General features: G+C 36.4%; 10 protein-coding genes and 1 non-coding gene across 12 annotated transcripts; 8 read left to right on the top strand and 3 right to left on the bottom strand.

Moving 5' to 3' along the window:
* The first annotated feature begins 17212 nt into the window (after positions 1-17212).
* Positions 17213-17319, top strand: LOC148292447 (small nucleolar RNA R71). The gene has a single exon (XR_015827222.1). It is a non-coding gene; the product is annotated as a small nucleolar RNA R71 (small nucleolar RNA).
* Positions 17320-21457: 4138 nt separating this feature from the next.
* LOC110768717 (S-adenosyl-methionine 4-1-methyl-2-pyrrolidinyl-3-oxobutanic acid methyltransferase-like) lies at positions 21458-23086 on the top strand. The gene is made up of 4 exons (XM_021972559.2): positions 21458-21537; positions 21813-22217; positions 22377-22622; positions 22712-23086. The coding sequence occupies exons 1-4, from the start codon at positions 21463-21465 to the stop codon at positions 23069-23071; spliced, it is 1086 nt and encodes a 361-aa protein (XP_021828251.2). The 5' UTR covers positions 21458-21462; the 3' UTR covers positions 23072-23086.
* A 42427-nt stretch (positions 23087-65513) lies between these two features.
* LOC148292446 (uncharacterized) lies at positions 65514-66574 on the top strand. Its single transcript, XM_088245827.1, has 2 exons — positions 65514-65552; positions 66074-66574. The coding sequence occupies exons 1-2, from the start codon at positions 65514-65516 to the stop codon at positions 66572-66574; spliced, it is 540 nt and encodes a 179-aa protein (XP_088101953.1).
* A 3957-nt stretch (positions 66575-70531) lies between these two features.
* Positions 70532-72443, top strand: LOC148292445 (S-adenosyl-methionine 4-1-methyl-2-pyrrolidinyl-3-oxobutanic acid methyltransferase-like). Its single transcript, XM_088246344.1, has 4 exons — positions 70532-70690; positions 70909-71313; positions 71607-71867; positions 71957-72443. Exons 1-4 carry the CDS (start codon positions 70616-70618, stop codon positions 72314-72316), a joined length of 1101 nt encoding a protein of 366 aa, XP_088102470.1. The 5' UTR covers positions 70532-70615; the 3' UTR covers positions 72317-72443.
* A 10258-nt stretch (positions 72444-82701) lies between these two features.
* LOC110772825 (S-adenosyl-methionine 4-1-methyl-2-pyrrolidinyl-3-oxobutanic acid methyltransferase-like) lies at positions 82702-85314 on the top strand. Its single transcript, XM_088246228.1, has 4 exons — positions 82702-82803; positions 83891-84295; positions 84607-84867; positions 84955-85314. The coding sequence occupies exons 1-4, from the start codon at positions 82729-82731 to the stop codon at positions 85312-85314; spliced, it is 1101 nt and encodes a 366-aa protein (XP_088102354.1). The 5' UTR covers positions 82702-82728.
* A 24457-nt stretch (positions 85315-109771) lies between these two features.
* LOC148292444 (uncharacterized) lies at positions 109772-111786 on the bottom strand. Its single transcript, XM_088245826.1, has 3 exons — positions 111055-111786; positions 110494-110673; positions 109772-110038 (listed from the first exon to the last, which is right to left on the bottom strand). Exons 1-3 carry the CDS (start codon positions 111784-111786, stop codon positions 109772-109774), a joined length of 1179 nt encoding a protein of 392 aa, XP_088101952.1.
* Positions 111787-116409: 4623 nt separating this feature from the next.
* On the top strand, positions 116410-117972 carry LOC110768543 (S-adenosyl-methionine 4-1-methyl-2-pyrrolidinyl-3-oxobutanic acid methyltransferase-like). The gene is made up of 4 exons (XM_021972308.2): positions 116410-116508; positions 116610-117014; positions 117178-117438; positions 117526-117972. The coding sequence occupies exons 1-4, from the start codon at positions 116434-116436 to the stop codon at positions 117970-117972; spliced, it is 1188 nt and encodes a 395-aa protein (XP_021828000.2). The 5' UTR covers positions 116410-116433.
* Positions 117973-119670: 1698 nt separating this feature from the next.
* On the top strand, positions 119671-121707 carry LOC110768491 (AAA-ATPase At3g50940-like). The gene is made up of 2 exons (XM_021972237.2): positions 119671-120934; positions 121160-121707. The coding sequence occupies exons 1-2, from the start codon at positions 119900-119902 to the stop codon at positions 121562-121564; spliced, it is 1440 nt and encodes a 479-aa protein (XP_021827929.1). The 5' UTR covers positions 119671-119899; the 3' UTR covers positions 121565-121707.
* A 520-nt stretch (positions 121708-122227) lies between these two features.
* Positions 122228-127684, bottom strand: LOC110768489 (bifunctional dihydrofolate reductase-thymidylate synthase). Of its 2 annotated transcripts, XM_021972236.2 has the most exons (12): positions 127439-127681; positions 126229-126740; positions 125753-126152; positions 125601-125645; positions 125333-125398; positions 124793-124854; positions 124641-124715; positions 124380-124545; positions 124176-124299; positions 123926-124032; positions 123608-123792; positions 122228-122529 (listed from the first exon to the last, which is right to left on the bottom strand). In XM_021972236.2, the coding sequence occupies exons 2-11, from the start codon at positions 126663-126665 to the stop codon at positions 123682-123684; spliced, it is 1593 nt and encodes a 530-aa protein (XP_021827928.1). In that variant the 5' UTR covers positions 126666-126740; positions 127439-127681; the 3' UTR covers positions 122228-122529; positions 123608-123681. The 2 variants fall into 2 exon arrangements, with proteins under 2 accessions (XP_021827928.1, XP_088101456.1); XM_088245330.1 differs by lacking the exons at positions 122228-122529; positions 124176-124299 and having other exon boundaries at positions 123632-123792; positions 127439-127684.
* Positions 127685-131153: 3469 nt separating this feature from the next.
* Positions 131154-135487, bottom strand: LOC110768524 (diaminopimelate decarboxylase 1, chloroplastic). The gene is made up of 8 exons (XM_021972278.2): positions 134923-135487; positions 134534-134708; positions 133516-133665; positions 132904-133065; positions 132157-132342; positions 131700-131822; positions 131469-131558; positions 131154-131371 (listed from the first exon to the last, which is right to left on the bottom strand). The coding sequence occupies exons 1-8, from the start codon at positions 135420-135422 to the stop codon at positions 131291-131293; spliced, it is 1467 nt and encodes a 488-aa protein (XP_021827970.1). The 5' UTR covers positions 135423-135487; the 3' UTR covers positions 131154-131290.
* A 2278-nt stretch (positions 135488-137765) lies between these two features.
* LOC110768531 (phosphatidylinositol/phosphatidylcholine transfer protein SFH12-like) lies at positions 137766-141425 on the top strand. The gene is made up of 13 exons (XM_021972285.2): positions 137766-138007; positions 138115-138214; positions 138313-138579; positions 138723-138800; positions 138917-139018; positions 139114-139163; positions 139324-139423; positions 139545-139613; positions 139716-139805; positions 139912-140035; positions 140113-140498; positions 140622-140696; positions 140805-141425. Exons 1-13 carry the CDS (start codon positions 137820-137822, stop codon positions 140823-140825), a joined length of 1650 nt encoding a protein of 549 aa, XP_021827977.2. The 5' UTR covers positions 137766-137819; the 3' UTR covers positions 140826-141425.
* The last annotated feature ends 2268 nt before the right edge of the window (positions 141426-143693 follow it).

Genomic DNA, 143693 nt, shown 5'->3' with positions numbered 1-143693 from the left:
CCTCAGCCTCAAGCTTTTTCATGGCCACGTGAACCAAAGTTTGTCTGAAAAAGCGATAAGGAAACAAAGGAAAAACAAGCAGATACTTGTTGCACCTAGTGTTTGTGTGAATGAATTAATATGGCACACACTTCTGGTTAGCACCTAGGAAAAACAAGCATACATAGCCATGATCACCTCTACATTATGGAATTGGTCGGATTGAAACTCAATGACATGGTTTTAGATGTAATGTGTAATATAGATTATTAGATATTAGCTAGATAGGTAATAGTAAGTAGCTAGTAACTAACATTAAACCATATTTATGGCTGTTATCTAGACTATATGTCAGAAATATGTTTACTACAATCAGTAGCTTTTAAGCGTGCTAACTAGTTAATAAGCTAATACGACAATCACTTGTTTGAATTCACTCCCCAATACTTCCCATTATCCAAACAGTTCATTTTCTTAAATCATCACGGGAAGACCATCGCTGGAAAAAACAATCCACTCAAATAGAAAAGTATTCAAGTATATCTAACTGAGACAAAAACAACAAAAAAGACACACAAGTTTGGGTAAACCATAGAATGGTAACAACAATAACCAAATGGCTACATGATTTCCGATTTGGGTGAATTTTTATAAAGATGATCTTTGAATATGGAATTCAAACATGTATAGTTTAAATTATGAGATTAAATTGTATAGTGGGAGAAAACAAGTGGTTAGAGACATTAACTTACTATACTATACCTATACTATAATAATCACTTCAGATAAATGCAAAAAAGTGCTTTGTACCTCTTATTTAACAACATTAATGTAAAATATAATAAATTTTTCGTCAACGGATCTAGTCCAGTAGAAAAAGATATATTAAGTTACAAACAATGGTCTCAGATTCGAATTCCATGACAACTTAGTACTGTGTATGTTAGAATGCCCATGGCTGACACCGAATCTGACCTCCTCTAAATATCACATGGTGCATTCATCTCATTTAAGTCAAGTCCGTTACAATGTTTTCTATTTTTTATTCATGTATGGTAATTAATTGTGGGCATTATGCGTTGGTGCATGTATGGCTAATTAAGAAGGCTATCCTATTCATGGAGGATTGTTCCATGAACACTATGTAAACCCTTCACCCCTTTATGGAATAGACGGACAAGAATTTGAGTGAGTTTTCATAGCCTTTGGCTTTCTAGAAGAAGGAGTTCTTCTAACTTCCCGACTCTTATCTCTTTAGTGGATTCCTTAGAGTGGCGAGTTACCGATCCTCGAGTCTCACTTGTGTTTTCTCACTTAATCTCTGCAAAATCCGGTGTCGGATTGGTATCAGAGCTTTTCCTGTTCATGGCTGGAAGGCGTGGAGGTCGAGGAGGTCGTCAACCTCAGAATCGACAAAATCCACCAGTTCGTGAAAGATATCTACGTGACATCGAAGAGGACGATCTAAGGAGACAAGTGCAGCAACTGCAGCAGCGTCTAGAGAAGCATTGGATGGCGAAGAGGAGTACAACCCTTTTGGTCGTGAGCATGATCGAGACTCAAGCATTGAGAACAACCATAGGCATCATTGAAGGAATAATTATTTCCAGCAAAACTTTGGCATCAAAGTTGACGTCCCTGAATTTGAAGGCAAAATGCAGCCAGAAGAGTTCATGGATTGGCTCAACACTGTGGAGAGAATATTTGATTACAAGGATGTGGCAGAAGATCGCAGGGTGAAACTAGTAGCAATCAAATTGAAGAAACATGCTTCAATTTGGTGGGAACATCTCAACAAACAGCGGGTTCGGGAAGGAAAGAGGCGGATTGAATCATGGGAAAAGATGAGAAGAGAATTGAAGAAGAAATTCATTCTAGAAAACTACCGCCAAGATTGTTTCCTCAAGTTTCATAATTTCAAGCAAAGTGATGTGTCTGTGGAGGAGTATACAGCAGAATTTGACAAATTACGCATGCTTTGCGACATCATAGAACCAGAGGAGAAAACAATTGCTCGCTATCTTGGGGGACTCCGCTATGAGATTCGCAACATTGTACAACTACATCCATATTGGTCTTATGGGGATGTTGAGAAATTATCTTTAAAGGTTGAAAAGCAGATTAAGGAAAGCCGTGGTGGTACCTCAAGATCTTGGCTCAAGGAGGGTAATTCAAATCGAGCACCAATAGCTATTGGAAAACCTGCCTCAGCTCCAAAAACAGATGCATTCTCAAAGCCAACCCGCAAGCAAGAAGGTTCAGCGAGCTCAAGTCGTTCAAACTCAGTTCATTGTTTCAAGTGTCAGGGATTGGGTCATATTGCATCTGACTGCCCAAACCGCAAGATAGTTTCGCTTGTAGAAGAAAATGAGGAAGAAGTCAATGAAAAAGTTGGTTTAAATTTGGATGAGGGACCAAGGTTTGACGAAGAAGTAACATACGGTGATGAAGGAGAGAGCTTAGTCATTCGAAGAAGTTTAAATGCAGCCCAAGTGCAGGAAGACAATTGGCTTCGAAATAATATATTTCACACACGGTGTACTTCCCTTGGCAAGGTGTGCAACGTCATCATTGATGGGGGAAGTTGTGAAAATGTGGTGGCTACCACCATGGTGGAGAAATTGAATCTTAAAATGATGGAGCACCCACAACCTTACAAGCTCTCTTGGTTGCGAAAGGGGAATGAGGTAAGGGTTAACAAAAAGTGCTTAGTTCAGTTTTCTATTGGGCAAAATTATAAGGATGAAATATGGTGCGATGTCGTTCCCATGGATGTGTGTCATTTGCTACTTGGGAGGCCTTGGCAATATGATAGGAAAGTCGTGCATGACGGTTCAGAAACACCTATACCTTTGAAAAGGATGGAGTTAAGATTGTTTTGGGTCCTATGAAGTCAGGGAGCAGTCCAAAGCCAATGAAAGTAGACGGAAACAACTTATTGACCAAGTCTGAGTTCTTGATTGCTTTTGAAGAAATTAAGGAAGCATATGCACTGGTGGTAATGGAAGAGAATGAAATGAAGGTTGGGATACCTCCTACATTGTGCCCTTTGCTTCAAGAATTTCAAGACGTCATCCTAAAGGAAATTCCAGCCGGGCTTCCACCAATGCGGGATATCCAACATTGCATTGACTTCATTCTCGGGGCCGTTATTCCAAATAAAGCAGCATATAGAATGAACCCTAAAGAATTTGAGGAGCTCCAGAGGCAAGTTGATGAGCTATTGAGCAAAGGATTAATAAGAGATAGCATGAGTCCTTGTGCGGTACCCGCACTTCTCGTACCAAAGAAAGATGACACTTGGCGTATGTGTGTGGATAGTCGAGCAGTGAACAAGATAACCATCAAATATCGCTCTCCTATTCCTCGTCTTGATGATCTTCTTGATCAACTCCATGGTGCCACCGTGTTCTCTAAAATAGACTTGCGAAGTGGATATCATCAAATTCGTATGAGACCCAGAGTTGAATGGAAAACTACTTTCAAGACAAGGGATGGCCTCTACGAGTGGATGGTAATGCCTTTTGGGTTATCTAATGCTCCTAGTACTTTTATGCGGCTTATGAATCATGTTTTTAAATCTTTTATTGGACGATTTGTGGTGGTGTATTTTGATGACATTCTCGTCTACAGCAAAGATCCAGATACACACAAGGAGCATCTTCGTCAAGTGTTCAATGTTCTACGAGAACAAAAGTTGTATGCCAACCTTAAGAAGTGTGAATTCTTGACAAATAAATTGGTTTTTCTAGGCTATGTTGTGTCAGGTGAAGGAATTATGGTAGATTCCAGCAAGATTGAGGCTATTACAAGTTGGCCTGTGCCAAAGTCGATTCACGATGTTCGAAGCTTCCATGGTCTTGCTTCCTTTTATTGTCATTTCATCAAGGCGTTTAGTACAATTATTGCTCCGATCACTGAGTGCTTGAAAGAGGGAAAATTCTTATGGACTCATGAGGCTCAGAAAAGCTTTGAACATATCAAAAAGAAAATGACAGAAGCTCCTATCCTAGTTCTACCAGATTTTTGCAAGGTGTTCGAGGTGGATTGTGATGCTTCAAATGTGGGAATTGGTGCTGTCCTAAGTCAAGAAGGCAAACCAATTGCTTTCTTCAGTGAGAAGTTGACTAACTCTCGCACGAGATATTCGACTTATGACAAAGAATTTTATGCATTTATAAGGGCCCTGGATCATTGGCACCATTATCTCATATCACAAGAATTTATTCTATATTCCGATCATGAAGCTTTGCAATTTATTAATGGCCAACACATGCTGAATCGCAGGCACACTCGATGGGTTAAATTTCTGCAAGCATACACATTTCACATTAAGCACAAGTCAGGAAAACAAAATCAAGTGGCTGATGCACTCAGTAGGCGACATTCTTGCTTGAGTACCATGCAAACAAAAGTATTGGGATTTGAAGTGATTAAAGAACTCTATGTGGATGATCCTTTTTTCAAAGAAATTTGGTCTGAGTGTTCTATTAGGCCACGTGACCCATACTTGCTGCAAAATGGGTTTCTTTTCAAAGGAGTTCGTTTGTGTATTCCTGAATGCTCTTTAAGAGAAGCTATAATTATGGAAGCTCATGGGGGTGGCCTTGGTGGTCACTTTGGCAGAGATAAAACTCTTGCACTTGTCGTAGAACATTTCTATTGGCCAAAAATGGTGCGAGATGTAGCACGTCATGTAGAGCGATGTCGTACATGTCATATAGCTAAAAGTCGTGGCCAAAACAGTGGGATATATACGCCACTTCCAGTCCCTAAGGCACCTTGGGAAGACGTAAGCCTTGATTTTGTGGTGGGGTTGCCTCGTACACAAAGGAATAAAGATTCTGTGATGGTCGTTGTTGATCGATTCTCAAAAATGGCACATTTTATTCCATGTAACAAGACATTGGATGCATCTCATAGTGCTAATTTATATTTTCGAGAAATTGTCAAGCTTCATGGCATTTCGAAGACAATTACATCTGACAGAGATCCTAAGTTTGTTGGCCATTTTTGGCGGACCCTTTGGAGGAAGCTGGGCACAACCTTACAATTCAGTTCCTCCCACCATCCTCAAACGGATGGACAGACTGAAGCGGTCAATCGGAGCTTGGGCAATCTCTTAAGAAGTTTGGTGGTTAAAAATATTCGCCAATGGGATCAAATTTTAGCACAAGCTGAATTTGCTTACAACCGCTCGACAAGTCAATCTACTGGTTCTAGTCCCTTCATGGTGGTTTATGGGAGCAATCCAATAAGTCCATTGGACTTAGCGCCACTACCTACAAGCTATCAGTTTAGTGGAGATGCAGAAGAGCAAGCTAAAAATATCAAAAAGCTTCATGAACAAGTGCGAGAGCGCATCGATATCATCAAACAAAATGAGAAGTATCAAAGGCAAGCTAACAAGCATAGGAAGCCAGCTGCGTTTAAAGAAGGAGGTTTGGTATGGATTCATCTTCGCAAAGAGCAGTTTCCTCTGGGCAAGCATGGAAAGTTGAAACCACGAGCTGATGGCCCATTTAAAATACTCCGGCGTGTAGGGGATAATGCTTACAAGATTGAACTCCCAGGAAATTATGGAGTGTCAGCAACCTTCAATGTGGCAGACCTTTCTCCGTATCATGGCAGTGAAGACAAAGAGAACTCAGGGACGAGTTCACGTGCAGCGGAAGCGTATGACACCGAATCTGACCTCCTCTAAATATCACATGGTGCATTCATCTCATTTAAGTCAAGTCCGTTACAATGTTTTCTATTTTTGATTCATGTATGGTAATTAATTGTGGGCATTATGCGTTGGTGCATGTATGGCTAATTAAGAAGGCTATCCTATTCATGGAGGATTGTTCCATGAACACTATGTAAACCCTTCACCCCTTTATGGAATAGACAGACAAGAATTTGAGTGAGTTTTCATAGCCTTTGGCTTTCTAGAAGGAGTTCTTCTAACTTCCCGACTCTTATCTCTTTGGTGGATTCCTTAGAGTGGCGAGTTACCGATCCTTGAGTCTCACTTGTGTTTTCTCACTTAATCTCTGCAAAATCCGGTGTCAATGGCACCTAGACTATTGCGTGCAACACACATACATGATTGTGTGCTCAGTAGAGTTGGTTTGTAAGGCTCCTAATCTTGCTCTCCAAACTAGACTACACTTGTCTTCGAGGAAGAAAATTGTTTTCAGTTTCTTTTAAAAAAAATTTCATTTCGTCCATGAAGAGATTTTTGACGACAAGTGTAGTCTAGTACACATCCCAACCAACAGAATACTTGTCACATGGTGAACATTAAGAAGAAACCTCCTTGAAGCTCCAAGCAGTTGGTGTGAAAACCATCTTAATTAATTCTCTTAGGCCTTCTCCAAACTATTTGGTTCTAAACCCAAATTTTCTTCCTCTAAAAAGTAACTATTTGAGTTTTGCCCAACTGAAACTGTTTTTTCCCTCAACCCTTCATACTCAAATTTAAAGTCCGCAACTTTATTAAATTGTTTAAGAATAGTTTAAGTTTCAATTTTTTTTTTACATGGATAACTTTTCTTCATTTAATCTTTTGAAATAACTTCATAATTTAATTTTTTAGACAATTTAACTAAAAAAATTTGAAATCCCATAAATATAATTTTATTTAAGAAATAGGTGAGGCCATCTCCAGTCATAGGGCTAAATGTAGTCTAGGGCTAAAAATTTAGCCCTCCAAAATATTAATTTTTTAAAGAATAGTGCAGGGCTAAATTTTTCCATCTCCAACCATACAAGGCTATATTTTAGGATCCTTAATATTTTATTATATATATCCAGCTATGACATCATCTTACTTTATTGTTGGCTTTTAAAAAGCAAATGCATGAGCCCACAAAAATTTGGCCTAGACTAAAGGTGGGCTATATGTGGCCTGGTTGGAGGGCTAAAGGGCCAAATGTGGCCATCCAAATTTGGCCAAAATTTTATTTAGCCCATGGCTGGAGATGGGTTTTGTATTATTTTAGGGTTATATTTGGGATATAGTCCATGGCTGGAGATGGCCTGAGTACTTATAAAGTTTGGAGTGAGTTTTGAGATTGGATTTGATTTAAATTAATTTAATATTTTAAATTATATTTTGGCGTTTATGATCCCATTAACATCCTTCGTGGGGTCACGTCGGTACATTTGTGGGTGGACAAAACCTGGGATCCTCTGTTGGGGAAGACTTAAAGTTTCTCTATTATTAAAGGTGTCATTGTGATATCAGATGGATGAGAAATTATTGAGACTTTAAAGCAGACTGTTCCTTCTGCATCCGCACTATATTTTTTGGACGAAATCTGCATCCACACTATACATCAATAAAACACCTACACTAAAAAACAAAAAAAGCCAACAAGGTTTTTTAAAATATTATTTATAAATAAAAGACTTGTAGCTTAAGTGACTAAGCGTATTTATCCTTGCACTTGATGTAGTTTTATTCCCCTTACCGTAATATTGCTAGTATGAGAAAACAAATACGGGATTTTTAAAAGTGCAAAATATTTTTATATTCTCGTATGCAAATTATTGGTTGGAAATAGAGAGAAACAAAAAGTCACAAATCAAATCGAAATTTGCTCGGAGATGGAGAAGGAACCCCCTCCAGGTACTCATGACTTTAATTTTGTTGTTTTCTGTTAACTTATCGGGAAAATAAGATTTTTTGAGTGTTTCTCAAGCCCCCTTTTGTTGTTTTGGTAGATACAAATTGATGAGCATGGTGAAGAAGCACTCGAGCTTGTACTAGGGAAAACAGTAGTTGATGCAGGGCGATGATCTCTTTTTGTTCTGTTTTAGAAGTTGAAGCTGTTTGATTAAAATTTGGTTTACTTACTGCTAAAAGTTTTAGTTTTTCTAATATAATTGTTGAAGGTGATTCACATTTTGTTAAGCTCTCCTCAAGATCCACCTTGGCGCATTCAGACTTTACTTTATTTGGTTTGCCCAAGGTGGAAACAATTAGCAAATAAAAGCCTAAAATGCAAGTGGAAACCATATTGGGACAGAAGGGTCATATGGACCCTAATACTGTCACCTATACATATAAGGCTTCGGCCGGTCTCCTCTCTTATACACGCATTACAAGCACAAAAACCCTACCCTACATAGGCTTGCATAAGGAGTGTAGAGTAAGACTTTTGCACACATTAATTACAAGCACAAAAAACCCTGCCATATTGGATCAAAAGGGTCATATGGACCCTAAAACTGTCACCTATACACATGGATGAGTAAGACTTTTGCACACATTACAAGCACAAAAACCCTACCCTACATAGGCTTGCATAAGGAGTGTAGAGGAAGACTTTGCCCTTTGACAGTGATTTCCTAAACCCTAATATGTGAGGTACAATGAATTATACCCTAAACCCTAGTATGTGAGAGAAGGGTGCTAATATATGATGGTGACCTTCCTAGATAATTTGGGTAAGCCCCCATTCCTGCATGGCAAGGTTATGCACCGACGCTCATGGAACCCTGAAAAGATTATCCTCTCCAAGTGTTTTTTATAAAATATATATAACTATTTTTCATGCCTCCTTTTCAAGGCCGATTTTGATAATTTGCATATCGTTATATTAATATTTAGCTTTATCAACCAGTCTTCTATGACATTAAGAAATGGACATGAGCAAATTTTAAAGTTGTGTCTGATTATTTAATCAGATCATACTTATTTATTATATGATTAAGACAAATTAACTTGTGTAGGTTCCAAAAGAGCAAGAGAAGGATTGAACAAGGGGAACATATGTATACCAAAGACAAACCCATACGTTTGGAGAAATTTTTATATGTTCCGGGTATACCATGTGGTTGGTGTACTATCCAATATATATGGCCATGTGAAAATATTTTACTTTTATGTCCTATGTGTATTGGAGAATATTTTCACATGACTCATGTGTAATAGATAGTACAACAGTCACGTGGTGACCTAAAACATACAAAAATTACTCCACATGTTGTGTTCAAGGACTACTTTGCAATTCAAAAGGGACTTCAGGACTTTTTGAGGTCACGTGCACAAGAGCTGGTGCCTGGGGGTAGAATGGTCCTCACAACCATTGGTTACATAAAGAGACAAGACCATTTTTGCTCACCACTTTACATAAAGGGTATTTTCACCACTCTTCTCAACACTTGACATGTTTCTATATGCATAACCATAGTTCCATAAATACAAAGTAAAAAGTTAACCATGGTTATACCTAAGGTGTATCTTCGCCACCCTTTTCAACTAGAAAAACTTCCCTGGCACGGGGATGCCAAGGTAAGCAATCCAGCTAAGTATCCCCGCCCAATGACCTCTCGACAGTTGTCACCCACTAATATTTTTATAAAAAAAATTTAATTTGTTGCCTTTGCTCCTCCATCCTATGCAAATTTTGCAACTCTACTTTAACACACTTAACCAATGAGTAATACAAAGTTTATATACATAGTTGATGATGCTAACTAGAGTAAGTAGATGTGTGATTGAATACAGAATCAATTAGAGTTAATATACAAAGTCAACATAAAGATAAATTAGGAAGGGAAGCCTTTGATTGATTCTGAGGAGTTGACGATGGAGCTGCTGGAAGAGCCTTATTTGGCAACGGCAAGATTGCTGGAGATGGGGCATTGATTTGCATTGACTGCGATGGATAATTGGCTTTGAAACTTGAAAAGCTTATTGGATAATTGGCTTTACTTTTTTATTTTTTTGAAACACTTATCATCTATATTAGATAAGGCTTGCTGGACGTGGGCTTAGACAAACACAACCCATTTTTTTTTTTTTTGTGTGAATTTTTTTGGTTCAACAATTTACACATCTCCATTTGGTTGTCTGATTTTGAAGGTGATATAATAGAATGAAACTTTGCTGTTTTGTGGAATGGGAATATGTTCGCACCACTTTGCAAAACCCAAGGGAGGTGTCGTATAGCAGTGTAGCTCGGAAGTTCGAGTGTCGTATCCACAGAGAGCGGTGTAAAGATAGCAGAGCTGAAAAAGAACAATTATGATTGAAAAGTAGATTTATGCAAGATTTGATTTAGAGAAAACTTAATTGATTAAAACACTAAGGCATTGGGTTTCCACTTTTAACATAAGCATGCAACTCTTAATAATTTGATCCACAAAATATTTTCCATTGTAGTTGTTCAAAATAATTAAAGCTCTTTATAATTTCCTTTAGAAGTATTCTAAGCATAACTTGTACCATTGGCAACAAACTATCAAAAAATAATCTTCATCAAAATTCTATTAATCTTTAGTAATTCTCTTCTCTTTTAAAAGCATGAAAGTTTTTACTACACAATGGGAAAAACATGATTGAACCCATGAAATAGATTATCAAACATTCATCAATTAATTAAAAAGAAAACTACAAATTCCATTTGAACAAAAACTACAAATTCACATTAAAGCTTAAGTTTGGATCAAACTAATAACAATTACACACTCATATTAAAAGCTTTCTCCCTAGCCTTAGCTAGGGAGTTAGTTCCCCATAATAAAATAAAACTAAAAACAGAAATTAAAACTTAGAAAGATGGAGAGAAGAGAGAAAGCTCAAGAGTTGTGGAGCTTGGTGTGGTTTGAAGGCTTGTAGAGCTTCCTATTTATAGCCTTAAATCTCAACAACTAGGGAAATATTAAAATCTAAAATTCTCATCTCATTCAATGCACAACAGTAACCCTCATCTTAATATTTCTTCTTTTCTTCAATTGTTGCTCCACTTCTACTTGCTTTTGTTATTCAATCCTTTCTTTTGGTTAAGTGTTGCACCTCTTATCATCATCCTTCATTTCATTTGCTTAACTCACAATTTTAATAGTTCATGATTCCACATCTTCAAGCCACCATCTTGTTTGTTGCTTCATCCACTCCATGCATGAATTGAATATGTCTTCCACTTGCCATCAAACCAATTGCCAATTTGCTTCCTTTATTTATTTCATAGTGTTGATGACTCCATTCTCCAAGTTCTTCATCTTTTTGTTTCATTGGTTGTTGCATCCATTTGCCTACTAGCATCCAATGATCTTCTTCAACCTTAAGATGAAATCATCATCAATTATGTAATGGGTATGTAAGCAAGTGCAAAAGTGAAAAACAAACCTAATTAACTAAAATTGTAAGAAAATCAATTACTAACAAATATATTTAGGGATAATAAATGTGATAGTTTATGTGCTCATCAAATACCCCCAAACCTATAATTTGCTAGTCCTCGAGCAAACTAAAATTAAAAACTAAGCATAAATGAAAACTAACTAAGCCACTTTCGTAGGGATCTCGATTGCATTTAGCGCATGCAATAAGCCTTTAAACCCCTAGGTTGCCCTAGTGGACGAGTTATAGTCTCGTGAGGGTTTTCAGGGATGATACCCACAAACATTTGAAATTTTAAGTAACTCTCCTGCCAAATCATCATCAAGAATGTTAAAGCTCAAAAACCAAAATTCTCAATTCATGAACAAATTTAAAAGAGCGAACACAAATCCAAAACTTTAAGTTCTCCCAGTCTAAAGTCAAAGTCATTTATAACCATTAATAAACTTTTCATTTGCTTTCTTTGGTGTAAAGTGAACTAACACAGTTGAGAAGACAAAAATTCAATCATAATCACACCATCCTTGCTATCTTAGATTTTTTTTTTTTTAAAATAAATATATACATGCTATTATGTGGACTGTGCAATGTTTATCTCCCTTAAGCTTTAATAACTCGAGTTAAAAAGGCTACAAAAAGCTAAACAAGTCACACATGCATTTTTTATTTTATTTTTTTTTTTTTAATTTTTTAAGAACTTCACGGTTTGACGCGAACACTCACTACTGATTAGGCAAGAGGCCCGGTTACTAAGTGAAAGTTCTCTTTTTATTCTTTTTTATTTTTTATTTTTTTATTTATTTTTAAGACAACAAAGATAAATACAATCAATCTCAAACTCTATCTTCTCAAGCGCATTAGTGTGAGTGTGAATTTTTCAAAGCTTAGCTCATAAATCATTCATTAAGTAGAAATAAATGAAAAAGACTAAAGACTGGATTAGTTATCGTATCGCTCAAGTGTTCTCAATTTTAAACTCATGCATGAATATCAAATCTCAATTTAATGCAAATATATTTCGATGACAACAAGCATAGAGGGTTTTATTTTTATTTTTATTTATTTATTTATTTAAATAAAATTTACAAACACACAAATTGCTAGAAATAATTCCACTTCCCCCCAACTTGAATGAAACATTGTCCTCAATGTGAGCATGCGTAATACATTAAAGAGAGACAAATGATTATAATTGAGCAAAAAAGAATAGAAGGGTCAGGAAAGAAATTACCTGAAAAGAAAAACAGAAAATCTTCAAAATATATCCTACAGCTTGTTAGTATCGAAAAAACATAAATAGCACAAATAAATAATGAATACTAAACTAAAGATAGTCTGAAAATTCAATCCTGATAAACAGGATTCTCCAAGTGAATCGTGTCATACTGCAAAACAAAATTCTCCAAAAACAGTTTAAGACGTTGACCATTAACTTTAAAAACATTACCATTCTTTGGATCCTCAATCTCTACTGCTCCAAAAGGAAAAACTCTTGTGACCACATATGGACCCGTCCATCTGGAACGAAGTTTACCAAGAAAAATATGCAATCTTGAATTATATAAGAGAACTTTCTGTGATGGTTCAAAGTTTTTCCTCAAAATATTTTTATCATGAAAAACCTTCATTTTCTCTTTGTAAATTCGAGAGTTTTCATAAGCATCATTCCTTATTTCTGCCAACTCATTCAACTGAAGCTTCCTATTCGAACTTGCATTATTTAAACCAAAATTAAACAATTTAATTGCCCAATATGCCTTATGTTCAAGTTCAACTGGTAAATGACAAGCCTTACCGTAGACAAGTCTGTACGGTGACATCCCTATGGGGGATTTGTATGCTGTACGGTATGCCCATAAAGCATCAGTTAATCTCAAAGACCAATCTTTACGGTTAGGACTCACAGTTTTTTCCAAAATTTGTTTTATCTCCCGATTAGCAAGTTCAACTTGACCGCTTGTTTGTGGGTGATATGGGGTAGCGACTTTATGAGTGACACCATATTTTTTCATTAAAGCCTCAAAAGGTTTATTACAAAAGTGTTTCCCCCCATCACTTATTATAGCTCGAGGTGTTCCAAATCTTGAGAAAATGTTTTCTTTTAAAAACCGCAAAACAGTTTTATGATCATTATGTCGACAAGGAATAGCCTCTACCCATTTGGAAACATAATCAATACCGACCAAGATATAAAGATATCCAAAAGAAACGGGAAACGGACCCATAAAATCAATGCCCCAACAATCAAATATTTCAATTACCAAAATTGGGTTCAAAGGCATCATATTTCTACGGGTAATTGCCCCCAACTTTTGACAACGGTCACAAGTTCGACAAAAAGAATTAGTGTCTTTAAAAAGCGTAGGCCAATAAAATCCACACTGCAAAATCTTTGCAGCGGTTTTCTTTACAGAAAAATGACCACCACATGCTTCATTATGACAAAAAGAAATTACTGCATGGATTTCATTATCAGGTACACACCTCCTAATGATTTGATCAGGGCAGTATTTAAACAGATAGGGGTCATCCCAAAAGAAATTTTTAACCTCTGTAAGAAATTTCCTCTTGTCTTGAGCAGTCCAATCAGATGGAATTTTACCTGTAGCAAGAAAATTAACAATGTTAGCAAACCAAGGTAATTCCGAAATAATAAATAATTGCTCATCTGGAAAAGAATCATTAATTGGCAATGTTTCAATGGAATCCTCAAAACTCAATCTAGACAAATGATCAGCCACTACATTTTCTACTCCCTTTTTGTCTTTGATTGTGATGTCAAATTCTTGAAGTAGTAGGATCCACCTAATCAGTCGAGCTTTAGCATCTTTCTTTTCAAAAAGGTATTTTAAAGCTGCATGGTCAGTGAAAATAACAATAGGTGATCCAACTATATAAGAACGAAACTTATCCAAAGCAAATACCACAGCAAGGAGTTCTTTTTCAGTTGTAGAATAATTCATCTGAGCACTGTTTAAGGTTTTGCTTGCATAATGGATGACATGTGGCTTCTTATCCTTTCTTTGCCCCAAAACAGCTCCAACCGCAAAATCACTGGCATCACACATAATTTCAAAAGGTAAAGTCTAGTTAGGTGGTTGCATAATTGGAGCAGATGTGAGCATTTCAATTAATTTATCAAAAGCCTTTTGACATGAATCAGACCACTCAAATTTACTGTCTTTTAATAGGAGATTACACAAGGGTCTAGATATTGCACTAAAATTCTGAATAAATCTCCTATAAAAACCAGCATGACCTAAAAATGATCTAACATCTTTAACAGTTTTTGGAACTGGCAATTTTGAAATCAATTCAATTTTAGCTTTATCCACTTCAATTCCTTTAGATGAAACAATATGACCAAGAACAATTCCAGAAGAAACCATAAAATGACATTTCTCCCAATTTAAAACAAAGTTTTTCTCTTGGCATCGAACCAATACTTTTTCCAAATTACTCAAGCAATTATCAAAAGAATCACCGAAAACAGATATATCATCCATGAAAACTTCAAGAAATTGCTCAACCATATCACTGAAAATACTGATCATGCATCTTTGAAAAGTAGCAGGAGCATTACATAATCCGAAAGGCATTCTACGAAAAGCAAAAGTACCAAAAGGACATGTAAAAGTAGTTTTTTCTTGATCTTCAATGGCAATTTCAATTTGATAATAACCTGAGTATCCATCTAAGAAGCAATAAAATTCATGACCGGCTACCCTTTCTAAGATTTGATCAATGAAAGGTAAAGGGAAATGGTCTTTTCTAGTTGCAGAATTTAGCTTTCTATAATCAATGCACATGCGCCAACTTGAAACAACTCTAGTTGGTATCAATTCATTTTTATCATTTTCAACCACAGTTATGCCAGATTTCTTAGGTACAACTTGAGTAGGACTTACCCATTTACTATCAGAGATGGAATAAATAATACCTGCATCTATTAATTTCAACACCTCAGTTTTAACAACATCTTTCATGATTGGGTTTAACCTACGCTGTGCCTCCCTGGAAGACTTGGCTTCATCCTCTAAAAATATTTTATGAGTACAAACAAGAGGACTAATTCCCTTAATGTCAGCAAGAGTCCAACCAATGGCAGATCTGTGAGAATTCAACACATTAAGTAACTTACCTTCTTGCAAAGAGTCAAGTTCAGAAGATATTACCACTGGAAAAGTGTTGTTGGACCCCAAGAATGCATGTTTAAGTCCTGTGGGTAAAGGCTTCAATTCCAGCTTAGGAACTTCCACATTTGATGGCAATGTCTTTTCCTTCCGAGGTGGAAGCTTCTCAAACCTTGGTGTCCATTTATCAACCTGCAAGGAATTAAACAATGAATTAAGATAAGTAATTTCCGGATCCTCAAGTAATTCAGATTCTTTAGAATTCAATAAAAGAGCCTCTAGAGGTTCAGAAATACTGGTCTTCTCAAATTGATCTTGCACAAGAGCTTCAATCAAGTTCACCACTGCACATTCATCATCTTCATAAGGTCGCCTGAAAACATTAAAAATGTTAATTTCCAATGTCATGTTACAAAAACTGAGTTTCATTACCCCACTTCTGCAACTAATGTGTGCGTCACATGTAGCAAGGAAGGGACGTCCTAAAATGACAGGAATTTCATTTTCAGAATGCAAAACAGGTTGTGTATCCAAAACAACAAAGTCAACAGGGTAGTAAAATTTGTCCACTTGGACCAACACATCCTCAATTACCCCTCTCGGCACTCGTACAGACCGATCAGCAAGTTGCAACTTCATTGTTGTGGGCTTCAATTCACCAAGACCTAACTGCAAATATACTGAATATGGCAATAAATTTTCACTAGCCCCCAAATCAAGCAAAGCACAATTGATGTAATTTTTTCCAATTACACATGAAAGAGTGGGACTTCCTGGATCTTTGTATTTAGGAGGGACCTTATGTTGCAACAATGCACTCACATGTTCAGTCAAAAATGCAGTTTTCTTCACTTGATGCTTTCTTTTAAATGTGCACAGATCTTTTAAAAATTTAGCATAAGAAGGGATCTGTTTAATAGCATCTAACAGAGGAATATTAACTTTGACTTCTTTAAAAACATCCAAAATTTCAGAATTTTGACTCAATTTCTTTGGAGGATTTAAAGCTTGAGGAAAAGGAGCAGGAAAATGATATTCATTTGATTCATTCAAGTTGGACATGTTAAGTTTATCATTATTCTTAGATTTTTCAACTTCCTTTGGTGAAGGTGTGTTGTCAATTATTTTACCACTTCTAAGAGCAATGACAGACTTAGCATGTTCAATTGAGGTTTCACACGAATTAACATTCTTTGGATTTGGTTGAGTTTGAGAAGGAAATTTTCCTTTTTCATTTATTGCAAAAGAATTTGTCAATTTAGAAATTTGGCTTTTAATTTCTTTATTTTCTTCAACCATTTGACCAAACAAGGTATCATACCTTTGATTTTGCTTCTGCTGTTCCTGCATAAATGCTTGAAGAGTATCGCTCAAAGAGGGTCTGGCATTAAATGCGTTAGTTGTAGGAAATTGATGATTGAAAGAATTTCTATCACTTACCTGAGGTTGTGAATCATTGCTCCAACGAAAGTTTGGATGATTCCTTGTTGCTGGATTGTAAGTGTTGGAAAAAGGAGAATATTGTTGTTTGAAGTTTCCAACAGCAGCACAACGCTCCTCATAAGCTCCTTTCATTTCCTGAAAAATTGGACAATTTTTAATAGTATGACCAATCTCATAACAAGAATCACATACTTGATTAACATCAGCTTGAAAAACAGGTTGAGGCAAATTTGATTTTTCCGTTTTCAAAGCAGCTATCTCTTTAGTCAAAACCTCAAATTTTAATTTCCAATCATCTTCTTCTTTTAATTGATAAATTCCTTTATTAGTAGAAGATGTGGCAATTCTTGAACGATCAGTGGTCTCAACTAGACTGGGGACAGTCCATTGATGAGCTTTTTCAGCAATTTCATCCAAAAATTCTAAGGCATCATCAGGGTCTTTTTGCATAAAATTTCCATTACACATAGACTCAACAAATTGGCGATCACGGGGGAGAAGTCCCTCATAGATATAACTAGCAAGACGCCAGTTTTCAAAGCCATGGTGTGGACACAAATTCAAAAGCTCTTTAAATTTTTCCCAAGTTTGATACAAAGTTTCATTTTCCTTTTGAGAGAAATTTGAGATTCTTTTTTTAAGAGCAATCGTCTTGTGATTAGGAAAATACTTGTTGAAAAATGCTTGAGTCATTTCCCCCCAAGAACCTATGGATCTAGCCCTTAATGAATACAACCAACCTTTAGCCTTTTCTTTTAAGGAAAAAGGAAAAATTTTCAACCTTATGAAATTAATCCTATCAAGTTGAACATTGTAAAAGGTGCCAATTGCTTCTTCAAATTCCCTAACATGCACATAAGGATTTTCATTTTCCATGCCATGAAAAATAGGTAGTAATTGAATCATTCCAGGTTTGAAATCATAATTTGGCATGTTAGGTGGAAACATGATGCATGAAGGATTTGGTGCACGAATAGGATGCAAAAATGTCTCTAAAGTTCTAGGTGCAACTACTTCTTCTCTCATTTCATTATTCAAAATCTGAGCATTAACCTCTTGTTCATTATTCGCAATTTCTTGTTCATCATTCACAATTGCTGCCATGCTTTCAGATTTATTGGATATTTCAGTTGAAGAAGTTGAAGCAGAATGTTCTAAATTAACAGTTTCAGACTTTCTGACAAACCTTCCTAGATGATCTCTAGGTCGCATAAAGTAAATAAATAAATAAACACAAACAAAAACAAAAACAAAATAAAACAAAAACAAAAACAAAACAAAACAAAACAAAACAAAAAAAAATTCAACAAAAATTATTAACAATAAGATGAAAGTTGGAAAGAGTGTACCATATGTGAAGAATTTCACATAACCAGCAAACCTCTAACCAAGGGGATCTCTGTACTCTTTGACCAGCCGCTCCCCGGCAACGGCGCCAATTTGTTCGCACCACTTTGCAAAACCCAAGGGAGGTGTCGTATAGCAGTGTAGCTCGGAAGTCCGAGTGTCGTATCCACAGAGAGCGGTGTAAAGATAGCAGAGCTGAAAAAGAACAATTATGATTGAAAAGTAGATTTATGCAAGATTTGATTTAGAGAAAATTTAATTGATTAAAACACTAAGGCATTAGGTTTCTACTTTTAACATAAGCATGCAACTCTTAATAATTTGATCCACAAAATATTTTCCATTGTAGTTGTTCAAAATAATTAAAGCTCTTTTTAATTTCCTTTAGAAGTATTCTAAGCATAACTTGTACCATTGGCAACAAACTATCAAAAAATAATCTTCATCAAAATTCTATTAATCTTTAGTAATTCTCTTCTCTTTTAAAAGCATGAAAGTTTTTACTACACAATGGGAAAAACATGATTGAACCCATGAAATAGATTATCAAACATTCATCAATTAATTAAAAAGAAAACTACAAATTCCATTTGAACAAAAACTACAAATTCACATTAAAGCTTAAGTTTGGATCAAACTAATAACAATTACACACTCATATTAAAAGCTTTCTCCCTAGCCTTAGCTAGGGAGTTAGTTCCCCATAATAAAATAAAACTAAAAACAGAAATTAAAACTTAGAAAGATGGAGAGAAGAGAGAAAGCTCAAGAGTTGTGGAGCTTGGTGTGGTTTGAAGGCTTGTAGAGCTTCCTATTTATAGCCTTAAATCTCAACAACTAGGGAAATATTAAAATCTAAAATTCTCATCTCATTCAATGCACAACCGTAACCCTCATCTTAATATTTCTTCTTTTCTTCAATTGTTGCTCCACTTCTACTTGCTTTTGTTATTCAATCCTTTCTTTTGGTTAAGTGTTGCACCTCTTATCATCATCCTTCATTTCATTTGCTTAACTCACAATTTTAATAGTTCATGATTCCACATCTTCAAGCCACCATCTTGTTTGTTGCTTCATCCACTCCATGCATGAATTGAATATGTCTTCCACTTGCCATCAAACCAATTGCCAATTTGCTTCCTTTATTTATTTCATAGTGTTGATGACTCCATTCTCCAAGTTCTTCATCTTTTTGTTTCATTGGTTGTTGCATCCATTTGCCTACTAGCATCCAATGATCTTCTTCAACCTTAAGATGAAATCATCATCAATTATGTAATGGGTATGTAAGCAAGTGCAAAAGTGAAAAACAAACCTAATTAACTAAAATTGTAAGAAAATCAATTACTAACAAATATTTAGGGATAATAAATGTGATAGTTTATGTGCTCATCAGAATACTTGATTGGGACAGTTTTTCTTTTTCTTCTTTCCCTTCTCAATATTTGGAAATTGGAATGACAGTTTTTGTTCCATGCCAGCTAAAGGCTTTCCTTATACAAGAACGCTTGCAGCAGATCTGTCATTCTTTGATACAATGACAGCTTAACTATAACTATGCATATCACTGTCAAGTGTGTCATTTTGATAATATGATGAGGGTGTATGGATGACATTGAAATTTGGACCTGAGAAGACTAATAGTACTACTGTATATATTAATTAAGTTGTATATCCTAATGGGAGTTTCTGCTGGGTAGATGTACAGTGTCACAATTTCTAAATGGAAAAAACAATGCCTAAATTGAGAAAACAAATATCAAATCTGATTGCTATGTTATTATTCAGCTGCTCTAGGCATCAAAATAGAATAAGCCCAACAATAATAAACTCAAGAAAATCTCTTATTTGAATAAAGGTGGTTTATTAATTAATATATTGCTTATTAAACATGTATTTGTGGAGTGAAGTCAAACAAGTGATGAGCGGCGTATTAACCCGTTTAGGAGAGCTTCTGGAAGGGCTAAAAACGCTTATGACAGTGTTTGGTAGAAAAGTCTAGAAGTACTTCTGGGTTATAGAATGCTTTTCAAGGCAGCACTTTGATTTTTTTTGAAAATTTTAACTTCTTTATAATAAAAGTGCTTTTGTTAGAAGTGTTTATGAGCAGAAGTGCTTCCTAGAGAAGCAGTCCCGAATGAGCCCTATTAATTGGTTAGCACTTAAAAGCTACTAATTGTAGTAAACATATTTCCGACATATCATCTAAAATAACAGCCATACATGTGGTTTAATGTTACCAGCTACTTACTATTATCCGTCTCGCTAATATCTAATTATCCATATTACACATTACCTCTAAAACCATGTCATCGAGAGAATCAATCCAACCAATTCTATAATGTAGAGGGGATCATGGCTCTTCATGCTGCCGATGGTTGTGAGGACCATTCTACCCCAAGGCACCAGCTCTTGTGCATGTGGCCTCAAAAAGACCATGAAGTCCCTTTTGATTTGCACCAAGTATTCCTTGAACACAGAATGTGGCGAATTAACTAGTCAAGTTCCTTGTAACATTGTGAACAGACTAACCATCAGAATCACAAACAACAATGAATTATCAATTAGCTCGAACACATAGGAGTGAGACTTCGCACTTGTCAATCTAGACGTCCCCTACTTCCGTATCGCATTTTCAGACAAACTTTGGTTCACGTGGCCATGAAAAAGCTTGAGGCTGAGGATTCAAAGTAGAAAAAGAACCGAACCTTGATTTTGACTTGTAATTGAAAGAATTGCAACGTATGGGGTAAAGCCTCAATTATCATGAGGGCATATTGTATTGATTTATACAGTATTACAGATAGAGTCCTATATCAAGTATGATAAGAATATAATGTAATCAGATAAGCAAGAGGAATCCCAAGGACAATATAGAGTCCTAAGGACTTAGTTGAAATCAACTTCCTATGCTGAAATGAACTTAGTTGGAATTGTGGCATTGAACTTGATTTGTTAACTACTGCAAGTAGAGAAAAACTTAGTTGAAATGAACTTGTTATACTGCATTTAAATTACTCTAATCTAATGGGTGTGATCCTAATCAACAAAAAAAATTTAATTAACAATCTCGAACATGAACTTCTTTTGGATACTTAATTAGGGTTTTGGGTTTTCTACGAATCAAATACTAAAACTAAAATAAAAATTTTCCGAAGAACTTTCACTTCCATTTTCCTTGCCTTCAGGGATAAAAATAAAAATAAATCTTGATACAATTAAACAAGGAATCTTAATTGTATGCGATCTACTTAATTAGCGCACACACTGTGTTTTTTTTTTCTTTTTGTCAAATGATGCCAAAGATGTGTTACGTAGGAATATCTTCTAAATGTATGAATTTTTAAAAAAGTCTGGGGTAAAAAGGTGACAAGTTAGTTGTGTTCGGTAGGCATTTTGCTATAAATATGTGGGAGAGAAGTATTTTTTGAGAACACAAAAATGAAGGTAGAGCAAGTCCTACACATGAATGGAGGAGTTGGGAAGACAAGCTATGCAAAGAATTCCCTACTTCAAGTTAGTCACCCTCTCTCTCTCTCTCTCTCTCTCTCTCTCTCTCTCTCTCTCTCTCTCTGTGTATATATATATATATATATATATATATATATATATATATATATATATATATATGTGGACATAATATCCACCACTTAAAGAACATGGTTCTTTCTAAAATTATTTTGATAGTTATAAGTTATAACCAAAATTATGTACCAAAAAAAAATTCTGGTAGAGAGGAGGAATTATGCAATATTCATGCTTCCTTCAATCTCGTTTATTTTTTTCTTCAGAGAGCAATGATTTCAATGGTGAAGCCCATAGTTGGTGCAAGCATAGAGGAGCTGTGTTGCACTCTCTTCCCAGAGTGTTTGAAAGTAGCGGACTTGGGATGCTCTTCAGGACCCAACACACTTTTGGTGGTGTCAGATATCATAGACAGCATCCGCACAACTTACCACAAACTCAACCGCCCACCTCCATCACTCCAAGCCTTCTTGAATGATCTTCCTGGAAACGATTTCAACACGGTGTTCAGGTCATTGCCAGGCTTCTATAAGAAACTTGATGAAGAACATGAGAAGAAGTTTGGGTCATGTTTTATTGCAGGAATGCCTGGTTCTTTCTATGGCAGGCTCTTCCCCAACAATTCTCTGCACTTTGTTCACTCTTCTTATGCTCTCCACTGGATCAATGAGGTTTAAATTTTTTTTTTCTTTTTTTCTTTCCCTCCAGTCTTTTTTCCTTTTTAAATCAACTTGTGTCCTTATTATACTGTTTACTCTTAATCAATCCCTGGATCTAAGAGAATAATATTTATTAAATCGTGTCTGATAGTTTATAATGCAACAACGTAGGTGACCGAAGAAGAAGAGGGACTTAACAAGGGGAACATATATATAGCAAAGACAAGCCCTCCAGCTGTGTTTAAGCAGTACTTGGAGCAATTCAAAAGGGACTTCACAGTCTTTTTGAGGTCACGTGCCGAAGAGCTCGTCCCTGGGGGCAGTATGGTCCTCACAACCATGGGCAGCATAAAGAGTGACGATCCCCTCTGCATTTGGGAATTTGTAGGAATGAAACTCAATGACATGGTTTTAGAGGTAATTAAATATTAGATCATATTTATTTCTAATAGATTTGGGACATAATAATTATTGCTAATTTGAAATGTACTTTGATGAATTTTCAGGGTTTGATTGAAGAGGAAAAATTGGACACATTCAATATGCCATACTATGCACCTACAACCAAGGAGATCGAAGAGGTGATCGAGGCTGAAGGATCTTTGATTTTGCAAAACCTTCAAGTTTTCAAAAATGATTGGGACTCTTATATAAAGCAAGCTAACAGTGGCCTTGATATGAAGACAAGGGCTGCAATATTTGCCACTGACATAAGGGCTGTGGCAGAGCCAATTCTGGTGAGCCAATTCGGAGAAGAAGTGATGGATGATTTGTTTCACAGGTTTGAAGCAGATGTTCACGATCACATGAAAAGGGAGAACTGCCAGTTCATTAACCTGGTTATCTCGTTGACAAAGAAGTATTGAGATGAATATTCAAGAAATGGGTCTTATGTTCCATATGCTTTGTTTATGTACCGTTTGTACCTTTGAGGTCTCTTGGACTTCAGTTTATTGTTAAGAATAAAGTTGTTTACATTTGGTCATCTTTATGCCATTCATACTTCGATTTAATACACATTAAAGGAAATGGAAGTGAAATTTCTTCGGAAAATTATCGATTTAGTTTCAGTTTTTGATTCGTAGAAAACCAAAAACCCTAACTAGCTATCCAAACTCAAATTTAAGACCCTTGAAAAAAAGAAGTTCATGTTCAAGATTGTTAATTAGATGTTTTTTTGTTGATTAGAATCACACAAAGAAGATTTTAGAAACTCCAGTTCAAGTTTAAAAAGATATTTTTTTAAAGAAAAATAAAAAAAATCCACCACACAATTGATACTTGAACCCAAAACTCCAATCTAGTTATTGTATGCGAAATTGAATGTGAACTTTTATGATTTAAGCTTGTTGGTCATTGATATTTTCATGTAATTGGATTTTTGTTTCTCATACCCACTACAAAAAAAAGTGGCAACAGTTACCATTATTTGGTGATATTTGGTGACTGTTGTGGGGGTTACTTAAGGCTTTAGTCACTGAATAAAGCAAAAAAAGTAACTAAAAGCCTTTTTAGTCACCAAAAAAGTCAAAAAAGGTGACTAATGCCTTTTGTTACGGCCACAAATGTAACCAAATAATGGTGACTGTTGCCACTTTTTTTACTAGTGACCCCATAATATATTTTCGCGTTTATGATCCATTCACTTGGTTGATACGGCTTAACGTTTTTCCATTATGGAAGGTGTGATTGATACGGCTCCATCTGCATCCACAATAAGGGTTTGTTTTTTTTTCTTTTCTAAGGATAAATATTATTGTTTCGTTATCAGCTTAGGTCCCCTCTCCCATATAGGCTTGTATAAGGAGTGTACACTAAAACTTTTGCTCTTGCCGAGATGCAACTACTTCTCTTTAATATACATATAAAATAGAGGGTTGGTGATGGGAGATGTCATGGGGTTCGAACAAAATCATTCCCCAGTTATTAATCAAGCTCAGCTAGTTGACAGTTATACCCTAAACCCTAATATAATATACATACCGTTGTTGTTTATCTGTAAAGACGAGGGTTTTTAGTAAAACCGTCGTTGTTTTGATGTAAAGACGATAGTTTTTGTTTAAAAAGTCGTTATTTATGGGGTAAAGACGATGGTTTATAAAAACCGTCGTCATTTATGGGTAAAGACGACAGTATTTTTAAAAACTGTACCGTCGTCTTTTATGGGTAAAGACGATGGCATTTTTTAGAAACCATCTTCATTTATGGGTAAAGACGTCAGTATTTGGTTAAAAACCATCGTTGATTGTATATAAAGACGTCGATTTTTTTTAAAAAAAACCGTCGTTGATTGTATATAAAGACAACGGTATTGTGTTAAAAAGGGTCATTGATTATATATACAGACGATGGTATTTTCAATAAAACCATCGTTTTATTATCTTTAAATTTGTCGTCTAATAAGTACCCAAGCTGTTACATTGTAGTTTTTTGTTTCCTATAGTTCTATACAACGTTTTTAACTAGAAAACCAATTATAATGCTTTATTAACGAATATATACAATCAAAAATTATTTCTTTCATAAAACTTGAAGATTCAATAGTTATTACATAGTCAACCAAACTTTATTTTATTACATAGATACTTTCTACCAATAATTAGAAATAAAGGAGTTCACAAATTCTACTAATTTGATATGAACTTCATCAATTTGTTCTTGGGTTGACTTAACTCTGCCTTCTTGCACATTTTCCAAGTTGTTGTATTCCCCTCCCCTGTAACAATATCAGCAGCAACGGGTCCTTCCACCGTCGTGTATTCGGTTTTTCACCCGTCGTGAAATCGAGCGACATCTTTTGATGCATAAAACCACGACGGTAAATCCCCATCGTCTATTATTTGTAAAGACGACGCTTTTACTCAAAACCGTCGTCTATTATATGTAAATAGACGACGCTTTTACTCAAAACCGTCGTCTATTATTAAGTAAAGACGACGTTTTTTTTTATAAAAAGGGTCGTCTATTATGAAGTGAAGACGACCCTTTTTATATGAAAATGGTCGTCTATTATGTGTAAAGATGACCATTTTCATATAAAAAGGGTCGTCTATTATATGTAAAGACAACGGTTTTTTTATAAAAAGGGTTGTCTATTATGAAGTAAAGACGACCCTTTTTATATGAAAATGGTCGTCTATTATGAAGTAAAGATGGCCCTTTTCATATAAAAAGGGTCGTCTATTATATGTAAAGACGACGGTTTTTTTTTATAAAAAGAGTCGTCTATTATTAAGTAAAGAACTATGTTTTATTATATCCAAAGACGTCGGTTTTGTTAAAAAGCCATCATCTATTAAATGTGAAGACGACGATTTCTTGAAATATTGTCGTCTATTAACTCTAAGACAACGATTTTTTAGTGAAACCGTCGTTGATTGTATATAAAAAGACGTTATGGTGTTAAAAGAGGTCATTGATAATATATACAGATGACGGTTTTTCCAATAAAACCATCGTTTTTATTATCTTTAGTTTTTTGAAGAGTCAATAGTTATTACATAGTCAACCAATCTTTATTCTATTACATACATACTTCCTACCTATAATTAGAAATAACGGAGCTCACAAATTCTACTAATTTGATTTTAACTTCATCAATTTGTTCTTGGGTTGACTTAGCTCTGCCTTCTTGCACATTTTCCAAGTTGTTGGTGTCGGAAAAGGAAAGACCTGCACGAAAGAAACCCCAATACTCTTAAACATAAACTTGTTTAGCAGTAACCTAACCTTAGCAAAAAGATCTATGCAGCTCTAGAATGACAGCAGAACACAATTGGCATAATTGGCAAAGTACCTGTTCTTGTGGTGGCACCATAACCCGTTCTTGTGGTGGCACCATAACAAATGAAAAATCAGAGATTCAGAAAATTAACAATGAAATTCCAAAATAATTAAAGTAAACAACAAAAACAAAAAGTATTTTGGACCTGATGATGTTGTCGGTCCAAAAACAAACGGATCTAGTGAGGGATGGGTATGTTTTGCCTCATCTTCTTTGTCAGCTTTTTCTTGATTACGAAGGCCTTGTGGGACGGCTGTGCATATTTATAAAAAACCCAAATGAGAAACTCACTTAAATCCCACGAAATTAGCACAATACATGAACAAACATATATATATATATATATATATATATATAGACCGATTTCCATAAGTCTTTCTAGATCGAGTCGTTGAGTTTGATGAGCGAGTTGAGTGCCTGAGAGCGAGATCTTCTTTGAAGAAAGTGAAGGTCGAGATCTTTCAAATCAAACCTTTCAACCAGCTTTGATTCTCAAATACAGAACCTTCCTCTACATCTTATGGATCTGCGAAGACCTCAATCTCTCAACTCCTTCATTGATATCGATTTTTTGATGATTTTGTAGAGAGTTTCATGAGGGTGTTTTAGAGAGTGCAGGAGGGTTTCAAGGAGGGAGAGATAAGGTTTTCAGAGACGGGGGAAAATCTGAAAATTTGTCGAGCGTGAATTCACTTAAGTAGCCTTTTTTTAGCGTGTTTTAAAAGACGACGCTTGTTAATGAGAGATAAGGTTTTCAAAGACGGGTGAAAATTTGAAAATTTGTCGCGCGCGAATTCACTTAAGCGGCCATTTTTTAGCGTGTTTTAAAAGACGATGCTTTTTATAAAAAAAAAACGTCATCTTCACATATAATAGACGACCCTTTTTATATGAAAAGGGTCGACTTTACTTCATAATAGACGACCCTTTTCATATAAAAAGGGTCGTCTTTACTTCATAATAGACGACCCTTTTATAAAAAAAACCGTCGTCTTTACATATAATAGACGACCCTTATTATATGAAAAGGATCGTCTTTACTTCATAATAGATGACCTTTTTATAAAAAAAACCGTCGTCTTTACATATAATAGACGACCCTTTTTATAAAAAAAACCGTCGTCTTTACTTCATAATAGACGACCCTTTTTAAAAAAAAACCGTCATCTTTACTTCACAATAGACGACCCTTTTTTATTTACACTTTCATTAAATACAACATAAGATTTTGTGGTATCCACTTGTGTAAATATTTTAAATTGAAGATCAAATTGAGTCATTGTATTCATATAGGGTCAAGGAGTGTAGCTATAAAAAATCATCAAAATCGGAGTTAAACCAAACAACTTATAACGGTCGAAATGTTTTGTCCCGTTACTTGATCTCTGATTTTTTTTTTTTTCCGATTTTTGGCGTATATGATCTCGATGTGTAACCAAACAACTTTGACGGTTGAATTGTTGAAATTAGTTTCGTAGAATGCGTATGCCATCAAAACAATATATTCACTAACAATTAAGAGTTTATTTATACTTTTATTAAATATAACATAAGATTTGTGGTATCCACTAGTGTAAATATTTTAAATTGACGATCGAATTGGTTCATTGTATTCATATAGGGTCAAGGAGTGTAGCTGTAAAAAATCATCAAAATCAGAGTTGAAATAACCATTCTATCGTGATTTTTCGTTTATAACCGTCGAAAAGTTTTGTCCTATTACTTAATCTCTGAATGTTTATTTTTTCCGATTTTTAGTGTATATGATCTCGAAGTGTAAACAAACAAATTTGACGGTTGGATCGTTGAAACTAGTTTCGTAGAATGCGTATGCCATCAAAACAATATATTCACTAACAATTAAGAGTTTATTTATACTTTCATTAAATATAACATAAGATTTTGTGGTATCCACTAGTGTAAATATTTTAAATTGACGATCGAATGCAGTCATTGTATTCATATAGGGTCAAGGAGTGTAGCTGTAAAAATCATCAAAATCAGAGTTGAAATAACCGTTAAATCGTGATTTTTTGTTTATAACCGTCGAAAAGTTTTGTCCTATTACTTAATCTCTGAATGTTTATTTTTTCCGATTTTTGGTGTATATGATCTCGAAGTGTAAACAAACAAATTTGACGGTTGGATCGTTGAAATAGTTTAGTAGAATGCGTATGCCATCAAAACAATATATTCACTAACAATTAAGAGTTTATTTATACTTTCATTAAATATAACATAAGATTTTGTGGTATCCACTAGTGTAAATATTTTAAATTGAAGATCGAATGTAGTCATTGTATTCATATAGGGTCAAGGAGTGTAGCTGTAAAAAATCATCAAAATCAGAGTTGAAATAACCGTTAAATCTTGATTTTTCGTTTATAACCGTCGAAATGTTTTGTCCCGTTACTTAATCGCTGATTTATTTATTTATTTCCGATTTTTGGTGTATAGGATCACGATGTGTAAAAAAACAAGTTTGACGGTTGGATCGTTGAAACTAGTTTCGTAGAATGCGTATGCCATCAAAACAATATATTCACTAATAATTAAGAGTTTATTTATACTTTCATTAAATATAACATAAGATTTTGTGGTATCCACTAGTGTAAATATTTTAAATTGACGATCGAATTGGTTCATTGTATTCATATAGGGTCAAGGAGTGTAGCTGTAAAAAATCATCAAAATCAGAGTTGAAATAACCATTAAATCTTGATTTTTCGTTTATAACCGTCGAAAAGTTTTGTCCTATTAATTAATCTCTGAATGTTTATTTTTTCTGATTTTTGGTGTATATGATCTCGAAGTGTAAACAAAAAATTTTGACGGTTGGATCGTTGAAACTAGTTTCGTAGAATACATACGCCATGAAAACAATATATTCACTAACAATTAAGAGTTTATTTATACTTTCATTAAATATAACATAAGATGTTGTGGTATCCACTAGTGTAAATATTTTAAATTGACGATCGAATTGGTTCATTGTATTCATATAGGGTCAAGGAGTGTAGCTGTAAAAAATCATCAAAATCAGAGTTGAAATAACCGTTAAATCTTGATTTTTCGTTTATAACCGTCGAAATGTTTTGTCCCGTTACTTCATCTCTGATTTATTTATTTTTCCGATTTTTGGCGTATATGATCACGATGTGTAAACAAACAAGTTTGACGGTTGGATCGTTGAAACCAGTTTCGTAGAATGTGTATGCCATCAAAACAATATATTCACTAACAATTAAGAGTTTATTTATACTTTCATTAAATATAATATAAGATTTTGTGGTATCCACTAGTGTAAATATTTTAAATTGACGATCGAATTGGTTCATTGTATTTATATAGGGTCAATGAGTGTAGCTGTAAAAAATCATCAAAATCAGAGTTGAAATAACCGTTAAATCTTGATTTTTCATTTATAACCGTCGAAATGTTTTGTCCCGTTACTTAATCTCTGATTTTTTTTTTTTTCCGATTTTTGGCGTATATGATCTCGATGTGTAAACAAACAAATTTGACGGTTGGATCGTTGAAACTAGTTTCGTAGAATGCGTATGCCATCAAAACAATATATTCACTAACAATTAAGAGTTTATTTATACTTTCATTAAATATAACATAAGATTTTGTGGTATCCACTAGTGTAAATATTTTAAATTGACGATCGAATTGGTTCATTGTATTCATATAGGGTCAAGGAGTGTAGCTGTAAAAAATCATCAAAATCAGAGTTGAAATAACCATTAAATCTTGATTTTTCGTTTATAACCGTCGAAAAGTTTTGTCCTATTACTTAATCTCTGAATGTTTATTTTTTCCGATTTTTGGTGTATATGATCTCGAAGTGTAAACAAACAAATTTGACAATTGGATCGTTGAAACTACTTTCGTAGAATGCGTATGCCATCAAAACAATATATTCACTAACAATTAAGAGTTTATTTATACTTTCATTAAATATAACATAAGATTTTGTGGTATCCACTAGTGTAAATATTTTAAATTGACGATCGAATGCAGTCATTGTATTCATATAGGGTCAAGGAGTGTAGCTATAAAAAATCATCAAAATCAAAGTTGAAATAACCGTTAAATCTTGATTTTTCGTTTATAACCGTCGAATTGTTTTTGTCCCGTTACTTCATCTCTGATTTATTTATTTTTCCGATTTTTGGCGTATATGATCACGATGTGTAAACAAACAAGTTTGACGGTTGGATCGTTGAAACCAGTTTCGTAGAATGTGTATGCCATCAAAACAATATATTCACTAACAATTATGAGTTTATTTATACTTTCATTAAATATAACATAAGATTTTGTGGTATCCACTAGTGTAAATATTTTAAATTGATGATCGAATTGGTTCATTGTATTCGTATAGGGTCAAGGAGTGTAGCTGTAAAAAATCATCAAAATCAGAGTTGAAATAACCGTTAAATCTTGATTTTTCGTTTATAACCGTCGAAATGTTTTGTCCCGTTACTTAATCTCTGATTTATTTTTTTTTTCGATTTTTGGCGTATATGATCTCGATGTGTAAACAAACAAGTTTGACGGTTGGATCGTTGAAACTAGTTTCGTAGAATGCGTATGCCATCAAAACAATATATTCACTAACAATTAAGAGTTTATTTATACTTTCATTAAATATAACATAAGATTTTGTGGTATCCACTAGTGTAAATATTTTAAATTGACGATCGAATGCAGTCATTGTATTCATATAGGGTCAAGGAGTGTAGCTGTAAAAAATCATCAAAATCAGAGTTGAAATAACCATTAAATCTTGTTTTTAAAAAAACGTCATGTTTACTTCACAATAGACGACCCTTTTTAAAAACAAACCGTCATCTTTACATATAATAGACGACCTTTTTTTAAAAAAACCTTCATCTTTACTTCATATTAGACGACCCTTTTTAAAAAAAAACCGTCATCTGTACTTCATAATAGACGACCCTTTTTTTTAAAAAAAACCGTCATCTTTACATATAATAGATGACTCTTTTTATATGAAAAGGGTCGTCTTTAATTCATAATAGACGACCCTTTTCATATAAAAAGGGTCGTCTTTACTTGATAATAGACGACCATTTTCATATAAAAAAGGTCATCTTTATATATAATAGACGACTCTTTTTATAAAAAAAACCGTCGTCTTTACTTCATAATAGACGACCCTTTTTTTTAAAATACCGTCGTCTTTACATATAATAGAAAACCCTTTTCATATAAAAAGGGTCGTCTTTACTTCATAATAGACGACCCTTTTTATAAAAAAACCGTCGTTTTTACATATAAACCGTCATCTTTACATATAATAGACGACCCTTTTTATATGAAAAGGGTCGTCTTTAATTCATAATAGACGACCCTTTTCATATAAAAAGGGTCGTCTTTACTTCATAAAAGACGACCCTTTTCATATAAAAAGGGTCGTCCTTATATATAATAGACGACCCTTTTTATAAAAAAACCGTCGTCTTTACTTCATAATAGACGATCCTTTTTTTAAAAAAACCGTCGTCTTTACATATAATAGACGACCCTTTTTATAAAAAAACCGTCGTCTTTACATATAATAGACCACCCTTTTTCATATAAAAAGGGTCGTCTTTACTTCTTAATAGACGACCATTTTCATATAAAAAGGGTCGTCTTTACTTCATAATAGACGACCTTTTTTATAAAAAAAACCGTCGTCTTTACTTAATAACAGACGACCCTTTTTATAAAAAAAACCGTCATCTTTACATATAATAGACGACAGTTCTTTCAAAACAACCATGTTTTTACCAAAAAAAGGACACTTGATTTTTAAAAGACGACGCTTGTCATACCTACTGTCGTTGTTTTTTGGTCAGATTTTAACTCTGAAGAAAAGCTTTTTAATAAGACGACGCTTTTTTATTTGTGTGCGTCGTTATAAAAAAAATTCTCAACAGTATCTCCATTTTTTAGTTATTTAAGTCACTTATCCACGACGGTTTTTTGTTACCGTCGTCTTTTTTAAAACAACGACGGTTTTTTGTTCTACCGTCGTCTTTTTCTGGTCATCTTTTGCCCTTTTTGTAGTAGTGAAAATTAACATCAACGTCCACAAACACAAATCTTATCAAAATATAATTCATTGATTCTAATCAATTGCAAACAGATTACTATCTCACCACAAAAGAAACGCCATAAACACAAACTGAATAAACCAAAGGAACAAACTTAGCTGACTTCTATAATTATTATAAGATTGTCATGATACTAAAGTGACTAAATAGGGAACCGTGTATTAACTATAGGTATCTCCAATTTTCCAACCCAAGCAATATAGGATAGAGACTAAGTGGGAAAGCTAATTACAAAGAGTGGATACACAAGCTAATTACTATTGTTTTTTGGACGAAATCTGCATCCACACTATACATTGTGAGAATGTGAAGGTAAAGAGTCCCACATTGGAAAGTTGAGAAACATAGCAAGGGCTTATAAGGGGTTGGGCTACTCCCTCCATTGCCAAGTGGTTTTGGGGTGAAACCTCAACTTCCTTCATGGTATCAGAGCGGGTTAGCCCACGTGTGAAAGCCCAACGGCCACACGTGCTTCACGTCACCCAATATGTGTTGTCCACGTGTTAGGCTTGAAAATTCCCCACACGTGCGGGGGCGTGTGAGAATGTGAGGAAAAGAGTCCCACATTGGAAAGTTGAGAAACCTAGCAAGGGCTTATAAGGAGTTGAGCTACTCCCTCCATTGCCAATTGGTTTTGTGGTGGAACCTCAACTTCCTTCATACATCAACAAAACACCTACACTTAAATAAATAAAAAAGCCAATAAGGTTTAAAAAAAAAAATTATTTATAAATAAAAGATTTGTAGCTTAAGTGATTAAGCGTGTTTATCCTTACACTTGATGTAGTTTTATTCCCCTTACCGTTATATTGCTAGTATGAGAAAACAAATACGAGACTTTTAAAAGTGCAAAATATTTTCATATTCTCGTATGCAAATTATTGGTTGGAAATAGAGAGAAACAAAAAGTCACAAATCAAATCGAAATTTGGTCGGAGATGGAGAAGGAACCCCCTCCAGGTACTCATGCCTTTAATTTTGTTGTTTTCTGTTTGCTTATTGGGAAAATAAGATTTTTTTTGAGTGTTTCTCAAGCCCCCTTTTGTTGTTTTGGTAGATACGAATTGATGAACATGGTGAAGAAGCACTCAAGCTTATATTAGGGAAAACAGTAGTTGATGCAGTGCGATGATCTCTTTTTGTTCTGTTTTAGAAGTTGAAGCCGTTGGATTAAAATTTGGTTTACTTACTGCTAAACGTTTTAGTTTTTCTAATATAATTGTTGAAGGTGATTCACATTTTGTTAAGCTCTCCTCAAGATCCACCTTGGCGCGCTCAGACTTGACTTTATTCGGTTGAACCAAGATGGAAAAAATAAGCAAACAAAAGCCTAAAATGTAAGTGGAAATCATATTGGGTCAAAAGGGTCATATGGACCCTAATACTGTCACCTATACATATAAGGCTTCGGTCTCCTCTCTTATACACACATTACAAGCACAAAAACCCTACCCTACATACATAGGCTTGCATAAGGAGTGTTGAGTAAGACTTTTGCACACATTAAAACCCTACCCTACATAGGCTTGCATAAGGAGTGTAGAGTAAGACTTTGCTCTTTGCCTAGATGCATCAACGGCTTCTTAAAATAGGAAAACGGGGTTGTAATAGCACCACTCTAAATTTATTTGGGCGAGAAGTTTTAAGCTATAATCATTCACCAATTATTAATCAAACTAAGCCAATTGACAGTGATACCCTAAACCCTAATATGTGAGAGAAGGGTGCTAATATATGATGGTGACCTTCCTAGATAATTTGGGTATAAGCCCCCATTCCTGCAATATTGCATGGTTTATGCACCGACGCTCAAGGAACCGTGAAAAGATTATCCTCTCCAAGTGTTTTTTTATAAAATATATATAACTATTTTTCATGCCTCCTTTTCAAGGCCGATTTTGATAATTTGCATATCTGTTATATTAATAATCTTCAGAGTTGGAATCGCTAGTAATTGCCGGTCAGTCATACGGCGGTGAATTCTTTCCCGGGCCTTGTAATCTCTTTTTCTTAAGAATGAAATAAAGGACTTTTTTTGTTGTAACACTATTTCATTCCAAGGCATTTTAAATATTTAAATATTTATAGACCGCCCCTTGTCTCTTATGTTATCCATTGATGAATTAGTACATAATGTACACGAGAACTAATGATGCCAAAGATGCTTTAGTTAGAGCAATCTTAATCCGTCAAACTTAGGTTGTTTGTGCACCTGGATAATTATATCATATTTTTTTAGCTTATGATATATGTAATACACACCTTATTTTTCCAATTAGTTTTTTAAGTCGAATCATTGGTCACTGAATTTGTTTGTTGGATTTTCTAATTAATTCAATCATGGTATAAGAATATAGTTTATTTACGTGTTATGCCTTACAGCCACACATGCTTTCACATTATGATACATGTAAGAAGACGTATCGCACATTATGATATGTGCTAGAAGACATTATGATAAAGTTGTTTACCATGAAAAAGTCAAAGCCTTAGAATAGATTTTGAGAACGTGAACTGCAACTAGAATAGTTCTTCAATATTTTAGCAAAATATGTAAACGTTAATCCTTTAAAATAAAATCTATCCGTCGTTTGAAGAAAAAAAAAGTATATGTCAAACTACTAGTATGTTTTAATCAAGGCGCAATTCACCGGCCACGTATTGACTAATCAACCAGTCGTCTATAACTTTATTTATTTAGCTTTATCAACCAGTCTTCTACGACATTAAGAAATGGACATGTGCAAATTTTAAAGTTGTGTCTGATTATTTAATCAGATCATACTTATTTATTATATGATTAAGAAAAATTAACTTGTGTAGGTTCCAAAAGAGCAAGAGAAGGATTGAACAAGGGGAACATATGTATATCAAAGACAAGCCCACAGTGGATTAAAGTAAGCTAACAGTGGCCTTGATAAGAAGACAAGGTGCTTGTGCCTAATAAATCACGGCCATGAGCTGGCCGAAGGAGCCCCTTTTCTCGGCCCTGGCACTTACTCGTAAAACTGAAACGCAGCGTTTCAACAGGGTGCTTTGCCTTCCTGAAAACAAAAGAAAAATGCTAAGGCATGATCATCTCGGCCTCGAGTGCAGGCCGAGGCCGAGGTCGAGCAAAATTACGGCCAAAGGCATTAAAGGCGAATCATCACGTGACAACGGTGTCCCAGGCTTCATTTAATGAAGTAGTGCCTCTGTTTATTGCAGCAAACCCACTGACCACGAATAAGCATTTAATGCACGAGGGAAGGTGGGAAGTGACTGAAGTCAGGTTTTGGCGACAGAAGATAGAGTGATTAGACGTAGACATTCTCACAAGAATCCTTGCAGCTTGAGAGAATAGGTCACCAGCTATCAAGGCCATAAATGCGTCTCCACGGCCAGAAGCTCAGAACCCACGATCAAGAGCGGCGGCTGAGATTCACCGGGATTTATGGGGTCACAACACCATGCTTCACGATCCCAAATGTTGATTGGACTACCCACTTGCTCTAATCAGGCTCCACCATGCAGATTTTAAGCCTTGATTACTCCTCCAAGAACTCTTCCTATAAATACAAGGCTCGAGCTACATTCAAAGGGTTCAAACACCAAACCAAAGCCTCCCACGGAGCAACTTATTTTTTCCTGTAATGCACTTTCAATATCTTTACTTGCTTTCCTAGGAGTAGTGTTAGAACTGTAAGGAAAATTCATTCATCAATATATCATACGACCCTTGATTTTCAAGGCGCCGGAGCACCATCCCTGTTGTTCATTCACTCACCCCATATATCATACGACCGTCGCTCCCTGAGCAACGCGCCGGAGCACCGCCCAAAACCCACCACCAACACCATCACTCAACAGCCTTGTAGTTCAGGCCGTGAACCTAACAGCCGAGACTAGTTCCTCTCTCGGCTACAATCGTTTGATTAGAACACGAGTTCAAAAAGGCGCACCACTTATCCATCCTACACTCATCAACATCTCGATGCACGGTAGACCGTGCTGGCACGCCCGCGCACAACCGCACCGCACCCAAAAGCAGGAAACCGCGTGTCAACGCATATCCCCTCGGCCCAGAACTCTAGGTCGTGAGATTTACGCGGCAGACACAAGGGCTGCAAAATTTGCCACTGACATAAGGGCTGCGGCAGAGCCGATTCTGGCGAGCCAATTCGGAGAAGAAGCGATGGATGATTTGTTTCGTGGGGTTGAAGCATATGTTCTTGATCACATGGAAAGGGAGAACTGCCAGTTCATTAACCTGGTTATCTCGTTGACAAAGAAGCGTTGAGATGAATATGCAAGAAATGGGGCAACAAGATGTGTGTTCCATTTGCTTTGTTTATCTTTGTACCTTTCGGGTCTTGGACTACAGTTTATTGTGAAGAATAAATTTGTTTACATTTGGTCAGATAGAACTTGAGGTTCCACCCCAAAACCAATTGGCAATAGAGGGAGTAGCCAAACTCCTTATAAGCCATTGCTAGATTTCTTAACTTTCCAATGTGGAACATTTTTCACCTTCACATTCTCACATTGTGTCAATCATACTTCGATTTAAAATGCGTTAAAGGAAAATGTAAGTGAAAGTTCTTCAGAAAATTTTCACTTTAGTTTCAGTATTCGATTCGTAGAAAACCCAAAACCCTATCTAGCTATCCAAACTCAAATTTAAGACCCTTGAAAAAGAGAAGTTCATGTTCGAAATTGTTAATTAAATATTTTTTGTTGATTAGAATCACACCCATTAGAGTAATTTAAATGCAGCATAAGAAGTTGATTTCAACTAAGTTTTTATGGTCAGAAGCAGAGCCACTTTTGACCAACCAAAAAAAAAGAAAAAAAAAAGAAAAAAAAAAAGAAAAGCAGAGCCACAGCCGTGGTTTTGCAGCAAACTTTCATTATGTCCCATGAAACTGTAGATTAAATCACAATGCAAGTCGAAGGTGTACTAATTAACTTATTTCCCGGAATATAATTTGGGCACACTGACCAAACTTCAACCCCCATATGCACTGCCATTTCTGAACCCCCCCAAAAAAGGCAACTGTCATTTAGCTATTTGAGATTACAAGTCAAAATCAAGGTTCGGTTGTTTTTCTACTTCGAATCCTCAGCCTCAAGCTTTTTCATGGCCACGTGAACCAAAGTTTGTCTGAAAATGCGATAAGGAAGCAAAGGAAAAACAAGCAGACATGGGATGTCTAGATTGACAAGTGCCAAGTCTCACTCCTATGTGTTCCAGCTAAACAAGCAGACATGGGATGCCTAGACTTTTCTACCAAACACTGTCAGAAACATTTTTGGCCCTTTCAGAAGCACTCTCAAACGGGTTAATATGGCGCTCATCACTTGTTTGAATTCACTCTACAATACATGTTTAACAAGCAATATATTAATTAATGCCTAGAGCAGCTGAATAATAACGTAGCAATCAGATTTGATATTTGTTTTCTCAATTTAGGCATTGTTTTTTCCATTTAGAAATTGAGACACTACATCCACCCACCAGAAACTCCCATTAGGATTTACAACTTAATTAATATATACAGCAGTACTATAAGTCTTCTCAGGTCCAAATTTCAATGTCATCCACCCAAAAGAAATGAAGAATATATTTTTACACCCTCATCATATTATTATCAAAATGGCACACTTGACAGTGATATGCATAGTTACCGTTAAGCTGTCATTGTATCAAAGAATGACAGATCTGCTGCAAGCGTTCTTGTTAAGGAAGCCTTTATCTGGCATGGAACAAAAACTGTCATTCCAATTTCTAAATATTGAGAGGGGAAAGAAGAAAAAGAAAAACTGTCCCAATCAATTATTCCCATTCCACAAAACAGCAAAGTTTCATTCTATTATATCACCTTCAAAATCAGAAAACCAAATGGACATGTGTAAATTTTTTTCTTTTTCAATTTTAATGGGTGACAGCTGTCGAGAGATCGTTGGACGGGGATACTTAGCTGGATTGCTTACCCTGGCATCCCCATGCCAAGGAAGTTTTTCTCCTTCTCAACACTTGACACGTTTCCATATGCATAACCATAGTTCCATAAATACAAAGTAAAATGTTAACCATGGTTATGCCTTTGAATAGGTGTAAAGTATTAAGAATGGTGATAAGGATACACCTCGGATAAAAAGCTTATATTTTATTTTCCACTTTGCACCATTTATTCAATATTGTTGGTACACACGAAGAAACTGCTTAAATCTCACATGTGTAAAACAAAATGTGGTGGTTAAATTTATGTCAGTAGAAAAGTTTTGTTAAGTTTTTCCTTGATTTGGTTGCTTAAGGTTAAGTCCAATGCTACTTGTTTGATGATTCGTACCTCCCTTTATTACTTGTTATTTAATTATCACTTCTAAATTGATTACGACTTTGTTAGCTGATGGGTTTTATTAGTTATAAAAATTCTAGCTTCAAAGATGGTAAAAGAAAAACCTTACTGTTTTTATGAAAGATTGTTATGAAGATATCAAATTTAAAATCTCATAAACAGTCCTGCTATGATGCAATTATTGCTAGGGTTATTGACTTTGTAGCTACACTTGAACGCACATTCCAACATATCACATTCCCACGAATCATTCAGTTACAAGTATCAAATCATGTTTGGTGCGGCCCCAGCTGTTTGGGGTGTCTCGACAAATCAAATGGGATCGACTGCCTCTGCATACAATTATTCTTAATTGTGATGGTGCTTTGGACCGTGAAGACGAAAGGAGAGGTTTGTGGGGCTGTTGTAAAGATAATGCAGGGAGATTCATATGTGGGTTTGCTACTTTCGGTCCACCTGGGCTGAATGTATTAGGCACTGAGTTGGTGGCATTGAGAGAAGGGTTATTGATGATGGGGTTTAAAGGCTATACTCAATTTGTGCGTGCAACTGACTCCAAAGAAGCAGCGGCGATGCTCAAGGGAGCTTTGGAGTGGCGAAGTAATTTGGGTAATGTGGTGGAGGATATTAGACGATTAATGGCGGATAATGGGGTGGTTGATGTAGTGTTTCAACCTCGCGATGGCAATGGGGCTGCACATGCACTGGCCCAGTTTGGATTGAAGAAAGGTCTGCACACTAGTAAAAAAAACCCCTTGCGCGACCAAATTTTGCGCGACGAAACACAATTCGTCGCTCAAAGTGACTTTGCGCGACGAAAATTAAAATTCGTCGCTAAAAGTCTTACGCGACTAAATTTTGCGCAACGAAACACAAATCGTCGCACAAAGCCACTTTGTGCGACAAACCTTTGCACGACGACAAAACATCGTCCCTCAAAGTAACTTTGCGCGACGAAACAATAAAATTCGGTGCACAAAGTCTTGCGCGACGAAGTGTGGTTCGTCTCGTAAAGTCTTTACAAAAATAAAGAAAATAAAAAAATTATTTGTAAAAATCTTTGCATGACTTTGCACGACGAAACAATAAAATTCGGTGCACAAAGTCTTGCGCGACGAAATGTGTTTCGTCTCGCAAAGTCTTTACAAAAATAAATAAAATAATTTTTTTTATAAAAATCTTTGCATCACTTTGCGCGACGAATTTATAAACTTCGTCTCGCAAAGTCTTTACAAAAAAAAATAAAAAAAATTATTTTGTTAGAAAAATATAATATTTTAAATGTATTATATTTTAAGTTGACGATCAAATTGGTTCATTGTATTCATATAGGGTCAAGTAGTGTAGCTGTAAAAAATAATCAAAATCGAAATTGAAATAACCGTTAAATCATGATTTTTCGTTTATAACCGTTGAAAAGTTTTGTCCTATTACTTGATCTCTGAATGTTTATTTTTTCCGATTTTTGGCGTATATGATCTCGAAGTATAAACAAACAAGTTTGACAGTTGGATCTTTGAAACTAGTTTCGTAGAATGTGTATGCCATCAAAACAATATATTCACTAACAATTAAGAGTTTATTTATACTTTCATTAAATACAACATAAGATTTTGTGGTATCCACTAGTGTAAATATTTTAAATTGAAGATCAAATTGAGTCATTGTATTCATATAGGTTCAAGGAGTGTAGCTGTAAAAAATCATCAAAATCGGAGTTAAAATAACCGTTAAATCGTGATTTTTGTTTATAACCATTGAAAACTTTTGTCCCATTACGTGATCTCTGAATATTTATTTTTTCCGATTTTTACGGTATACGATCTCGAAGTATAAGGAAACAAGTTTGACGGTTGGATCGTTGAAACTAGTTTCATAGAATACATATGCCATCAAAACAATATATTCACAAACAATTAAGAGTTTATTTATACTTTCATTAAATATAACATAAGATTTTGTGGTATCCACTAGTGTAAATATTTTAAATTGATGATCGAATGCAGTCATTATATTCATATAGGGTCAAGGAGTGTAGCTGTAAAAAATCATCAAAATCAGAGTTGAAATAACCGTTAAATCGTGATTTTTCGTTTATAACCGTCGAAAAGTTTTGTCCTATTACTTAATCTCTGAAAGTTTATTTTTTCCGATTTTTGGCGTATATGATCTCGAAGTGTAAACAAACAAGTTTGACGGTTGGATCGTTGAGTAGCTTTAAATTTGTTTATTTTGTACGTATAACACTTAAGAAATTGAATAGTATATATATTTATTAGTAGGTTTAAATTTTTTTTATGACTTTGCGCGACCAATATAATAATTCGTCGCGCAAAGTATACTCTAAAAATTTGGGCGGGTAAAAAAACTGCGAATTTTTTTTTAAATTTTTTTTACGACTTTGCGCGACAAATATTTAGGAGTTCGTCGCGCAAAGTATACTCTAAAAATTTGGCGAGTACCAAAAATGGGAATTTAAAAAAAAAAAAATTACAACTTTGCGGGACGAATATATAATTCGTCGCGTAAAGTTTTGCGGGACGAATATATAATTCATCGCGCAAATTTTTGCGGGACCAATATATAGTCGTTCGTCGCGCAAAGTATACCCGAAAAATTTGGGCGGGTACCAAAAATGTGAAATTTTTTTAAAATTTTTTTTCCAACTTTGCGCGACCAATATATAGTAGTTCGTCGCGCAAAGTATACTCTAAAAATTTGGCGGGAACCAAATATGGGAATTTTAAAAAAAAAAAATTACGACTTTGCGGGACCAATATATAGCCATTCGTCGCGCAAAGTATAACCGAAAAATTTGGGCGGGTACCAACAATGGGAAGCGGGAATATTGTGGTCGCGCAAAACTTTGAGCGACCAAAATTTCTTAGCGCAAAACCCTAAAAATTTGGGCGCGCACCAAAAATGAGAATTTTTTTTTAAAAAATTTTTCGAAACTTTGCGCGACCAACATATTGTTTCGTCGCGCAAAGTGATACGGTTTTTAAAACCAAAATAACACCTCCACCATTTTCTCAATGTCTTCTACTCTTACCTCTCCTCTCTCTTTCCTTCTCCCCAAATCCTACCCTTTCTCTCACACTCACTCCTCTCACTTAATCTCTCATCTCTCTCTTCACTATCTCTCACTCTCACTCACTCTCTTATCTCTCTTTTCATCATCTCTCACTCTCACTCACTCTTTCATCTCTCTCTCACTATCTTCTCTATTCTCTCACACACACGTCTCCCTCTCATTCGCACTCACTCAAAATCTTGCCAAAAGGTATATTCTCTCTAAACTTTAATTTTTTTTTCTTCATTAATATGTGTTTTTGGAGTTAGTTTTGAGTTTATGCCAATTTTTTGTTATTTTGTTGTTATTTGAAAATATTTGTTTTTTTTGTGGGGAATCGTCGAGACTTTGATGGCTAAAGTTGAGGATTTGGACGCTATCGAGACATATCCTTTGCCACTACCACCACAATAGGCTTGTAGATTTTATTATTGTAGTTTGTTAATTTATGTGTACATTTTGAATATTATATATATTGGATAATTTGACCACTATTTTTCATATGTAATTTTATTTTGAATATGTCAATTTAAATTAAAGTAATTAAAAAAAATAAAATCATACAATTAAATTAAATTTAAAAAGTAAAAATTTGAAAAATTAATATAATGAAATTGATATAAGAGAAATAATAAAACAAAGTGTCAAAAACCTTGGGTGACAAAATATTTCGTCGCGCAAACTATTAAACTAGTTTATTTTAATTTAAACTTTTAAAAAAACAAAAATTTTAAAAAATTGAATATTTCGTCGCGCAAAGATTTGCGCGACATTAGGATTCGTTGCGCAAAGTGTATTTGCGCGACGTTATCTTTCGTCGTGCAAAATAATATTATTCATCGCGCAAAGTAATTAATATTCGTCGCGCAAAGTTGATAGTATTCGTCGCGCAAAGTAGTTATAATTCGTCGCGCAAAGTATCTTTGAGGGACGTTAGTATTCGTCGCACAAAGTTGTTATAGTTCGTCGTGCAAAGTAACTTTGCGCGACAAAAAATAATTTTCGTCTCGCAAAACCTTTCTTTACGATCTTTGCGCGACAGAACTTGCGCGACCAAAATTTCGTCGCTCAAACTTTGCGCGACGAAATTGTACTTTGCGCAACAAAATTATTTCGTCGCGCAAAGTGTTTTTTGTAGTAGTTGCGGTTGTTGGGAAGATATTGGTCCCCCTTGGCTGGAGCAGGTGCTAGAGAGCGATAGGATGCAAACTTAATAGTGCTTTCTTGTTTTCCTCTGTTGTTAATTTAGAGGTGATGTGGTACTCTTTTTCTTTGACCGGATTTTCCTTCTTTGGGGGTTTTATATCGCAAGGTTTTAATGAGGCCACTCTTAGCCCTCCGTTTCACCAATTGATTCTATTGGGTGTAAAGCCACTTTTACATCTCCTTTTACACTTCCGAGAGATGCAAATGTCATTTTTGCTCCAATGAGTTGGATGCAAATTCAAAGATATAAATTCAGTTTTCTTGTATTAATATTTTTTTTTTGTTAAATTTTTTTTATGTTAATTTTTTTGTGTTGATTTTGTGTGTGTTAGGTTTAATTATTTTTTCTAAACAAATCGACCTAAAAATTTTAAAATTTTGATTAGATATAATTTCATTAAGTATGATGTAAATAAAATTAATCTAAACCGTCAAATTTTTCCACTCCTAATATCGTTTGTATAAAGAAAAAACAAACAAGATTTAAGTGTCCATTTACAGCTACTTATTTATAGCAATTATGTCTCGAAATTGTGCCTTGATTATTCAATCATAGGAAAGGAGGACCAGTACTTCCATCAATTTTTTAATTCAGTTATGACAATGGCTCGAATCAGGGGTGGGTATATGTCATTACCATCCCCATCCCCATTAAGCTTTTTTTCCCCTATCCCACCTTCATACCCGCAATATTCATGTCGGGGATTCACCATCCCCACTTTCTTTGGGGAATGGGGTTCCCCAACCAGCCCCATTACAGAAGAAAAAATCAATATAAAAGCACTTTGTTGAAAAGAAAAAGAAATAGGACTAGTGCAAGATAATGAATATATATATATATATAACTATTGGCTACCATAGACATGTTGTAACTTGTTAAGTATCTCCCGTTCGGACGGGACTAGGACCTATAAGAATAAAAAATAGGCTTTTTAACTAGTTGGGCGGAAGATTGTTTAACTCAAATGAATAATCAGAGAAGGGAAGAAGAGGATGATTGAAAGATAGAATTGGAACAAATCAAAATAAAATTTAATTAAAGCATAAATGCATAAAATTCTTAATTCTAGGATACCATGAATAAAAGAATAATGAATCATTAAAAAATATATTTTTTATTTTATTTTTTATTTTTTTTATTTTAAAGAATGAAAATAAAATTAACTCTGAAATTAGAATGTGAAGGACTATGAAAATATGAACTCAGAAATATGGCTCAAAACTTATTTAACTTTATTAAACTAGTGAAGTTTGAAAAACAATGTAAAGACTTACAGAAATCTTAGTTCCTAGTGAAAGCAATGTCCTATGTTGCACCGACACTCCAAACTGCTGGAGTGTCGGAGTGTCGGACACGCCGACACGCCGACACGGCTCCGACACGCCTCCGACACGCGTTGGACACGGTCAACGGCTGGGACACGGTCAAGACACGCCGCCGACACGGTCAAGACACGACTCCGACACGGTCAAGACACGGCAGGGACCAGATTAAAATTTTAAAAATAAAAATTGGGGTCTAAACGTGATTTTTGAAACTTTAGTGGACTGATTTGAAATATTTTTAAAAACATGGGTTAAAAGTGGAAAAAGACTTTTTTAAACCTAAATGAATCCCACATTTTTCCCTTTGTTTTCAAATTCTTTTTTTATGTTCTCTATCTCTATTTTCTTTTCTTATCTCCCTTTTCATAGTAGTAGAAGAGTTGAATTTGGTGGTGAGGTGAAGATTATTTCATCTTTCTTTTTTTTGAAGAGAAACAAAACAAGAAGGACGATTCTTTCTTGCAAATCGTGACCAAGAAGGACGATTCCTTCTTGCAAACTCAAGTTAGGCTTCACAGATTTTTAATTTTGTTTCTCTGTTGTGTTTTTTGTGTGTGGGTATTTTGTATGATTGTATCTGTTTGGAGCTTTTTTTATTTTTAATAAAAGTCTTGTTATTAGTTGTTGAGTATATTTGAATTTGTTTTATTAATTGGGTATTAGACTATTAGACATAATGAATGTGAACCATGTTTTATTTTGTTTCTCTGTTTTGATGTGTTTTGTATCTTTGTATGATTTTATCTGTATTTGGTTTTTTATTTTTAATAAAAGTCTTGTTTCTCTGTCTTGAAATATTGAGAATTAATTATTATTTTAATTGCCGTGTCCTAGCCGTGTCCGTGTCCTACTTTTTTGAGATTTTCCGTGTCGCCGTGTCGCATTCCCGTGTCCCCGTATCCGTGTCCGTGCAACATAGGCAATGTCACGCAGGACACTCACACTCTCACTCTTACAACACTCGAGCAATGCCACGAAGGACACTCACGCTCCTAAGCTAATCTAATGTTGTCTCAGATCTAGAATCCTGAGAGAACTTTGAAAACTGAAAGAAATTACAATGCTTACTAAATCAAGCTTGAAGATACAACTGACTCGGGACTTCTATTTAAAGACTTGGCACATGAGAAAAGACAAAATAACTTTTGAAATTACTTCTACTTTAACTCGGGTGAAAAACTTTAGCTTCTGCTTTAACTTTCGCTTTTGCTTTAACTTTGGAGTAATTGCTTTAACTCAGGGCATCTTTGCTTTCGGCCGCTTTTCTGGAGACTTAGTCTTCATTGAGATCATAGGGGTCTTGACTGTCGGGGACAGAGTCTGACCATCTTGGCTTAGGCTTTTGACTGAAAGGTTGACTAGGCATCTGGCTTGAGGAGGATTCGGATTTTGGACTGGCATCGTCATCATCTTCATCCTGCATCTGGGAGACCTGGGCAAGGAGCTGTTCTGCTAACTCCGTTAACTCTTTTTTAGATTTTCCTTTGAGGGAAGCATTTGAACTGGAAGGAGAGGCATCTTTGACTGGATTAACTGGCATTTGAAGAGGTGGAAACTTTGCATTGACTTGATGGATAATATTATCTATGATGACTTTGTCCCACCATTTAACTGCAAAATGACGGCTTAGAATCCTAGTGTCCCAATTAATTTGATAATTCCATTTCATGATCCAGGGCATTTTGTATTTGGCTGCGAAATGAAGAAGCGTAGGAAAGAACTTTTCTAGCTTAGTTAACTGGTGTTTTTGACCAAAATAATTAATTGTAGGTTGGAGACTAACTGGAATGATTTCCCAAATGGGGCCGTGGATATTCCACCATTGGAGAAACCAGCATGGGAACTCAGCTTTGAATTTAGCATCAAAATTAAGGAACCATGAATGACTGAAATCAGGGTGCTAATGAAAGAAAATTGTGTACCAAGCATCAATATAATCACCATAATTATAAGTAAGGCCTGATTGAAGAGGTAACTGGTCATAGGCATTTTTGCTCCAATTTTCTGGCTTAATAACTTGGCGTATGTAAAGAGAATGAAAAATTGTGGCTTTTGTGACTTTGTCTTGGATGGGCTTAATATCGATAGACTGAGTTTCATAAAGAATGTCCCTATAAAACTTAATTGACTTTGAAGGATGACTCGGAAAATAATGGAAATTGGGAGGAAAGAATTTCTGGGCTATTTTGGCTGGCTCGCTTAGTGCTTCAAGATAAGGCTCAACAACAAAAAGATGACTATGGCTTCTGGCATAATAATTGGATCTTCTGACTGGGCTTTGGCTCTGAGAGGGCATAGGAGAATTAACTACAAAAGGATCATACTGAGAAACTAAAGCTGATTGGTAATTAGGGCGTAAAGAAGGTTGGCTCAGAGGATTAAACCTGTTATTAACTGGAATTGGGGCATAACCTGGGAATGGCACAAGTTAGGAAGAGGACTCTTGCTTTACTGGTATAGGCATCAAGGTAGCTGGGTGTTGCGTCGATTCAGCTGCACCAAAATGGATTCAACTGCATCCTCAACTTGTGATACTCGCAAGTGCACGAGCCGTTTGGTAATATAGCATATGTAAGTGCGAGGTCGATCCCACGAGGATTGGTGATTGAATGATCCAATTCATTTCCCCTACACAAAACAGAAATGAAAAAGAAAAGAAATAAAACAAGAAAAAAAAGAAATAACTCAAGCAAATAAGTTCTCAAGTTCAATTAGATTAACGGATTGATTCTAGCTAAAGTATGATTAAGCCATGGTGTTTGGTCATAACCTTGTGTTCCTAATTCCCTAATTTGATCATTTGTTGTCTAACCTAAAATTAAGCATTAGGAACCCATTAAGCATAGAAGAACAATTTAAACAACCAAGCATGTATCTAATCCCTGTTGTCGAATGTCCATCCATACTCTTCCTATTCATAGTTCAATTCGAATTAAAGCATGGTGTCTACTCTTAATTCAAACCAAGATAGCTAACATGCAAGCCTAAATGGTGATCAATCATTCAAACTAGCATATTAACTTATAAGCATAATGAATAAGAACAAAAGCCATAATTGAAACTTGGAAACTAATTAAACTTGAATACTTAAGAAAGAATGTACATTACAAATAAAATTAAAGTAGAACTTGAAAACTTGAAGGAAAATTTAGTAAAATCATTTTGTTACAACAATTGACAACTTGAAAGGAAACTAAGAGAATTTGAGGGAGAGAAGGGAAGGGAGCTCTAGAGAAGTGTTTGAGAGCTCCCCCCCTTGGGGTTTATTTTGAAGCTTGAAGACTTCTCTATTTATAGGGCTAAGAGGGAGGAACATCATGATGAATTCCAACACCACAATTCCTCTTTTAATACAACCCATAACTCTCACTTCATCTTGTCTATGTTAGTGTGGTTGGAATCAATTCCATCTCATACTTATTTTGCTGCTCTTGAAGCTTTCTTCACATGGGTTTTCAAAGGTGTTCAATTGTGGCTGCCTTTTGCTTCCAACTCATGTGGTTTTCTTTTTATTGCTGAAAAGAAATGATTCTTCTGAACCAGACTTGGTGTAGGAAGGCCAGAGGTTTCAAAACGTGTCCAATGGGGCTCAAATTTGGATATGTTATACTAGACACCCATTGGAACATATTTTATGAAGAAAGTATTCACATCGGAGCAGTAGAAGTATGCGTTTTGGGCCTTGCAAGTTGGCTGCCGAATAGAGACTGGAATTGACTTCATTTCATTTCATTTCTTTCTTTTTGCTTCACATGCATGCACATGCTTCTCTTTAATAGCTCCAGCATGTACCAACTTGCTCCTTTAGACTTTCATAGCTGGAATGCCTCCCTACTTCACTCATTATGTTGGGTACAAAGTCAGTTATGGCTAAAAGCTGGCAGCTGCAAATCCTCCTGAGCAGGGTTCAGTGTTGGACGGGCTAAGGACTCCAGATATGTTCAATTGGGATGAAATTCGGATATGTTATAGTACACACCCATTGGAACAACTTTCATGAAGATCTTCACCTCATCCGAGCCCCAGAGCATGCTGATCCAAGGCCAAGAAGTTGACCTACGAAACTGGGCTGGCAAGGGTTTGTAGCCAAAATTAGTTTGTCTTTAAGCTCTTCTTCCATTCACCCAAATCAGGCCTTAACATGCATGGATTGCATCATTTCCTATCCAAAGCCATCATTGTTACCTAAAGCTCAATGAACTGAAAGATAAACACAAAAATGATTAAAAGCACAAGTTTAACTCAAAGACATAACCAAATCATAAGCTATAGAAGGGTACAAAATGATATACAATTATGAACCAATCACTGGGAGGACTCTGGCTTGACTTGGGCTTGGTTTGCTCGGATGAGCATACTGCATTTTTTGCTTTTCTTTTTCTTTTTCTTTGCTGGACATGGCTCTGCTTGTTTGTCTTGCAGGAACTCTCTTGTAAGAAAATCAGGAATACTGTTTTCACTACCTCTCAAATATTCTAACTCAAAATAAAAAAACACTCAAAATGGCCTGCCATTGTGCAAAAATTTGCTTACTAGCTATATTTTTAACATCTTTTTCTAAAACATGCTTTGCTGACTTGCAATCGACTCTAACTAAAAACTTTTGATTTAATAAATCATCTTCAAATTTGCTTATGCATAATACAATAGATAAAATCTCTTTTTTAATAGTACTATAATTAACTTGAGATTGGCTCCAAACTCCGGAATGAAAACGAACAATTTGCTCAGGGGACTCAGGGTTAACTCTTTGCTTTAGAATAGCACCATAACCTGTTTTAGAGGCATCTGTTTCAACAATTTTAAAGGCATTTATTGAAGGAATACCTAAGCATAGAAGTGACTTAACATGAGCCTTGACTTGTTTAACTATTTCTGTATGACTCGGAGTCTAGGCAGGAGGATTGCTCTGGAGACGATCAAGCAGGGGCTTACATAACTTTCTTAGATTTTGATAGAAATCAGAGACATAATTCAAAGATCCTAAAAGAGTTGATGCCTATATTTAGGGTTTAGGTCCTAACTTTAAACCCTAAACCCTAAAGATCCTAACTTTAAGCTAACTACGCATATTAAGACAGTAGAACAAGTCTATGCCTTAGGAAAAGAACATGAAACATGTCAGTTACTTAATCTTGAGTCGATTAAGAAACATAGGAAAGAAGGTAATAATTTTCTGCATGTAGGTTTGGTTCTAGTCGCAGTTAAACCCTTAACTAAGTTAGGTCTTAATGCAGCAATTCTTTTAAGTTTAAGAGATGCTAGATTTAATGATTTCGAAGATGGAGTTTTAGGAATTATTGAGTCAAGCTTAAGTCATGGTCCAGCTCATTTTGATTGTTTTCCAGATTTCATAGTAAGCCTAAGTGATCCTCATATATTAAAAGTTTTAACTTTAAATATTAAAACGCATGGTTATAATATTTTACCAGGTAGTCAACCTCTAGCTTTAATTTATAGAATTTATTACAAAGTCACAGGTACAAATATGAATTTTCAAGCCCTTAGCAAAAGCCCAAAGAATCAAACGCTTTTAATTCAGAGTCATACGTCCAATGCTAATATCACAGTTCCCAAAATGATTAGATGGTTCGATATAAAGTTACCTCCAAATTGGTTTTTAACAACTGAATGCCCCCCCTAAGCCGGTTCAACGTAGTCTAAACGATTTAGATTACATTCAACCTTATTTAGATGGTACAGTTAAAATTGGTTTTGATAGGCCAGTTAAATCCACAGTCCAATTAGAACAATTACCGACGCCTAGTCAGTCTTTTAAGATTCCTGCTAGACATTCGTCAGCTGAGTCATCCTCAATTACAGAACGAGATTTATAAGCCGATAAAGCCCTAATTGATCTAAAAATTAATGAATTTAGAAAACAGTAGCAAGTAGTTCAACCAAAATACGGAAAGGCCCCTACTACCCCTCCTGAGCCAATTCAACCAGAATCACCAACTCGTACAGATTTTGAAGGTTCCACCTTTGATGTTTGTGATGCCCAGTTAAGAGTTCTTAGTAAGCCATTTAAAATTCATTGGTCTAAGTTAGATGCCCATTTCCAGGCCCCTGAAAATGCCGAAAGAAAAGCCAAGTATCATGATTCCTTCCCCAAAGCTCAGAGAAAAGAAATTTTCAATGAGTGGAAAGAATATCTAAAAGCAACCAGGTCTAAGTCACCTTATCTTGATTACGTAGAAAGCAAGTACATAAGTCAAAAGCTAGTTACTTTAACCCAGGAAAAGTGGGAAAAAGCCGACAATACCAAAGTCACCAGTAGTCACCCCCTAGTTGAAACAATAGTAATTAGTCACAAGAATGCCAAAGTTGTAGCCAGCCCTTACAAAGTTGCTGAGTCAAAAGATGATCAGGTTAAGAAAATCATAGAACAAAATAATTATGCCAACACAAGCCTAATAGTCATAGGTAAACAGTTAGACAAAATAGAAACAAAAGTTGATAAGTTAACTCCCAGTGAAGTCACCGTTAAGCCTAAGAAAGAAAAGCCTTTAGTTAAATTCCAAGAGTTAAAACCAGAGTCTTCCCTTAAAATCAGTCCAACAATGAAGAAAATAGAAGAAATGTTTAGGGAATTAACCCCAGTTAAGCCTAAACCAAATAAGGATAAAGAAAAAGGAAAAGAAGAAGAAACCTCAGTTAAAGTTTTACAATTTGAAGTTAATTCTGATAGTGAGTCAATTATGTCTTTAGATTCTGTTTCTAGTCAAGAGTCAGAAACTAGTAATATTTCTAAAATCGAGCAAGCCTTTAGTAACCTCCAAGTTAACCAAGATGCCCAGAGTCTTAAAGTTAGCCGTTTAACAGGTAAAGTTAACCCCACAAGCCTTACCAAAAATTGGTATCCTAAGCCTACGCCCCCAGATGTCCAATTTGAGGAAAGAACCCAGAGTCAGTTCTCGGTGTCTTTTGATAAGCTATACAAGTGGAATATCGATGGCTTGTCCGAACAGGAGATACTTAACAAGTTACAACATATGTCTATGGAAGCCAATAGTTATGCCACTAATCACCAGTTAAGACAGTCAGAAATAGTTTCCCTTTTAGAAACAGGTTTCACAGGAACACTACATTTCTGGTGGGATAAACATCTCACTGAAGATGCCAAGTTAAGAATAATCCATGCCTTTAAAACTAATGAAGAAGGTTACCCTATTTTAGATGAAAGAGTAGGAACAAGTATAGAAGATGGATTCAATGTCCTTTTATATACAATAATTGAGCATTTTATTGGTACGCCTAGTAGTACAACAGCTAGAATTCATGATCAGTTAAGTAATCTTAGATGCCCTAATCTAAGTGATTTTAGATGGTATAAAGATGTTTTCATTTCCAGAGTCATGTTAAGAGATGACAGTAATCAAGCCTTTTGGAAAAAAAAGTTTATTATTGGTCTCCCTAATTTATTCGCCCATAAGATTAGAATAGTCTTAAGCAATGAGTCAGGTCAAATTAATTACGATGAGTTAACCTATGGTAATATAATTAGTACAAATAACCAGGTTGGTATGAAAATGTGTGTAGATTTAATGATAGGAAAATCAATTCAAGCCGATAGTAAAAATGCCAAGTATGAGCTAGGTAATTTCTGCGAACAATATGGTCTAGCCCCGGTCCCGCCGTCTAGACAAGCCAAAGGAAGCCATGATAGACGCTTTAGTAAAAGACGCCATTATTCCCGTAAGAAAGATTCTTTCAGAAATAATGATGAGTTTTATAGCAAAAGAAAGTTTACCCCTAGGAAAAATAAATGGTCAAAAGGTTATTCAAAAGGTTACCGACAGAGTAAACAGAGTTGCTTTAAGAAAAATTCAGATAAAACAAAAGTTAAATGTTTTAAGTGCAAAAGATTCAGTCATTTCGCTAATAAGTGCAAAGTTAAAGACACAATTAAACAGTTAAAGTTAAAGTCTGAAGATGAAGCCAAATTAATTAAAGTTCTTGAGTTAGCCAACACTGAGTCAGATCCTATGCCCTCGAATAGTTCAATTAACTATAGTTCAGATAATTCCCAGTCTAGTTCACCAGAAGTTCGGTTAGGTTGTAAAGATAAGTGTTGCAAAGTCTTAAATAAATCAATTTGTGTTCTCACCAAGCAAGAAGAACAGGAAGAGTTATTAATTGAATTAATTAGTAAGGTTCAGGATCCCGAGTTGAAAGCCGAGTATCTTAGAAAGCTTAAAAAAGTCATAAGCCAAGAAGAACCCAGTATTAGCCAAGTCCCTAAGATAAGTCTTAATACTACGCTTGAAAGGTTTAATAAAAAGAAAGTAGTCACACTTCAAGATCTCCAGTTAGAAGTCAAAACAGTTAAGAAAGAAATTTTAGATTTAAAACAAATAAGCCAAAAGTTACAAACTGAGAATTACAAAATTAAAAAGGATTTAGTTAAGCTGTCAGATTCTATAGCAGAGTCTAGTAATCCCTTTGGAAAGTCTAGTTCTGAGTCAGAACCTGAGTCGTCTGATAAAGAAGATAAAGTAATTAAATTGATTAAACAGATTAATTTTAGAAAATGGTATTCCCGCGTTAATATTTTTTTTAATGAATTTGAGTTAAACACAGTTGCCCTTTTTGATTCAGGAGCTGATTTAAATTGTATTCAAGAAGGCCTAGTTCCAACCCAGTTTTACAAGAAGTCAAAAGAAGTCTTAGGAACAGCGTCCGATAAAGCCTTGAAGTTAAAGTATGAGTTACCCAAAGCCCATGTATGCCAAAATAAGATATGCTTTAAGACGTCTTTCGTTCTAATCCAGGATATCAGAGATGAAGTAATTTTAGGTTTACCCTTTATTTCGTTGCTTTACCCCTTTCAGGTAGAATATGATGGAGTCACCTCAAGCCAATTAGGAGAAAAGGTTAAATTCGAGTTTCTAACTAAGCCAGAATTACATAGTCTTAAGTTACTCCAGAAGTCAGCAGTTTCTAAGTCAGTTAAGTTAATTCAGAGTAAAACAAATCAAGTTAACTTTTTAAAAGAAGAAATTAAGTTTAAAAGGGTAGAACAACAGTTAGCCGACAAGTCGCTTCAGTTACAAATTAGTAAATTTGAAGAAAGATTAAAAAATGAAGTTTGTTCAGATTTACCTAATGCCTTTTGGCACCGAAAGCAACATGTAGTTACTTTACCTTATGTCAAGACATTTAGTGAAAAGAATATTCCAACCAAAGCCCGTCCAATTCAGATGAGTCAAGAATTAATGGAGTTGTGTAAAGCCGAAGTCACGGATCTAGTTAACAAAGGAATAGTTAGGAAAAGTAAGTCACCTTGGTCTTGTCCAGCTTTTTATGTTCAGAAAAATGTCGAGTTAGAAAGAGGAGCCTCACGCCTAGTTATCAATTATAAGCCCCTTAATTCTGTTTTAGAATGGATTAGATACCCAATTCCTAATAAAAGAGATTTAGTTAATAGACTCGAAAAGGCAGTAATTTTTAGTAAATTTGATATGAAGAGTGGTTTTTGGCAAATCCAAGTTAAAGAGTCAGATAGATACAAGACTGCATTCATAACCCCTTTTGGTCATTACGAGTGGAATGTTATGCCTTTTGGATTAAAAAAATGGCCCCAGTGAATTCCATAACATAATGAATGAAATTTTTAATGATTATAGTCATTTTTCCGTAGTTTATATAGATGATGTGCTTATCTTCTCTGAGTCAATAGCCAAAGTCGCGGATCTAGTTAACAAAGGAATAGTTAGGAAAAGTAAGTCACCTTGGTCTTGTCCAGCTTTTTATATTCAGAAAAATGCTGAGTTAGAAAGAGGAGCCGCACGCCTAATTATCAATTATAAGCCCCTTAATTCAGTTTATATATACCAGGAGGGGATCTAGAGACCAGAAGAAAGTGCAGTAATGAAGAAGAGATAATAAATAACTTCAAATAATGAAATATTGAAAGTAATGCGTAAGTAAAGACTGATAAAAATAAATTAGCATTAACTGATAATTGAAAATAATGAAGTTGCAGACTTACTGAAAATCTTGAAAGATTTTATTGATAGGTAGTAGCACTCATAATTTTACAAGTGTTCTTCAGAATAGTATTTCTGAGAGCACTTTGAAACTGAAAAACTAAAATTGCAACTTGACTTTACAATGTGAAATTTTATATATATATATATATATTCTAAACGGGAGGGTTTGGGTTGGGGATTAAAATACGATCTTCGTCCCTCTCCAAACATCATACCCAAAAAATTTCCAGTACCCGTTCTCATGTCCGTTTTTTATCCTTCATACTTGACCCATTAAGATTGAATCCCCATGAAAATCCTTACCCACAGGAAAAATTAATTGACATCCCTAATCGTAGATCACAGGTTAAAATCCAAGTTTGCTTGTTTTTGACTTTGCACCACATTATTGTTGGTGGTACACAAGATGAAACTTGTACCATTAAACTCACATTCTTCCCCTACACCAGGCGACACTAGGCTCTGCTGCATGATTGGGCACGTCATTATAAGCTCCAAAAATGGCCCTCTCCACACCCAAACGAGTTTCACGAAATGGACCGCCAGAAAAAAAAAACAAAAAACAAAAAACAAAACAAAACTTTCATGCATATCGTTTTAAATGTCCATTTCCAACTAAGTACAATACAACAATAATAAGGCAGATGCAGGTTAGGTTAGGCCAGGTGAGTTGTCTAAGATATTGAATCACTCTTATATCCAAGTTCGAACTTCTCTCTCTCTAGCAATTATAAGTCTTGAAATTATGGCTTGATTAGTCAGTCATACGAAAATAGAGGATCCTGAACCTCTATATGTAGAGTTCATACATATACCTGCATTTCACTTAATCTAAACCATTGTAATAATATAACAGCTTAAAACGTTACATGTCAACCGGTAAAGATTAGTTTTTTTAAAAAAAAAATTAATGGGTTTTGACGATTACTAACTGCCGTTATCTCTCTGCCTCTCTCTCCCATCGTGATCAGCCCCTCCATCTCCTCCCTCTCTGTTTCTTCTTCTCTTCATCCATAATAATTCTTGCTTATCAACTAAGGTAATTAGATTTGTTCTAAATTTAACTTCTAAAGATGAATTAATAGGAGGCTATTCTTCTAGATTGACGAGATGAATGTCTTATGTATGACTGCGGGAAACATATGCCTTTGGATGAGAGCTGATCTCGTTGATACTACTATTCCAGAGTCCTACAGGGCTTGAACTACTCCTGAAGCTGCTCTTACGACTTCATGATGGGAGGGACAAACAGAGATAACGGCAGCTAAGCCAATGTTGAAAGCAATAAAATATTTAGAAAAATAAATAAATTAAACTCTACCATTTGACATGTCATATTTTAAGCTATTAGATTATTACAATGGTTTAAATTAAGTGCAATGCGGGTAAATGTACGAACTCTAAGGGGGGCGTATTCAATTAAGATTTTAAAAGAGTTTAAAAGAGTTTAAAAGTCTGGGTGTATTCAATTCAGATTTAAAAAGAGTTTGTAAAAATTTGGGTGTATTCAATTCAGATTTCAATTGATATTAAAAAAATACATCGAAATCTAGGTGTATTCAATTATGACTTTTTAAAAGTCAAACAAAATTTAGGTGTATTCAAAAAGTAATTTATTTTGAAGGAATTAATAAGTTGCCCGATTTCGTTAGAAATTAAAGTGGCAAGTATAAATACAAAAGGCTTTGACAAATCTTATGTGAACCCTAGAAACTTTGAACGTGCTCTACGCTCTCCAGTCGTTGAACGTTCGTGCTTGTCAAGTGAAGGTAAAAAATTTCTTCTCTTTTTCTACGCTTTCTACACATCCTATATGCCGTTGCTTGTATCCAAGCAATTGTCGTTGCTTGTTTTTTTTTTTCTGCTATACATCATCATATATCCTGGTTGTACATCATCATACAAGTAATTGCCGTTGCTTGACAAAGTATATGATAATTATGCAAAAAGCAACGAAAAATATCATAATTCATGCAACAAGCCACGTTAGTAAATGCAACCCTATCATAAGACCATATAACCATGAACCAAAGATTCTGCTTTTGTTTTTGCTTCTTTCTTTTTTTTTTTCCTTTTTTTTTCTTCTTTTTTTGCTTCTTTCTTTTTTATTTTTTTTTTGCTATTTTTTTAGGGTTGCATTGGAGCTATTGATGGCACACATATACCAGCAATGGTGACACTAGTAAAAAAAAACCCTTGCGCGACCAAATTTTGCACGACGAAACACAATTCGTCTCTCAAAGTGACTTTGCGCGACGAAAATTAAAATTTGTCGCTAAAAGTCTTACGCGACTAAATTTTGCGCAACGAAAAACAAATCGTCGCACAAAGTCACTTTGTGCGACAAATCTTTGCGCGACGACAAAACATCATCCCTCAAAGTAACTTTGCGCGACGAAACAATAAAATTCGGTGCACAAGTCTTGTGCGACGAAGTGTGGTTCGTCTCGCAAAGTCTTTACAAAAATAAACAAAATAAAAAATTATTTTTAAAAATCTTTGGATGACTTTGCGCGACGAAACAATAAAATTCGGTGCACAAAGTCTTGCGCGACGAAGTGTCGTTCGTCTCGCAAAGTCTTTACAAAAATAAAGAAAATAAAAAAATTATTTGTAAAAATCTTTGCATGACTTTGCGCGACGAAACAATAAAATTCGGTGCACAAAGTCTTGAGCGACGAAGTGTGTTTCGTCTCGCAAAGTCTTTACAAAAATAAATAAAATAATTTTTTTAATAAAAATCTTTGCATGACTTTGCGCGACGAATTTATAAACTTCGTCTCGCAAAGTCTTTACAAAAATAAAAACAAAAAAAATAAAAAATTTATTTTGTTAGAAAAATATAATATTTTAAATGTATTATATTTTAAATTGACGATCAAATTGGTTCATTGTATTCATATAGGGTCAAGGAGTGTAGCTGTTAAAAATCATCAAAATCGAAATTGAAATAGCCGTTAAATCGTGATTTTTCGTTTACAACCGTCGAAAAGTTTTGTCCTATTACTTGATCTCTGAATGTTTATTTTTTCCGATTTTTGGCGTATATGATCTCGAAGTATAAACAAACAAGTTTGACGGTTCGATCTTTGAAACTAGTTTCGTAGAATGCGTATGCCATCAAAACAATATATTCACTAACAATTAAGAGTTTATTTATACTTTCATTAAATACAACATAAGATTTTGTGGTATCCACTAGTGTAAATATTTTAAATTGAAGATCAAATTGAGTCATTGTATTCATATAGGTTCAAGGAGTGTAGCTGTAAAAAAATCATCAAAATCGGAGTTAAAATAACCGTTAAATCGTGATTTTTGTTTAGAACCATTGAAAAGTTTTGTCCCATTACGTGATCTCTGAATGTTTATTTTTTCCGAATTTTAGGGTATATGATCTCGAAGTATAAGCAAACAAGTTTGACGGTTGGATCGTTGAAACTAGTTTCATAGAATACATATGCCATCAAAACAATATATTCACTAACAATTAAGAGTTTATTTATACTTTCATTAAATATAACATAAGATTTTGTGGTATCCACTAGTGTAAATATTTTAAATTGATCATCGAATGCAGTCATTGTATTCATATAGGGTCAAGGAGTGTAGCTGTAAAAAATCATCAAAATCAGAGTTGAAATTACCGTTAAATCTTGATTGTTTGTTTATAACCGTAAAAATGTTTTGTCCCATTACTTGATCTCTTAAAAAAAAAAATTCCCGATTTTTGGCGTATATGATCTCGATGTGTAAACAAACAAGTTTGATGGTTGGATCGTTGAAACTAGTTTCATAGAATATGTATGCCATCAAAACAATATATTCACTAACAATTAAGAGTTTATTTATACTTTCATTAAATACAACATAAGATTTTGTGGTATCCACTAGTGTAAATATTTTAAATTGAAGATCAAATTGAGTCATTGTATTCATATAGGTTCAAGGAGGGTAGCTGTAAAAAAATCATCAAAATCGGAGTTAAAATAACCATTAAATCGTGATTTTTGTTTATAACCATCGAAAAGTTTTGTCCCATTACGTGATCTCTGAATGTTTATTTTTTCCGATTTTTAGGGTATACGATCTCGAAGTATAAACAAACAAATTTGACGGTTGGATCGTTGAAACTAGTTTCATAGAATACATATGCCATCAAAACAATATATTCACTAACAATTAAGAGTTTATTTATACTTTCATTAAATATAACATAAGATTTTGTGGTATCCACTAGTGTAAATATTTAAAATTGACGATCGAATGCAGTCATTGTATTCATATAGGGTCAAGAAGTGTAGCTGTAAAAAATCATCAAAATCAAAGTTGAAATAACCATTAAATCTTGATTTTTCGTTTATAACCGTCAAAATGTTCTGTCCCGTTACTTGATCTCTGAAAATAAAAAATTCCCGATTTTTGGCGTATATGATCTCAATGTGTAAACAAACAATTTTGATGGTTGGATCGTTGAAACTAGTTTCATAGAATGTGTATGCCATCAAAACAATATATTCACTAACAATTAAGAGTTTATTTATACTTTCATTAAATATAACATAAGATTTTGTGGTATCCACTAGTGTAAATATTTTAAATTGATGATCGAATGCAATCATTGTATTGGTCAAGGAGTGTAGCTGTAAAAAATCATCAAAATCAGAGTTGAAATAACCGTTAAGTCTTGATTTTTCTTTTATAACCGTCGAAATGTTTTGTCCCATTACTTGATCTCTTAATGTTTATTTTTTCCGAATTTTGGCGTATATGATCTCGAAGTATAAACAAACAAGTTTGACGGTTGGATCGTTGAGTAGCTTTAAATTTGTTTATTTTGTACGTATAACACTTAAGAAATTGAATAGTATATATATTTATTAGTAGGTTTAAATTTTTTTTAAGACTTTGCGCGACCAATATAATAATTCGTCGCTCAAAGTATACTCTAAAAATTTGGGCGGGTACCAAAAATGTGAATTTTTTTTAAAAAAATTTTTACGACTTTGCGCGACTAATATATAGTAGTTTGTCGCGCAAAGTATACTCTAAAAATTTGGCGAGTACAAAAAATGTGAAATTTTAAAAATAAAAAAAAAATACGACTTTGCTGGACAAATATATAATTCGTCGCGCAAAGTTTTGCGGGACGAGTATCTAATTTGTTGCGCAAATTTTTGCGGGACCAATATAAAGTTGTTCGTCGCGCAAAGTATACCCGAAAAATTTGGGCGGGTACCAAAAATGCGAAATTTTAAAATTTTTTTTTTTTCCAACTTTGCGCGACCAATATATAGTAGTTCGTCGCGCAAAGTATACTCTAAAAACTTGGCGGGTACCAAAAATTCGAAATTTTTTAAATTTTTTTTTCAACTTTGCGCGACCAATATATAGTAGTTCGTCGCGCAAAGTATACTCTAAAAATTTGGCGGGTACCAAAAATGGGAATTTAAAAAAAAAAAAAAATTACAACTTTGCGGTACCAATATAGTCATTCGTCGCGCAAAATATACTCGAAAAATTTGGGCGGGTACCAAAAATGGGAAGCGGGAATATTGTGGTCGCGCAAAACTTTGAGCGACCAAAATTTCGTCGCGCAGAACCCTAAAAATTTGGGCGCGCACCAAAAATGAGAATTTTTTTAAAAAAAAATTTTCGAGACTTTGCGTGACCAATATATTGTTTCGTCGCGCAAAGTGATACGGTTTTTAAAACCAAAATAACACCTCCACCATTTTCTCAATGTCTTCTACTCTTACCTCTCCTCTCTCTTTCCTTCTCCCCAAATCCTACCCTTTCTCTCACACTCACTCCTCTCACTTAATCTCTCATCTCTCTCTTCACTATCTCTCACTCTCACTCACTCTCTTATCTCTCTTTTCATCATCTCTCACTCTCACTCACTCTTTCATCTCTCTCTCACTATCTTCTCTATTCTCTCTCACACACTTCTCCCTCTCATTCTCACTCACTCAAAATCTTGCCAAAAGGTATATTCTCTCTAAACTTTAATTTTTTTTTCTTCATTAATATGTGTTTTTGGAGTTAGTTTTGAGTTTATGCCAATTTTTTGTTATTTTGTTGTTATTTGACAATATTTGTTTTTTTTGTAGGGAATCGTCGAGACTTTGACGGCTAAAGTTGAGGATTTGGACTCTATCCTCCGCCACTACCACCACAATAGGCTTGTAGATTTTATTATTGTAGTTTGTTAATTTATGTGTACATTTTGAATATTATATATATTGGATAATTTGACCACTATTTTTCATATGTAATTTTATTTTGAATATGTCAATTTAAATTAAAGTAATTAAAAAAAATAAAATCATACAATTAAATTAAATTTAAAAAGTAAAAATTTGAAAAATTAATATAATGAAATTGATATAAGAGAAATAATAAAACAAAATGTCAAAAACCTTGGGGGACAAAATATTTCGTCGCGCAAACTATTAAACTAGTTTATTTTAATTTAAAATGTTAAAAAAACAAAAATTAAAAAAAATTGAATATTTCGTCGCGCAAAGTGTATTTGCGCGACATTAACTTTCGTCGCGCAAAAGAATATTATTCATCGCGCGAAGTAATTAATATTCGTCGCGCAAAGTGTATAATATTCGTCGCGCAAAGTAGTTATAATTCGTCGCGCAAAGTATCTTTGAGCGACGTTAGTATTCGTCGCGCAAAGTTGTTATAGTTCGTCGCGCAAAACCTTTCTTTACGATCTTTGCGCGACAGAACTTGCGCGACCAAAATTTCGTCTCGCAAACTTTGCGCGACGAAATTGTACTTTGCGCAACAAAATTATTTCGTCGCGCAAAGTGTTTTTTGTAGTAGTGGACAGGGCACGAAGTAAGTAGTTATCGTGATCGTCACGGTAAAATATCACAAAACGTGCTAGCTGCTTGTAACTTTGATTTGGAATTCATATACGTTCTTAGCGGATGGGAGGGTTCAGCTCATGATTCCAAAGTGTTAAATGATTCTTTATCAAGGAGGAACGGACTTAAAGTGCCACCAGGTATATATTTATTTAGAACCTGTATATATTAGGTTGTATTGTAAATATTAATTGGATTTGTGTCGTATATTCAAGTAAATATTTCTTAGTGGATTGTGGATTCCCAAATCGGCGTCAATTTTTAGCTCCATTTCGAGGTGTTCGATATCATCTTCAGGATTTGCCGGTCAAGGTCGTGATCCTGAAAATGTAGCTGAGTTGTTCAATCTTAGACATGCTTCCTTAAGAAACGTAATAGAGAGAATATTCGGTATATTTAAATCACGATTCACAATTTTTAAGTCTGCCCCTCCATTTCCATATGAGACACAAGCAGAGTTGGTCTTAGCTTGTGCAGGGTTGCACAATTTTCTCCGCAAGGAGTGTCGTTCTGATGAATTTCCTATTGAAGAAAACAATGAGCATTCAGCATCGTCATCATCACCAGAAACTGAGGGAAATAATTATGACCAAGTTTTTCAAACCCAAGAACAACAATGCGAGAATGCTAACCAATGGAGGGTTGGGATATCTTCAGATATGTGGAGAGATGCGATGAATGACGGGAGTCAAAGATGAGCAATGAAACAGATACTTATTCGTTTTTATGCATTTAGAATTATAGTTTACTTATCTTTTTTTTTTGTCATGAAATTACTGCACATTTGAACAAATTAGATGCCCTTTTTTTTAATTTTCTTTGGATGTATTGATTTGGAAGTTCTTTACAAAATGTTTTTGTAAAGGTACTTTTTTCTTTTGAAAATCTAGAAAAATGATAAACAGCCCTGAAAAAAAAAAAAAAAATTTAGAACTCTAATCAACTCTTTTAAAATCTACGATTAAACTCTAACAAACACCATCAAAATCAATCTAGGAATTCAATCAAACTCTATGTGGAGTTGATAGAAATCAATTAAACTACATTGAACTCTATAAACTTTATAACTCCATTTAACTCTTTTAAAATCTTAATTGAATACACCCCCCTAAATGTAGAAGCCCGAGATCCTATATTTTGGTATGATTGACTAATCAAGCCATAATTTCATACTTATAATTGCTAGAAGCAAGGATTAAAATATTGGCCGTGCAGATAATATCGGGCCTCCAATTTACGGATATTTCTGGGGATATATCGTTATCGTTTTATGTATCGGTAAAAAATCAACAAAAATGATAGATATAGGCATTGAAACACATAATTTTGGTGTAAAACTTTCATAGATGTTATTTACATTATCAATGAATGTATTGAATAAATAGAACTCAAAATTTACTAATAATAAGATATACATATGATGAAATATAAGTGGTATGTAACGCACGTTAATGAAAAGTTTGAAAATAAAATGTTGATTAGAATGAATAAACCATGCATAAATCCATAGTTTGTTTAAACATTGGATTACAATTTAGATAAGTGTCCATCTACATAAATGAAGAGCTCCTATGAGGTTGAAAAAATGAGGAACAACTTTGTAAGCCATGTTTGAACATGGTGCACATACGTCTCTCTTGAGCTCCCTAATGTCCTCCCATATATGGGATAGTTAGGATTAACCAAACTAGTAGGTCCATAATCTGTTTCATCATCTTGAGCTCCATAACTAGTTCCACTATAATCAGACATGACATAACCATAGCCATCATAAGATTCATTTGAGTTAGTAATAGGTTTAGTTCCTATGCTCATAGATCCAAAACTGATCGCCATGTCCTCTTTAGATGGATTGGAGGTATGTGGGCAGTGGACTGTGCATAGATTCTTCATATTAATAAATTATAGGGTTCTAGGCAAGAATTAGCTATTTTTTAGTTCTAATTTGTTTCAATTGCCTTCAAAACTTCTGAATTTTTTTGGGGTTCTGTTATGGGTATCGGGAAATATCGGGGATATCGCACTTATCGGGGATATATCGTTGATATCGGGGAAGATATAGCCTTACCCCCCAGTATCGATGTCGACAGCTGAAAATATCGATATATCGGCCGATATATTGGTGTATCGGCCGATATTTCAATCCTTCGCTAGAAGGAGAGGGCTTCGAACTTAGGTATAAGGGGGCTCAATATCTTTGGCAACTGACCAAACCTAACTTGCACTTCCATCAATTTTTTAATTCAAGAGAATTCATAGTTAAACAAGTAATCTTATTGTATGCCATCTATCTACTTAATCAGTGCACATTGGTTTTTTTGTCCTTTTTGTCAAATGATGCCAAATACGTGTTAGTTCCGTAGGAATCTTAGTTTGTGAAGTATGGAGCCTAGGATCGATATATAAAGTTTGTGACGTATTGACTAACTAAAGTCACCTCTCAAATCTTAATGAGATTTTCTATTTAAACCCCGAATTTCTCTTTGTTCACCCCAATACTTAAATCATTAAGCTGTAAGTTTTATTATTGTGTAAAAAGACAAAAAGGTCATCCAACTTAAACAATACAAACTATACACACACCCCACACACCCCCCAACTCTTCAAATTAAGTTTTAGAAAAATACAAACTCTTCTACATCATATTGCCAGATTACTTTTCTCTTTTAAAGACGTAGAACATTGACGAGCCTACCTCTTTGAAATCTGCGCAGGAGCTGATGGAAAAACTTGTTGATTGTTTCGCTGTAATGATCTTATTCTCTTCCCTTTGTTGATTGCTTTTTTTTTTTTTTTTGGGGTACTCTTGGTTGTTGATTGCTTGGTTGTTTTGATTTTTGATTTAAAATGTATACATGATGTTTTGATAAAGCTCTTCTCTTTCTCTAGAAAAATCTGATTTTAGGCGACCACCTGTGAGTCTGACCACCACCTGCGTATTATGACAGATACAAGTGCAGAAAAATCTCATTTGATACATCTGATTTTTCTGCATATTTAGTGATGAGGCTAAAACCATGTAGATATTAACATTAAGCAGATATTCTTAAGTTGAGACTGCAACTCTAGAGTATCTATAAGTTCCTTTCATTCTTTTTGCCAAGTAAGTTTCTTGAATCTTATAAAATATTATACCAATGATCACATAAATTCCAAGTATATACCCTTCATACGAAATTTCACTGAGATTGAGTATCAAAAACAGCATGCTCCTGACAAAGATTGAAAGAAACAGAATATGATTTAAAAAACAGAGTTGAAAAAGGGCAGCATGTAGTCATTGTCTACAGGTCAACGGCAGCATATAAAATCATTTATGATGTACATTCCCATGAAGTCTCTCTCACAGTTGTAAATTTCCTCAAAAGATACTATTTTGGCTAATCAAAAATAAAAAAAACACTGACCAATTGCTTAACCTTGACAAGTACCATTTAAATATCCCAATGCTTTCCAGAAGCTCATGGAGATTAATCGTGTATTTCATCTAATATAAAAGCATTGCTTAACTGAAATTCATTGCTTAATTGTGGGGGTTAAATAGAAAATCTTTTTTAATTTTTTATTTTTTCAGCTTGGGGTGTATTTAAGGGTAGTTTGGGAAAATAGTGGGGTTTACTTAGAAATTGTGAAAATTTAAATTAAAAGTTGGGGTGAACTAAGAGAAGTGTGGGGTTTAAATAGAAAATCTCATCTTAATTAGGTTGTTTAAATTTGTGCACTGATTGAGTAGAAAAATGACGTGCTTAATCCCACGTAACCTATAGTAATTAAGGGGGACTACATACTAATCGGAATTTTGATACCGATTTAGCATGTAAGTTTTCTCCTCCTTCTCCCTCTCCCTCTCCCTCTCCTCCTCCTTTCTTCAACAACCATGAAAAATTCTTTTTTTCAAAAAAAGAAAAACACCTGCAAGTCACCCTCCCCTGCCTTCGCCTCTTCCTCCTTAACTTACCCAAGTTACAAAACCAGCAAAAGACTTGAGTTAAAGAAGTTGGAAAAAAAAAAAAAACCAAAACACACATGTTGTTTTGTAAAGAAGCCACGTTGGCTATTCAGGAGGAATGGCTCCTGATATATCAGGAGCCAAGCATTGTCCTTTTTACACCCTCATCATATTATCAAAATGGCACACTTGACAGTGATATGCATAGTTACAGTTAAGCTGTCATTGTATCAAAGAATGACAGATCTGCTGCAAGCGTTCTTGTTAAGGAAGCCTTTAGCTGGCATGGAACAAAAACTGTCATTCCAATTTCTAAATATTGAGAGGGGAAAGAAGAAAAAGAAAAACTGTCCCAATCAATTATTCCCATTCCACAAAACAGCAAAGTTTCATTCTATTATATCACCTTCAAAATCAGAAAACAAAATGGACATGTGTAAATTTTTTTCTTTTTCAATTTTAATGGGTGACAGCTGTCGAGAGATCGTTGGACGGGGATACTTAGCTAGATTGCTTACCCTGGCATCCCCATGCCAAGGAAGTTTTTCTCCTTCTCAACACTTGACACGTTTCCATATGCATAACCATAGTTCCATAAATACAAAGTAAAATGTTAACCATGGTTATGCCTCTGAATAGGTGTAAAGTATTAAGAATGGTAATGAGGATACACCTTGGATAAAAAGCTTATATTTTATTTTCCACTTTGCACCATTTATTCAATATTGTTGGTACACACAATGAAACTGCTTAAATCTCACATGTGTAAAACAAAATGTGGTGGTTAAATTTATGTCAGTAGAAAAGTTTTGTTAAGTTTTTCCTTGATTTGGTTGCTTAAGGTTAAGTCCAATGCTACTTGTTTGATGATTCGTACCTCCCTTTATTACTTGTTATTTAATTATCACTTCTAAATTGATTATGACTTTGTTAGCTGATGGGTTTTATTAGTTATAAAAATTCTTCTAGCTTCAAAGATGGTAAAAGAAAAACCTTACTGTTTTTATGAAAGATTGTTATGAAGATATCAAATTTTAAATCTCATAAACAGTCCTGCTATTATGCAATTATTGCTAGGGTTATTGACTTTGTAGCTACACTTGAACGCACATTCCAACATATCACATTCCCACGAATCATTCAGTTACAAGTATCAAATCATGTTTGGTGCGGCCCCAGCTGTCTGGGGTGTCTCGACAAATCAAATGGGATCGACCGCCTCTGCATACAATTATTCTTAATTGTGATGGTGCTTTGGACCGTGAAGAAGAAAGGAGAGGTTTGGGGGGCTGTTGTAAAGATAATGCAGGGAGATTCATATGTGGGTTTGCTACTTTCGGTCCACCTGGGCTGAATGTATTAGGCACTGAGTTGGTGGCATTGAGAGAAGGGTTATTGATGATGGGGTTTAAAGGCTATACTCAGTTTGTGCGTGCAACTGACTCCAAAGAAGCTGTGGCGATGCTCAAGGGAGCTTTGGAGTGGCGGAGTAATTTGGGTAATGTGGTGGAGGATATTAGACGATTAATGGCGGTTCGTGGGGTGGTTGATGTGGTGTTTCAACCTCGCGATGGCAATGGGGCTGCACATGCACTGGCCCAGTTTGGATTGAAGAAAGGTTTGCGGTTGTTGGGAAGATATTGGTACCCCTTGGCTGGAGCAGGTGCTAGAGAGCGATAGGATGCAAACTTAACAGTGCTTTTTTGTTTTCCTCTGTTGTTTATTTAGAGGTGATGTGGTACTCTTTTTCTTTGACCGGATTTTCCTCCTTTGGGGGTTTTATATGGCAAGGTTTTAATGAGGCCACTCTTAGCCCTCCGTTTCACCAATTGATTCTATTGGGTGTAAAGCCACTTTTACATCTCCTTTTACACTTCCGAGAGATGCAAATGTCATTTTTGCTCCAATGAGTTGGATGCAAATTCAAAGCTATAAATTCAATTTTCTTGTATTAACATTTTTTTTTTTGTTAATTTTTTTGTGTTGATTTTGTGTGTGTTAGGTTTAATTATTTTTTCTAAACAAATCGACCTAAAAATTTTAAAATTTTGATTAGATATAATTTCATTAAGTATGATGTAAATAAAATTAATCTAAACCGTCAAATTTTTCCGCTCCTAATATCGTTTGTATAAAGAAAAAACAAACAAGATTTAAGTGTCCATTTACAGCTACTTATTTATAGCAATTATGTCTCGAAATTGTGCCTTGATTATTCAATCATAGGAAAGGAGGACCAACACTTCCATCAATTTTTTAATTCAGGAATGACAATGGCTCGAATCAGGGGTGGGTATATGTCATTCCCATCCCCATCCCCATAAAGCTTTTTTTCCCCTATCCCACCTTCATACCCGCAATATTCATGTCGAGGATTCCCCATCCCCACTTTCGTTGGGGAATAGGGTTCCCCGACCAGCCCCATTACAGAAGAAAAAATCAATATAAAACCACTTTGTGGAAAAGAAAAAGAAATAGGACTAGTGCAAGATAATGAATATATATATATATATATATATAATATTTAAATATTGACCAGAAGTTAACTAAATATATAAGTAGTGTGGCTTAAGATTCGTATAAACTATATAAATATATAATATAATAATAGAAAATATAAAACTTAGTCGGCACAATCACTTTAATAACATATTTATACCTACTATAATATATATATACCAGGAGGGGATCTAGAGACCAGAAGAAAGTGCAGTAATGAAGAAGAGATAATAAAATAACTTCAAATAATGAAATATTGAAAGTAATGCGTAAGTAAAGACTGATAAAAATAAAATTAGCATTAACTGATAATTGAAAATAATGAAGTTGCAGACTTACTGAAAATCTTGAAAGATTTTATTGATAGGTAGTAGCACTCATAATTTTAGAAGTGTTCTTCAGAATAGTATTTCTAAAAGAACTTTGAAACTGAAAAACTAAACGGGAGGGTTCGGGTTGGGGATTAAAATACGATCTTCGTCCCTCTCCAAACATCATACTCAAAAAATTCCCGGTACCCGTTCTCATGTCCATTTGTTATCCTTCATACCTGATCCATTAAGATCGAATCCCAACGAAAATCCTTATCTGCGGGGAAAATTGACATCCCTAATCGTAGATCACAGATTAAAATCCAAGTTTGCTTGTTTTTGACTTTGCACCACATTATTGTTGGTGGTACACAAGATGAAACTTGTACCATTAAACTCACATTCTTACCCTACATCAGGTGACACTAGGCTCTGCTGCATGATTGGGCACGTCATTATAAGCTCCAAAAATGGCCCTCTCCACACCCAAACGAGTTTCACGAAATGGACCGCCAGAAAAGAAAAAAAAACCAAAAACCAAAAACAAAACAAAACTTTCATGCATATCGTTTTAAATGTCCATTTCCAACTAAGTACAATACAACAATAATAAGGCAGATGCAGGTTAGGTTAGGCCAGGTGAGTTGTCTAAGATATTGAATCACTCTTATATCCAAGTTCGAATTTATCTCTCTCTATCAATTATGGCTTGATTAGTTAGTCATACAAAAATAGAGGATCCTGAACCTATTGTATCGATCAAGCTAGAAGGAGAGGACTTCGAACTTAGGCATAAGGGGGCTCAATATCTTTGGCAACTGACCAAACCTAACCTGCACTTCCATCAATTTTTTAATTCAAGAGAATTCATAGTTAAACAAGTAATCCTATTGTATGCCATCTATCTACTTAATCAGTGCACATTGGTTTTTTTGTCCTTTTTGTCAAATGATGCCAAATACGTGTTAGTTCCGTAGGAATCTTAGTTTGTGAAGTATGGAGCCTAGGATCGATATATAAAGTTTGTGACGTATTGACTAACTAAAGTCACCTCTCAAATCTCAATTAGGTTGTTTAAATTTGTGCACTGATTGAGTAGAAAAATGACGTGCTTAATCCCACGTAACCTATAGTAATTAAGGGGGACTACATACTAATCGGAATTTTGATACCGAATTTTTAAAATTTTCGGGTAAAATAAAAAGGTAACAAAATAAATTTTATTCGTCCTCTTCTCGCATAAAACACAAATAATTATGTCAAATTAATTTTCATAAAGTACAAATTTATACTGGACACAAAGAATTGTGTCAAATGTCAATTAAATGTAAATAATAAGTATCATTTGACAAGTTGTTCAGAAAAAGTAAAATTATTTATTTATGTAGACACAATAGTTGTGTCTTTATCAGACAAATGTGACACCCGTATAACACAAAACTACATTTGTGCCCGCTTATTTTTATGTAATGTACCTTTTCTCTTCCAAGTTTAAAAAAAAAGGAAAAAATACGTATGTTTTATTATTATTATTTTTATAATAATTTAAAAAACACACGGATCTTTTCCAACCCTAGAAAATATCTAACCCTCCCCTTCTCTTCTCTCGTTCCCACCTAAACAAGCCCAGTAAAGTTCTTACCTTTTCTAAACTCTTTCTTAAAATAAGACAAAAAAGAATGAGAAATTGAGAATTCCCCGTGGAAAGGAAATTCCTTTTGAACAAGACCACTCAATCTCTCATTATTGGCACTTTCGGCTCCAGCTGCTTGATTCAATGGTCATGGATGAACCACGTCATTAAGCTCCAAAAGATGGCCCTCTCTCTCTCCACCGACCACGAGTTTCACGTGATGTACATGTACTGTACAATACGTCCCGCGATTCCGTGTGGAAATTTCCCCTCTCCTAATATCGTGTGTATAAAAAAAAGGAAAAAGATATAATTGTCCATTTGCAGTTACTTAATTATCGAGCAATTCTGTCCCGAAATTGTGCCTTGATTAGTCAATCATAGGAAAGGAGAGACTAGCACTTCCAATAATTTTTTACGAGATATTTAGTCATATATCCATTTTTAGCACTAATAATATAGATAAACCCTACATCATATAATTTCTATAAACAAACTCCAAAAAAACCCAAAAATTGACAGCTGCCCCTATTGAATTTAATTTTGATTATTAAATTACTTTGATACCCTATTGAGTATTTTGGGTTTTTTTTAATGAGGTTTTGAGGTTTGGCTTGTTTTAAGAAATTGATGACAGTTTTGTAATTTATAAGAAGTTAAAAGCCTCTTTGTTATGTTGTAAATGGGCCTTGAGTGTGTTTCTAAAGTCCATTTCATATAGGGTATTTTTATAGTTTGGACTCCTATATTAAGCATAATAGTGAATCTCCCATTTTTCAATTCAGGAAAAGTGATAATTAAGCGAGGAAAATTGATGTATGTAGTTGTCCTTAATTAATTGGTGTGCACTGTTAGACAACTAATGCTGCCAAAGATGTGTTAGTTTACATAGGAATCTTAACGTTTGTGATTTATGGGGCCCTACGTTTAGCTGCACTATTTCACCAACCGAAGTCGTCGCCTCTAAAAAGTTAATTAGGTTGTTTGTACACTTGGTCAATCAAATCATATTTTTAGCTTATGACGTACTTAATCCCACGTAAGCTGTGTTAGGTCATGCACCTCAAAACGTTTCAAGTTGTTGGTGTAAGTTAGTAATTAAGAGGTACTAGTTGTGAATTGGAACTTTTAAATTTTCGAGGTAAAAAAGTAACAAGTTAGTTGTGTTGGGTAAGCATTTTGCTATAAATATGAGGGAGTCTTCCAGCAGAATAGATACCGAGAGAGAGAGAGAGAGAGAGAGAGAGAGAGAGAGGAGTATTATTTGAGAACATAAAAATGGAGGTAGAGCAAGTCCTACACATGAATGGAGGAGTTGGGAAGACAAGCTATGCAAACAATTCCCTACTTCAAGTGAGTCTCTCTCTCTCTCTCTCTCTCTCTCTCTCTCTCTCTCTCTCTCTCTCTCTCTCTCTCTCTCTCCCTAGTTCATTTTATATGAAGTACTTATAAGAGGAAAAGTAAATAATTTGTATATTCACCACTTAAAGAGCATGGCTCTTTCTCAAACTATTTTGCTAACCAGAACTACGCAAAATTCATGCTTTCTTAAACTTTTTTCTTTCTTTCAGAGAGCAGTGATTTCAACGGTGAAGCCAATAGTTGATGCAAGCATAGAGGAGCTGTGTTGCACTCTCTTCCCAGAGTGTTTGAAAATAGCGGACTTGGGATGCTCTTCAGGACCCAACACCCTTTTGGTGGTATCAGATATCATAGACAACATCCGCAACACTTTCCAAAAACTCAACCGCCCACCTCCATCACTCCAAGCCTTCTTGAATGATCTTCCCCGAAACGATTTCAACACGGTGTTCAGGTCATTGCCAGGCTTCTATAAGAAACTTGATGAAGAACCTGAAAAGAAGCTTGGGCCATGTTTCATTGCAGGAATGCCTGGCTCTTTCTATGGCAGGCTCTTCCCCGAAAATTCTCTCCACTTTGTTCACTCTTCTTATGCTCTCATGTGGATCTCTGAGGTTGATTTTTTTTTAATCAATCATTGAGTCGTTATTATACTGTTTACTGCTAGTAGGCATAAACTCTTCATACACCCAGTTATATATAACTCATTAGTTACACCGCATGGCAGGATGCTCCAGTAGTCAAACATAAAAATGTCTCCATGAGAAGACTTTCTCAAGCAACTAGGGATTTAAAATATTTCTGACAAGTGATAATTTAAAATATTCAATTGGTAAAATTATAATAATCTAAAATCGTGTCTGATAATTTAATCTGACAAGTGATGAGCATAAACGTGTGTACGTAGGTTCCAAAAGGCTTGGTGACCAAAGAAGGAGAGGGACTTAACAAGGGGAACATATATATAGCAAAGACAAGCCCTCCGGCTGTGTTTAAGCAATACTTGGAGCAATTCAAAAGGGACTTCACAGTCTTTCTGAGGTCACGTGCCGAAGAGCTCGTCCCTGGGGGCAGTATGGTCCTCACAACCATGGGCAGCATAAAGAGTGACGATCCCCTTTGCATTTGGGAATTTGTAGGAATGAAGGTCAATGACATGGTTTTAGAGGTAATTAAATATTAGATCATACTGATTTCTAAAAGATTTGGGACACAATATTTATTGCTAATTTGAAATGTACTTTGATGAATTTTCAGGGCTTGATTGAAGAGGAAAAACTGGACAGATTCAATATGCCATACTATGCACCTACAACCAAGGAGATCGAAGAGGTGATCGAGGCTGAAGGATCTTTTATTTTGCAAAAGCTTGAAGTTTTCAAAAATGATTGGGACTCTTATGTCAAGCAAGCTAACAGTGGCCTTGATAAGAAGACAAGGGCTGCAATATTTGCCACTGACATAAGGGCTGTGGGAGAGCCGATTCTGGCGAGCCAATTCGGAGAAGCACCCATGGACGATTTGTTTCGTAGGTTTGAAGCAGATGTTCTTGATCACATGGAAAGGGAAAACTGCCAGTTCATTAACCTGGTTATCTCGTTGACAAAGAAGCGTTGAGATGAATATTCAAGAAATGGGGCAACAAGATTTATGTTCCATATGCTTTGTTTATGTAACGTTTGTACCTTTCAGGTCTCTTGGACTTCAGTTTATTGTTAAGAATAAAGTTGTTGACATTTGGTCATCTTTGTGTTATTCATACTTCAATTTAAAACGCGTTAAAGGAAATGGAAGCGAAGCTTCTTTGGAAAATTATCGCTTCAGTTTTCGATTCATAGAAAACCCAAAATCCTAACTAGCTATCCAAACTCAAATTTAAGACCCTTGAAAAGAGTTCATGTTCAAGATTGTTAATTATATGTTTTTTTGTTGATTAGAATCACACAAAGAAGATTTAGAAACTGCAGTTCAAGTTTAAAAAGATTTTTTTTTAAAGAAAAATAAATAAATAAATCCACCACACAATTGATGCTTGAACCCAAAATTCCAACCTAGTTATTGTATGCGAAATTGAATGTGAATTTTTATGGTTTAAACTTGTTGGTCATTGATATTTATTGGATTTTTGTTTCTCATACCCCATAATATATTTTCGTGTTTATGATCCATTCACATCTTGGTGGGATCACGTAGTAGACATAAATCTTATCCACTCAGTTGGTATACGGATTAAAGGTGTGATTGTGATAGGATTCGGATCCTTTGTTATTATTTTGTCAGTCATGATCTGCTTGACTTTCGTTCTCCATATGCCATCTCATTAAAATTTAATCTAGGGGACTTAAACGGGACGTACATCATCTTTTTTTACTTTAAAAAAACTCAATTTACTCCGAATTAAAAATAAAATAAAACCTTAACTTGACTTTCTGATAACTTACAGGAATTAAAAGTTACATGGACAATAAATTATTGAGACTTTGGAGAAATAGACTACTCCATTTGCATCCACAATATACATCAACACGTAAAAAGGAAAATCCAAATAAGGGTTTGTTTTTTTTCTTTTCTAAGGATAAATATTATAAAAAATTCGGTATAAGTCCAAAATTGAAAACAGAATTTGGATGCATTATCTTATATATACCTAGTAAGTAGGTACATTATCTTATATGAATCTAATAATTAGGTACATTATCTTATATTTACCTAATATTTAGGTATATTATCTTATATTGACCTAGTAATTAGGTACATTATCTTATATTTACCTAATAGGTATATTATCTCATATCTACCTAGAATCAGGTAAATATTTGTTGGGAAGACATCATCAATAATACTCCTACTTTCATTGTTTTATATGAACTTGTTTTATTTGTTCTTATGCTTGAAACCTCACAAATCAACCTTATGGATAGGTGCAGTTTTATGTTGGTGCTTGCCTATGGGTCTTAATTTTCATTGTAAGATAAAATATATGTGGGTCATTACTTTCATGACTTAAATTGTATTTTATCTATATATTAGGTAAATATTGCAATAGTTAATTGTTAAAGTATTTTACTTAACGAAACGTTTTTTTTGGGTACAGATGTGTCATGGCGGCAATAGAAGGATTCAAAATTCAAAATATGAAATCCATTTAGAAGGAAAGAATCGATACATTAATTTGGATTTACAATTAATGTTCTTTCTTTATTTACCTCAAAGGGTAAACTTGACACAAGAAAAAATTAATAAAAGTCAATGGACCCAAACTATAGCAAAAAATGTGTGGACTAAATCCAATGACGGCTAGAGATTTTGGACTTAGATCGAAGAACCCCAAATTATTATATTCTTTCGTTATTGGCCGAGATGCAACTACTTCTCTTTAGTATGTATATAAAAGCGATAAGGAAACAAAGGAAAAACAAGCAGATACTTGTTGCACCTAGTGTTTGTGTGAATGAATTAATATGGCACACACTTCTGGTTAGCACCTAGGAAAATCAAGCATACAGAGCCATGATCCCCTCTACATTATGGAATTGGTCGGATTGAAACTCAATGACATGGTTTTAGATGTAATGTGTAATATAGATTATTAGATATTAGCTAGATAGGTAATAGTAAGTAGCTAGTAACTAACATTAAACCATATTTATGGCTGTTATCTAGACTATATGTCAGAAATATGTTTGCTACAATCAGTAGCTTTTAAGCGTGCTAACTAGTTAATAAGCTAATACGACAATCACTTGTTTGAATTCACTCCCCAATACTTCCCATTATCCAAACAGTTCATTTTCTTAAATCATCACGGGAAGACCATCGCTGGAAAAAACAATCCACTCAAATCGAAAAGTATTCAAGTATATTTAACTGAGACGACAACAAGAAAAAAGACACACTAGTTTGGGTAAACCATAGAATGGTAACCACAATAATCAAATGACCACATGATTTCCGATTTGGGTGAATTTTTATAAAGATGATCTTTGAGTATGGAATTCAAACATGAATAGTTTGAATTATGAGATTAAATTGTATAGTGGGAGAAAACAAGTGGTTAGAGACATTAACTTACTATACTATACCTATACTATAATAATCACTTCAGATAAATGCAAAAAAGTGCTGTGTACCACTTTTTTAACAACATTAATGTAGAATATAATAAATTTTTCATCAACGGGTCTAGTCTAGTAGAGAAAGATATTGAGTTACAGACACTTGCCTCATATTCGAACTCCCTTATGCCAGGCCTCCAATTGAATTTAACTATCAGTTGTTGAATTTTTATTTTTTACCGTTAATCTGAATCATGAATTTAAATTACGTTGAAAAAAGAAAAAGAAAAAAAAAAAAGGTGTCACACCAGCGCGCAACACCTGACGCGACATCTTCTGCATCCATAATATATTTTGACGTTTATGATCCCATTAACATCCTTCCTAGGGTCACGTCGGTACATTTGTGGGTGGACAAAACCTGGGATCCTCTGTTGGAGAAGACTTAAAGTTTCTCTATTCTTTAGTTTACCAAAGAAAAAAGTTTCTCTATTATTAAAGGTGAGATTGTGATCTCAGATGGATGAGAAATTATTGAGACTTTAAAGCAGACTGTTCCATCTGCATCCGCACTACTTTTTTTTGGACGAAATCTGCATCCACACTATACATCAACAAAACACCTACACTAAAAAAAAAGGCCAACAAGGTTTTTTTTAATATTATTTATAAATAAAAGACTCGTAGCTTAAGTGACTAAGCGTGTTTATCCTTACACTTGATGTAGTTTCCCCTTACCGTAATATTGCTGGTATGAGAAAACAAATACGGGATTTTTAAAAGTGCAAAATATTTTCATATTCTTGTACGCAAATTATTGGTTGGAAATAGAGAGAAACAAAAAGTCACAAATCAAATCGAAATTTACTCGAGAAAATAAGATTTTTTGAGTGTTTCTCAAGCTCCCTTTTGTTGTTTTGGTAGATTCGAATTAATGAGCATGGTGAAGAAGCACTCCAGCTTATATTAGGGAAAACAGTAGTTGATGCAGTGCGATGATCTCTTTTTGTTCTGTTTTAGAAGTTGAAGCTGTTGGATTAAAATTTGGTTTACTTACTGCTAAACGTTTTAGTTTTTCTAATATAATTGTTGACAATGATTCACATTTTGTTAAGCTCTCCTCAAGATCCACCTTGGCACGTTCAGACTTGACTTTATTCGGTTGGCCCAAGGTGGAAAAAAAAAAAGCAAACAAAAGACTAAAATGCAAGTGGAAACCATATTGGGTCAAAAGGGTCATATGGACCCTAATACTGTCACCTATGCATATAAAGCTTAGGTCTCCTCTCTTATACACACATTACAAGCGAAAAAAACCCTACCCTACATAGGCTTGCATAAGGAGTGTTGAGTAAGACTTTTGCACACATTAAAACCCTACCCTACATAGACTTTTGCACACATTACAAGCACAAAAAACCCTACCATATTGGATCAAAAGGGTCATATGAACCCTAATATATACTATCACCTATACATATGGATGAGTAAGACTTTTGCACACATTACAAGCACAAAAACCCTACCCTACATAGGCTTGCATAAGGAGTGTAGAGTAAGACTTTGCTCTTTGACAGTGATTTCCTAAACCCTAATATGTGAGGTACAATGAATTATACCCTAAACCCTAATATGTGAGAGAAGGGTGCTAATATATGATGGTGACCTTCCTAGATAATTTGGGCAAGCCCCCATTCCTGCATTGCATGGTTATGCACCGACGCTCATGGAACCGTGAAAAGATTATCCTCTCCAAGTGTTTTTTTATAAAATATATGTAACTATTTTTCATGCCTCCTTTTCAAGGCCGATTTTGATAATTTGCATATCGTTATATTAATAATCTTCAGAATTGGGCCTTCATTAGTCAACAATACTTGGAAAAGATAGGCCAGGAGCATCAATATCTTAATGTCCATGTTAAGCTTAATTAATGTACACGACAACTAATGATGCCAAAGATGCTTTGGTTAGAGCAATCTTAATCCGTCAAACTTAGGTTGTTTGTGCACTTGGATAATTATATATATCATATTTTTTTTAGCTTATGATATATGTAATACACACCTTATTTCCAATTAGTTTTCTCATTGGTTACTGGATCGTGTTTGTTGAATTTTCTAATTAATTCAATCATGGTATAAGAATATAGTTTATTCACGTATTACACCTTACGTCCACACATGCTTTCACATTATGATACATGTGAGAAGATGTATCTCACATTATGATAAAGTTGTTTAACATGAAAAAGTCAAAGCCTTAGAATAGATTTTGAGAATGTGTGAATTGCAACTAGAATAGTTCTTCAATATTTTAGCAAAAGATGTAAATGTTAATCCTTTAAAATAAAATATCTCCATCGTTTGAAAAAAAAAATAGTATATGTCAAATTACTAGTATATTTTAAAATATACTCTCAATATCACTGAGGGAGTAATAAACTTCGTATTTTTTTAGCTTTATCAACCAGTCTTCTACGATATTATTTATTTATTTATTCTTATTGGAAATACATTAAGAAAGGGACATGTGCAAATTTTAAAGTTGTGTCTGATTATTTAATCAGACCAAACTTATTTATTATATGATTGAAAAAAATTAACATGTGTAGGTTCCAAAAGGGTTGGTCACAAAAGCAAGAGAAGGATTGAGCTAGGGAAACATATGTATATCAAAGAAAAGTCCACATGTTGGAGAAATGTTATCTGTTTCGAGTATACCATGTGGGCTGGTGTATTATTCAATACACATGGATCATGTGAAAATATTTTATTTTTATATCCTATGTGTATTGGAGAATATTTCCACATGATTCATGTGTTTTGGATGGTACACCAATCAAGAGATAAACCGAAACATACAAAAATTACTCCACATGTTGTGTTCAAGGAATACTTAGCAATTCAAAAGGGACTTCATGATCTTTTTGAGGTCACGTGCACAAGAGCTGGTGCCTGGGGGTAATGGCCCCAGAGTAATCGCATTGCCTGCCCCTGTTCAGGACACCAACAACTAGGGGACATGGAAATAAGTTGACCCGGAACATAAAAAAAAATTTCATGGCCACGTGAACCAAAGTTTGTCTTAAAATGCGATAAGGAAACAAAGGAAAAAGAAGCAGATGCTTTGGGCTAGAATGCATATATAGTGTTAAAAGCTTCCTGCAAGAATTATGTAAAGAAAACATGGGCCTCATTTCAGTTGCCTTGCAGCATATATTTAATGGGAATGAGAAATTGCCCATCGAGAAGAATATATATGTTCTTCTCAACTTTGCACTTAGTTGATTTTGTTGGTACATAGGATGAAATTTGCTTATTATAAGGTTGATTTGAAAGCTTACTTATATTAATAATCTTCAGAATTGCGCCAGGAGCATCAATATCTTAATGTATAGTATACTCTGTCCACTTGGATAATTATATCATATATTTTTAGCTTTTGATATACGTAATACACACCATATTCCTAATCAGATTTTTTTGAGTCGAATCATTTAATTCAATCATGGTATAAGAATATAGTTTATCAATATCTTAATGTATAGTATACCCTGTCCATGATCAGCTTAATTAATGTACACTGTAGACAACTAATGATGCCAAAGATGCGTTAGTTAGAGCAATCTTAATCCGTCGAACTTAGGTTGTTTGTGCACTTGGATTTAATTATATCAATTAGTTTTTTATGAGTCGAATCATTGGTTACTGGATCGTGTTTGTTGGATTTTCTAATTAATTCAATCATGGTATAAGAATATAGTTTATTCACGTGTTACTCCTTACGGCTACACATGCTTTCACATTATGATACATGTAAAAAGACGTATCTCACTTTATGATATGTGCTAGAAGACATTATGATAAAGTTGTTTACCATGAAAATGTCAAAGCCTTAGAATAGGCTTTGAGAATGTGTGCTCCATCGTTTGAAAAAAAAAAAAGTATATGTCAAATTACTAGTATGTTTTAAAATAGACTCTCAATATCACCAAGGGAGTAATCAAATTCGTATTTTTTTAGCTTTATCAACCAGTCTTCTATGACTTTATTTATTTATTTATTCTTATTGGAAATGGTATACTAGTGATTTGCCCCCTGAAGTTGTACTTAACTTTCGATTGACCCCCTATTCTTTTTTTTTTTATTATAGAAAATTAAGGATATGAACTTTTTTTTTCCGCCAATTTCCCCCCTACCATCTAAATTCTATACATTTCATCCAATTTTCAGTTAAATCATTTTAAAAAATTATTTTATTGGAAAAAATTGAAGAAAAAGAGTAAACCTAATGACAACCCCTTCCATCTACTCTGTTCCTCCTCCGATTCCCCCATGACCACCATCCTTTACTCCTAGACCAATCCCCCACCCCCACAGACCCTTCCCCCCCCTCCGCCTTCTGTATTTTCATCCCCCAAACCAAACTCACCCCCCCTCTCCTCCTTGATTTTCTTCTCCCCCCATTCCCCATGACCACCACCCTCCACTCCCAAACCAATCCCCCACCCCAAAGACAGAGAGAGAGAGAGAGAAAGAGAGAGAGAGAGAGAGAGAGAGTATTATTTGAATTTTCTGGTTTTTACATTATTTTTCATTTCTTATTTATTTTTAATGTATACAATGACCATTTTGCCCTCATATTTAACGGCAAATTGGATGAAATGTTGCAGATTTAGACGGCATGGGGGAAATTGGCGAAAAAAAGAAGTTCATATCCTTAATTTTCTATAGTAAAAAAAAGATAGGGGGTCAATCGAAAGTTAAGTACAAGTTTAGGGGGCAAATCACTAGTATACCCTATTGGAAATACATTAAGAAATGGACATGTGCAAATTTTAAAGTTGTGTCTGATTATTTAATCAGATCTTATTTATTTATTATATGATTAAAAAAAATTAACATGTGTAGGGTTCCAAAAGGGTTTGTCACAAAAGCAAGAGAAGGATTGAACAAGGGGAACATATGTATATCAAAGACAAGCCCACATGTTAGAGAAATTTTTTTATATTCCGAGTGCACCGCGTGGTTGGTGTACCATCCAACACACATGGGTCATGTGAAATATTTTATTTTATATCCTATGTGTATTGGAGAATATTTCCACATGACCCATGTGTATTAGATGGTACACTAGTCACGCAGTGACCCGGAACATATACAAAATTTACGCCACATGTTGTGTTCAAGGAATACTTAGGAATTCAAAATGAACTTCATGGTCTTTTTGAGGTCACATGCACAAGAACTTGAAATTGGCACTTAGGTGACGAGGGGTAAATTAAATGACACAAACACAACCACAACAAGCTTCACACACTATAGTCCTTGACCAAAACACTTATGACTAGTCAACTGCTAGTCATGAACAACCACAATCAAGAATCCACACAGAGCATGCCACAATGTACCTGCAATCCTAGAAAAATACTAGTGACAACCTAGGCACTCAGAAGGACCCATCAATCTCGGCATCCCCTGTGCTAGCAACAACTATGGTGGAAGTGTGTGAAAACATTATAATCAAGTAAATACCAAACAGCAGATAATGATGACTAGTCAACCACCAAGAACACAAACCCAGAAAAATTACAGATATGCAAACCAGATTTTGTTCACCCAGAAACCCACCATTGGGAAAAACTGGAGGTCATCAACCGACCAGGCAATCCAGTAAGTAGAAAAAGATTCTTACAAAGGAATACAAGCAAGCTCAAGCAAAACCTAAATCTATTTAGGAAGATGAGCTATACCTCCTTTGTGCAATCTTCTTCTCCAACTTAGCAAAGCTTGAAGCTTAGTTCTTCATGGCAATGGCAGCTCCTTCTTCAGCTCGTTCATCCCATGGCACTAGCTTGCAAGCTCCAACTCAAACCGAAACCAAAATTTGGATTCAAAGGAGAATGATCAATTTCTTCAAGAAACCATACTCTTGAAGAAATCAATCTTGAATCTGACCTAGATATAAATGAGAGAGTGTTTTAATTAGCTAGATGCAGATTTTCATTTTTCAAATGCAGTTTTCAAAAAGAAACAATTTGGAAAACTCAAAGATGAAAAATATGAAGATGGCTCTTGAGGAAGAAGCAAAAGTTTCCAAAGAAACTTTCCAAAACTTGCCTACAAAAGTGACGGCCACAAAATGAAGAATTGTTTGGCTTTTACACACAAAAATTCCCTAGGTTAGAATCGTACAATGACAGCTGGGAATTTTGCAGAATAGGACAAAAACCTTTGGGTAGGATCCAGCTGGAACAGTGAGCTGGAATTCCTACTGAGGCAGAGGTTGACTAGTCATAATCTTCAGAAGTTGGAAAATGCAATGTAATGCAATGCAAAATTTACCTTTGTCAATTTGCTTGAACCTCCATAGGATAGTTGATAGTTAAGAACACCTACAGAAGCTATTCTTAATCTAAACTTGAGCTTGATAAAAACAATAAAAATCCTATTACAAAATTGTCAAGGGAAGCCAAAAGAAATACTCAAAATTCATACATTAACAGAACTGGTGCCTGGGGGTAGAATGGTACTCATAGTCATCTGCTACATAAAGAGTCGAGAGCATTTTTGCTCACCAGTTTAACCTAAGGCATCTTCACCACCATTTTCAACGAGAAAAACTTCCCTGGCACGGGGATGCCAAGGTAAGCAATCCAGCTAAGTATCCTCGCCCAATGACCTCTCAATAGCTATCACCCACTAATATTTTTTTACAAAAATTTAGTTTGTTGCCTCTGCTCCTTCATCCTATGCAAATTTTGCAACTCTACTTTAACACTTAACCAAAAAAAAAAAAAAATTCTTCAGACCAACATTCAAGCCTTCTCATCACGATCGCCACTCCTCGCCACATCCGTCAACATCAGCCTCAAATTCAACACCGCCATCCCCTCCTCCATCATTGGCTACCTCTTCTCATCTCCGTCTCATCTCTCCCTCTTGTTCTCTCTCTTCACGCCAACAACAGTGGAAGCGGCAACGAGCTTGCCCAACTCCAAATTTGAGGTGATTGACATCAAATTTCGAGGTCAATCTCTCCCTCTCTTTCTATCTCTTCTTGGCGGCCTCCGATGTAGTTGATGCAAAGTGGGAGACAAGATGATGAAGCGAGGGTGCATACCAACTCAAAATCAAGCCCAAAGGCTGCTCAATGCACTCTTAAACTTTTTTTATTATTTTTATAATCATTTTCATCATGTAATTCGTAATTTTTAATGCTTTTTTTTATTTATTTATTTAAGGATTTAGAGTATTTAGAGTAGAAAAGCTTAGAAGGACGCCATTGTTAACACTCCCGCTCGGCCCGGTTGATTAATTGTCCATTTTGCAGCTAAGTATAGCAATTATAAGGCATATGTGGGTTATGTCAGTTATTCCCAGCACATTGAGCCCACCCCTTACACCTAAGTTTGAATCCCTCTACCTCTAGCAATTATAAGTATCAAAATTGTAGGTTGATTAGTCAATCATAGGGAAATAGAGAGTAGAGACAGCACTTCCATCAATTTTTTCATTCAAGAGAAGTGATAGTTAAACAAGGAATCTTATTGTATGCGATCTACTTAATTAATGCACACTGTTTTTTTATTCTTTTTTGTCAAATGATGCCAAAGATGTGTTAGTTACGTAGGAATCTTAGTACTCATAGCCTAGGATATATAAAGTCTGTGACTTATGGAGCCCTACGTAATAGGTTTCACTATCTATGACTTATGGAGCACTACGTAATTAGGGTGTTTAAATTTGTGCACTTGGCTAATCATATTATATTTTTCTTTAGCTTATGACGTGGTTAATTTCACGTCACCTGTCTTAGATCGTACACCTGTAAACGTTTTGAAGTTGTTGGTTTGCAAGTTAGATAACTACCGAACTTTTAAAAAGTCTCGGCATTTGGCTATAAATATGTGGGAGTCTTCTAGCAGAACTGGTAGCAAGAGGGAGAGAAGTATTATTTGAGAACACAAAAATGAAGGTAGAGCAAGTCCTACACATGAATGGAGGAGTTGGGAAAACAAGCTATGCAAACAATTCCCTACTTCAAGTTAGTCACTCTCTCTCTCTCTCTCTCTCTCTCTCTCTCTCTCTCTCTCTATATATATATATACATACAGAGAGCTTTCATTGAGGGATCCCTTAAATAAGCTTATTTAAGGGATACTCTAGTAGGGCCCACTACACATTGTATTTCATTAATCCAAACCATCTATGTTTTAGATAATCATTCAAAGATCATCTTTATAAAAAAATCACTTAAATCCGATATCATTTGACCACACAATTGAGTTATTGAAATTTTAGTACTTTCTTGAAGCACCATGTTCATTAATTTTGTAGGACACAATTGGATGTTGAAATGGTTTTCGATTTGTCTAATTTTTTGCAAGGATGATCTATGAATGTAGACTTAAAAAATAGATGATTTGGATCGTTTAAAAAAAAATTCGTAGGGGACCTTAAAGGGTGTCCCTCAAATAATTTTATTTAAGGGATCCCTCAATAGAAGGGGACTGGAGTCCCTCAATTTCAAAATCGTTCCCGTGAACTTTCAACTTCAGTTTCGTTATGACAAATGGCCCTACCATCAATTTTGTTAACTTTTCTGTTAAATGCAGGGGCAAAATGATATTTTTGTATTAAATTTATTAAAATATGAATAAAAAATTAAAATTAAACTCTCTCTCTCTCCCCCTCTATCTCGATTTCTACTCACCCAAACTTTATTATTATTTTTTTGTTGGTTTTTTATTTGATTTTCTTTTATTGTTATTTTAAAGGAATAATTTTTTATTCTTTTTTTTTTGTTTTAATATAAAAATACCATTTTGCCCCTGCATTTAACAGAAAAAGTTAACAAAATTGATAGCAGAACCATTTGTCCTAACAAAAGTAAAGTTAAAGGACCACGGGACCGATTTTGGAAATTGAGGGACTCAAAGGCAAATCGGGTCTAAGTTCAGGGACTAATAAAACGATTAACCCCAAATATCCACCACTTAACATGGTTCTTTCTAAAATTATTTTGATAGTTATAAGTTATAGCCAAAATTATGCACCAAAAAAAATCTGGTAGAGAGGAGGAATTATGCAATATTCATGCTTCCTTCAACCTCGTTTATTTTTTTCTTCAGAGAGCAGTGATTTCAATGGTGAAGCCCATAGTTGGTGCAAGCATAGAGGAGCTGTGTTGCACTCTCTTCCCAGAGTGTTTGAAAGTAGCGGACTTGGGATGCTCTTCAGGACCCAACACCCTTTTGGTGGTGTCAGAAATCATAGACAGCATCCACACAACTTATCAAAAACTCAACCGCCCACTTCCATCACTCCAAGCCTTCTTGAATGATCTTCCTGGAAACGATTTCAACACGTTGTTCAGGTCATTGCCAGGCTTCTATAAGAAACTTGATGAAGAATATGAGAAGAAGTTCGGGTCATGTTTTATTGCAGGAATGCCTGGTTCTTTCTATGGCAGGCTCTTCCCCAACAATTCTCTGCACTTTGTTCACTCTTCTTATGCTCTTCACTGGATCTCTGAGGTTGATTTCTTTTTTTAATCAATCATTGAGTCGTTATTAGGCATAAACTCTTCATACACCCAGTTATATATAACTCATTAGTTACACCACATGGCAGGATGCTCCAGTCAAACATAAAAATATCTCCATGAGAAGTCTTTCTCAATCAACTAGGGATTTTTAAAAAAAATTATATATCTTGCAAGTTTGCCAGTCTTCTATGAATTTTTTTATTTTTTGTTACTTTATTCAATTGGTAAAATAATAATATTTCTAAAATCGTGTCTGATAATTTAATCTGATAAGTCATGAGCATAAACGTGTGTACGTAGGTTCCAAAAGGCTTGGTGACCAAAGAAGGAGAGGAACTTAACAAGGGGAACATATATATAGCAAAGACAAGCCCTCCAGTTGTGTTTAAGCAATACTTGGAGCAATTCAAAAGGGACTTCACAGTCTTTTTGAGGTCACGGGCAGAAGAGCTTGTCCTAGGAGGCAGTATGGTACTCACAACCACTGGCAGCATAAAGAGTCATGATCCCCTCTGCATTTGGGAATTTGTAGGACTGAAACTCAATGACATGGTTTTAGAGGTAATTAAATATTAGATTCTAGCAAGTAGGGCTGCAATATATTTCCTTTTTAGCTATTTAGAAATGTATATTTTGATGAATTATCAGGGTTTGATTGGTGAGGAAAAATTGGACGCATTCAATATGCCATTCTATACACCTACAACGAAGGAGATAGAAGAGGTGATCCAGGCTGAAGGATCATTTACTTCGCAAAACCTTCAAGTTTTCAAAAATGATTGGGGCTCTTATATGAACCAAGCTAACAGTGGCCTTGATAAGAAGACGAGGGCTGCAAAATTTACCACTGACATAAGGGCTGTGGGGGAGCCGATTCTGGCGAGCCAATTCGGAGAAGAAGTGATGGACGATTTGTTTCGTAGGTTTGAAGCAGATGTTCTTGATCACATGGAAAGGGAGAACTGCCAATTCATTAGCCTGGTTATCTCGTTGACAAAGGAGCGTTGATGAGATGAATATGCAAGACATGGGGTAACAAGATTTGTGTTCCATTTGCTTTGTTTATCTTTGTACCTTTCAGGTCTTGGACTACAGTTTATTGTTAAGAATAAATTTGTTTACATTTAGTCATCTTTTTGTGATAGAAGTTGAGGTTCCACCCAAAAACCAATTGGCAATAGAGGGAGTAGCCAAACTCCTTATAAGCCCTTTGCTAGATTTCTTAACTTTCCAGTGTGAAACATTTTTCACCTTCACATTCTCACATTGTGTCATTCATACTTCGATTTAAAACACATTGAAGGAAAATGGAAGTGAAAGTTCTTCGGAAATTTTTTATTTTAGTTTTAGTATTTGATTTGTAGAAAACCCAAAACCCTAATTAAGTATCCAAACTCAAATTTAAGACCCTTGAAAAAGAAGTTCATGTTCGAGATTGTTAATTAAATTTTTTTTGTTGATTAAGATCACACCCATTAGACTAATTTAAATGCAGCATAACAAGTTCATTTCAACTAAGTTTTTCTCTACTTGTAGTAGTTAACAAATCAAGTTCAATGCCACAATTCCAACTAAGTTCATTTCAGCATAGGAAGTTGATTTCAACTAAGTTTTTATGGTCAGAAGCAGAGCCACTTTTGACCACACAAAAAAAAATAAAAATAAAAAAGCAGAGCCACACCCGTGGTTTTGCAGCAAACTTTCATTATGTCCCATGAAACTGTAGGTTAAATCACAATGCCAGTCGAAGGTGTGCTAATTAACTTATTTCCTGGAGTATAATTTGGGCACACTGACCAAACTTCAACCCCCATATGCACTGCCATTTCTGAACCCCCCAAAAAAAGGCAACTGTCATTTAACTATCTGAGATTACTATTAGATGACTATTGTCCTTAGGACTCTATATTGTCCTTGGGATTCCTCTTGCTTATCTGATTACATTATATTCTTATCATACTTGATATAGGACTCTATCTGTAATACTGTATAAATCAATACAATATGCCCTCATGATAATTGAGGCTTTACCCCACTACCAAAAAAATGAGTATTTGGGGCATTTAATATTCGCCTCTAAAAGCACTTGTAGAGGCAGATATCTTGCAAAACCGCCCCTAATGAGAAGGAGGGGCAAAAAAAAAATGGGCCCCTAATACACACGCTTCTATTGTTAATAGGGGCATAAAATCTTGAAGATCCGCCCTTACTATTTGTGTTGCCACGTTGGCAGATTACATTAAAGATCTTTATTACAGGCGCAAACATCCACCCCTAATACTTTCAATTATTAATTAAAAAAAAACACAAAACACAAAAGCCGCCTCGAACACAAATTTTGTGTTTGGAATTCAAAATTTACAAAAACGATCCAAATTATTCTTCTTTCCCTCTTTTCTCTTCCATACAAAGTTTGAATTTCAAACCCACATCCACTCAACTCGAACACAGCTTTACAGAAGAAATCTCTAAGCGTTTCTTCTTATTTTACTTCAACACACAAAGCGATTCCTCTTTTCTGGATTAGCAACTGTTAATTAACAATATATCAATAATTAATAGACTAACATTAACCAAAATTTTAAACAAAAAAAGAACAGTCGTATAATTTGTATGAACAAACCTTGAGGAAAAATCAATCAAATGATTAAAATTATCCAAGAAATTATTCACCATTCCACTTCAAATTTTTCAAAACTTGTGGAATGTACCTGCAAAAATGAAAACTTCGAAAATGAATAAAAAAACATGGTTTAAAGAATACAAATTGAGTTTTTCTTCTCTCTATTGCAAACCTTTCTTGTGCTCTTTCTTTGTCTTTCTCGGATACACCAAGTGAATATTGCAAGGGAGAAAGAATAAGAAGAAATGGGAAAGAAAAGACAACGAAGAAGGAAGAAAAGAAGAGAGAACGATTTCAAAGATAGACAAGAGCAAAAATGAAGGAACAAAGAGAAGAACTAAGAAAGAATGAAAATGAAAAAAAAAAAAAAAAAAAAAGATGAAGGGTTGTGCGGCGCTGGAAGAAGAGGAAGAGAGAAATAGGGGAAGTGGGTGTGTTGGTGTTGGAGAATTAGGGTTTAGATTAATCTCTCTTTTCTTATTTACTTTATCAGCCCCTGAAAGGAAATAATTAAATTTAAAAAATAAAAACATTCATCTGCCCCTAATAAAAGTCATCAGGGGCCAATCTTATTCGCCTCTAATAATTGAACTTTATAGTGGCAGTGTTTACCGCCCCTATAGGTAATAAAACTAATAGAGGCATTTAATGTGCACCCCTATTATTGTTATAGGGGCATGTCCATATTTCCGCCCCTAATAAACATTAATAGAGGCAGATCCTTATTTCTGCCCCTAATACTCAAGTTTTTGGTAGTGCCCATACGTTGCAATTCTTTCATGGTATCAGAGTGGGTTAGCCCACGTGTGAAAGCCGAACGACCACACGTGCTCCACGTCACCCAATATGTGTTGTCCACGTGTTATGCTTGAAAATTTGCTACACGTGCGGGGGCATGTGAGAATGTGAAGGTAAAAAGTCTCACATTGGAAAGTTGAGAAACCTAGCAAGGGCTTATAAGGAGTTGGGCTACCCCTCCCTCTCCCCCATTGCCAAATGGTTCCCGAGAATATCATGGCCATGATTCTGTTGATGGTGTGCTTGGTGGAACAAGTTTGCCTATCACCCATATTGGCTCCTCTAGTCTTCCTTTTAACAACTCTATTTTTTCTCTTACTGATATACTTCACTGCCCTACTGTTTCTTGTAATTTGTTGTCCACTAATAAATTTCCACGGGATAATAACTATTTCTTCACGTTTTATCCCAATTATTTTTTGGTACAGGATTCGCGGACGAGGAAGACTCTTTTCCGGGGCACAAGTAATCTTGGTCTCTACTCTCTCCCATCTAGCATGTCATCTCGTGGTCATATTGCATATCTTGGTGTTCGTGTTGCTGGTCCTGTTTGGCATTAGCGCCTTGGTCATCCTTCGTCTCCTATTTTAAAATTTTTATTGTCTACAAATAAGTTGTCTATTGATGGCACTAAGACTTTTAATAATTTTACTTGTCATTCCTGTCCTTTAGGAAAAAGTGTTAAGCTACCGTTTTAGTCTTCTTTATCTGTTAAGCATGCTCCTCTTGCACTCATTCACTCTGATGTATGGAGTTCGTCTAATAAATCAGTTTCCGAATTTCAATATTATGTTCTTTTTGTTGATAATTTTTCTCGCTACTCATGGATATTTCCTATGCGCTTGAAATATGAGGTTTTCTCTTTGTTTGTTAAATTTAAGATACTTGTTGAGAATTTATTTTCTACAAAAATTAAAGCTCTTCAAACTGATGGGGTGGTGAATATACTAGTCGTATTTTTCATAATGTTTTGGTTACTCATGGTATTAACCATTGCATTTCTTGTCCCCATCACCCTGAACAAAATGGTTTAGCAGAACAGAAACATCGTCATATGGTTGACACTGGGCTTACCTTGTTGGCCCATGCTTCTATGCCTCTTGCCTATTGGGCTGAGGCCATGCATACTGCTGTGTATTTAATTAATCTTCTTCCTTCTAAAGTTTTGGGTCTTCAATTTCCATATCAAATTCTTTTTCATAAGGAACCTAACTTTGCTTTTCCTAAAAATTTTGGGTGTGCATGTTTTCCATATCTTCGGCCTTACAATACTAATAAACTTCACTTCCGATCTGTTAAGTGTGTCTTTTTGGGCTACTCATTAGATCATAAAGGTTATCGTTGTTTAAACTTGACCACTAATAGAGTCTTTTTATCATGCCATGTTATTTTTTATGAACATCGCTTCCCCTTTCAAGAGACCAAGGGCTCTCATGCCGCAATTTCTTCTTCCTCTTCTGTGGATTCTGCACCACCTTTACAAATTTTTGGGTCTCTTCCCAACCAGCAAGCTGCCTTGCAGCCCCATGGCCATCAAATTGTCACGCCCACCTCTCTTAACCCATCCTCTCTCTTGCCAACCCACATATCCTCCAGCCCACACTTATCTTCTCCCTTCCCAATGCCACCAATAATCTCACAGCCGTTGCCTCCCAAACAACCCAACACTCCCCACCTAGTTCTCTCCAAGTTTACCGTCGCACCCCACATAGGACCGTCCTCACTTTTCCCTCTCCTGACCCTAAACTTATTTTACCAAGTTCCTAAAGACACTCATTACCTTCGGCTACTTCTCGAGTAAGACCTTCTACTACTCATTCTATGGTGACTCGTGCTAAAACTGGTCTTCGTAAACCCAATCCTAAATATGCAAATCATGCTTTCTTGGACTCTACTAATGATATTCACTAGTAAAAAAAACCCCTTGCGCGACCAAATTTTGCCCGACGAAACACAATTCGTCGCTCAAAGTGACTTTGCGCGACGAAAATTAAACTTCGTCGCTCAAAGTCTTACGGGACTAAATTTTGCGCAACGAAACACAAATTGTCGCACAAAGTCACTTTGCGCGACGAAGTGTGGTTCGTCTCGTAAAGTCTTTACAAAAATAAACAAAATAAAAAATTATTTTTAAAAATCTCTTGGATGACTTTGCGCGACGAAACAATAAAATTCGGTACACAAAGTCTTGCGCGACGAAGTGTGGTTCGTCTCGTAAAGTCTTTACAAAAATAAAGAAAATAAAAAATTATTTGTAAAAACCTTTCATGACTTTGCGCGACGAAAAAATAAAATTCGGTGCACAAAATCTTGCGCGACGAAGTGTGTTTCGTCTCGCAAAGTCTTTACAAAAATAAATAAAATAATTTTTTTTATAAACATCTTTGCATGACTTTGCGCGACGAATTTCTAAACTTCGTCTCGCAAAGTCTTTACAAAAATAAAAATAAATAAAATAAATAAATTATTTTGTTAGAAAAATATAATATTTTAAATGTATTATATTTTAAATTGACGATCAAATTGGTTCATTGTATTCATATAGGGTCAAGGAGTGTAGCTGTAAAAAATCATCAAAATCGAAACTGAAATAACCGTTAAATCGTGATTTTTCGTTTATAACCGTCGAAAAGTTTTGTCCTATTACTTGATCTCTGAATGTTTATTTTTTCCGATTTTTGGCGTATATGATCTCGAAGTATAAACAAACAAGTTTGATGGTTGGATCTTTGAAACTAGTTTCGTAGAATGCGTATGCCATCAAAACAATATATTCACTAACAATTAAGAGTTTATTTATACTTTCATTAAATACAACATAAGATTTTGTGGTATCCACTAGTGTAAATATTTTAAATTGAAGATCAAATTGAGTCATTGTATTCATAAAGGTTCAAGGAGTGTAGCTGTAAAAAAAATCATCAAAATCGGAGTTAAAATAACCGTTAAATCGTGATTTTTGTTTATAACCATCGAAAAGTTTTGTCACATTACGTGATCTCTGAATGTTTATTTTTTCCTATTTTTAGGGTATACGATCTCGAAGTATAAACAAACAAGTTTGACGGTTGGATCGTTGAAACTAGTTTCATAGAATACATATGCCATCAAAATAATATATTCACTAAAAATTAAGAGTTTATTTATACTTTCATTAAATATAACATAAGATTTTGTGGTATCCACTAGTGTAAATATTTTAAATTGACGATCAAATGGAGTCATTGTATTCATATAGGGTCAAGGAGTGTAGCTGTAAAAAATCATCAAAATCAGAGTTGAAATAACCGTTAAATCGTGATTTTTCATTTATAACCATCGAACATATTACTTAATCTCTGAATGTTTATTTTTTCCGATTTTTGGCGTATATGATCTCGAAGTGTAAACAAACAAGTTTGACGGTTGGATCATTGAAACTAGTTTCGTAGAATGCATATGCCATCAAAATAATATATTCACTAACAATTAAGAGTTTATTTATACTTTTATTAAATATAACATAAGATTTTGTGGTATCCACTAGTGTAAATATTTTAAATTGATGATCGAATGCAGTCATTGTATTCATATAGGGTCAAGGAGTGTAGCTGTAAAAAATCATCAAAATCAGAGTTGAAATAACCGTTAAATCTTGATTTTTCGTTTATAACCGTCAAAATGTTTTGTCCTTTACTTGATCTCTGAATTTTTTTTTTCCTGATTTTTGGCGTATATGATCTCGATGTGTAAACAAACAAGTTTGATGGTTGGATCGTTGAAACTAGTTTCGTAGAATGTGTATGCCATCAAAACAATATATTCACTAACAATTAAGAGTTTATTTATACTTTCATTAAATATAACATAAGATTTTGTGATATCCACTAGTGTAAATATTTTCAATTAATGATCGAATGCAGTCATTGTATTCATATAGGGTCAAGGAGTGTAGCTGTAAAAAATCATCAAAATCAGAGTTGAAATAACCGTTAAATCTTGATTTTTCTTTTATAACCGTCGAAATGTTTTGTCCCATTACTTGATCTCTTAATGTTTATTTTTTCTGAATTTTGGCGTATATGATCTCGAAGTATAAACAAACAAGTTTGACGGTTGGATCGTTGAGTAGCTTTAAAATTGTTTATTTTGTACGTATAACACTTAAGAAATTGAATAGTATATATATTTATTAGTAGCTTTAAATTTTTTTAAGACTTTGTGCGACCAATATAATAATTCATCGCGCAAAGAATACTCTAAAAATTTGGGCGGGTACCAAAAATGGGAATTTTTTAAAAAAAAAATTACGACTTTGCGGGACGAATATATAGTTCGTCGAGCAAAGTTTTGTGGGACAAATATATAGTCGTTCGTCGCGCAAAGTTTTGCGGGACCAATATAAAGTTCGTCGCGCAAAGTTTTGCGGGACCAATATATAGTTGTTCGTCGCGCAAAGTATACCCGAAAAATTTGGGCGGGTACCAAAAATGCGAATTTTTTTAAAAAAATTTCTTCCAACTTTGCGCGACCAATATATAGTAGTTCGTCGCGCAAAGTATACTCTAAAAATTTGGCGGGTACCAAAAATGGGAATTTTAAAAAAAAAAATTACGACTTTGCGGGACCAATATATAGTTCGTCGCGCAAAGTATACCCGAAAAATTTGGGCGGGTACCAAAAATGGAAAGCGGGAATATTGTGGTCGCGCAAAACTTTGAGCGACCAAAATTTCGTCTCGCAAAACCCTAAAAATTTGGGCGCGCACCAAAAATTGGAATTTTAAAAAAAAAAAAAATTCGAGACTTTGCGCGACCAATATATTGTTTCGTCGCGCAAAGTGATACGGTTTTTAAAACCAAAATAACACCTCCACCATTTTCTCAATGTCTTCTACTCTTACCTCTCCTCTCTCTTTCCTTCTCCCCAAATCCTACCCTTTCTCTCACACTCACTCCTCTCACTTAATCTCTCATCTCTCTCTTCACTATCTATTACTCTCACTCACTCTCTTATCTCTCTTTTCATCATCTCTCACTCTCACTCACTCTTTCATCTCTCTCTCACTATCTTCTCTATTCTCTCACACTCACTTCTCCCTCTCATTCTCACTCACTCAAAATCTTGCCAAAAGGTATATTCTCTCCAAACTTTAATTTTTTTTTCATTAATATGTGTTTTTGGAGTTAGTTTTGAGTTTATTCCAATTTTTTTTGTTATTTGTCAATTTTTTTTTTTTTTTGTAGGGAATCGTCGAGACTTTGACAGCTAAAGTTGAGGATTTGGACGCTATCGAAACATATCCTCCGCCACTATCACCACAATAGGCTTGTAGATTTTATTATTGTACTTTGTTAATTTATGTGTACATTTTGAATATTATATATATTGGATAATTTGACCACTATTTTTCATATGTAATTTTATTTTGAATATTTCAATTTAAATTAAAGTAATTAAAAAAAATAAAATCATACAATTAAATTAAATTTTAAAAGTAAAAATTTGAAAAATTAATATAATGAAATTGATATAAGAGAAATAATTTAAAAAAATGTCAAAAACCTTGGGTGACAAAATATTTCGTCGAGCAAACTATTAAACTAGTTTATTTTAATTAAAAATTTAAAAAAAACAAAAATTTAAAAAAAATTTAAATTTTTTTTTTTTTTTTAAATTGAATATTTCGTCGCGCAAAGTAATTAATATTCGTCACGCAAAGTTGATAGTATTCGTCGCGCAAAGTATCTTTGAGCGACGTTAGTATTCGTCGCGCAAAGTTGTTATCGTTCGTCGCGCAAAGTATCTTTGCGAGACAAAAAAAAAATTTCGTCGCGCAAAACCTTTCTTTACGATCTTTGCGCGACAGAACTTGCGTGACCAAAATTTCGTCGCGCAAAGTGTTTTTTGTAGTAGTGATTGTTGAGCCCACTTGTTTCAGTCATGCTAATAAATTTCAGGAATGGCGCACCGCTATGGGAGAAGAATTTAATGCTCTTCAACGAGCTGGTACTTGGGTCCTTGTTCCTCCAAAGCCCACCTTGAATGTTTTGCCAAATAAGTGGGTGTTTCGTATCAAACGTAATTCTGATGGCTCTGTTCAACGTTACAAGGCCCGTTTAGTGGCTAATGGTTTTCATTAGCAAGAAGGGTTGGATTATGGCAAGACATTTAGCCCAGTTGTGAATCATTCCACCATCCGTCTTATCTTAGCCTTATCTGTTCAATTTCAATGGCCCATTCGTTAGTTGGATGTTCAGAATGGTTTCCTCCACGGCTATCTAGATGAGGAGGTTTATATGTGTCAGCCCACTGGGTTCTTTGACCCCCAATTTCCTGACCATGTTTGTCATCTTAAGCGTTCTCTCTATGGGCTCAAACAAGCCCCTCGAGCCTGGTTTAAATGTTTCTCCGCTCATTTGGAAGATTTGGGCTTCACTGCTTCCACAGCCGACTCTTCGTTATTCATTTATCTTAATGGATCCATTCGAGTTTATTTATTAATTTATGTTGATGACATTTTAATTACAGGCAATGACCCAGCCCACATCTCCACACTCATTCAAGACTTGAGCCGTCTCTTCTCCATGAAGGACCTTGGGCCTGTTCATTATTTTATGGGCATGGAAATTCTTCGCACTCCTAACGGGCTTTCTCTTACTCAATCCAAATATATAAAGGACTTGTTGACGCGCACAAAGATGCAGGACGCCAAGCATATTTCATCGCATGTTGCCAGTGGACGTCGTCGTAATTAGCCTCCATGATGGTGTTCCATTAAATGATCGTTCTGAGTATCGAAGTGTTGTTGGTGCCTTGCAATATCTCACTCTCACACGCCCTGATATTGCCTTTGTTGTGAACCACGTCTGCCAATTTATATGCACCAACCTACCTCTACTCATTGGGTTGCTGTCAAACGTATTCTTCGCTATCTTAATGGTACTTCCACTCATGGCTTGTTCTATAAACCTGGTTCCCTGCCTTTAATGGCTTATTTTGATGCGGACTATGTCGGTGATCCTGATGATCATCACCCCACAGGTGGCTACTGTTTGTATCTTAGGTCTAATTTAATTTCCTGGAGTTCTAAAAAGCAAGGAGGTGTTTCACGCTCCAGCACTGAAGCCGAGTACCGCCAACTTGCTTATACTGCTGCTGCGATTTCTTGGTTCCGTGCACTATTTCATGATCTACAACTTTCTCTTTCCTATCCTAAACTTTGGTGTGACAACATTAGTGCCATCGCCTTGGCCTCCAATCCTGTCTTCCATGCGCGTACTCGTCATGTTGAAGTCGATTATCATTATGTTTGTGAAAAAGTTGTGCGGCAGGAGCTTGATGTTCGTTATCTTGCTACTCTTGACCAAATTGCTGACATTTTAACGAAAGGGTTGTCTATTCCACGTTTCCAGCTGCTGACCTCCAAGCTTCCAGTGCGTTCCTCCCATGTTAGCTTGCGGGGGTGTATTAGATGACTATTGTCCTTAGGACTCTATCTTGTATTTACGTTTATCCCATGTGGAATTCCTCTTGCTTATCTGATTACATTATATTCTTATCATACTTGATATAGGACTCTATCTGTAATACTGTATAAATCAATACAATATGCCCTCATGCTAATTGAGGCTTTACCCCATACGTTGCAATTCTTTCAATTACAAGTCAAAATCAAGGTTCGGTTCTTTTTCTACTTTGAATCCTCAGCCTCAAGCTTTTTCATGGCCACGTGAACCAAAGTTTGTCTGAAAATGCGATAAGGAAGTAGGGGACGGCTAGATCGACAAGTGCGAAGTCTCACTCCTATGTGTTCGAGCTAATTGATAATTCATTGTTGTTTGTGATTCTGATGGTTAGTCTGTTCACAATGTTACAAGGTACTTGACTAGTTAATTCGCCACATTCTGTGTTCAAGGAATACTTGGTGCAAATCAAAAGGGACTTCATGGTCTTTTTTAGGCCACATGCACAAGAGCTGGTGCCTTGGGGTAGAATGGTCCTCACAACCATCGGCAGCATAAAGAGCCATGATCCCCTCTACATTATAGAATTGGTTCGATTGATTCTCTCGATGACATGGTTTTAGAGGTAATGTGTAATATGGATGATTAGATATTAGCTAGATGGATAATAGTAAGTAGCTGGTAACATTAAACCACATGTATGGCTGTTATTTTAGACGATATGTCGGAAATATGTTTACTACAATTAGTAGCTTTTAAGTGCTAACCAATTAATAGGGCTCATTTGGGACTGCTTCTCTAGGAAGCACTTCTGCTCATAAACACTTCTAACAAAATCACTTTTATTATAAAGAATTTGAAATTTTCAAAAAAAATCAAAGTGCTTCCTTGAAAAGCACTTCTAGACTTTTCTACCAAACACTGTCATAAGCGTTTTTAGCCCTTCCAGAAGCTCTCCTAAACGGGTTAATACGCCGCTCATCACTTGTTTGACTTCACTCCACAAATACATGTTTAATAAGCAATATATTAATTAATAAACCACCTTTATTCAAATAAGAGATTTTCTTGAGTTTATTATTGTTGGGCTTATTCTATTTTGATGCCTAGAGCAGCTGAATAATAACATAGCAATCAGATTTGATATTTGTTTTCTCAATTTAGGCATTGTTTTTTCCATTTAGAAATTGAGACACTGTACATCTACCCAGCAGAAACTCCCATTAGGATTTACAACTTAATTAATATATACACTAGTACTATAAGTCTTCTCAGGTCCAAATTTCAATGTCATCCATACACCCTCATCATATTATCAAAATGACACACTTGACAGTGATATGCATAGTTATAGTTAAGCTGTCATTGTATTATAGTTAAGCTGTCATTGTATCAAAGAATGACAGATCTGCTGCAAGCGTTCTTGTATAAGGAAAAGCCTTTAGCTGGCATGAAACAAAAACTGTCATTCCAATTTCCAAATATTGAGAAGGGAAAGAAGAAAAAGAAAAACTGTCCCAATCAAGTATTCCCATTCCACAAAGCAGCAAAGTTTCATTCTATTATATCACCTTCAAAATCAGACAACCAAATGGACATGTGTAAATAGTTGAACCAAAAAAATTCACACAAAAAAAAAAGGGTTGTGTTTGTCTAAGTCCATGTCCAACAAGCCTTATCTAATATAGATGATAAGTGTTTTTTTTTTTTTTTTTAAATTTAAAGTAAAGCCAATTATCTAATAAGCTTTTCAAGTTTCAAAGCCAAGGGATAAAACAATTCAAATGTGGGTTGACCCCACGTGCAAATCTCCTAAAGAAGTTTTTTAAAATAGGAGTTTGGCCAATCCATGAAAACTCTCAAGAGAGTTTGGTGGTTCCTGTTTTGGTGGAGTTTTTATTGCATGAAGTGTCCTTCACAAAAGTGATCTCTCACGGCTAGCCTACAAAAAGCATGGCTTTGGGAAAAAAAGGGGGGGTGGAGGTGGCGGAGAGATACAAAAATAAAAAAAGGGAAGCCGCAAGGCTTGGGGAAGAATGGAGCACATCCGTGCTGAAGAAAAATGATAGAGGCAATTCCATATGCAACCGTCCATATCAAAGGGTGACTATATCTTAGCACCTTTTTGGACTTGTCACATTAATGGTTGACTTCCTGGGCCAAGAATTTCTGTTTCTTTATTGAAGTAGCACAACATGGAGCCGTGCTAAAGAAAAATGACAGAGGCAATCAAGGCTCCTCACTTGAAGTCCCCAATGCTTGGGTATAAAACCCGCAAATCAAACAAATGAATGGCAATCCATGTTGGGGGGCAACCTTTTAATAAATCATGCAAAATCCATGGGTGACAAACGCCGAAATCATTTAGATGCAAATTCATGGGTGAGCAACCTGAAAAATCATTGGATACGAAATCTATTATTGGGTGAGAAACCCCGAAATTATTTGAATGCAAATTCATGGGTGAGAAAACCCAAAATCATTTGGATGCAATCCATGGGTGAGTAACCCTGAAATTATTGGATGATAAATCAATCATGGGTGGAAAACCCATAAATTTCCATTGGATGATAAATCCATTTTTGGTGAAAAAAACCCATGAATCAAATATTGGGTATTTAACCCACCAACAATAACAACAAAAAATTGATCATAGTCCAAAATCGTGGACGCCTTTGGGAATTTTTTATTTTTTTTTTTTTTTTTTTTTGGCACTCTTTGCCTTCTCTGCCTTGGTGTTGGCTGCTAGTGGACAAAAAGGAGGGAAAACTCTATTTGGATCAAGGTCTAAAATATCGGTGGTATCGGAAATATCGGAAGTCCAAAAACACGGAAATATCGAAGGAAATATTGGGATATTATCGGTATTAGTAAAAATTGAATAAAAACCAAGGAAATTGTAAGAAAAACTTGGAAATTTTTATTGAAACTTTGCAGGATGTTTATTTAGTCAATTATCTATTAGTTTATCACAAAAAATTGGAAGGAAATGCATTGCATGATGGATTTAACTTATTTAAGTTGATTATATAGTGAGCTGGCAAACACTGTAAGTGTAGAAAATATGTAGTAATTAATGAAAAAAGATTAAACACACCATAATCATTTATATATAATGAATTACTACAATATTTTACACTTTATACATTGCATGGTAAGATACATGAGTGACTTAGTACCACATAGAGTTCCTATGAGGTTCAAAATTTTCACTATCTTCATCATCTCTATGTGTAGAGTAAGTATATTTTGAAGAGTAGTCATCAAATGATAAATCCCCAAAATAGTTTTGCATGTAATTGTTAACATGCCACCCATATGGATCAGAGATTGGTTGACGTTGTCCATAAGCAAAATCATTTGAAGATTGAGTCTCGGATTCTTTCCATGAGTCGCTTGATTCCATCCCAACAAGAATGGGATATGAAGGGTAGGGAAATGGTTGGTTATGAGTACAACCATAATTACTACTTCCTACTCCAACAGAGTCCGAAGTTATAGATAACGAGTCATTTTCTTGACTTGACAAAGTCCCCTTGCCTCTTTCTCTACGAGTCATCTTCTTGACTTCACAAAAACATAAGTGATATGGTGGTTAAGGTGTTGAAGGAGTAAAATGGGAGGGGTTCGAATCCCTCTATGCGCAACAGGGGAGGTTTTTCAAAAAATTTCATGCATTTTTTGGGTTTCGTATCGGGATATTATCGATAATATCTCGATATATTATCGATAATATCTCGATATATTACCCAAATCATTCATAAAAATGTTGAAGTTATCTCCCCGATATTATCGGGATAATATCGATATTATGACGATAACACCATGGTTAGTTGCTAAAATATCGGCCCCCCAAAAATCAGATATTATCGGGATAATTTCGGGGATAATATCGATATTTAAGACCTTGATTTGGATATAAAATCCAGAAAGTGGAAGCAACCTTTACTCTTCGAAAGAAAACAATTGCTTCCGTAACGAATGCTCCATGAGTAGAGAAAATGGCATCAATATTTCTCTTTCACTTTATGTGCCTTCATTAGCACCAGAAATTAAAGAGAAAAGCTGCAAAATATATTGGCATCAGTTGCTTTGAGCCCAGAGAACTCAAATTATGAGATAAAGAGCATTAAAGTCCCAGCTAATCAAGGAACTCGACAAATAGTCAAAAGCATGATGGTTTGGGAGGGACAATTCCTTGTAAATCATGTTTCTGTTTCAGTAAATTCAAGAATCTGCCTTACAAAATAAAAACAAGCATTCGGCAACACCCAGGGGCAAGGCAAAGACAATTTAAGATACAAGGCACAAAGCAAAGACAGTAAAAAGAAATCTCAAGAGAGAGATTGGCCACTTTGGTTATAAAAAAAAAAGGCAATCAGCAAATGAATGACCTATATCAAATTCCTGAAAATCATGGGCTCTCAAATGGTTTGAAAACTAGATCAAACGAAGAATGTCCAAGCACTATTTTTTGTTCACCCCGAGGAAAATATTGGCACTTGTTATCAAAATCTGAAAGGCTCAACAGTATCGATACCAAAGATGGTAACCGAGGAAATAAGAAATCAGTCAGTGATGCCAAAAACACAAAAGCCCAAGGCAAAACAAAAGTGCCTCACGCTTTGCTCTCAAGTCCACTTAAAAAGGACTAATGGTGTGCTCCAAGATTCATCCTCAACTGTCATTGTGCAAGTCCTACTTGGATCAAGACTCTTGAAGTTTTTCAAGTCCCTCACATCACTCCTGGTGCCAGAAACAAAAGAAAATAAAGTGTTTAGACACTTGTGCTCCCTTTGTATTTCAACACGTGACTTCACTACTTGCAGCACAAAACTAAGAAAGTGCACAAGAGTGTCAGCGAAGGTTCAAGAGAATTAAATTAATTGACTGTCAAGGAGGCTCAATAAAATGCTTATGACATTCGGGTCTATCTGCCTCAATTCTCAAATGTAAGATGGCTACCAAACATGCCCACAAAATCCCAACAAGAAATATGGGAATCAATCACTGTGGTAAAGAAGCTACTTAGAAAGAAGTGTCAAACGACTCAACCATGCTGTGACAGTGACTCCAATCCAAATAAATGATTGGTCATGCTTCGAGCATCAAGCTCAATTTCAAAAGATTCCAAAGGAGCATCAATATGCATTAACGGGTTTATCAATCACAAAAGCCCATTAATCTCAAATCCTCCAAATCATGCATGGATACAAATGCATGTGTCAATGATCAAATTAAATTAGTGGGTTCATCAAAATTGCCCATTAGTTTTCTTTGATATTGACAAAGGAAAAATGGTATAAAACCATTTCAAATTTTCTCATGGGTCATCTACCCTTACAAATTTCAATGAGATCACATTCAAATCTCTCAAACACAAATTCTTAATTAGTGGGCCACACTTACCCATTAATTTCCAAATCAATTTGGAACTACGTCAGTTTGATCCCTTTAAGGGTACGTAGGCAGTCTAGCATCCCAATAGATGCAACCACAACCAAATTTGAATCCCTGGTTTATCCTAACCAAATTCGTCAAAACACTTTTCCAAGTGCAAATGTCAATTTTAGAAAATTAGTGGGTTAATCAAAATTGCTCATTATTTTTCTTGGACATGACAATGAGAAAAATTGTGCAAAACCATCCAATTTTTCCCATGGGTCATCTACCCATGCAAATTTCAATCTCTCAAACACAAATTGTCAATTAGTGGGCCACACTTACCCATTAATTTCCAATTTTTCCCATGGGTCATCTACCTATGAAAATTTCAACATCTCCAAATTGTCTCAAAGACACAAATTCTTAATTAGTGGGCCACACTTACCCATTAATTTCCAAATCAATTCTGAACTACGTTGGTTTGATCCCATCAAGGGTACGTAAGCAGTCTAGCATCCTACTTGACGCAATCGCAACCAAATCTGAATCACTGGTTACATCAACCAAATTCCCTAAAATCTCAAATCCAAACAGAATCCTTGGTTTATTATTAATCAAATTCGCCCCAAAACACACATCAAAATTGAATCCCTGGTTTATTCAGCTAAATTCACTCAAACACTTCTCAATGCAATTCAAATCAAAATTTCCTTGCAATGAGTCATTTATTCATTGTGATTCTTTGAATTACGAGTGGCTTGATTCCTGCAAGGGATACGTAGGCACCCTGAGGTTGGACTTGAGAGCAGCCGCAAAACCAAACACACATGTTATGTTTCTTTATGATGGAATCAAAGGGTATTCCCTTGAAGTAAGGGATTGTAATTAAGAGACACCGCGTCTTGAATGGGTCAAAATAATAAAACCCCATTATTTAATTAGTTGTGGTGAAATTATGTTGGGAGGTTCACATTTTTCTTCAACATAAATTTTTTTTCTTTTTCAATTTTAATGGGCGATAGCTATTGAGAGATCGTTGGACGAGGATACTTAGCTGGATTGCTTACGTGGCATCCCCATGCCAAGGAAGTTTTTCTCCTTCTCAACACTTAACACATTTCCATATACATAACCATAGTTACACTTAACACATTTCCATATACATAACCATAGTTCCATAAATACAAAGTAAAAAGTTAACCATGGTTATGCCTCTGGATACGTGTAAAGTATTAAGAATAGTGGTGAGGATACACCTTTGATAAAAAGCTTATATTTTCTTTTCCACTTTGCACCATTTATTCAATATTGTTGGTACACACAATGAAACTGCTTAAATCTCACATATGTAAAACAAAGTGTGGTGGTTAAATTTATGTCAGTAGAAAAGTTTTGTTAAGTTTTTCCTTGATTTGGTTGCTTAAGGTTAAGTCGAATGCTACTTGTTTGATGATTCGTATCTCCATTTATTACTTGTCATTTAATTATCACTTCTAAATTGATTATGACTTTGTTAGCTGATGATGAGTTTTATTAATTCTAGCTTCAAATATAGTAAAAGAAAATAGTGCTGCTATTTCCACCCATTTGTCCTATTTTCCCACCCACCATGTAAATTTGAGGGTTACTATTGGCCTTTGTCACCATTAATAAAGAAAGTGACAAACAATATGTTCACTCTTCAGCAACCTTTACACTTATATTTTATTATTATTTTCATCTTTAATTAGTTTAATAATTTTTTGAATTATATATGTTTTAAATAATTACAATTTCCTTTTGATATCTTTAATGGCATAATAACAGTAATTCCTTTTTTTCTGATAAGATAATAATAATAATTCCTTGGTAATGCACTTCATGTGTAAAAAAAAGGCCTCTAATATTATTATTTAATTAAATATAAATATTCAATTGATCCATGATGGTAATTAAGTAGTACAATATTTTCCCAATGAATAAAAAATCAATAACGCTACGGGCACTAACTTGTTTACCAACTTTTGGATACCAACACATGTGGCACATGACATGAAAACCCATGTCATCTGCCATCTCATCTATTTTAATTACATAATTTGTTATATAAATAAAAGAATTTCACACTGAAAAAAAAAAAAAAAAAAAAAAGAAAAAGAAACCCAACCGTTTAATATTTATGGTCCCTTCCTACTTGGCAACCCCCCCTCTCTTTCTCGAAAAACCCTAGAAATTCAACAATCCTCCATGATAGGCAATATGTCTCTCAGTATGGGAATCAAAGCCAGGATGCCAGTCAAGGTGGATATTAGTATGGGAATCAAAGTCAGAATTCAAGCCAAAATATATGTTTGCAAGATAATCTAGGAGCAATTGTCGTGGATGTGGGTTTTTTCTTATTGTAACTATAGTTGGGTGGACAATTCAAATCAAAGCATTCAACATCCTCCCTTTCAACTGCCACCAGTTGAAACTTCTCAAATTCAAAGCATCGAACCTATATATGGGCCATCTCTCGTGAATGAGCAATCTAATGAAATTGCTAATGTCAGTTTGGACAGTCAATTTGAAGCCTGGGTACTGGAAAACCATGTCCTCCATATAGCTGTTTTTCTTTTGGAGCAATCTTAGCGGGTAAAGATTTAATGCTGGACTTTGTTGAGTCTTGTAGGAGGCTCTGTTCATCACTTGTATCATTGTAATTGAGGACTTGTTTACTCAAATTTATGTAGGGGCTCTGTTCATCACTTGTATCATTTTAATTCTTTTCATTTATAAAAAAAAACCATATATGACATATACTTATCAGACGGAGAGATTGCAATTGTTTGAGAATAATGATAATGTACATGTTGGGGATGGGATTGCTGTACAAATATGAAGTCTACTTCTTATGGCATCCAGATGTGTCAATATGACCTCTCATTTGTACATCAGAAAGTGGAGAAAAAGAAAAAGCACAATGAAAATTCATAAGGAAAATTAGAATACGATTCATATTAAAACATATGCTTCATTCACGTGTATCAAGTTTGCCAAAACACTTACAAACTTGATTAACAAAATGGTGTATTCACTCTCAAATTCTTAGTGAACTCATAATCACAGTACATGTCCTCTGGAATACTTCATCAACCAACACTTGAAAAAACTCCACCAGCATTATGAGCAGTCATACATTAGTTGTGCCATCTTATATATTACTTTTGTCATTTCCATGTAAATTTAGATTGTCCTGTACGTAATGCAAAGAATTTAGTATATAAAAAATTACTTAATCGATACCGTACGACAACAAACAACATTTGAAAAAGATATATTCACAAATCAATACCGTAGGAACAATGTTGTCTTTTGCTTCAAAAGCATCGCCCAAACTTTTTGTTCTCCCAAAATCCTTCAGCATGTAAATATGAATTAGTAACAGAAGAAAAAAAAAACCTTAACGAATTTAACAAGAACAATATATCTACTAACCTTTTCCAGTTTTTTCTCATTAGATTTCATTTGTATATTCCTTGCTTTTCTTTTTTGAATAACTTTCTCAACTTTTGACTGTAACCGTTTTGATGGGGGACGACCTTTACCTCGGACAACTCGTGGATTAAGAATTTTGCAACCCTCATTTGAAGTATCCTTAAGCTTGTCAACTTGTGTAGCCCCATCAATCACATTGGTCTCATGTTGATTACTTTCAAATCATGTATAACAAAAAAAAAAGGGAAAAAAAAAGAATAGCTCATATAAAATAAATAAATAAAGAGCGGAAAAAAGAAACATTAACTCGCCAACAATATTTCACTAGCATGGACCTGTAGCGTAGCAAAGGACATATTATCAAGTCATCAAGATTTATACAAAAATATTTAGGAGTATTTATGTCATTATGAATAAGCTTATGCATCAGAACCTATCCGCATATATTCATGTCTATTTGTATATGAATCACTGATTGTTCTTTTAGAAGGGAGTTTTTCGTTTTTGTGATGATCGCAAGGCTTGTGTCGGGATTGCTGGAGCGACTTATGCAGAACTTTTGTTTTGTTTTTTAGTTATCATAAAATATGAGTATTAGAACACTAAAACCCAAGTGATAAAAAATTGCTCAAGTACGTACCTATCGACGACGTTATTGTGGTTGTATAGAATGGTGCGATGAGTGCTTCAATTCTTCAATGGAAGGACTGCTGAATTTCTAGGGTTTTTCAGAGAGGAAGAAGGAGGTTTAACACTAAACCACAAAGGCTTGGTGCTTTGAATTTGAGAAGTTTCAACTGGTAGCGATTGAAAGAGAGGATGCTGAATGCTTTGATTGGAATTGTCCACCCAACTATAGTTACAATATGAAAAAACCCACATCCACGACACTTGCACCTAGATTATCTTGCAAACATATATTTTGGCTTGAATTCTGACTTTGATTCCCATACTAATATCCACCTTGATTGGCATCTGGCTTTGATTCCCATATTGAGAGATATATTGGCTATCATGGAGGACTGTTGAATTTCTAGGGTTTTTCGAGAAAGAGAAGGGGGGGGTTGCCAGGAGGAAGACGGTTTCTTTTTCTTTCTTTCTTTTTTCTTTCTTTCTTTTTTCTTTTTTTTTTTAGTGTGAAATTCTTTTATTTATATAACAAATTATGTAATTAAAATAGATGAGATGGCAGATGACATGGGTTGCCATGTCATGTGCCACATGTGTTGGTAAACAAGTTGGTGCCTATAGCGTTATTGATTAAAAAAATTGTACAATCCTCTACAAACAATAATACATACATACACACCTAAGAAGACCTATAGCTAGTACTTTCTAATCCAAGCACTCCTCTGATCCGAACATACAAACGAATGATGCAACTGAAGTGTCCACCATCTCTGTAAGTAAATCGAAATGACAAAGAAAGAAAGAAAACAGTCCCAAATACTAGAAGTTAAGCTATTACATATATCCAAATTCCAATTAGCTAAGTTAGTAGATATCCAAGCTTAAGGAATTACAACCTCACCCTCTTCTTTTGTAGTTGGTAGAATCAACCGTTCATCTGTCTATGGTGAAGGGATCTAATCATTGTTGTTGTTCTCGCTCGATGGCTAGTTGAAGAAAGAACGATGAAATGCAAATTGGACAAACATTGTGATACCTCACCAGGCACGGACCTTAGTGTAGCTTCACCTGGGCTACAGCCCAGGGGGCTTTAATTTTTTTACAGTCCAAAGTAAATTTTAGCCCGCCTACTCTTTAAAAAAATACTCACATGTCTTGGGCTAGGGCATAAATAGATATGATATATAGGTTAAAGGAATAAAAAAATAACAAATGTTTGCCCTGGGCTTGGGCAGGCCGACACGCATGGGTAGTATAAAAATAAACAAACTATATATAATTGTTTGTTGGTAAAGAATACTATATAATTTTATTATAAGAGAGAACTAATGTCTTTGGTCAGAGGGAGAAATAGAGCTGATGAGAGAAAGTGTGTTTTTAATACTTTTTTTTTTTTTTTTTGTGTTGTATTTAGGCTTGTTTTTCTTCTTCATTTTTTGAAAAAAAGACGTTCCCTCTTCACAACAAAAAATTTAGTATTTAACATGTAAATTTTGCTTAGTTTAACATAAAATAAAATTCACTTATACCATTGAGTTGAACATGAAATTTTTTTCGTATCGTCGAGTTTAACATGTAATTTTTTCGTACCGTCGTACCTTGAAGATTTAGCCCGCCCCAATTTGGAATCCTGGGTCCGTCCCTGTACCTCACCTAAGAAGCACGGACACGGATACGGATACGGCGATACGATACGACATGACAAGAGGATACGACAAATTTCCAAAAAATAGGATACGATACGTCATGTATACGGCAATTTAAAAAATATATAAAAATATAAAAATAACAATATATATATAATTTAAAACATATTTTAAGTAACATAAAAATGATAAAAATCCATTTGTCAAAAGGATAAGAGCAGCAATCAGAACAGAGAAGCACGCGTGAGAAAACAAAATGAAAATAGAGAAGAGAACCCGACGGCGCCGACAATGAAGAATTTGATGCGTGGGGGGGGGGGGGGGGGGGGGGGGGGGTGGGCGCCGCTGGATGAAGAAGAAAAGGAAGATCTGGGCTTCTTAAGGATGAAGAAGAAGAATTGATGAGTGGGGGCACCGCTGGATGAAGAAGAAGAAGGAAGATCTGAAATAAGAAGTGGAGACGTTTTCTGATACGCGTATCCTAAACATCAGATACTCGTATCTATCATGTCAGATACACGTATCTTTTTGTCGTTGACCGTATCCGAGATCGCATATCCACACGTGTCCACAGCGTATCGGACACGGGATACAAACCTCAACCAGCGGATCCGTGCTTCTTAGTACCTCACTAACATCACTAACTAGAAATATAAAATAACTACACAAGATATAAGACCTCAGATTTGAGATTTGATCTAAAATGACCGCCCAGAGCCAAAGAAACGCCCTAGAAAAACTAGGGAGATAACAAACTCTGTCAAAAGCAAGGAGATAGCCAAAAAAATAGAGGGATCGGGATGAAAACCACCGGATCTAAAAAGAAAATCAGACGAGAAAGGGGTTGCTGGGTTGTTTTGGGAGAGAAGAGCTTACAATAGAAAAGGGGTAAGTTTCGATTTGTTTGAGGAGTAGGAGACGAGAGGTTGAGGAGAAAGAACAAGAGAGGTGGGTGTTGACGCCAAAAAGTGGTTCTTTGACTTAGAGGGTCAACTTAGTAATTTTATGCCTTCGGTATCCTTGATGCCTCGGTAGTCTACGCGATCTGCAATATGAGCAAACGCACGGTAAGACCTAGGGCACCGGTGTGGTACCGGCCGAAGGCTCTCCGATGCTTAAGTAAGTTCGGGAATAGAAAGTTCAACTGACAGATCAATAGGCTTGTATGCCGTAAGTTCTGATTACCCCTATTTTGGGATAGTTGGCCTCCTTTTATAGGTCTTGGGAGGTGTGCATTTTGTTGAATATTTCGATGTGGGACTGTGGGCGTCGCTTGGGAGCGTGCCACGTGTCCCAGGAGAGGGCGTTGCCCTAATGGAGAGATCGGTAGGTAGAGTGCCGAGGGCGCCTCTGACCAAGCCCAGTTTTCTCCACGTGTCTTGCCCTTATCGGCTGTTTATTTTGGGTGTAAACAGGAGTCCCCCAAGTTCTCGAGCGAGATTTCTCGGTCAGGGACTTGTCTGTTCTTCGGTACCTGCTAGGTTGCCCCACCGTTCGGTAGTTTACCAGGGAGGCATGCTGGGGCCTTGTCCTGGTGTCGATTTGTCCAGGAATCTGGCTAGGAGCCCAAGAGTCGTCATTTCGAGGGTTACCGTTCGGCAGCATTTGGTGCGCGAGAGGGGTTCCGATGGAGGCTGGCCGGTCGTTTGTTAACTTGGGCGAGTTTGATCGCTCGTTAACTTTGATGGGACAGAATGATGCTTCGTCTTCTGTACCCAGCGTGCTGTCAGAGATTCCATTCGTTGCGCGACACGTGGCGTGTCAAATCACGCGGAGCGGCGCCATTAATGCGTCGTTTGGTTTCTCGAGGCGTACCGTTGGAAACCCAACTCTATAAATAGGAATGATTTCTGAAGCACTTGTTCACTTTGCGTTTGTGAGTGAAGCAGAAGTTCTGTCCATGTGATTTCCGACGAGTGTTATCGGCAAACGAGGCGATTTCTGAAGCGAGCAATCGGTAACTAAAGCGATTTCCGGCGAGGTCATCGGTAATCAAGGCGATTTCCACCTCTTCTCAACTAGCTCATACAAGGTACCGTTCGGCAACCCTTCTTTTTATTTTCTTTATTCATGCGTACGTCCTTCCTTGGTTCGAACTAGACTAGAACTTTATGCAAGTGGGGTGTGGTTCGGTAGTCTAGTTGCCATAGGCAGAGGCGTAGGCATCGGTAGGATAGTGCTTCGGCATAGCCCCTTTAGCTTTCTTTCCTTGCTTTTGTAGATGTCTGATAGTGAGTCTGGGTTCGAGAGCGAGCCCAACGCCTATGATGGGGAGTCCCCAAACAGAGGAAGGGATACCGAGAGTGAGGAGTCGGGCCCTGATACCGAGAGCAACAGTGGTTCCGACGTTGAAGTAGTTGGTGAGAGAGTCAGGTCAGCGCCTATTCATGGGATCGGCAAGGGGCTCATGACCAGTCAGCCGATGCCGTTGTCGGTAGTGTACAGCGACGGTAGGCAGGTTGGCTTGGGCGCGCATGCCGGGCCCTCGGGAGAGGACGCCCGAGCCCCAGACCAACAAGGAGGTCACCGATCTGAAGCCTCTACATCTGGACGGGATGAGGCGACCTCCGGCACCTCTTCCTTGCCGAGGGTCACGATAGTCAACCGGGGGGTCCCCAGGGTTCCAATAGGTGTACCGAAGGAAGTCCTGTTTGCTGTGGATTACCTGGAACCCAACAAGATGACCTTTCGGGAGTTGGCTAGGATCCGGGCCGAATATAGGATCCCGGACTCGGTAGGGATGAGGATCCCGGGTCCTACCGAGTCCTTGAGTGGTCCGAAGGACGGCGAAGTCGCCTTCTTTACCGACGTCCTTCAGCAGGGCGTCAGGTTACCGTTGCAACCTGCGGTTCAACGGATTCTTGCCCATATTGGGTACGCCCCAGGCCAGTACAACCCAAACTTTTGGGTAGCTTTGATGGCGGTAGTCACTGCGTTCGGCATGGCTGGTGAAGGGGAACCAACATACGAACAGTTCTCCCATCTCTACAGCGTCACGAAGTCGAAGAGTGCCGATCGTGGCGGTTGGGTTCAGGCGAATTGCCTTAGAGCGTTCGAGCGGGGCCATTTTGTGAGCGCCGTGCCGACCTCCCAGAAGTCGTGGAGGAATCGGCGGGTTATTCTGTCGGGAGACTGGGAATCTCCCCCAGGGGTTCCCGTTCGATTCCACATCCCCAACACTTTCCAGATCACCGGTAAGTATTGACCATACCGTCCGGTAGGTGAGTTTTTCTTTTCTTTGCCTAACCGTTTTGAGTTGTCTTCTGCAGGTAAGCTGAAGCAGCCGATTCCCTCTCAAGCTGAGATTCGGCAGATCGAGAGGGTGAGAGAGAAAATCCCCGCCGGTTCCAGAGCTTATCCGCAGTTTCTTTTTACCGAGAATCTGATCAGGGCTCGACTTGTTGACCCTGCCGAGCGTAAGTGCACTTCAGTTCAGCGATGAAGTCTGCTACGGCTTGTCCCTTTTCGGCAGGCCTGGGTTTTTACTGTATGTCGAATTCTCCTAGCTCGATCGCCCACTTCACCAGCCTTCCGGATGTTTCAGGTTTTTGAAAAACTTGCCGAAGGGGCTGGTTGGTCAGAACGGTGATGGTGTGGGCCTGAAAATAGGGCCTCAGCCGCCGGGCAGAAACGACCAAAGCTAAAGCCAGCTGCTCGAGTGGGGGGTACCGAGACTCTACCCCCTGAAGGGCCTTATGACGTAGAAGATCGGTAGTTCTGCCTTCTCCGGTATTCGTATTAACACTGAGCTGACGGCAGAGGTAGATACCAATAGATACAGGGAGAGTATTTCCCCAGGAAGAGGTTTTGACAGTAACGGAGCTCTGCCCATGTAGTCCTTCAAGTCTTGAAATGCCTTGTCACATTCGGCAGTCCACTCTATATGGTGTTTGCCCCCTTTCAAGGCTTTGAAGAACGGTGCACACTTGTCTGTGGCTTTGGAGATGAAGCGAGTGAGGGCTGCCACTCGTCCGGTAAGGCTCTGGACGTCCTTCTGTGTCCTCGGTACCTCCATGTCGATTATGGCCTTGATTTTGTCGGGGTTAGCCTCGATGCCCCTCTGGCTGATCATGAAACCGAGGAATCTCCCAGAAGATACGCCGAAGGCGCACTTCGTCGGGTTGAGTCTCATTCGGTAATTCTTCAAGATGCCGAACATGAGCGATAGGTTTTTCAAATGCTCGCCTGCCGTTCGGCTCTTTACTAGCATGTCATCCACGTAGACCTCCATGGTGCTGCCGATCTGCTCAGCGAAGATTCGGTTGACCAGTCTCTGATAGGTCGCCCCCGCATTCTTCAAGCCGAACGGCATGACGTTATAGCAATACAGGCCTTTGTCTGTTATGAACGCCGTGTGTTCGCTGTCGGCAGGGTGCATGAAGATCTGGTTATATCCAGAGTATGCGTCCATGAAGCTGAGCAGCTCGTGACCGGCAGTTGCGTCAACCAGCTGATCGATGCGTGGCAACGGGAAGCTATCCTTCGGACAGGCCTTATTGAGGTCGGTATAGTCCTGGCACATTCGCCACCCGCCCTTTGCCTTCCGAACCATGACCGAGTTCGCCAGCCATTCTAGGTATATGGCCTCCCGTATGAAGCCGATGGTCATGAGTTTGTCCACTTCGTTCTTCATGGCTTCATACCGTTCGGTATCATAGGATCGGCGCTTTTGCCTGACCGGTTTGAATGCTGGCGAGATGCTCAGCTTGTGGCTGATGATATCAGGGGATATGCCCGGCATGTCGTTGTAGGACCAGGCAAAGACCTCTGAATTCCGCTGAAGGAACTGGATGAATTCGGCACGGAGGGTGGCGTTCAGCATGGTACCGATCCTTACACACCGTTTCGGTTGACGTTCGTCTAGCGCCACCGTTTCGAGATCTTCGGCAGGTTGTGCTACCGGGGTGGGCATTTCCTCCCTTGGATCGTCCACTGGTTCATTGCCGTTCGGCAAGTCTGCGACCGTGAAGGTTTCCTTTTGCTTGTGCGGAGCTGCCGATTTCAACGCTGTGGCGTAGCAGTTCCGAGCGCTCAATTGATCGCCCCTGATTGCCCCCGTGCCGTAGCAGGTTGGGAACTTCATGAGTAGCATATGGGGGGACAAGTGGGCTTTTATTGCCGTGAGCGCCGTTCGGCCGACAATAACGTTGTATGCCGTAGGACAGTCCACCACAAGGAACTGGTCGTAGACCATGGTTCTTCGTGGGGCTGTGCCGAAAGAGATTGGCAGGCTGACACTGCCGATTGGCTGGACCAGGTCTCCCGAAAAGCTTAGGAGAGGCGAGAGTTGCCGATTGACCTGGCTGTCATCTATCCCGAGTTCTTTGAATGCATCGGCAAAGATGACGTTTACCGAACTCCCATTGTCGATCAGGATTCGTCCGACATCGAACTTGGCAATCTCGGCTCGAATGATCATAGGGTCATTATGTGGGTAGATGATCCCTTCCTCCTCTTCTTCGGAGAAGGTGATGGGTTCCCACCTGACCTTCGGCATCTTTGTGTGCCGGCTGATTTCAATGCCGAGGACTTGGGGGTACTATGCCGCCCTGACATACTGCTTTATCGATCGGTTAGATGCTCCGGCAAGGGTTAGGCCTCCGCTGATCGTGCTGATCATGATGATCTGCCGATTAGCGTTCGGGACTGGCGCCTACTGGGGCCTGGCTATGTATTGGTCCAGTTTGCCTTCCCGAATTAACCGTTCAACGATTTTTCGCAAACTTATGCAATCCTCGGTATTGTGGCTATTCTGCTGATGGTATCGGCAGAATTTCCCTGTATCCTTGCCGTCCTGCCGATTAGGCTTTCTGAACGATGGCTTCGGGATTATCTCGTTTTCGTTAGCAGGGTGAACACCTCTGTCCCCTGGTTATGTGCCGTTAGTGGGGCTCGGTAGTTGTCCCTACCGTACCTGCTCTTGTTTTTCTTGGAATGCCCTTTTTGGGAGCTTCCGACATCTTTGCGCTTGTGGCTTTCAAGGTGTCCGGCAGTTTGTGCTGCCGGAGCGAACGGTGATGCCTGGGCCGCGGAGGAATGCTGTATGGTTTCGCTCTGCCGAACCGTGGGCTCGGCCCTCGAGTTGAAGTATTCAGCCTTGGCGTAGATTGCCGCTTGCTTCATGAGTTCATCGTACGTACGCCAATTGCTGATGTGTACCAGATACTGGAAGTGTGAGGACCGTAGGCCACTCTTGAAGGCGCCGTAGGCTGCCCTGTCATCGGTATCCGGACATCTCGAGTATTCATGGCTGAATCGTGCGGCATACTCACGCAATGGTTCGTCATCTCTCTGCCGGATGGTATACAGGTCATCGGCAAAGTACAGTCTGTCCGTCTGAATCATGAAGTGGTTCAGGAAGATTTGCTTCAGCTCATTGATCGGTTCATAATTGTATATCATTTTGTACCCTTCTAGCTTATGATTTGGTTATGTTTTTGAGTTAAACTTGTGCTTTTAATCCTTTTTGTGTTTATCTTTCAGTTCATTGAGCTTTAGGTAATAATGATGGCTTTAGAGAGCATAATTCATGCAATTCAAGCATGTTAAGGCCTAATTTGGATGAATGGATGAAGAGCTTAAAGACAAACTCATTTTGGCTACAGCCCCCTGCCAGTCCAGTTCCGTAGGTCATATTGCAAGCTCTGTTTCAACAACCTACATAGCTCGAATGAGGCCACATTCTTCATGAAAGTTGTTCCAATTGGTGTGTACTATAACATATCCAAAATTCAGCCCCATTGGATAAATCTGGAGTCCGTTACCTAGCAAACACAGAACCATGCTCAGGATGGATTTTTGTCAGCGAGCAAAACGAGTTAGCAATTTGTTTTGGCCTTAACTTCCTCCTCCGAGCTTGGATTGGGCCAATACTTGTATGGCTGGAAAGAAGACATTCTGAACTTCAATTTCGAGTGCTTAAAGTCCTAATTTGATTAAGAGAAGCCCAAGTTGTAAGCCCTTGAAGTTGCTGGTCATGCTGACCTCAGCATGTGCTGGTTGGATGCTTGGTCATGGTGAGCTAGGTATGAGCTATCATTTCTGGTTGGAAGCTTGGTCATGGTGACATGAAGATGAGCTAGGGCTGCTGGTGGGATCTATTGGTGAAGTGCATCAACCAATTCAAGATTTTCTAATACAAGTGCATCACCCAATTTAGATTTTCTAATACAAGTGCATCAACCATTTCAGATTTTATAAAACAAGTGTTGTATGCATTAGCCATATTGAATTCAGATTTTCACTTCCCCTAGGCCTATAAATAGGGAAGTTCTCTAAGCTTGTAAACACACCCCAAGGGGGGGAGCTCTCAAACACTTCTCTAGAGCTCCCTTCCCTTCTCTCCCTCAAATTCTCTTAGTTTCTCTTTCTAGTTTTCAATTGTTATAATGAGATCTTTGTGCTGAAATTCTCCTTAAGTTTTTCTTAGTTCCACTTTACTTTTCATTATGTAAATTCTTTTCTTTAGTTTCAAGTTTGATTAGTTTCCAAGTTTCAATTATGGTTTTTGTTCTTATTCATTATGCTTATAAGTTAATATGCTAGTTTGAATGATTGATCACCATTTAGGCTTGCATGTTAGCTATCTTGGTTTGAATTAAGAGTAGACACCATGCTTTAATTCGAATTGAACTATGAATAGGAAGAGTATGTATGGACATTCGACAACAGGGATTAGATACATGCTTGGTTGTTTAAATTGTTCTTCTATGCTTAATGGGTTCCTAATGCTTAATTTTAGGTTAGACAACAAATGATCAAATTAGGGAATTAGGAACACAAGGTTATGACCACACACCATGGCTTAATCATACTTTAGCTAGAACCAATCCATTAATCTAATTGAACTTGGGAACTTATTTGCTTGAGTTAGTTATTTCTTTCTTCCTTGTTTTATTTATTTCCTTTCTTTTTCATTTCTGTTTTGTGTAGGGAAACTAAATTGGATCATTCAATCACCAATCCCTGTGGAATCGACCTCGCACTTACATACGCTAAACTACCAACGGTTCGTGCACTTGCGAGTATCACAAGTTGAGGATGCAACTGAATCCATTTTGGTGCAGCTGTATCTACACAACACTCATCGAAGGAGTCGACCGTCCCCGGTTCCAAACGTAGAACCAATTTAGAGCTGCTTCCGTAAGTGAGGATGGGAACAGAAGGCAGAGGCCTTCGTCTCTTAGCCCTCGGCACCCCACTGCCGATTGGAAAGAATGAAGGTGCGTCAGTGGATCCTCCACCCCTGTGTAAGGGGTTATGCGTAGGGGCTGTACGTCCCTATCCTGCCGTGAGTGCCTTATGCGCTCGGTGAAGGGTCCTGGCCGGAGCCTTCCCCAGTCCGGCTCCTGAGAGCGAGTTCGATCGTCCTCCATCTTCTGTACCCTTTGAAGGAGGAGGCGGATGACAGGGTCCTTGTCCGGTATCTCTTCCACAGTTTGATGTGCCGATCGCTGCTGGGACCTAACAGGATTGACCTCAGAGAACTTTGTCGGGGTTGCCGAACGGTAGGACGATAACCGGTTTGCGGAAGGGGCGTACTCTTGGTCAGACTCTGCCGTGGATTCCAGGACCGGTATCCTCTGTATCGGAGACTTCCTCCCCATGCTTCTCAGTCGGGGATCGTCCAGGCGGGCATTGATCCTGATCGGCGATTCCTGCCGTTCGGTATGTCGTTCGGCCTCCCGCTCCAACAACCTATGGCGGCAATCGGAATAAACCTTCTTCGGCACGTGGGGCCTATTTTTTGGTGCCGGGACCACCAATTGTTTAGATGGCGCAGGCGCAGGCGTTGCCTTCGCTGCCCTCTTGCCCTTCTTCTGCCGGCGGGGGGTCTGTAGGCTTTCGGACGATCGATCTGTCGGCATGTTCTGCGTTTGCTGCTGGTTCAGCAGCAGTTGTGTTTCTTCCACTCTGGTCGAGAGGAGATTATTGTGTTCTTGCATCCTAGCCATGTCATGCCGAAGGGACACGACTTGGGCTAAAAGCTCCGCGTTTTCGGCAGATTGGATTACAGGGGGATTAGTTGCCGGTGTGTATGGGGGCGGCGCTGGGCTAACCCCGCTAGGCATGCCGAACGGCATCCCCTCCTGCGGTAGGAACGTGGCTTTTGAGTTGGTCCCCATGTGTTTTGGGATAAAGGGTCGATTTTATCGTTTCCCATAGACGGCGCCAAACTGTTGACGCCAAAAAGTGGTTCTTTGACTTAGAGGGTCAACTTAGTAATTTTATGCCTTCGGTATCCTTGATGCCTCGGTAGTCTACGCGATCTGCAATATGAGCAAACGCACGGTAAGACCTAGGGCACCGGTGTGGTACCGGCCGAAGGCTCTCCGATGCTTAAGTAAGTTCGGGAATAGAAAGTTCAACTGACAGATCAATAGGCTTATATGCCGTAAGTTCTGATTACCCCTATTTTGGGATAGTTGGCCTCCTTTTATAGGTCTTGGGAGGTGTGCATTTTGTTGAATATTTCGATGTGGGACTGTGGGCGTCGCTTGGGAGCGTGCCACGTGTCCCAGGAGAGGGCGTTGCCCTAATGGAGAGATCGGTAGGTAGAGTGCCGAGGGCGCCTCTGACCAAGCCCAGTTTTCTCTACGTGTCTTGCCCTTATCGGCTGTTTATTTTGGGTGTAAACAGTGGGTAATCCACCAAATATTTTATTAGATTACAATTATTAGCAAGGCTCTAATCAAATATTAGTCATGAAAAATTACTGTTTCGGTGTTAATCACAATAATTAGTTTTATATTTATTATATTTAAAGCAACTGTCACCAAAATATTTAAAATAATAGTGACAAGCATTGACCAACCATTCAATTGTCACCAATACCAATTAGTTAGTGACAAAAGGGTGAATATTGCCCCTTTTTTTCTGTAGTGATTTGAACAAGGAATCTTAAGTGCATGCGATCTACTAAATTAGCGCACACAACGTGTTTTTTTCTTCTTTTTGTCTAATGATCCCAAAGATGTGTTACGTAGGAATATCTTCTAATAATGGAAGAATTTTTTAAGAAGTCGGGGGTAAAAAGGTGACAAGCTAGTTGTGCTCGGTAGGCATTTTGCTATAAATATGTGGGAATCTTCTGGCAGAATTGGTACCAATTAGAGGGAGAGAAGTGTTATTTGAGAACGCAAAAATGAAGGTAGAGCAAGTCCTACACATGAATGGAGGAGTTGGAGAGACAAGCTATGCAAACAATTCCCTACATCAAGTTAGTCTCTCTCTCTCTCTCTCTCTCTCTCTCTCTCTATATATATATATATATGGACTAATATTCATGCTTCCTTCAACCTCGTTTATTTTTTTCTTCAGAGAGCAGTGATTTCAATGGTGAAGCCCATAGTTGGTGCAAGCATAGTGGAGCTGTGCTGCACTCTCTTCCCAGAGTGTTTGAAAATAGCGGACTTGGGATGCTCTCCAGGACCCAACACCCTTTCGGTGGTATCAGATATCATAGACAGCATCCACACAACTTACCAAAAACTCAACCGCCCACCTCCATCAATCCAAGTTTTCTTGAATGATCTTCCTGAAAACGATTTCAACACGGTGTTCAGGTCATTGCCAGGCTTCTATAAGAAACTTGATGAAGAACATGAGAAGAAGTTTGGGTCATGTTTTATTGCAGGAATGCCTGGTTCTTTCTATGGCAGGCTCTTCCCCAACAATTCTCTGCACTTTGTTCACTCTTCTTATGCTCTCCACTGGATCTCTGAGGTTTAAATATTTTTTTTTCTTTTTTTCTTTCCCTCCTGTCTTTTTTCCTTTTTTAATCAACTCGTGTCCTTATTATACTGTTTACTCTTAATCAATCCCTGGATCTCTGATAATTTATTAAATCGTGTCTGATAATTTATAATGCAACAACGTGTGTACGTAGGTTCCAAAAGGCTTGGTGACCAAAGAAGGAGAGGGACTTAACAAGGGGAACATATATATAGCAAAGACAAGCCCTCCAGTTGTGTTTAAGCAATACTTGGAGCAATTCAAAAGGGACTTCACAGTCTTTTTGAGGTCACGTGCAGAAGAGCTTGTCCCAGGGGGCAGTATGGTACTCACAACCACTGGCAGCATAAAGAGTCATGATCCCCTCTGCATTTGGGAATTTGTAGGACTGAAACTCAATGACATGGTTTTAGAGGTAATTAAATATTAGATTCTAGCAAGTAGGGCTGCAATATATTTCCTTTTTAGCTATTTAGAAATGTATATTTTGATGAATTATCAGGGTTTGATTGGTGAGGAAAAATTGGACGCATTCAATATGCCATTCTATACACCTACAACGAAGGAGATAGAAGAGGTGATCCAGGCTGAAGGATCATTTACTTTGCAAAACCTTCAAGTTTTCAAAAATGATTGGGACTCTTATATGAACCAAGCTAACAGTGGCCTTGATAAGAAGACGAGGGCTGCAAAACTTGCCACTGACACAAGGGCTGTGGGGGAGCCGATTCTGGCGAGCCAATTCGGAGAAGAAGTGATGGACGATTTGTTTTGTAGGTTTGAAGCAGATGTTCTTGATCACATGGAAAGGGAGAACTGCCAGTTCATTAACCTGGTTATCTCGTTGACAAAGAGCGTTGATGAGATGAATATGCAAGAAATGGGGCAACAAGATGTGTGTTCCATTTGCTTTGTACCTTTCAGGTCTTGGACTTCAGTTTATTGTTAAGAATAAATTTGTTTACATTTGGTCATCTTTGTGTGATAGAAGTTGAGGTTCCACTCCAAAACCAATTGGCAATGGGGGGAGTAGTCAAACTCCTTATAAGTCATTGCTAGATTTCTTAACTTTCCAATGTGAAACATTTCTCACCTTCACATTCTCACATTGTGCCATTCATACTTCGATTTAAAACGTGTTAAAGGAAAATGAAAGTGAAGTTCTTCGGAAAATTTTCTTTTTTAGTTTCAGTATTCGATTTGTAGAAGACCCAAAACCCTAACTAGCTATCCAAACTCAAATTTAAGACCCTTAAAAATGAAGTTCATATTCGAGATTGTTAATTAAATTTTTTTTGTTGATTAGAATCACACACATTAGAGTACCTTAAAGAGATATTTAGTCATATACCCATTCTTAGCACTAAAATTATAAATAAACCCTACACCATTTCATTTTTATAAACAAACCCAAAAAACACCCAAAAAATGATAACTCATTGTTGTTTGTGATTCTGATGGTTAGTCTGTTCACAATGTTACAAGGTACTTGACTAGTTAATTCGCCACATTATGTGTTCCAAGGAATACTTGGAGCAATTCAAAAGGGACTTCATGGTCTTTTTGAGGTCACCTGCACAAGAGCTGGTGCCTTGGGGTAAAATGGTCCTCACAACCATCGGCAGCATAAAGAGCCCTGATCCCCTCTACATAATGGAATTGGTTGGATTGAAAACCAATGACATGGTTTTAGAGGTAATGTATAATATAGATGATTAGATATTAGCTAGATGGATAATAGCAAGTAGCTAGTAACATTAAACCACATTTATGGCTGTCATTCTAGACTACATGTCGGAAATATGTTTACTACAATTAGTAGCTTTTAAGGGATAACCAGTTAATATTAATACGGCACTAATCACTTGTTTGGATTCACTCCACAATACTTTCTATTATCCGAATAGTTCCATTTCTTAAGTTATCATGGGAAGCTCATCGCACGAAAAGAAAAAATCCACTCAAATAAAAAAGTGTTCAATATCTAACTGAGACAACAAAATCAAGACACAATATTTTGAGTAAACCATAGAACGATAACAACAATAACCAAATGGCTACATGGTTTCCGATTTGGGTGAATTTTTATCAGGATGATCTTTGAGTATGGAATTCAAACATGAACAATTCGAATTATGAGATTGAATTGTATAGTGGGACAAAACAAGTGGTTAGAGACATTAACTTACTATACTATACTATAATATTCACTTCAGATAAATGCAAAAAAGTATTTTGTACCACTTTTTTAACAATATTAATGTAGAATATAATAAATTTTTCCCCGACAGGGTCTAATCCTGTGAAAAATGGTATTGAGTTACGTACAATGATCTCAGATTCGAACCCCATGGTACCTTCGTAGTGATTGTGTGCTTAGTAGAGTTGGTTTGGTTTGTAAGGCTCCTAATCTTGCTGCACGTGCGGTTCTTATGCTCTGCGTACTAGACTACACTTGTCTTCATGAAAGATAATTGTTTTCATTTTCTTTTATAATTGTTTTCATTTCTTCCATGAAGAGAATTTTGAGTGACAATTTTTTTATGGAGTAGGAGACGGGATAATGGAGCTCTGGTCAACAGAATACTTGTCACGTGGTGAACATTAAGAAGCAACCTCCTTGAAGCTTCAAGCAGTTGGTGTAAAAACCATCTTATTAATTAATTAATTCTCTTACACCATTTCAAACTTCCAAGTCAACAAGTCAATCTGCCTGTTGATTCCAGAAAAAGGACACCGTCTTCTACTCAAAGACCCTGCCTTGGTCTTTTGCTTGCAGCACAGAAATCTTCACCATCTTCAACCTCAGAATTTCCAACACATTCCCAACCAAAACCCACTTAAATAATTGAAAATTCCCATCAAACTTAATCACCATGATGTTCTCTAAGAACATGGAAATGCCTTCAGCCAAAACGGTGATCTCCACCGCAGCGTCAGTCGCCGCCGCTGCCATGTTAATCCGGTCCACGGCACGTGACTGGGTGCCCAGTGAGCTCCAACACTATGTTTCACTGAAACTCAGAAGCCTCCTCAGCTCTCTCTCTTCTCAGCTGACCCTTGTCATTGAAGAGTTCGAAGGTCTCAACCACAACCACCTTTTCAAGGCTGCCCAAGTGTATTTGAGACCCACAATCTCCCCCAACACAAAACGATTCAGAGTCACAATGCCAACCAAAGAAAACAAGATCTCTGTTTTCATGGTGAGAAATGAAGAGATCGTTGACTTTTTCAACGGAATCAAACTCAATTGGAAGTTGGTTTCCAAAGAAATCCCATCCAAGTACATAGACAATCCGGAAGGTAGAGGTCGATTCGGGGGATCTACGCTGAAATCCGAGCTCCGGTACTGGGAATTGAGCTTCAACAAGAAGCACAAGGACTTGGTCATTGGCTCTTACTTGCCATATGTATTGGAAAAGGCTAAGGAAGTTAAGGAAGAATTGAAGACCTTGAAGCTGTTCACTTTGAAGTATGATCGGATGATGGGAGGGATGGGAGGAGACGCGTGGCAATCCGTGAATTTGGATCACCCGTCCACGTTCGAGACATTGGCAATGGAAGGAGAGGCCCAGAAGATGATCATGGAGGATCTTGAGAGGTTTGTGAAGAGGAAGGAGTATTATAGGAAAGTTGGGAAGGCTTGGAAAAGAGGGTACTTGTTGTTTGGGCCTCCGGGGACCGGGAAGTCGAGCTTGATCGCTGCCATGGCTAATTACCTCAACTTTGATATCTATGACTTGGAATTGGCTGATGTGAGGAAAAACTCTGAGCTCAGGAAGTTGCTGATTGCGACCGGGAACCGGTCGATTCTTGTGGTGGAGGACATTGATTGCTCTGTTGAAATTCAGAATAGGCTTTCAGCAGCCAGGGCTACAAATCCTCGTGCTTTTTCTGCTCAAAGAACTGAGGTAATTCATTGGTCTCACAACAAAATAGTATTTTGGTATTGCATTTGCAACTTGCCGACTTTGAGAGGTTTGCAATGACATGAAATTGTCCTTGCATCACTGGACATGAAGAGAACCAACAATTAAGCTTGAGGGTTTGAGCAAAATTGTGGTTGTTTTGGTTGCATTTGATCCGAAAATAATAAAACTTGATCAAGATCATATGTTTTCTATATTTTCTTTTAGGTGACTCTGTCAGGATTGCTCAACTTCGTAGATGGACTGTGGTCAAGCTGTGGGGATGAGCGGATCATAGTGTTCACTACCAATCACAAAGACCGGCTTGACCCGGCTTTGCTGCGGCCGGGTCGAATGGATGTGCACATCCACATGTCGTTTTGCAGCCCATGTGCGTTCAAAACGTTGGCCTCCAATTACCTTGGAATTACAGAGCACACACTTTTCTTTGACATAGAGCAGTTGATAGCCACCATGAAAGTGACCCCTGCAGAAGTAGGAGAGCAGTTGCTGAAGAATGAGGATCCTGAATGTGCGCTGAAAGACCTAATTGGGTTCCTAGAGAGAAAGAAGAGTGCAACTGAGGAAGCTGCAAGTGAAGCAGAAGATGGAGAACCAAAAACTGTTGAGTAGGAAGATCACAGCAACTGTGGCTATAAGGAAAAAGGCAAGGATTATAGACCAGGGTAACTGTAACCAGGCAAGAATAAATTAGCTGTCCTCCGGAGAAATTTAAATGAGAATAGCACGAGATGATTATTTTGGAGTGCCAATAATTATATAGAGTTAGAATTGGACTAAGAAAAATGCGAATCAGCAAAAAGGTTTTTTCTTCTGGTGACAAATAAAATTGTCATCAGATCACACGCAGGATACAAAATTTGAAACTGCAAACATGTTCAATTCGATTGAGGTAATTTATGTTACCAATAGTTTTTTAAGGCCTTATTGGAACGAGCCCTACTTTCTTTTGATTTGTTTTGTATAACAGGTGGCACCAAATACAATGGATAGATTTACTCAAGAATATTGAGTCTATTCAAGGCACATTTATTTCTGAACAAACATATAAGTGGAGAATTCTTAGTTGTGAATCCGAAGGTCTACAAAACCTATATTTGGACAATTTTTCTGTGCAGTCCTAATAGTTCAATTTTATCAATGTCAATGGCATCCATCCTATACCAAGCACATCACAAGCTCGGACAACGGCAGCGGCAGCGGCGAAGCCAAAATAAAACTGGTCTTTCAAAAACAAAACAAGCGAAAACTTGATGAAAAAAAATCCACCAAATATACAACACCAAAAGAAGTAACGTGATCCAACTCCATTTTCTTATAACAGTACACCATAGTATTTGTAGTAATTAAGAAAATAAAGTGATGCGTTCGTATCAACCGCAAAGTGACAAAGCAAGCTCAAAAAAGCTGGGAAGCCAAAAATACAAAGTATCCTAAATCACCTTGGAACCACCATGTGTATTGTGGAACTAAAGGATTCCAAATTACTACAAATGCAAAGCTTCAACTATATCCAACCTAGCATTTATTCATCTGTATTGAAACTCTACATCACCATGAACCTTCAGATCCCGCCCCTGAAACATGATATATAAAGGTTTCAGTCTCACAGAATGTTTAATTTGAGGATTAGGTAATTAAATTGTACACTAAAATCTGGTTCAAACTTGCAGAACTGTCCTTCACAAAAAGCCCGAAAGCAAAGTGGGTCCAAAAGGGGTAGCAAGTCCAAAGTCAAACAGGCCCAAAGAAAAAACAAGACCAAGAACCCACCAGCCAGAGAACTGGGGAGCTTCTATAATGAGGGTTTATAGTGAGGAGGCTATTTGAGGAGGCCCATCTCACCCCCCCATGTACTTTGTTTTTAGTTGTTGATGGTGAGATTTCACCTCCTCAAATAACCTCCTCACTCAACCTCCTCATTCTAGCCTCTCCAAGAGAACTGATGAGGCTATAATGAGGGATTATAATGACCCATTTCACCCTCAATCAAAACAGTACACAGGCCAGTTCCCCAATCCACCCTTATTAGACCCATCCAACTAAAGCCAGATAAGGCTAGACAAAAAAGCAAAACGCCGAACGAGTGAAAAAAAAAACATCATCCCAATCAGATGGGAGCAGCTGCTTCGGCAAAACTCCACAAGGGCGAGAGCAGTACCGATGACTCAACAAAAGAGAGAACAGAGCACATAAAACGACTCTCATTTATTTCCCTGAAGCAGGACAAGCCTTTCTTAAGATTTACAGAATTATCTAATTAGCACTCTTTCTATCACTCATGTTATGAAGAGGGCTACCCTTTTTCATTTCGTTCCTAATTTTTGGTTTGTTTATGAAACTAGAAGCTTTTCTTATAAAATTCTAAATCAAATATTCTCGGTCGACAGATCATAAGGTACACAACTCCTGCGTTTTCACACCCCAATAATGTACACCATGAATTCTTTAATACAACAATAACTATACAGATAATCACGGAATCTGCTAACCAACTTGATGGGCAGAGATGCATATGTAAACTCTACAGCCCAAGGAAATCTCAACCGCATGCTATGCAAACTAATTTAAAATCGTAAAGTAACAATTTGAGGCATAAGCAGGGTTAGACTCGTCAGCAGAAACAAAATAGAAAATGTAAAATCATGTACTTGCCTCGAAACTAACAGCAGCTTCGCCTAGAAATAAAGATAAGTCTCTGAGCTCTCTACTGAAAATTTGAGAGAGCCCTATACGGCCATTTTCATTTCTATCTTCTGATGAGGATCATAACCTATCAGTTCGAAATCAGCCGCTACAAAAGAATCTATATTCTTTTTCTCGGGATTGATCTTCAAAATCTGCATTAAAATAGAGGTAAGCAGTTGTAACTGGTCAGTGCATATAACAGGTAGAAATGAGAGAGGAAGGGGAGAAATGAGTACACTTTCAAAACCAAAAACAAGATCATTTATGTAACATCATAAAACTTACTGGAAAAGGCTTGGGCAATTTCTCAAGCTGCTCCTGCAAAGGCCTGATGTGAGTGCGGTAAACATGAGCATCCCCTAAAACATGAATGAAATCACCTGGAACAAGATCTGCACAAGATAAAAGTCTATTAAAGACAGACTCTAAAAACGCAACATTAAGGTTCTTAAATCCATTAGATAGCCAATGACACAAAGGTCCCAGCTAAAATGATCTATCCAATAACTGATAAAACTATCTTTAGAATGCATACCACAAACATGAGCAATCATGCATGTCAGAAGAGCATATGATGCAATATTAAATGGCACACCCAGGCCAATGTCAGCAGAACGCTGATACATTTGACATGACAACTCTCCATTGGCTACGTAGAACTGCAAAGAGAAATATAAGGATGTAGTAAAACAAAAGACATATGATAAAGAAACAAAAGATGTACCATCTCAAGACAAACCTGAGCAAACATGTGGCAAGGTGGGAGTGCCATCAATTTGAGATCAGAAGGATTCCAGGCCGAGAGTATAATCCGCCGATCATCTGGATTAATTTTAATCTTGTCAATAACATCTAACAACTGATCAAATCCTTGGCCAGTGTAGTCAGCATTCATGTCAGTATACCTGTAATATGGAAGAGAAATAGGTGAATCCGAAGCTAGACTTTTTTAGATAAAAGTAAAAATCTAGACGCTGAACTTAAACTGAAGTACACTAACCTAGCACCAAAGTGTCGCCACTGGAACCCATATACTGGTCCCAAGTCACCCTCTTCCTTGTCAGTTAAACCAACACTGAAGTGGATACAAAAATCACTTAGAACAGCATGAAACCTGGAACTCATCACACATTTGGGAAGTCTAATACTTGCCTGTCAAGGTAGTCTCTAGAAGCATTTCCATCCCATATGTGAATGCCTTTCTCCTGAAGGACCTGCCAACAAATCAAATATAAGCACAAAATAGAAGAACCTACTTCTTGTCATAAACTTCTCTTTCAGAAACAGGAAATCAGTGGCGTTTATGTCTTTTACAAGCCAGCAAGGTAAGTATGGTCTCATACTCATGGAAAGTTAAAATATAAATAGAACTCATAAAGTGAAAATGAGAACATATTTTTAAATGTAAGAAACTTCCAAAATGGTCCCTTTCAACTGCTCTTACTTCACAAAATTATACACATTTTCAAAGCAATGGTCCTACTGAAAACATCAGAACAAGTCATCACTTTTTATCAATGTACTGTGGAGAAAACAGAAACACAAATTTCAAATGCTTAACTTTGGATAAACAAATCAACTTTTCAACAAGCGGAAACTCAACTTGTTCAACTGTAGTCCCGTTGTGATGTAAAGATTATGAAACAAGGAAAGCATACATATGAGTTAAAACGTTCATCGAAATTGTAATACCTTGGCATTTGTTGAACCACTGATGAACCACAGAAGTTCTTCAACAACCCCTCGCCAAAATACTTTCTATTGGACCAAATGACCACAATGTATGTCAGTTTATGTACTGAAATGGATTTATAAAAAATAATAATAATAAATAATAAATAAAAACTCAAGTCTCTAACAATTGAACCTCTTGCCAAGAGAGAAAATTGGTATACCTATCAAAATTAAGAAAGATAAAAGCAACACATATGTAAAAGAACAAATCTGAGCATACGCATACCTTGGTTGTCAGAAGAGGAAAAGTTCTGCGCAGATTGAACCGCATCTGTGGAGATACGAAGAAAATTAGCAAACATCACTTATCCGCTTTTAATCAAGAGAATGCTAAATGAAACATAACAGTAATTTCTCAAAAACTTAGCTTGAGATTACCTGGCAACCAAATTTTGATAAAGTACCAGTCCCTGTCCTATCATCCTTAGAAGTGCCATCTGAGAGGATTTCTCGAACCAGACTTAGATAAATGTGCTCTTCATGTTTTTCAAAAATCATCTTGGGCAGCAAAGAGAAATTCTTTACCTCACACTTAACGGAATCTGACTTACTACTAGAGATCAGATCATTGTTTTGACAAAGGGATTCAACTGCAGAACTCCTTACACGAACATAAGTTGTGAAGGAATGGCGAATGCTATTTTCCACCTTGGGAAAGGATGAATACCACGGCTGAAATACAGAGGAATCAATTGCAGGGATAAAAGTGTCACATTCAATGTTTGTCTCTATTTCTGTAATGTGAATGGCATCACAGCCAGGCGCATTGAGAGCTTCCCTGGATACAGAAATGTTAATAAAAGAAATAAAGAAAAACACAGTTAGCAATATAGAACCAAACAACAAAGTCACACCTTAGTATCTGGCCACCCCCTATGATAAAGACTTTGTCAATTGACAGACAATAAGGAGAAGCAGCTAACAATTCCAAAGCAGATGCCATGCTTCCACATATCACAACATTCTCTGCAGTAGCAATATCAAAACTCCCAGAACGAGTCAGAACAACATTAAGGCGACCAGGTAGAGGTCGATGCTCAGGGGGAATGCTCTCCCATGTTTTTCTACCCATAACAACCGCATTTTTTTTTCCGGGATCTGATGTGGTCACAGTGACTTCTTTAAAGAACTTGAGATCAGAGGGCAATCTCCAAGGTAGTTTCCCATCCTTTCCAATACCCATTTCTCGGGTCGCAGCCACAACAACTTGGTAAGTCCTTTGTGGATTAGGCTGGGTGTTACCATTGCCATTGGCGCTCACCAACAACTCACCAGCCATAGTAGAACCCATAGACTGAAACAAACTCAAAGATAACAGCCTAAAACGAGGACCGCACAGCCAATTTTTGTGGAAGTGCGGTAAACCCTACAATGTAACATAAATATGTTATAAATCAACAAAGAAAACAAAGGATTAAAGAGCAGATACGAGCATATAATCTATGAATGAGAAACAAAACAGCAAAAGAGATCAGCGAAAGTGCATAAGATAAGATCAATGAATACATCGTAAGTTATCATCTAGTTTCAAACAATTGGGGCATGTAAAGGGAAACCCACCAAATTCAACTAACTATTTAGCTATAAATTATTAGAAGCCACAAACTGAGATATGGGTTGCTAGTAAAACAGATACCACCATTATTGCCGACCTAGACATCAATCTGTGCAAGACACTCAGTTTATAAGATTATCTTGAGTAACATACAGTATGAAGCTCAAGTCCAGTGTCAAAATCTGTGCTTTAAAAAAGAAAAAATCAATAACAAGTAATGATTGATAGTAAAATTTGCACGCAATTTAAAAAATAATTAGAGCAAAATTCTAATCAGACCCAGTAAAATTTTAGTCCAAGAATTACATAAATGCAATGATTTTCAAATAGTTACAAATCCTGATGATGAGAAAATTGGGAAAAAGAAGTTAACCAGCACCAATCTACCAGAAATGAAGCATAAAGTAATAGATCCTCCCCAAAAACACAATTACAATAAAATAAATAAATAATAAGACAAGTAAAAAAACAATTGAAAAGAGAAGGTTGAAATGGGAGAAGCAACTGACCGATCTCAAACCGAAGAGCGAAATCTTGAGTTGTGGGAGCCAAGAGTGGCAGAAAGATGGAGAAAATTTGAGTGAGAATTAGGGTTTTGCGAGCGAAGCAGTGAGAGCGAAATGGAGAGAGTAAGAAAACACAAGGAGCGAAGGGCTGAAACCGCTTTCTTCGCTTTCAATCCTTTTTCTCTTCTTCTCTCCCTCTGAGAAGAGGAAAAAAATAAGAGAGAAAATATAAAAAGGTGGGGAAGAGAGAGAGAGAGAAAGAGAAAAATAAAATAAAATAATTCCAACACAGCGGCTGGCTGACATGTACACGAAGAAATCCAAAAGCACAGTTGACGCGGAGTTCCGCCAAGGTCTGAGTGGTTGAGGTGGGTGTGCGTACTCAAATGCCCCTGCTTTTCTACATTTTTGCTCACATTGCATTGCACCAACTTTTCATTTATATATAATTTTTATTAAGGAAAATTTAAGGAACCAAAGCCTTTGAGATTAGCCTAAGCACTGATAAAGGTCCACAAAAGGATTAGAATTACGATAGGTTAAGGGGTACGTATGATCACTTCTAATGTATGAAATAGAAACATTTCATTCAACCAATAGGAGGGCAAGTGTTAGACGGACTATAAAATCAGATAGTTTATGTTCGAATTCTTAGCAGTACAAGAATACTTAAACATTAGTTTATCACGCCATGTGCAAACTAGTTGCTTGTATTTTAGGTTTATCTTAAGTATCATGTTTATTGGATAGTGGTCAGCGATCATGATAGAGTTTTCCTTGGTACTCAAAAGAAATTTTGGTTATTTGAAAACTTTCACTTGTTAGTTTGGCGTGTCATGGTAGTTTGTTTTTATATTGGAGAGAATCAAACCCTTTATTTATCAAAATCATAACATGGTATCCCATACTTCATCACCACTTGGACTAACTCGAAGGATTTCATGTTGATTCTTATTTAATTTTTTTGTCTAAACTCACATTATGATAACCTAAATGTCAAATTATTAGACAAGAGAGTGTTAAATTTAATAAGCTTGTATCTCATTTCTTTAAATTATTGGTTTAATAATGTAATGAAATTTCATCTTTGATAGGCAAAACGTGACACTTGAAAATGGTTATAGGAGATTGATACTTTTCAAACATATGTATGTCATTTTTATATTGAAACCCAATTTTCACCAAATATTGTCTTAATATGCTACTTTGCTCTTTCTTCGTGTATTGCACTTTTCTTGTTTATTCTAATTGGTTTCTTTAGGGTTGCATTAGACACCACTTAGACATAAACACCCTAAATAGATTGTTTGTTAACGCGGCTAGGACTAGGAGAGCTTCTTTGACCTTTTGTATGAAAGATTTAGGACCAAAGGTCGACCAAAACAAACATGAAAATTTTATGAGAAAAAAATATGCATTTCTAATTATGTAGCTCAATGACCCAATTAAGTTATAATGAGATGTGAAAAAATGTTGATTCGTTTTTTAGTAGTTCGTTTTGACAATCGTTCATGCACGCGTGAGTGACTGTCAACCGTTGATGTATGTAAAATCTGTATATATAACAATTATTCCTTCTTGTAATAACTAAATAGTTCCCATTTTGAACTAGCATTTTCATCTCTTCTACCCCATGGACGCCACAGAAGGGCAAAACCCGCTTCAGATTGAGCATAATGATGAACAAATTCTCATGATCATGACCGACAAAAAAATGAAAAGCAAAGTCCTTTTACAGAGAAAAGGGTACTCTGGTTATTATATGCAAAAGCTGAGGGTAATTAGGAGATTCCACGATTAACCAATAAACATAAGCACCATCTCGATACTAACGGCCCAACGCACATCCAAAGCCGTGTGCTCCGTACGGCTGGAAGGCGGGAAATCTATAACAGCCTCTAGGATCATGACACATGTCCACCTCACATTTGCATAGTACATCACAGCCGTCCACTTGGCATCTAATCCAAATGTCCTGTCAGCGTCCTATAGCTTTTAGGGTAATTAATCATAATTAGTTGTTACTTGGACATCTCAATTACTTCTCGTGCTATATTTTTTAGTTTTAATATTTTTGGATAATAATAAAATAATAAACAAGATGGCAAATTGTCTATGTTGCATGCATACAATTATTTTTTTTATTGAGATATGATTTTCTTTGCTGAATTTTATATTGCACTTGGAAAAATGACCTAGTTTGGTCCGAAAACACAAGAATCTGACCTTTTCTTTTTGGAAGATTTGCATAGGCATGGATTTATTTATTTGTTCAATCTATGGCATTCATTGGATGACTTTGGATTGAAAGAAGATAAAATTAGTCCTTTTTTTTTTTTTTTTTTAAAGGTAGACGAGGGTGAGACTGAAACTCAAAGAATGCGTGATGGAGTAAGTGTTTTACTACTTGAGCTTCTTTTTTTTTTAATGAAAGAAAACGTAAAACGTAAAACTCTCTAATAAATAAATAAAACATATGAAAGAAATTGTTACGTAGAAAAAGAATTACTTAATTTCAGAATTTTCGAAATGTTTTTGCGTACATATGCTTTCTTATGTCGATTTTAACCTTCTACATTTCATGGAAAAAAAAAAGTAGTTGTTAAAATTGAACCCTATTCAAGCCCTTTCACTACTTTGGAAGTGATCCATTCATTGGAATATGCTTGCTCCATAATTGAAAAGAAGGGAGGAGGGTGTGTGTGTGTGTTATCTATCAAGAACCTTACCTGATTAAAGTCTGCAATTGCGGAAGTAGTGACTCATTAGAGTCAACAATTGCGGAATTAAAGAGTTTAAATGATTCTCATAGAATATTGCAAAAGAGAACAATTGCTCTAACTCCACCCAAATACATTGGAGGGAACCACATACTTCTTGGTGGGAATATTGCCGTGTCTAAAACTTCACATGAAGAAAGAAAAAGCTCAAAAAAAGCTTGCTCTATATAAAAAAGAAACTTGGAACTCAATGAAGTTTTAATTTTATGATATGACCGTAATAGTTGTTGGTGTAGTTTTTGTCTGTTTTAGTTTTGTCTTTTGTGCTAATTTATCTACTTAAATTTGTTGTTTTGATAAAGTAAAACGAATCTCATTCCATATATCCATATCCATAAACAATCGCACACGCACTTGAAGTTTTGTGTTGAATTCTCCTTCTTCTAATATCATTTGTATTATAGAAAACAAAAGGAAAAACGTCACCCAATTGGCAGAGTTTTGACTCGGCCTGCAGTGGTTGTGTTGTGTTGCATTTCTTTCAAGGAGGGGGGGGGGGAAAGGTGAGATTACCAGTGGAGTATACCTCAATTGGTTCAGATCTTCCACCTTCATCCATGTAGGCGAAGGTTCGAAACTCAAGCACCCAATGAATATTTGTGTAAACCCCGCCTCCAATTGCTTGCACTTTAAAAAAAAAATTGGATTATCTTTGATCAAATCCATTTCCCATCATAGATTGGAATATAAATCTATCTGATAACACTAGTAATGATGTAAGTTTTCTACATCCTGATGTGTAAAAGCGCATAATTGTTGACAACTCACAAGATGACATGCCGGAAAAGTCTGAAATACCCCTGAAAAGGAGGTCGTGCGACACAAGAAGATGATATGCTTGGAGCTTCCTGGACCATCAAACTCATTGGTATGAGCTGCAAATATCTCCATATGCAACATGGTTCTGCAACTGGAAATGCCATAAATTTTGTTTCGAGTGAACAAACAAAATACGGTGGTACAACTTATATTAAAGAGCTAACTTCATATCCAAATACAAAGGTTCCAATGTTACAACAAACATAAGAAAAATTATGGCCTCTTTAACTGGCTCTAACTAATCAAGGTCACGCAATCAAAGACCGTCAAAGAATCGCATATGATCCTCAAATGTCTCTGCATGTCGGATCTTGGCCACTGATCCATCTTCTTCAACCTGAAAACATTGTGAAAACAATGAGAAATAAGTTCCTGGAAAGAGCATAGATGTTGGTGTCAGGGTGTAGGGATAGTTGGCAATCACAATTTCATACCCAATATTCTGGAGGTCGCATTTTAAGATTGTAAGTTGAAGCCATGCTCATGCAGTAAGCGCCTGCATCATGAACAACCAGACCAGCTCCCTGAAATGGGAAAATCTAGTTCAGAAATCAAGCACCAAAATCCATAAAGAAGGAAACCTCCAGAACAGATTTGAGAAGATCATTAACATTTGCTATAATAGATTATAGCTGTGACCCTCCCATAACAAGTTTACACATTACCTTGGGTGGAGTTGGAAGTTCTCTATCCTTCCCTAAGAAATCTGCAGACTCACAAACAGGGCCAACCACATCAAAAGTAGAAATCTCAGCACCAGGTGGAGCAGGAGAAACCAGCTCTATATGCTGCAATCAAATGCCCACAAGTCAATGAGATCCAAACCAAAAACAAGAGGGCAATTCCTAGAGAAATGAAACAAAGCTGATGAACATTTTTCTTTGGAAAAAATTATAACAGTTTTTATAGCAAAGTGAAAAAAGGGAGACAGATCAAATCTTAGTGATAAAAGAATTATTTACATGCATACCACAGACACAATAAGATCCAAGAGTCTACATCACGGATTACTTTTATTTTCTCTCACAAGGGAAAAAAATTTGAATGTCTGTCATCTCCAGTTAACATTAATGAATTTCACATCAAAAGCAGACTAGCAGTTGACTGAACTTGAAAACTTACTTGATAAGCATCATACAGACTTGGGCGAATGAGTTCAGCCATGCTTCCATCGATCACGATAAAGTTTTTGGTGCCATTTGTTTTGACACCTGTTACTCGATTGACCAAGCAGCAAGAATTTGCAATAAGTGATCTCCCAGGTTCAATGATAAGATTTAGACCCTGTGACTGGACCACGTCGCGAACCTACACCCTCAACATCAATGTCGATAAAAGTTTAGTGAAATGTTACAGCAACCAAAAGATAGAAAAACTGTTAGTTTATTTCATTACAATTCCCACAAACATAACTGTTGAAAAAGGTTCAGTGAAATGTTATATCAATCAAAGATAGCAAAAACTGTTAGTTTGCTTCATTGCAATTCCCACAAGAAAGTAAAGGCCTCAACTACTCAATCCTAGGAAAATCTGAAAGAAATTCTAAAAGGTTCAAAAAACAAAAAAAAAAGTACTAGACCTGGTACATTGGTATGAACATTGATGATTTTGTACAAAATTAAAAAGAACAGTTTGGTATGGAGACCCAATCCCTTATAGCACTTATATAATCTCCATAAACCAAATCCAAACATCCCAAAGACAGAACAAAGTTAGTAGGTTTCAAGGAGCACTGTATCATGCATGTGCTACTACAGGGCTACTAACTTCCTTTTCTATAATACTAAATTAATGTGTTATCAAATCACTCAAGCACACATGAATTACATAGTTAAGCAGGAAACAAGATTCAAAAGAGATCATACTCACAGTGTCAATAAGATCTCTGGGCGTCGGAAGTACAGCACCAGCATGATAGTAATCTATCCCAAGTCCCCCACCAATATTTAAGTAATCAACTTCAAAACCTTGAGACCGGATTTCATCAATGTACTTAACCATAAGAACAGCAGCATCCCGAAATATATCCACCTGGTAAGAGAGAGAGAGAGAGGGAGAGAGAAAGAAAGAAAGACAGAGACAGACTTAGATTTTGTGACAAGAGAAGTTGGTGTACATCTGTCATAACAATAAGGACAAGAAATGAACATATACTAGCAGAAAACGAAGACAAGAAGAGTCATAAGTGAACAACACTGAACAGAACAAGAAGAAAATAATGGCCGATAATAATGTCTTCCAACCAAGACTTACCAGCTGAATTTATAATAGACAAAATGGCAAGTTATACACTGAGACACAATTATAACTTGTGTAAAGGTTCCTGTTTTAAAACTGTGTGAACTCTTTATTAAGAATAACCCGTTGATAATGGTTTTTCTTAAAGTGTTCAGAATGACCTCATACAAGCACGGATATGAAAGGATATTACAAGTAAACATAATAATATAGAGGGATATGAACACCAAGTAATCAGCACACCTTGGTAATAGTGGATCCAAGATGACAATGGGCGCCAACAAGTTTTAGCTCATTTGGATGTGCCTTCACAGCATCCAAAAACCATTGCAGCTTCTCATTTCTAATACCGAATTTGGAGTTCTTGTTCCCAGTGGCAACATATGGATGAACCTAAGAAATTAACACAAATATTAAAACAATATACAAATGGCTTAAGATCAATGTAACAGTCAAGCGCTTCAGTATGGATAACTTTCCAATAATATTCCAACAACTGCCTGAACTTGCTATTGGAGCTGGAGAAACTGGTGGGGTAGGGTGGTCTGGGCAGTATATATGAGGCATGGTAGTGTCCCATGCCAAAGATCTGTCTACATTTTTACAATAAGAAATAAAAAGGGCACCAAGTTCACAAAAGTACAACTATCTGAACCTAAATACATGTGGTGCACATGTCCTAATATTTTTAGATTTTTCGCAACGGATGTCCCATGTCCAGGCAGTACCCTGGTAGTTGGCAAACTCTCCAGCTTCAGAACTGAGCAATAGAGTGCTGGAATATGGGGAAAATCGAATATGCCATAATGGTTGTGGCATCATTGTGAAAATATGCACTCATGGCAACAACACTGTTTATTAGCTATGTAGTTAAGAACTTAAGCTAAAAATCTTGTTCTATAAAGTTAACATGATAAAGCAATAATGCAACGGTATTAGTTATATTTTAATTTCTTTGAAGTGGTTATTCTAATTGTTATCAGCTTCCTGATTAATTTAATTACTCAAAAAGTATTGATACCATGAATCATATTACGCATCAAGCACATTCCAAAACTTGAAAATATTCAGGCAAGTATGATTCTAGAGTTAAGACGCATTGAGAACCTTCCTATCATAGACTTTTAGCTTACGCATCACAATGACCAACTAATGGTTTTCAGTTAAAGATTCTATTTCCTAAGTTTTCTAAAGACCAGACTAAACATCTCATATGTCTAACATCTGCACTTCCCTGATTCATGAATATCATCATCATTACCTGAGGGTCTACGTCTGGATTAATCCGAAGTAGAACATTGACCCTCTTTCCAGCAATTCTTGCAGCAGCAACAATATTTTCCAAGTCAAACTCGCTATCAACATTGATAAAAACACCTTCTTGGGCAGCCAAAACCAAGTCCTCCAACAACTTTCCATTCCCATTAAAAATGCACCTGTTCAAACAATTGTACAAGCACGTTTTCAAAACACATTTAGCCCAAACACACAATTATTCATACACAGGTAAACATATCACAAAGCAAGCCATAATTTAGATGACAGATTGAAATCCCATTGATGCCATTGATACTAAAAATAATGTAACACAAATAAACCTTTTATTCACACACAAAAATTGAAACAAATGATGGGTATGTAGAATCTTACTTAGTGGGATCAAACCCAGCTCGAAGGGCCAACCTGAGCTCATTCCCACTAACCAGAACAGCACCACAACCCAACTGTCTCAGATGCTCCAATATCTTGTAATTGTTGTTGGCTTTAATCGCATACCCAATAACAGAACTCAACCCCTCCAATGCCTCCTTATAGGCCTCGACGTTTCTAGTGATCTGTGGCTTGCTGTAGAGGTAGAAAGGCCGCCTCTCAACCGAATCGATGACTTCCTGTACCTTGAGGCCCTCACAATAGAGAAACCCATCTGAGGATTTGGAGAAGCAGTGCTTAAAGGGGGTCGTTTGAGGGTCTTGGGTGAGGGATTTTGATGGGTTTTGGGAGACGACGGCTCTGAGAACCAGGGGTTTAAGGGAGGCGGGTCTGAGGGGTAGAATGGGGTTTTGGGAAAATGGGTTTCGGGTTAAAGGGTGCTTTAGGGGTTTGGAGAAGGATGATGATGAGGTTTGGTAAGGGAGCTGCGTAGCCGCCATTGAGAAACGAAGAGGAAGAAGAGTGAGTGTGTGTGTGAGACTGAGAACTGCTTTAAACTGAAAAAGGCACTACACAAAAGGGCAACATGCTCTGAACTTTTTAGTAATTTCAGCAAAATATTAGGAGCACGTTGAACAGAAACATTACAGCTCATCAAATTTATTTCATTAAAATTGAAAAGGATACTAAAAAAGACATTTATTCTCTATCTAAATCACATTTTGACACATATGCAACTATAATTCATCACGATTCACAACACAAACAATAACCTAAAGAGAACATTTTACACGCCTATCAAACTGTCATTGGCAAAAAAAACAAGAATTCTTACTTAAACAGAAAGAATGCAGTATTTTCGAATTGGAGAACCTAACAAAAAAATGTATTATATTTGAAATAGTAACACACCACAAAACTTTTAACAATTGGAAAAACTTCGTTTTCGAGCTCTCAAGGTCAGTCCGAGTGGTGAGATTCATGGATGGTAATTGAAGTGGTTGATACTGAGCATGACTCCTCTCACCATATTATGATGTTTCCTCTACTACCATTCTCGTCTATTCGTAATTAGAAATTGGGATACCTTTTTAATATTATTAATTCTCTTTTGCGTCAATAGAACTAGCCTCTCTGCACGTGCTTCCGCGCCTGCGAGAGGCTTTTTTTATATTTTATTTTAAAATTTAAATTTTATTTTAGAATTAAAAAAGATAATGGGTAGTTGTTTTCCATAAAAATAGGATCCATTGTCCAATTTTTCTTTTAATTTTAATTTTTTTAAATATGAAAAAGTGTGAATTTACCATATTATCCTCATTTAATTAATAATTCAAATTCTTAATGTTTGCATTAACCAAGGGTAAACACCATTCTCTGCCTTTTGCTTTATATATATAGACTGGTATTTTGAATGTTTCACCATTCTCTGCCTTTTGCTTTATATATATAGATGATAAAAGCAATGGGTAGCAAATAATAATTGATATCAGTTTAATGAAGAAGAAAAAAAGGTTGTTGGTACGCTGCAATAATATTTTGGACTTTTCACTATTTTAGGATTTTGATGAATTAATTTCTCACAAAAAAAGTTATGTGCAATTATGTTAAATCTAAATTTAGCTTTTGGTCTCTAGCATTTCTCATCTCAAAATTGAAAGAGGTTCCAAGCTCAAATTCTCCCGTCGAGCGCCCAACAATATTATTAAAAAATTAGTCAAATTAGAAAAACTGCTTAGTCGATCATTGTGTGAAAAAAAAAAAAAAAACTGTTATATTATTAAATAATTTTGATAACTATTTTAAAATAATTCGATTTCTTCGCTCTCATATCCTTGTTTTATCTACCTGCTATAACTTTATTTTCTAGTAAAATTTTATTTGATGCTTGTGTAATTTATTTATTTATTTTTTAAATTTTTTATCTGATTGCTTACGGACAAGTGAAACCAATTGCAGTTCCACACAATGTGAGAGAAGTTTTTTTTGGTCAAGAATGTGAGAGAAGTTGAAGATAAAAAAATGTTGGGAACAGTTGAGAACAGAGCCGTTGATGGTCATGGTTTCTTTCTAGGTTTGGTGGAAACAAAAAACGGCGGAGCCGTTGGGAAAAGTTAGTTAACTTTGCCTGGGAAGACAAACGACATTTGAACGATCAGTTGGGGGCTTTCCATTCCGCAGAGACTCTCTCTTTCTCTCCCAATAGAACAACCTAAAACGCTGTCATGCACTTCACCCCATGTCCATGGAAACCAAACAAAATCTCATGTCTATCTCTGTCTTTTTCTACCTCAGTCTTGTTATCCTCGTTGTCCATTTGGTCGCAATTTAAGACATTAATTCTTGTGATATACATATATATACACACACAAATATATGTAAGCTCTAAGCTCCGTACATTGTTGTCAAAACATATCCTCTCCTAAACCCTTTGGTTGCCTTGAAACAGTAGAGCAAAGCAAACCTTGCAAGACGGACATCGATCATGTGTGACGAAAATATGCCAGGAACTCTAGACCGACACCTTAAACCTGGTAAGTACTATTAATCCGAGATTTGTCATGAAACTTTATATGAAATCAATGTATAGTTTTGATTTGAAGGTTATGTATATGTGGTCTTTCTGAAATTGAAGGAAAATATTTGGCTACGGAGTCATTCCTCCTTGCCGACAAATCACATTCTTGACATGCGTGTAGAAACTTTTCTTTTGTAATTTTAATGAGTTACTTTTACATAGGTGATATTTAGATATGTAAGGAGCCAAGCAATGTCTGAAATTGAATTTACCCATTAACTTCATTTACATTTTCATATGGACTTCATTATTCGGTGCAGTTCTCGAAGAACACTCTGAAGACGAGAGGAAAACAAGGTTTGGGCCTCTTAAGAAGGCAATGAATGCCTCCACCAAGTTAAGGTGTTCCTTGAGCAAGAGGGGTCGAAGGAGCAACAGAGTAATGCCTGTCCCTATTGAGGACAACATTGATGCAGAGGACTTACAGGCCGTGGATGCATTTCGCCAAGCACTTATCTTGGAAGAATTGCTGCCTTCAAAGCATGATGATCATCATATGATGCTAAGGTTACATATTTTATTCCTTGTTTCGGTTCATGTCAACGAGTTTAGATGGTTGAGTTGCCATTATCGGATTATGAATAGATTTGTTATCTTTGTGTATGATGGTACAGATTTTTAAGGGCCAGGAAATTTGACATTGAGCAAACGAAGAAAATGTGGGCTGATATGCTCCAGTGGAGGAAGGAATTTGGTGCTGACACTATTATGGAGGTGTTCTATATAATGCTTTTATTGAACTTGCCGTATACTGTCTAGTTCACTACTATCGATGTGTTTCCTAAACCTTTGCCTTTGGTTATTTTGTTAAGGATTTCGAGTTCAAGGAAATTGATGAAGTCGTGAAACACTATCCACAAGGACATCATGGAGTTGACAAGGATGGACGGCCTGTCTACATTGAGAGACTTGGTCAAGTCGATTCTACCAAGCTGTTGCAAGTGACTACAATGGACCGCTACGTGAAGTACCACATACGGGAGTTTGAGAGGACCTTTGTGTGTAAATTCCCTGCCTGTTCCATTGCAGCAAAGAAGCACATTGATCAGAGCACCACTATTCTGGATGTACAAGGAGTGGTATGTAAAAACTGATCTTTAAGTTCAAGTTTGCTTTTAATCTTATTGGAATTTTTTTTTTGGAGATCTATAATATCATTTTACTTTTTCCATCATTCTCATTATGGAAGAGGTAATCGTTAGTTCGTTTAATCGATGCGCAGGGGCTTACAAGTTTAAACAAATCTGCAAGGGAACTTATCCAGTGCCTTCAGAAGGTTGATGGTGACAATTATCCTGAGGTATTGTGTAAATAGCTGTATCATTTCAAGTTTGGCAAGCTTCTTGGTTTACTTATATTACATGAACAATAGCTTTCGTATTCTATGATGCTTATTAAGTCTTTTGTTTACTGTAGACCTTGAACCGTATGTACATCATCAACGCTGGTTCTGGATTTAGACTTTTATGGAACACTGTGAAATCTTTCCTTGACCCCAGGACAACCGGAAAAATCCATGTAAGCATTGTTATTTTGTTTCCCTTATACTTCCTGTTTAAGATTGTGATACAGTAATGGTGCTAAACGAGTTGATGACTATGTTTGTGTATCAGGTTCTGGGAAACAAATACCAAAGCAAGTTGCTTGAAATAATTGATTCTAGGTAAGAATCCTTCTAGGCAAAATATTGTTGAGAATATATTTTCTTCTATTCAAATGTTCATCTTTCTTTACATCACTTAGTCCACATCTAGTTCAAGCTAAGCTTAGCAATCTCCTTGATTCACATTATCTGTATTATAACTTCAAATTTTCCTGTGCAGCGAGCTGCCAGAGTTTTTGGGTGGTAAGTGCACTTGTGCTGATAAGGGTGGCTGTATGCGTTCCGATAAGGGCCCATGGAATGATCCAGTCATCACGAAGGTGATTAACTACTAATTGTGTTTTTTTCTTTATTTGTGTGATATCTTTACTCTGTTCTACATAGTCTCAACTCTCGAATGTGAATAAAAAGCTCACGAAGTTGGGTATTTTGATGAACCAGATGGTTCAGAATGGTGAGGCCAAATGCAAAAGGACAGCTTTGTCAGGCATTGAGAAGGCAGGCTCAAAGGTACTCAGACCTTGCCTCTCTTCTAATCAGTTTTTTATAAATGGTTAATTGCCTGACTTCCTATTTTTTTGCTATTTTCTTTCGGTATTCTACAACATGAAGAGATGTGATTCTCTCAACTCAAAAACTGTTCCAGAGGCTGACAGGAAGTCTCAAGTGAAGCAGCAAAATTTCTCTCCTTCACCTGAAGAAGTAAGCTTAATGAACTTCCATCCATATTTGGAAATTGTTTGTGACTAAAACATGAGAACTTTTTGTGATGCCTTTGTTTTCTTTGCTATTTGCTTCATCTTTGCAGGTTGTAATTACCAAAGAGTGCAATAGGACCTATGAGCACGAGGACTTTATGCCAATGGTTGATAAGGCTATGGATACAACTTTCACTAAATCAATTCAATGTGATAAAATTTCCCCAAACCAAGGTTTATATAATTCTAATAAATGTAATGGCTATTCTTTCAAATGCTGATACTAAATTATATCTGTTTCTCTTCCAAAGCTACAGATAGCTTTCCTGTGCGTTACGCTTGCAGGGATCTGGAAAGACTAAGCAATCAATTTGTTTCTGGAATGATGGTTTTTGTCATGGGTATTTTCACCGTGGTTCGATTGGCACGAAACATGCCTAAGAAACTGGCTGAGGTTGCCCACTATGGAAGCCCTGTTTACTCCACTGGAATGGTGAATAAAGGCCACCAGTTGCCTGCACCAGCCATCTCCAGCAATGAGTACGTGACGATAATGAAGCGCATGTCCGAATTGGAGGAGAAAGTGAATGTTCTCAGCACAAAACCGGCACTCATGCCACCCGAGAAAGAGGAAATGCTGAACACCACTCTCAACCGAATCAACGTGTTGGAACAAGATCTGTCAGAAACCAAGAAGGTAATCCATCTTTATATGTGTATATATATTGAATTCTGTTATTGAAGTTTGCACTCAAAATAATCTTGAGAAACTAAACATAAACATACTCATGCACATTTTCCTTTTGTTTCGTTTCTGCAGGCACTTGAGGACGCCCTTGTTCGGCAAGAAGAGCTTGTAGCCTACCTTGACAAGAATAAGAAGAAAAGGAAATTTGTATGTGACCGCCTAATATTTTCTTTACCAATTCAAGTTATGTGCATTTCAGAGATCTATATTCATGCAAGTGTTTTCATCTTCTTGCTTTTTGGACTGTAATTGCAGAGCCTATTCTGTTGTTGGTGAGGTTTCCACGCAGGCGTTTTTCCAGCAAGGGGCTAGTTTGGTGGATTCGTTGATTCAGGTTTGCATGGTTCGAGGGAGGGATGAAGTGGAAATTTATTGTCTTTGTCAGGCTATTTCCAATGACATGAATTCTACCTTGCATTGGAAAGCTTCAAGCAGTGGACTGAAAACTGGAAACCTCACCGCCTCGGGTTTTTTATTTTCTTCTTAACATCAATGTAGACGCAGCTGTTAAGGAGGGAAGGTTGCACCGAGGGGTTGGTCAAATGTTGTTAGCCAAGGCAAAACCAGAGCAGGATACTTCTCACCAAACATCATGGAACAAAAGAACCTATTTGAAACCAATACAGTTTGCAAAAGATGCAGGTTTTTGCGATCCACATGCTGAATGCAGAAGAGGACTCTGGCTGCGAAGGGGTTTAGATAAAAATGCCAATTAAACAAGTTTGTTGTGTCAAGATCATGCCATACACTATTCCGATGTGTTTTAGTATTCGTGTTTGCATCGTCGTCTCATTTTTGTGTTCATATCAAGTAATCAAAAATTATAATCTGTTCATTTTGTGTTTTGTTAACCTGTTTTTGTTCATGTTTCTGGTTGTTCAGGGCTTCTGCAACAACCTTTTTATATTTTTTTCATTTTTATTGCTTTTGAATTATAGTTATTTGCATTAGAAAAACCTATGGTACTTTTATCTATAGTGCTTCTGCAACAACCATTAAAAGTCTTTAAGCTCCTATCTTTAGCTCCCCAAAAACTGGGGAGAGCATGTTGAAGTCTTCCCAGAGGCAAAAGCCCATGAAAAGATTATGAAAACCCAATATATATGACACGTTTAAAAGTCTTTAAGCTCCAATGTTTAAAATATTTTTTGACATGAGATTAATGGATGACATGAGAGAAAAACATTTTTTTTTTTTTTAATGTCAAAAAGTCATGTCAAATTTAATCTCATCCATTAAAAGTGGAGTAATCTAATGGCCCAAAAATTATGTCAAAACTTGTGTTAAAAATATGGTGCCACAGATCCGCCCCCACATAAATATATACACGGCCATTGGTTAGAGAAAAGTCCCAAATGTTTTATCTTGTGACTCATGTTGTGCCGACACACTCTAAGATCTTGTTATCGATGGACTATACGCCAGCCTGCTATGCGACTTCTACTCCTCTTTGACGATTTCTAACCGGTCGCTGCTTCATTCTTATTTCCTACATCTCATGGTGAGCCAATCTTAACCACCTTGGTGAACCATCAATCAACCGTGGACAGTTGTTGACCTATAGAACCTCTTAAATCTCTTGAAATCGTTTTGGCAATTCCCAAGAACTCCACCATGGCAAGAAACCTCTTGCCTCAATGCACTTTGGGTGAGGAGGTGCTCCACACAAAGCTAAAATTGGGTAAATGGGATCTCTTGTGTAGAAACGAGATCCCCATGTCGAATTCCTTGTTCTTGTCTACATAGACCCTTGAATTCTTAACATACATTGATATGCAAATCACACACCAACCCTTGTTGTATAACCCACATGCAGCAGCTAACTTTACTCTTGGATTTATGGACCAATTCCTTCCCAAAATCTTTCCCTTTCATCGGTTCATGGTTTGGACATGTAATAGGCTCCTATTGGGCCCGTTGGTACAACACCCCCGATTTATTACACCAATTTATTTTAGTTATTTTAATATGGTTAGAGTTGAGCGTACAACATGTACAATATAACAGAACTGCTACTCTCCCTATAAAAATTTGAAAGATAACACTAAACAAGAGAAATAATAATAATGTAAAGCAAACAATTAGTTTTCTAGTGACAAGAAAAACAGATAAAATTGAGTAATGCTATAGCTATTCTTACCGCATTTTTATACCACATGATGTGGCACATTACTTGGACATGCCATGTCATATAATTTCATTTTAAGTTTCTTAATTTTCTAATTAAAAACCTTGTAAAAAAATTTGATTAGATCTTACGTTTTCTCCACTCCATCTCTTTCTTCTCTCTCCCACCGCCACAGCCTCCTCCCTTCTTGTCCTTCCGGCCATTCTCTGTTCTCCATTATTTTAGTTGATTCTTATTTGATACCATATTTTCTTTCCTTTTTACTTTTATAAAGAATGATTTTATCTAATTGTTTCATTGAAAATTAAAGGAGTCGAAAGGGCCATTGTTCATGGCAAAAAGTTCTCATATCTATCTACGATGATTGGTCTTTTCCTATCAATTGCATTGACCCTGCTGTGTTTTTTTTTTTTAAATTTACTCTTTTGTATATTTTGTGATGCTTTTTCCATTTGTTCTGGAAAGGAGGAGGGAGGGAGGATGAAGGGTTTAGAGGGACTTTCAAGAGGGAGGAGGAAATTGATTGAGGGAGAGGAAGAGTGGTGCAGGAGAAGGACGCAAGAATATGAGAAGTCTGCCAAAGTTTATTATTATTTATAATTATTAAATATATTAACCGAAATGAATGAAAAATAAGATAACTTAAAATGAAATTAAATGACGTGGCATGTCCAAGTAAGGTGTCACATTATGTGGTAATAGTGGTATAGGATTGTGGTATAAAAATGTGGTAAGAATAGTTGGCTAGCTATTACAGTTGATCGAATAAAGTTAAGGGTAATGCTAGGCTTACCGCATTTTTCATACCACATTCATACCACCTCTCTAATAGAGGTGGAGCCCACCAATACAATGGGGTCCACCTCTATTAGAGAGGTGGTATGAATGTGGTATGAAAAATGTGGTAAGCCTAGCATTTTCCTAAAGTTAATGGTCGCATCATGTAGTCAGTTAATGCGGTTAAAAAAAATATGTTAAGACATTTTTCGATGAAGTTGCACAAGAGTTTATAGTAA

The sequence above is a fragment of the Prunus avium genome, chromosome 8, assembly GCF_965620075.1.
Source record: "Prunus avium chromosome 8, drPruAviu1.hap1.1, whole genome shotgun sequence".
Lineage (NCBI taxonomy): Eukaryota > Viridiplantae > Streptophyta > Magnoliopsida > Rosales > Rosaceae > Prunus > Prunus avium.
Note: the sequence above shows the minus strand (reverse complement) of the source record. Positions and strands in the feature narration are given on the sequence as shown.

Coding starts and splice junctions, on each gene's coding strand:
- LOC110768717 (XM_021972559.2), top strand. CDS start 21,463: ATGAAGGTAGAGCAAGTCCTACACATGAATGGAGGAGTTGGGAAGACA. Junction 21,538..21,812: donor CAAAGAATTCCCTACTTCAA/GTTAGTCACCCT, acceptor TTTTTTCTTCAG/AGAGCAATGATTTCAATGGT. Junction 22,623..22,711: donor TCAATGACATGGTTTTAGAG/GTAATTAAATAT, acceptor ATGAATTTTCAG/GGTTTGATTGAAGAGGAAAA.
- LOC148292446 (XM_088245827.1), top strand. CDS start 65,514: ATGGTTATGCCTCTGAATAGGTGTAAAGTATTAAGAATG. Junction 65,553..66,073: donor GGTGTAAAGTATTAAGAATG/GTAATGAGGATA, acceptor GTGCGGCCCCAG/CTGTCTGGGGTGTCTCGACA.
- LOC148292445 (XM_088246344.1), top strand. CDS start 70,616: ATGGAGGTAGAGCAAGTCCTACACATGAATGGAGGAGTTGGGAAGACA. Junction 71,314..71,606: donor CTCTCATGTGGATCTCTGAG/GTTGATTTTTTT, acceptor GTGTGTACGTAG/GTTCCAAAAGGCTTGGTGAC. Junction 71,868..71,956: donor TCAATGACATGGTTTTAGAG/GTAATTAAATAT, acceptor ATGAATTTTCAG/GGCTTGATTGAAGAGGAAAA.
- LOC110772825 (XM_088246228.1), top strand. CDS start 82,729: ATGAAGGTAGAGCAAGTCCTACACATGAATGGAGGAGTTGGGAAAACA. Junction 82,804..83,890: donor CAAACAATTCCCTACTTCAA/GTTAGTCACTCT, acceptor TTTTTTCTTCAG/AGAGCAGTGATTTCAATGGT. Junction 84,296..84,606: donor CTCTTCACTGGATCTCTGAG/GTTGATTTCTTT, acceptor GTGTGTACGTAG/GTTCCAAAAGGCTTGGTGAC.
- LOC148292444 (XM_088245826.1), bottom strand. CDS start 111,786: ATGCCGAAGGTCAGGTGGGAACCCATCACCTTCTCCGAAGAAGAGGAG. Junction 110,674..111,054: donor TCCTTCAGCGGAATTCAGAG/GTCTTTGCCTGG, acceptor GGATATAACCAG/ATCTTCATGCACCCTGCCGA. Junction 110,039..110,493: donor TCTACGTGGATGACATGCTA/GTAAAGAGCCGA, acceptor CTCTGCCGTCAG/CTCAGTGTTAATACGAATAC.
- LOC110768543 (XM_021972308.2), top strand. CDS start 116,434: ATGAAGGTAGAGCAAGTCCTACACATGAATGGAGGAGTTGGAGAGACA. Junction 116,509..116,609: donor CAAACAATTCCCTACATCAA/GTTAGTCTCTCT, acceptor TTTTTTCTTCAG/AGAGCAGTGATTTCAATGGT. Junction 117,015..117,177: donor CTCTCCACTGGATCTCTGAG/GTTTAAATATTT, acceptor GTGTGTACGTAG/GTTCCAAAAGGCTTGGTGAC.
- LOC110768491 (XM_021972237.2), top strand. CDS start 119,900: ATGATGTTCTCTAAGAACATGGAAATGCCTTCAGCCAAAACGGTGATC. Junction 120,935..121,159: donor TTTCTGCTCAAAGAACTGAG/GTAATTCATTGG, acceptor ATTTTCTTTTAG/GTGACTCTGTCAGGATTGCT.
- LOC110768489 (XM_021972236.2), bottom strand. CDS start 126,665: ATGGGTTCTACTATGGCTGGTGAGTTGTTGGTGAGCGCCAATGGCAAT. Junction 125,646..125,752: donor TATCAAAATTTGGTTGCCAG/GTAATCTCAAGC, acceptor GTATCTCCACAG/ATGCGGTTCAATCTGCGCAG. Junction 124,546..124,640: donor TGGCGACACTTTGGTGCTAG/GTTAGTGTACTT, acceptor TCCATATTACAG/GTATACTGACATGAATGCTG.
- LOC110768524 (XM_021972278.2), bottom strand. CDS start 135,422: ATGGCGGCTACGCAGCTCCCTTACCAAACCTCATCATCATCCTTCTCC. Junction 132,343..132,903: donor CCAGAGATCTTATTGACACT/GTGAGTATGATC, acceptor TTGAGGGTGTAG/GTTCGCGACGTGGTCCAGTC. Junction 131,372..131,468: donor TGCGACCTCCAGAATATTGG/GTATGAAATTGT, acceptor CAATGTTTTCAG/GTTGAAGAAGATGGATCAGT.
- LOC110768531 (XM_021972285.2), top strand. CDS start 137,820: ATGAATGCCTCCACCAAGTTAAGGTGTTCCTTGAGCAAGAGGGGTCGA. Junction 139,806..139,911: donor TCTCTCCTTCACCTGAAGAA/GTAAGCTTAATG, acceptor TCATCTTTGCAG/GTTGTAATTACCAAAGAGTG. Junction 140,499..140,621: donor ATCTGTCAGAAACCAAGAAG/GTAATCCATCTT, acceptor TCGTTTCTGCAG/GCACTTGAGGACGCCCTTGT.